The following is a 144,179-nucleotide window of genomic DNA, read 5'->3' as shown; positions in this document are numbered from 1 at the left end:
GGCACCGGGAGAACTTTGAGCAACTTTAGGTGTTGCCGGACAGATAGGACCTAGGTGTTGCCGGACAGATAGGACCTGAGCCAGGCCTTTCAGAAAGAAAGAGAATAAGTTCCAAAGTATTAAATTACTACTCTAAAAAAAAAAAACAGCAGATATGATCATCTTACAATACTGAAGGTATGCTGACTAAAAGCTGCATGTTGACATGTAGAATATTATATTATAATTTCCCTGGAAGCATACTCACTGTTCTGTATGTTAACCCCGAGCTGCAGACATGTACAGTATGATGTCCCCGAGACATGGCCACGATCCACGTTTCTTGACTTCTTCTCTCAGTCCTTCCCCTCATTTGTTTTACCCAGACTATTAATGGTGAAAGGATGGATTTGGCCTTGCAGGCACACGGATTAGTTTTTCTTCCACATCATGTCATCTTTTTTTTATGGCAACAGTGTAATAAAGAAAATGGGCTTTCTTTCCTGCTGACATGCACAGTGTCTTCCAGGATTCACAGTTTACAATACTAAAGACATATTTTGATTGCTGGTGAAAATGGAAGGCTCGCTGTGTCAGCCCGGAGCTCTTCTGCTCGAGCTGATATATTTCTATCAGAATACAGCTAGACAAGTGCTTAACTTAACTGAAAATTTGAAAAGACCTTCCTCTGCCTTTTAGTTGTTCAGAAAATTCACTCACCTCATAGTCATAGTTAATTCTAAATGTATCCTGCATCATATGATCCTGTTTTAAACAAACATTTAAACATACGTTTACACGTTACACAGCATCAGACATTTTATAGCATCTGACAGCTGCATGCTTGTCGTTTAAGGAAACGTTCAGGGTTTTTAGAGCCAAAAGCCCATCAAACATACAGGAAATGGTAGTGGAAAGTCCTCCTGAGGGCTCACAGAGAGAGAGGGAGCCTTGTTTTTTAAATGTCGCAGAGACACAGATCGTAACAGTGGATTTTATCCTGTTAGCTCCATGTGGGCAATTCAAAGCCGAGCTGCAGCATTAAAAGAACAAAAACATGGCTCCCATATGTTAATCTTCCCTGAGCCGGCTTGTTGGGTAAATATGAATAATGTAAATAGGGGGAAAAGCTGTGTTTGAAGCTGAAGTGATTTATTGTCCTTTTTAATTACTCAAAAAGTGTAAAGATGCTAAATGAAAAAGTGGATGTGTTGTTTGGTATTTAGCAAAAAGCATGGATAAATATACCTATGAACATTAATGCAGAAAGAGGCGTCAAATGACACAACAAGATTACTGGTGAAAAAATGAAAGCTCCTATTCAGTTCTGTCTATAAACCTAAAGGAATTATTAATATTTTTCAACCTGGGTCTTATTTCATTGTAGAAGTTATGGAAATGCAACACATCTCGGCAAGCAGCACAAGTTTTCCAAATAACCTTCAGTTTTACACAAATTATGTGAAAAAAGTGTATTAAACCTGCATTATTTCGAATGGCCAGCTGGGGGCAACTCCATGGGCTGCTGAAAAAAGAAGTCTGATTGTACTGAGTCTTATGGGGAAATAACCCTACTTCTCACTTTAAATTTTTCAATTCACTTGGCGACGGGGGCAAGGAAAAACTGCCTTTTAAGAGGCAGGTGGGTGGTCGTCTGCCTCGACCAGTTGGGGTGAGAGAGAGAGAGAGAGAGAGAGAGAGACAGACAGACAGACAGACAGACAGGTGGACAGCAACAACAGTAGCAACACCTACACAAATACTAGTGACTGATGATGATGAACATGAAGAAGATGATGACGACGACAACAGCAACGGTGGGGGACAATGAGCAGTGACAATAGTAATAATAGTAACTGTAGTTATAATAATAATAATAAAAATAATAACACTAATATCAGTGATATTAGCAATGGCAATCTAGCAGGACCATGTCAGGAGGCTCCACCAGGATCCATGACAACCTGCGTGACGAGAAAGCACAAGAACTCCGGGGAAGAAGTGAAGTTAGTAACATGCATTAATGGGACATGAATGAGTGCAGAAAGAGAGAGAGAGGAAGAGAGGAGCTCAATGCACCATGGGAAATCCCCCGATAGTCTAGGGCTGCGTTTCATTAGTCGTTCAACATGCCCTCGTTCACTTGCCCTCGGCACTTGCCCTCGGGGGAATCCCCGCCGCCATCATAAGTGTCGTTCCAATTGTCTGGAAAACTGAAGTGAACTTGGTGAGATGGACCCTCGGAGGGCTGAGGGAGTGAGTGAACAACGATGGTCACTCCGAGGTGGATATCACCCACAATGCATTGCAGTTTACGTCATTGCTGCTATAACGCCGACGGCTGCCAATGAGTAGACTCCAAGGGCAAGTGCGTTTCATTTAAATCCCCCGCTCCTCCCCCGCCCACTTTCCCTCCGCGCTCCAAGTGGCCTCCGTGCGATGTATGCTGTTACGTCATACCAAGGGCTGAGGGGAAGTGAACGAGGGGAAGTGGAACTACTAATGAAACGCAGCCTAGGCCTACAGCAGCATAACTAAGGGATGGTTCAGGACTCACCTGATCCAGCCCTAACTATAAGCTTTATCAAAGAGGAATGTCTTAAGCCTACTCTTGAATGTGGAGAGGGTGTCTTCCTCCCGAACCACAACTGGAAGCTGGTTCCACAGGAGAGGAGCTTGGTAAACTGTTTCCTAATGAGTTTATGGTCTCAATCTCTAGTTTGAGAGCCTGTCCACACGAATACGCCGCCTCACCCAATACGATGTCGTTTCGAAAAAAATCTCCGTAAACACGGCGTCGTTTCCAGAAATCCACGTCCACACGGATTCACTGAAAACGACTCAAAACGCTGTAGTACATATGCCAGGCCTGTATGTGGCGCTGTGACACTGCCACACCAATACACTAAAACCAGAAGAGAAGCCATGGAGCATGCGTATAAAGGTCACGCGCTGTTTACAAACAAGTAGTAGTAGTCCGCCATTGTTGTTGTTGTTATGACGCGTCTAGTGGTGGCGGCTGAGGTTAAAGGCTAGACAGGCGGGGTTTTAATACGTCATTGTTTTGGAAAAAATCTGTTTACCATTTACCATATCTGACCACTTCTTTTTCAACTCCGCTGCGGTGCGGTTCTCCGACCCTAACGAGTTTACTGCCTGTGCCATGCAAAATTATTTTTTTTGGCCTCTACCTCCGTCAGCAGCACCTCCAATTCACACTACGTAAAATTTCTTTTTTTCCTGGCTTTCGCCATTTTCCTAAAGACAGCACTCTCTAGGCCTATTTATACTTATTAGCATATTCAAATCGGTGTATTTGAGGGAGGGGACAGGGTGGAGTGTTATGCTCGTGCATGTGCGCTCAATTTCATGTTGATTGCGATGTACGAAGACAATGTGCGTGGGATTCTGCGTACGCACATTTTGATACATCTGAATTTTGTTGTGTGTACGGAACTTTCACTCTTTCAGTGTACGCCACATTCTAGTAGGAAATCCACGCAAGTCTTAGTACATGAGGCCCCAGGTCTAGATTGTATTCTTTATACAATTATTTACACAGACCCAACAATTCCCACTATGAGCAAGCACTTGGCGAGAGGTTGGGGTTAGAGAGAGAGGGGAGCCATAACTGTGGACAAAATTATATTATATTAGGCTGAGGGGTCCATTTATCTGCAGACAGATACACACATGGACACACGCGACCAAACGCTTTATCCCCTACGGGCTTATGGAGATATACGGCGAATAATGTCCAAGTCCTAATAAATATCTTCCAAAGACTTCTGTCCACTGGGTATATACAGATTCCAGCCATGAGAAGGTTTTGGCAATGCTAAGTGTCAGATGTTGTGAAGCATTTGTTGAGCACAGAATAGTCCATTTTATTGGTATTTTTTATGTGGTGGTTGTAATATTTTTGAACTGCTCTGCAGGTTTACAGACTGACGTGAAGCTGATGACAGTAATTACAGTCAGAGTATTCTGTGGAAAGGTTTTGTATGGCACTGCACCTTTCCGTTGGCTCTGTGACCATGTAGTGTACTGTATGTGTATGTTTTTTATTTTTTTTTGTCCTTCTCAGGGTCAAAGCACATTTCTACGGAAACCCATTTCCGCCAGTGTGACGGAAATTAATTATGTGAATCATTATAATAAGAAACCTTTTTAAAATATTGAGATAGCATCTCAAAATAATGACTTTGTTATTTTGTTACTTACTTTATGTAAGTCATTCTTTTTGATATGCAAAGTCAATATTTAGAGATACCACTTTAATATTTTGAGAAAGTTTCTCATTGTAATGATTTACAGGATTCATTTTCTTCCCCATCACATTGTTGGAAATGGGCTGCCATACATTTCTGTGTTGTAGATCCACTCTGTTGTGAAACCCTGGCAGGCAAAGAGGAAAGGAGTACTCACAGGAGAAAGTACAGCCAAGAAAAAGATGTGCATGTGTCTTTGTTCCTGTGAGTTTGCATGCCCTACTTTGTATGACCCGCAGTGAATATACGTCCTGGCTAGCGGAGTCCAGCAAAAGCTTTCCAGCACATAAGCTGGCAGGGGAAAAATAAATCAGGAGACTACATCCCATAAATGAAGCTTTGCATTACTCCAGACAGAGCATATGAGTCATGCACGCCACGACACTAACTGATGGTCAGCTGACAGGAACAAAATACCAATCAGGTTTGCCACATCCAGCAGGGTGGTCCATTGAAGCTGGCAGCTTCTCATCCATCCCTGTGGTTTCTACCTGTCACATGTGGCTGCTGGCTGGCTCTGCTGCTTGCTGCCTGTTATCACTTAAGGATCAGAGTTGTTCCTGTGAGAATGTACTGTATATGATGGCCCCACTGCTGCTGCACAACTGATTTAAATATCAGGGACCCTCCAGACCTGCACTGAGTTTTCTTTATTGTTTACTACTTAATTGTTAATTTACTTTTCATTTAGTTAAACTAACCTTATATCACCAAACAGATTGACACTTTTTATAAATTATACTCATAGTTTTAGTATTTATGGCAGTACATTAGTTTATTTGTAGAGTGCACATGTAGTTAACCTCAGTACTGTCAGAGTTCAGTTTATCTTAAAGGTCCAGTATGTAGGATTTAGTGGCACTTAGTGGTGTAGTTGCAGATTGCAACTCACTCATTTCACCCTCTTTTTCCAACCAAGGTCACCTTGGTTAGTTCAATCCTGCTCAGTTGCATCCCATTCTCATGGCAAGTAAACTCAAGTAAACACTGAGTTATTTTAAGGTTATTGGTTAAATATTAAGACACAGGATTTACGTAACGTAACATAGTTATTTTAATGCAAACCACAATCTTTTCCTAAACCTAACCAAGTAGTTTTGTTGACTAAACCTAATGCGTGACTGTAATGATGTAATGTTCCTGCATCAATTTTCATACTTTTTTAAAAAACTGTCCATTGTGAATATGACAGTATTATAGCATCACTAAATCAGAGGAGTCCCCTTTTAACCAAATCATACGGAATATGCATTGTGTATTGTAAAAACAGACAGTTTGATGTTCTTTCATGTTTGACAAGCACTGAACAATAAAGGAATGCAGAGTTTTTCAGAAACACCCAGTGCTCTGTTTGGCATTGTGTCTTTTATGTATATGTGTGTGTATGGATATGCACAGTCAGAGCCAGCTTTCACACTGCCAGGCAGAACAGTGTCTCTGCGGCAGCTGCTCAGTCAGGTAGACTTCATCTGAGACTACACGGATCATAGACAGGAAGGTCATTCATCACAGCCCCGCGGCTCAGCTGAGCCATTAATCACATGCATATTATTGTAATCTGTTTGAAGACGCAAGAGTTTGATTTCATCTCCTTTATTAATCCTCCAAGAAGGAGGAGTTCTCGTTCCTCCCTCTGGCTGGTTCGGGGTCAGTGGAGGACACCTCTGCAGGTACAGACTACACTGAGAACAACACAGCACTGTAAAGTTGGGGATTTGCCAGCCTCATTAAACACCAGACAAGACTGCAGCTCATGTAGAGGCATCAGTTTTGCTATCTGTCACAGACTACATATCCACTGGGACTTGTCCTCTGGCTGCTTTTGGTTTCAGTGAAAGGGAACAGACAGCAATAACACCTGGGCATTCACAAAAAAAAAAAACATTGATCAAGTCAGTCCAGTAGTATGGAGTCTTCAAATTGTATTTGTATTAAAATGAATATAAGAAGTTAGCAGAGCAGTAAAACAATTTCACCTGTTTCCAACTGCGTGGAATTTGTTTCAGTGTGTTGTTCTCTTGATACTTGTGGAGAAGCCTGCCAAAACATTTAATTAAAAATCCTGAAATTAGGAGGCAGCAGAGTGCTTGTAAGCAAAGACTTGACTCCAATTTCACCTGGAGCCACATGAGCATTTTATCAGCCTTTGGTTTAAAAGAAAGCAATTGTCACAGAAACAAAAGGAAACAATGGACCTGTCTTCCAATAAGCAGTGATAACAGGGGACACAGGGACTTTTTGGTAGTAAGCTGCTGGAAAAGTTGAGCCAGCCCATTAGTCCGTGACCAGTGAAACGCAGCGTTACCTGAATAAAATGACAGATAATGGATAATGTAAGAACACAACTCAACTATGTATAGAACATAGCTCTAGTATTTATAGATATTTTATTGCTGAAATAATAGATATTATAGCTTTGGTTGGAGTGTAAAATAGTTCTTATTCTGTTATCGCTGCATATTTTCTCAATTTAGTTTGCTCCTGTGTACGAAATCACCAAAGTGGCAGATAATTAACTTTGCCCCAGAAACCAATGTATTTCTTTGTGTCTATTCACAGTGCAATGTCCAAATCCCAATTTCCACCAAAATACTGACAACCCGCTGCACTGGGCTCCCAAATACCACACAAACCAGCAAAGCCAGTCTCTGTCCTGGTAAATGCCAACCTGTCAAAGAGTGCTGCTTGTGCTAGCAGTTGGTCCATCACAAACATAGAGCCCTAGAAAAGTGGTCCCTACCAGCTAATGTTCTCTACTTTCACTCTGAGGTACTTGGCCCATCCTAACTCTTATATCCAGAATAGACCCCTCCACCCCGACCCCTGCATGAGTTCACTGTTTATGTAGCTGAGTGAGGTTGGATGGCAGGTCAGATTGGATTCTCCTTTCAAAGTTAAGGCAGGGCATCCCCTGATGATTTGCTAACATGCTGTCCAGCACATGTTGGTATATGTATGGGACTTTATTCAGTTGTTACAGCAAATGTGTTAGCAAAACCTTCTATTAACATTCAGAGATTCAGAGAAACATTATCATCCCATTGGAGTTTGTGTTTGTGGCCAACTGATGCATTTAAGTTGTCCACTAAGGCTAAGTAACAGGTCACATTATATTTGCGTAATACAAATGTGAAAGAGCGTAAGAAAAACAGCTCAAAAAGATCAAACCTTCAAAAATGTCATTGTATATTTTCAATAAACTGATTTATTAAATTCAATGATTAAACACAAAAAGAGAGAATTATTAGGTTTTAACTTGTAATCCACAAAACTGAGAGATTTTACCAGGAAATTGGCCAGAAATTTTCAGTAGCCAATTTAAAACCTTTTTTTAGCTTTAAGTTTGTGTGTAAAGTTTAGTGTATCTCAAAACAGTGACTCTGAATTTTATTTGAATTTGTATTTGAATACAGTCTGGCCCTTACAATTTGGGCCTTTGCAGCGTTGCTGCCCACTTTCAACCACTGGCCAGTGACCCACAGCATCTGAATGGACTTCCAGTGTTGGAATAGCCTTAGCTGGACCTCGATGTTTCTTCTTCTCGAATTCCCTCTCAACATCAGAAGAAGGCCGCCCCCTCTTCTTCCTTGACATGTCCTTGCCTTGCATGCAGAGTGCCTGTGCTATTGATGTTCTAAAAGCGAGCAAATCCTTCTGCTTCTTTCTTGGAACATCCAGTGAATCAGAATCACGTCGATATAACAGCCAGCTGTTTACGATGGCCATATCGACAAAGTGAAAAAAGAACCTATGGTAGTACTTTTTTGACCTTATCTGGATGCGATAATATGCAATCAGTGCATCAAGAGCATCGACACCGCCCATGAAGTTGTTGTACAGGCTGACAATGCTTGGGCGTTCCACAGAAACCTTCTTCTTCAACTTTCTGTCTCATCTTTCTACGCTAGAAACAGGCTGGGCACTGGCAAAAGGGCTGGCAACGATCACCCCTCTATTGTCAAACCATTTGACTGCTCTTACTTCTACACCGTCTACGACAGCCTGTTTCTCTTCAAGTGTCCCTCTTCCCTTCTTCTTCATGTTGCTGTCTGTGCTGAAACTGCAGCCTTGCAGGCGACCTTGCTGCACAGTCCCAAGGGCTCGTATCCCTCTCTTCGCCAGAGCAGCAAACAAATCCAAGGAAGAAAACCAGTTGTCAAAATACAACAAGTGATTGACATCACCATCAATAACTTGTGCAAGCTTTAGGACAATGTTTCCACTTGCACCAATATCAGGTTCTCCAGCTACAGGATCAATTTTCCCTGTATATATGTCAAATGAATGCACCAGGCCCTTTGTATCACAAAGCACAAAGATTTTGTATCCCCATTTGTATGGCTTCTTGGGGATATATTGCTTTAGATCAGATCTACCTTTGAAAGGGACCATTTGTTCATCAATAGACAACATTTGATCTTGAGGGAGACCCTGAAATTTTTGGACAAGTGAATCAACAATTGGCCTGATTTTGAAAAGCTTATCCTCATTGTTGGCTGCCATGTTGCTGTTGTCATTGAAATGAATGAATTTTTTAATTTCTTCCCATCTGTCGTGGGACATCACATCAGCCACCTGCGCTACTCGACATTCACTGGACCAGTACATTCTTGACCTTGGCGCATGCATAACACTCATGTACACTGCAGTGCCAATAAACTGCTCCAATTCATTTTGATCCAATTTGAGGGCACCATTTGGATTTCTTTGTGTGCAATACAGATTACTTTGTTGTACAATAGTATCACAAAGATCAGCATCAAAAAAGTCTTGGAAGTACTGAATGGGCTCTCTGGTTTCATCAGCATCAGGAAGAGCACCTTGCCAAATTGGAATGTCTTTTGCAGAGTTGTGTTGTTTCACCGTCTCCCACACTACCTTTTGCCGTCTTCTCCTTGCAGTTGCAGCTGATTGCCTTCTTGCACCGGTGGCACTGGTGCCGGCAGGTGCATCATGGTTGCTCTCGGAGTCTTCATCACTGTGCTGTCTTCTCCTTGCAGTAGCGGCTGATTGCCTTCTTACACCAGTGGCGCTGGTGCTAGCAGGTGCATCATGATTGCTGTCGGACTCTTCATCACTGCTGCTTTCATCACCTGGTGTAGGTCTGTAGTCTTCATCGCTATCGTCACTGTCACTGAGACAGCTGTCATCACTTTCGGCTGGTGGAACCCTGGTTTGAAGTCCACCAGCTCGCTTCCCGTAAAAAGTTGATGAGTCCAGTTCTGCCTAAATATAAAGGGTAGAAACTGCATTTATATCCCAGCATGTTATTTTTATTCTGTTTTGAACATAATTCAATGTTGCGCACTTACTCTGCACATACAGTTGTACATAGTCTATATTTCTATTTCTGCATAGTTATATTTTATATTATATTTTTACATAGTGCTGTTACTTATTATTTATCTAGTTTATACCTTTTATTTTGCTACTTGTACTCGACATTCATTGTGGACAGCAAATAAAGAATTTGATTGTACAGGGAAACATGTTTTCCTTACTGTGCACATGACAATAAACACTTTGAATCTTGAATCTTACAATAATTATAGAAGTTAATTAGGAGCTAAATTTATCAAACCATTTGAAATATATGCACAGGAAAAAGAATTTCTACGATAATAACAATATACGTTAGCAGCCATTAGCTACATTAGCTATAATGCCTAACGTAGCAAAAATGCGACAAACCTAAATTTGCAAATAACTTCCACAATTTTTGTCACATGTAGTCTATTCCAATATATCAGCAGTAGAAGCAACCAATACGCTGGTTTGTATTTTTATTTTAGCACAACTTACCTCAAATTTTGACAATTTTCTGAATTTAACAGCCAAAAATTCACGTGCTCTGCCGAGCCGTCACTTCCTGTTTCATCAACCGGATGTAGTTCACATTCGACCTCTAGATGGCGGCAAAGTGCTTCCAATACAATCCTTGGTATGTGTGGGATATGCATCAACAGGCATTAGTGGGATACATATACCACCTTGGCTGCATCAAGACCAGAAGCGGTTTGAGGTGAATTTGCGACAATAGTCTACAAGGGGGTTTGGACTTTGCAGTCCAGGCAGGGTTAAACTGTCAGAGCTGACAAAGACAGCACTTCCCTACCTGTGACCATCAAAGGCCCAATGTTTTGAAAAGCTACGCAGTACCAATAGGGAAGTACTCTACTGAAATTATATCTCTGATGTCTTTAATGTACATGTAATATTGTATTGTATTTTATGGAGAAAAGGTTTTCTGGTTTAATTTTTTTTTTTCTCGATTTACAGAGTTTCTAGCTTATTAGCTAACTGCTAAATAACTGCTGCTAACCTATCTCTTAGTGGGCAACAAAACCGGTGCTCAGCAGCCGAACCGGGTTCAAACACAGCCTCCGAGACCGACAGGGAATAACACTACAGTACCGAGATCACTGGCAAGAAAAGCACTTTGATACTGTATTACTGTAAACCCCAATCGATATCTGCGACATGTCCCTCCCTGCTGCCTGTTTTTACTGGAAACGTAAAAATGTGAAAGCAAACACCACCCTGCTTTCTGTTTCATGGGGACTTAAAGATTCGGTTCGATTCAGGTCAAACAGAGTCAGGGTGCTTCTGCTTTGCATGTTGGATTGCTGGTAAGGCTCTGCTACTCTAAATGGAACAGAACCTTCATATAGTATCATTGGTAACACCTGTGATTGCTCTACTATTTCATCTCAAAATGTCTGTGTGGGCAACCATGTGAATTTGAAAATATGATGTAATGAAGGTTCCATTTATTTTTGTGCCTGCCTTTTTGTGGATTATTATTTTATTTATCAAGTTTGGTTGATTAAAAGTCAGCTCACTGAAATGTGAGACTGTTTTCAAATGAATTAATTGAAACAGTCTGCTTTTGAAAGTTTGACTTCATGAGTTGAAAGAGTAGCTCAACTAATCACCAGTTTCCTATTAATGAAATGCCAATAACTTTTGAAGAATGAAATACACTTAGATGAGGTACTTTGTGCTGCCTGCTGTTCATCTAGTGAAAGTGACAGAGACAGAATGTCTGCAATGCTGATGTTTAATCAATGCTGAGTAATTAAGACATGCAGCTGTTATTGTGGCTTTACATCTTTAACAGGCTTCTACTTTCCAATTAAGCTAATTCATGTCAGCTACAACAAACACACGGCTGGCAAACAAAGCAGACGGCTCAGGATAGCAGGATGCACACCCTATCAGCACTATACTGGAACATTTCTGTTCAAAGTCTAACACTTTAATTGGAGGCTGCTTTGAGTCTTGTCTTGTTATTTTGTACCTCCTAATGAAAGTCTGAGTCACTTTGACTTTCCCTCTACAACATCAGCTGTCCCCCACACTGATTTACTTATTTTGTTGGTGTAGCTGGTTATCAGAAACAGATATTGCATACGAAGCACGGAGATGATGTGAAGAAGCAAACAAAAACAATTTTCCTAAATCAAGTGAGACTAGAATGATAAAATGTAGGACAAAATGTATTCAATTCAATTCAATTTTATTTGTATAGCGCCAATTCATAACAGAAGTTATCTCAGGACACTTTTCAAATAGAGCAGGTCTAGACCGAACTCCTTATAACAAAATTCATATAATATTGACCATTTTTTTTGGTAAATATGTTCCCTACAGGATTTTATTTCACTCAACTCACTGTAGAAAGGTCCTGATGTCAGCTAACCTCTGTAACTTCATGTAGTCTCTCATTCAGCATTTCTTTCATCTGGCTTTCTTAAACAATTGAACATGTTTCTGGTGTTTAAATAAAAAGAATTAACTATAAATAAGGATCTACAACAGCAACCTTGGTGATTTGAAATGGTTACATTTACAGTTACATTACAAATTCACTTGTTAGTATTTCCACAGTCCTTCCAACAATCACAAATGCTGGAAATAAACCCTTAATTCACAGTTAGATGTGAATGTATTTAAGAAACAATGGCCGCAATGTAAGCTAACAATCTTTGGGGACAAATGCGCCCATCCACTAACATCCACTCCAAGTGCTTGTTTTTACTACTGTCTGCCTCAGACTGCTATGGAGATGATAATGAACCCTGCAGGGATAGACCTTTTGTTTAACCAGAAACAGCAGGAATATCGCTCAGCACCAGACAATAACAATAATTTTACCTCATATATCTGGAAAGAAACCAAATAAAACTCACCAAAACCGTCTTTGTTAGTCTTTCCACTGTTCCAAAAATCACCATCTCTGGTTTGGTTGAAATAAATGCTTAATTCACTGATGTAGATGATAAAAACAGCAGTTTCAGTGGCTCTACTCAGCTGCATACAGAGCACACGGCTATGGAAACAAACCACAGAGAGGCTGTGATAGCAACACAGGTAGAGGGAGAGTGACACCATGACCCCACTATATCTTTAAATGGTAAATGGACCTGTACTTGTATAGCGCCTTTCTAGTCTTCCAACCTCTCAAAGCGCTTTTACACTACGTGCCACATTCACCCTTTCACACACATTCACTCAGTGATGGCAAAGTCCATCGAACAGAATCTAACTCATTCATACACATTCACACACCGATGCACGGCATTGGGGTTCAGTATCTTGCTCAAGGATAGAGGCCTTCCCATTGGAATCAAGGTTTTATCTGCACCACCTGCAAACTAATCAAAACATTGCCCAAACAGACCCTTCAATAGACCTTTTTTCACAGCAGCCATTTTGATATAAAATAGTAGGGTAAACACAGGTGTTACCAATGATGGTTATTAAGGTTCTGTTCTATAAAGTTAGCCAACAGCAGCACGCAGAAGTATTTTGAGCTTTTGATCGGAATCTTGATTATTATCATTGGTAACACCTGTGTTTACCCCAGTGCCTGAATTGGACCAAAAAAGGGGTGCCAGTACCCTATTTCAGCACAATACCTACCTCTAATCCTAATTAATGTCACATTTTCTATCAATTTTCAGCACTGTTTTCTCAGCATTAAGCTAGCTATGTGTTTACTTAGAGACTCAGTTCGTACATGTTTTTTTCCCCCACCTTTATTCTGCTCTGCCTCTCATTGGTTCTGACCCTGACATTTTTTTCTAGCCGTAACCATCTCGCTCCTCTAGGCAGAATTTTGGTGGAGGGAAAAACAAGCTTTATGTGGGTGTTTATAGGGGTAGATCCACCAGGAGGTGGGGTTTCACATAAAAAAGTAAGGTTACTCGTGTGGACAAAAATCAGAGTGCCGGTACTCAGAAGGCACTGGTTTACCCTACTCTTTCTCATTAAACAAATGTTAAGAACTGTATCGCATTGCATCTTATCGCATCAAATCATATCACATTGAATCGAACCAAATTGTTCCATATTAAAATGTTTTATCCCTGGATCGTATCCTAGCCTCTGTATATAGATACATAGAGAATTGTCTTAGAAGGGAGAGAGGCACACCCCTACTTAGTACATTTCTTACTCTCCTGTGTGGAGTTTTTTTTTTTTTTTCTTGATTTTAAAACAGCTTTTTTGGCTCGTTGTGTTAGCTAATCATCAACCACAACACACAAAAATATCACGCAGTGACTGATAGCTGTCAACATAGAGTTGTGTCATTGCTTTTGCAGACAGCTGGCAGTAAAGGACTGTAACTGTCAGTTACTTGTCTTCAGCACCCAGACCTTTCATTGAACGGCCACTGTCTGACATTCTACCTTCGCATCTCAAGCAGGCTAAGGCTCCCATGGGTGCCGTCGCCCATCTCTCCCATTCTAAGTGGGTCAGTGGGTCCGGTACACTCACCAGTAAAGTGCCGTTACTGCAGCAAATGTAGGAAGATAATGAGCGGCAATTAGCAGGGCTGTCTTATCAGCTCCCAGCTAATAGATCTGCACTCTAACCCACCCTGACGGAGCGGGCCCTGGGGTGCTGCAGTGTTTACCTATACTGCTCTTCGTTGCTTTCTTTTTTCCTTCCTTCCCTCTGGTAGCACTAGTGTATGTCCTCAGTGCTGCACAGTACATTGCAGCATCAGGCGCTGTGCAGGCAGTCAGAGCAGGAGGGTTAAACTGAGGTCACAGTGGAGACAGCTGAGTGCTTTGTCAATATGGTTTGAATATAAGCTGGGAGAATAGATTTATACACCTCTCTGGCAACATTTCTTTTAAAGATTCATGTCCAGAATGTTTCAACCACACCTGTCTGGCATTGTTCCTCTGTTCTGTGATGCGTGTCTCATTCTTACTCTGTAGAGCTCCTGCTACGTGTGTGTATGTGTGTGCGTCTGTTTCATTCATAATGAGCATCAGCATCAGATGTCTGCTTAATCTAGCTGCCAGAGAGCAATCAGAGGAGCCAGACATGACATGAATAATAATACCGCTCAGAGTTAGACTCAAATGATCTTTTGAATGGTCTGCACAGCTACATATTACATATTTTTAACATTGTTTTACAGCTATTGATTGTGTGTTATTGAACTATGTGTGTATTTATCTTTCATTCATGGTCTACATCTGTTTTTGTCTGTTTGTTTGTATCCGGTTTTAGGAATACAGTTTCCGATGATGACAACAAATGAAGAGAATTGAAATGAGAGAGAAAACAGACAGACAGAATGAGAGACCCCGCCCTAGGAAAGTCTACAGCACAGGACTGCTGCAGTAAGACAAAACACACACACCCACACATTCACACATGCGCTCTCACACATATCTGTGTGCACACGCACGGAGGAGGCACAGAGCAGCAAGAGTGGAGAGGGTCCCCACCCCTGTCTGTCTACATTGCAGCAGTGCTGCAGTCAGACAAAGGGAACAAAGGTTTCATAACAGGGCGGCAGCCGGTGTTACAGCAGCCCCTAGTGGTCCAACAGTGAATAGCAGAATACACCTCTAACAACAACCGTGAGGGAATATTGTGTCATTATTTAGATATTTGATCAGTTTGATATGATGAAAAGCAAAGATGGAGATGATAGGTTATATTATATGCAGAGCTTTGGGTCAAATGAACTGATAAAGTAAATATTTCCAAAGGAATTCGATGTAAAAGTCAAATACAAAGAGCACCATGGGTAATCAAACCAGTAGGTAGGCCACAGGGGCTCGGGAGTGGTCATTGTAATCAAGAACCTAGAGTCGGGTCTGTCCAAGGTTTCTGCTTCTTAAAAGGATGTTTTTCTTTGCCCCCGTCATGGTGGTACTGTTGGGTCTCTGTAAATAATGTTATAAAGAGTTCGGTCTAGACCTGCTCTATTTGAAAAGTGTCCTGAGATAACTTCTGTTATGAATTGGTGCTATACAAATAAAATTGAATTGAAATTACTTGAATTGAAGAGAGACACCACAAGCAGCTGCAGTATGAGAACACAGGTTTAGTTCTGGACGCCAGGACACCCCACAGACCCAGAACATGCTGTAGAGATTATATATGTCATTTGGTTTGGGAACGCCTTGTGATCCCCCAGGTGGTGGTGGTGGTGACAACATAATGCCTGCCGGGATTATGGTCAGAGACAATGTTTTTTGAAATACTGCATATGGGGTAGATGGCGTTATATAAAGTGCAAGACTATCACACCACAGTCCAGAGTTCATGGCCAGACTCCTGAAACAAATGACTGTGTAGGATTCAGGCATCTATCGGTGTAGTTGCAACAACCTTGCTTCTCCCTCCCCTTTAAGGCGCAAAGGAGAAACACAGTTGGGCTTTTACTGCCTTTAATTGATAGTGACAGCTGAAGAGGGACAGGAGAGCGAGAGGATGACCCGCAGCAAAGGGCCACAGGTTGGACCTGAACCCATGGATTGCATACACCAAGGACTCAGCCTTGGTACATGGGGGGCCAGCTCTACCAGGTGAGCTACCAGTGTGCCCTGGTGGCAACCACAGACTGTTATTGTTAAAACCTAAAGTAAGCTAAATTAGCAGAGTCATAATTTTCTAGCCTAACCTGAATTAAAACTGAAGGTATCTGTGTACTCACAAACAACAAGGATCAATCTCTCATCCATTGTAGTTGTCAGTGTCTGACAGTAGTTCCTGTGCATCATGTAGGAAAAAGTTGACCTTTATTTGTAAAAATAGTGGAGTTTCCCTTTAATATATCAGGGATCATTATTATTATATATTATTCTATTGTGTATATTTATGAATTTGGTTTAAGTTGCTATTCAGACCAGCAACTGCTAATTATTTTTTGTGAATATACAGTACAACAGCCTGTTCAAATCCTGGTACCAATCAATGGATGCATGATAAACCATCTGCCGTCTAACTCTCTTTTGGCAGCCGTTTTGAACTAATTGTGTGCTGCTCTAGATAACTCGGATAACATATACGTGCAAACACACAATTCGAAGAGATATCATAAGCATAAGCTATAAGCAGCTGGTTTAAATTAGTAAAACAGTGGAGGATTCAGATTCAAACAGATGGGATTCCTGTGTTGACTTGTGTTTTTATGTTGTGTGTTTTAAGTGTGTGTGTGTTGTGAGGACTTGACATCATTTGGCCGGGGGTAGGAGAGAAGAATAACAAAGACACTGGTGTGTTTTATTATCAAGACATGGTTAACTGGGTGTGCAGGCAGGGTCAGCAAGTGTCTGACTAAGGGCTAATGGGGGTGGGAGGAGGATGTGGTGGTGGCGGTGGTAGGGGATGGAGGTGGTGGTGGTAGGGGATGGAGGAGGAGTAGCCTTTGGGGTGCAGATAAAGTTAGGCTTGGTTCCGTATGTGTTTTGGAGGAGAGAGGTGAAGTTGGATGGATTGTGGGTCTAATGGGGGCAGGACAGCTGCTGCAGGGTCACTGCTGAATGATCACTGTGGGACTGAGTGTTGTATCTGCTATATTGAAAACCCATAAAAAAGTCCAGACAGGCTTCTTGGAAAAATTGAAAAAAGAGAATATATTTCTACAGCTGTTTACACCATACCATGACAAAAATAAAGAAGTAATAGTTTCATATGAAGTAAAGCAAAGCTGTATATGACTTGCCTAGACTATCGGGGGATTTCCCATGGTGCACTGAGCTCCTCTCTTCCTCTCTCTTTCTGCACTCATTCATGTCCCATTAATGCATGTTACTAACTTCACTTCTTCCCCGGAGTTCTTGTGCTTTCTCGTCTCGCAGGTTCTTATCGATCCTGGTGGAGCCTCCTGCCATGGTCCTGCTAGATTGCCATTGCCAATACTGTTGTTGCTGTGCACCTGTCTGTCTGTCTGTCTGTCTTCTCTCTCTCTCTCTCTCTCTCTCTCTCTCTCTCTCTCTCTCTCACCCCAACTGGTCGAGACAGACGACCACCCACCTAGAGCCGAAGGATCTGCCTTTTAACAGGCAGTTTTTCCTTGTCCTTGTCGCCAAGTGCTTGCTCATGGTGGTACTGTTGGGTCTCTGTAAATAATGTTATAAGGAGTTCGGTCTAGACCTGCTCTATTTGAAAAGTGTCCTGAGATAACTTCTGTTATGAATTGGCGCTATACAAATAAAATTTAATTGAATTGAATAGATCGTACTCCTTATAACATTATTTACAGAGACCGAAACAGTTCCCACCATGAGCAAGCACTTGGCGACGGTGGCAAGGAAAAACTTCCTTTTTAGAGGAAGAAACCTCGGACAGACTCCGGCTCTAGGTGGGTGGCCAACTGCATCGACCAGTTGGGGTGAGAGACAGACAGAGAGAGAGAGAGAGAGAGAGAGAGAGAGAGAGAGAGAGAGAGAGAGAGAGAGAGAGAATTCATTGCTGTATTTGGGTCGAGTGTATGGGCCAGACCAGTTTTGCACTGTGGATATGTGGGTATACAGTTATGCTGGCCATTTAAAAGGGTGAAAAGTAAAGTAGGGCTGTAACAGGCTTGTGTTTCTGTGGAGCTGAAAACAAATGCTAGCCTTAACTTCCATCTTATCCTGCTCAAACCACCATGCACGGTATAAAGAAAAAAAACATGCAGATCTGCAGGGAATTGATAATATTCAGTGTTAGCTTTGAGGTGTTTAATGAGATTAGGTGGCATTAATCATTGAGCCGGTACCTCACTCATCACCCTAATTTAGGAAGATCGTCATTTTGAAAGGATGAACCTTCTGCTCGAACAGATATATTTTGGCTGCGGGGCTTTGACTTTAAGCTTGTCATACTGGAACAGCAGGGCCTTGGCGGCTGGCAGACACTCTTTCAGGGCCTTAATCCACATTACAGTTGGCTGGCGTTCTCCTTCCCACCCCGCATCTTCTGCTCCATGATCAGGCTGCATGACGGACAGAAACACAGAGAGGGGGTGAAGAGACCTTCCTTCATTCCTGCGTGTGTCTGTGTGTTAAGTGGCAGGAATAGAAGAAGTGACGTTGGGTAGCTTTACAAACAAAACAAGAAGCCAGCTCCCACATTTCCATTCTTATTCTAATGTATTTCAATGTATATTCATAATTCTTTCTTCAGGAGTAAAAGTAATTTATTGGGAACAGTAAACCCAGGATAATGAAAGAAAATATTGGCAGAAGTCCAAAGCAATAGGAGGGATGGATTACCACACCTACTGATTGCAAAGACATTATCCAACATGGTAGTCTGCTTTTGTCAGCCTCAGCCACCATGTTTCCTTTCTATAGATAACCCAGTAGCAGTTAACCTTGCGAAGCAGGTGTCTTCTGAAATCTCAAAATCACAAGATTGTGTGAGAATCCATCTTTCCATACTTCAAGCAATGCTCAGTGGTTGGGACCAATCAGCGTCCTATGAAGAACTACTGGCATGAGCTACAGTCATGGTTTAACGCTAGGTGTATGAGAAGTGACCGTTTGCTTTTAAAACAACAATGGCGGAAGCTAAAGTGGTATTTCTTCATTGAAAGAAGAGCAAAGAATGGCACTGAAGGCTTTTCTAGTTGGAAAAGATGTATCCGCTTATCTCCCAACTGGCTTCAGTTGGACTACATCATACAGTTCGTAGATCTTACCTGGTTACTTGGTTCATCCAATCAGTTTTTTTTTTTTTAAACTGCTGGCCCTTTTTTCAGTCTTCAGTTTCCACAACGATTTTTCAGATTGTTCTATGTAACAAACAAGGTGTAATCTCTGTGGCTCGGGAAGCCAACAAGTGCCATGAACTGCAGTTCCTCGAATGGCCACTAGAGGCTGGCTCCAGCCGTGAGTCAATCTCCATAAGGCCCCATATCAAAACACCCAACTTTACAGCAGAAATAAACATGTTTACAGCCTGGTGGGAAAAAACATTTTGGTCTCTAGTCAGTCACCTGTTTAAATTATATTAAGGCCAGAGCCGACCACACTGAGCTTCACAATGGCTCTTCACAAACCTGTGGGTGACGTCACAGAGACTACGGCATTATAAATTATACTGTCTATGGTAACAAACCACCTGGCGCAATCCAGTTAAGTAACAGTACCAGAAATATTTTGCCAAATACATTGTTTGATATCTGCTTAATTATTCCTTTATTATTATTATTATTATCATTATTATTATGATTATATTATCATTATTTTAGTTTATCTGTTTATTTGTTTGCATGGGTCAAGATCTTGTCTGTGTTTTGAGTGTGTTGTATCATATTGACCATTATAATTTCATATAGTGAAACAGACCTCTTGTTTGCTGCGATGAAGGCGAGTCAGTGGGTCACAAAGTTTCACAAAGCATGCTACCTCAGACCTCCTCCTCCCATGCTCGGTGTTCTGCCGTTTTTTCAGAAAGCTGTCGAAAGATGAGAGACGGAGTTCACAGCGAGTTCACTGGCACTCGCCTCCAACTCCCTCAACCTTCTTTCATGTCTTCTCAGTGAGGCAGCTGCAGTAAATGCAGTCTGTTTGAACACGTCTGTCTGCATAATGAGCATTTTTAGACTTAACGCTTGCTGTTCAGGATAAAAGTTAAATGACACAAATCTATGAGTGGTTGATTAACGTATCCAAATACACCCAGTCAGTCTCTCTTTATCTCTTTGTCAGCTGTTGTTCAAACATATTTTACTTTGAATAAACAGCAGCAGTGAAACAGCAGAGCAATACAGTATTTTTCCACAGTTTTCTCACACTCACGTTAATGTATTTTAAATATATATTAATTTACAGGTAGAGAGGATGTGTGTATAGAATTAATTTGAAAATAATCATAAAAGCAAAACATTGATTGAGACATATTAAGCTCTCTTCTGCCATCTAGTGGTGCGATTGAACATAACTTTTGCAGAGAGATGGTGACAGAGATGTGAAGGGATTTTAAATGGGGTTTGCCACACTATACATCCCCGCTGTGGCTCAGAGGCAGAGCGGGTCGTTTCTTAATCGGAAGGTTGTGGGTTCGATCCCCACCTCCTGGTGCCACATGTCGCAGTATCCTTGAGCAAGATACGGAACCCCAAATTGCTCCCGATGCCGTGCATCGCTGTGTGAATGTGTATGAATGTTAGTTCCTGTTCGATGGACTTTGCCATCACTGTGTGTGAAAGGGTGAATGTGGCACATAGTGTAAAAGCGCTTTGAGTGGTCGGAAGACTAGAAAGGCGCTATACAAGTACAGGTCCATTTACCACTTTGTTCACACAGTTGCAAACAAACAAGATTTGTTTAAACTGTTGTGGCACCAAAGTGTGCATAAAAAGAAAAAGAGGCAAATGTTAATAAGGCTATAACAGTGACAAATGATCTCCTCAGTCAACGTATGTCAGCCAAAAGATGTGGGAACCAACAGTGAAATTTGATCTCATAGAAAAAAGAACCAGCAGAAGCTGAGATATACAGACTGTAGTCCTCAGTTTGATTCAAACTCCAATAACACGGAATCCTACCTCTCCCATGATGCAACTACATACTGTCTTTTCATAAGACCCTCCCTGTCTGGTAAATACACCCATCTTTAAAACTCCCCACCCTTCAATCTGTAACACAGCCTTTCTGTTTCAAGTGTGTCTCCACGACCAAGCAGAGGTAACCCTGACGACATTATCGGGTAACTGAGCAACAAAGCCCTATATATAGATGTTACCAGCTTTAACACATCAGAGTAAAAGGCATGTGTAAAGGTTTTATCAGAGAAAACTAAAGCAACAAAGAACAATTCAATATTCATAAAGCAATTCATTATTCAGTTTACAATTTATGTACATAAATCGTGAGTCATTGTGCAATTGTGTGATTACTCGGTTTGCTATTAATTTCAGACACTGTGGAATCTGCAAAGACTCTGTTACGATGGTGGTTGAGGGTATGTCCTATCATTAATTGAAACAGCTGTTTATTTGGTGACCTAATGTCATGTAAACATCTTATCATAATGTCATCAAATCTTAAACCAACATAATGTACCCAAAATATTAAACCCAGTACAGCACTAAGTAGTCTATAGTTCTAAATTTTTAAATTTTGCTCTTCGTACACGAGGCATTGCATGGTCAGCCACCTCCACCATTTAAATGGCTCATCGTTCCATTTGACCTCTGCGGATCCCTCAGGTCTTGGTCTCATTTATAAAAATGTTCTTAGATACTTGAATAGCCATGGTTACTTGACACACTACAGAATGATGCATCCTGTTTTTAATTTAAAACACCTTATGTCTGACAGTCAATTCCCCACTGATAATTCCTATCCTATTGTTCATGAAGCTATTGCAAAGTTCCCCACAGGCTTGCGCACATAATGTATTGGTCCCAAACTGAAATACCCCTACATAACCAGCCGGAAAGTCACATAAGTCAAGTCTAGACTTTGGTAGACTTTAGATAATTATAGAGTTTCATATATATATATAGCTTTATAGATTATTACATATATGCGGTTAAGTCATACTTAAGCTCAAAATAGACCTTTTTCACAGCAGCAATTTTAACATGAAATAGCAGTTGTTACCAATGAGACACAATTAAGGCAATTAAGAATGGAACATTAATTAGTATCATTGGTTGCACCTACTATTTCATGTAAAAATTGCTGCTGTGAAAAAGGTGTATCGTAAGTCTGATTTATAATTGAAGCCAAGGCTGAAAACTTTTGAGCTGTTGTTGCTCAGAGAGTCTCAGAGAAGCCAAATCAGTCAAATCTTAAAAAAAGCATCTTAGAACTATTTTGTTTTGTTTGGCTTTTTATTTACTCTGTCACTTGTGGTTTATTCCCATAATTTGTGTATATTGTATATTTCATTTTGAAAAGTGCAATCAAAGTCAAGTTCACTTGTTGCATTTGTAATTTGTGAATCATATTGATTTACTTTAACTAAAAAATACAAATACAATAAATAAATAAACATTTTTTATTTTTACTTTTGAATTATTGTATTCACTTGGTTTAGATATGTGACAGTGACAAATACAGACCACACACACACACACACACACACACACACACACACACACACACACACACACACACACATACATACATAAGAGTTATTAGTCATGCTAGCAGCAGAGCTAAACTGCAACTGCAGAGCAGAGTCTAGACTGAGTCGTACTTCCCTGCTGTTCTGTCTCTACTGTGTTTGTTTAAGTCTTTTACAACCGATTTATCTTCATTTCAGCAGGCCCACAGCAGAAGCCCGCTGCCTGAGGCTCAGCATAATTGGACTACAGTCTGTATAATGAAGCAGTTCCCGACAGGAGAGCAGCACGGAGACTGAGCTGGAGTCACACAATGCAGAATACTGTACTGCACCCTACTGATGTCACTATCAGACAATACTGAATCTGATACAAACACCTACAGTATGTCCTTGTTGCAGCAAGTGAAGTGTGTGTGGGGATAAAATAGTAGCATCCTTCCTGTCCTGAAAATTCTTTCAAGTCCACCTTCATGGACTGTGTGGATCCAGACTATGACTTTCGTCCTTGAAGCATAACCCCAACAGTGTCTTGTATAACTCTAACTAACATGACTAACATATCATTTTCCACCACATTCTGCGCTTCATTTTATGTCACATTCAAAAAAGTTTTTATTTGGTGTTTTTTCCACAAATGTGTATTAATCTGTGTAGAGATCATCATTACAGTTAACATTGAATTATTAACCCCCTTTATTGTAAATAATACAGTTTTTGTCCACATAACCTTTGCTCAACTTCCTCGACCAACCTCATTCTTTATCATTTTCATCCTGTTTAATATGCGATAATATCGTATATCGTCTCAACACTATTATGAACCTTTATGTTCCAAGAGGCTTTTTTGTAGAGCACATCGAGCTGGACTTTTTCATGTCAATTTCCATTTCATGTTGAACTCAGATTTTTTTGGGCCTTAATTACAACGCCAACATGTGACTGTTTGGGCTCATGTTTCTTGGGAAGCACATGCACATCATTTCCAGTTATTAGGCCAAGTTTTGTGTTTCTAGTTTATTCCAGCTCATGGGAATTTGCACGTTTTATGGCAGGCACCAGGACTGGACCGTTGGACAGAGCAATCTTGAGGTGTGTCTACTGCAAGAAGCTGCAAATGGCACCTCTGCTTCACAAAGAAAAGACTAAAGAAACCACAATAGTATTGGCTCCTTAGAATTTTGTTTCTAATTCACAATTAAGGTGCTAGTGTGTCAGCGAAAATAGTGTACATTTTCTGGGTACTAGTGTGCCACGCCACAAGGGGGCAGTAATATGTTGGTGATGGGTAATGTCATATAGTCAAGTAATAAATATACACAGGTGTGTAGGGCCGTTGTGGAGATGTAATGGTTCTTACCGCACATGGCATAACACAGACCAGTGGGGTTGGACCTAAAATACATACACAGTATGCCTATATCTCAGCATTCTCTTCATTCCTGTTCAATTGTTATTTTGGAAGTTTAGATTTTTATTAAACATCCTCATCCTGCATTAGAATAGTATGCCAAGCGTCATGGAGAAGAAAACAATAAATTAGTCAAAAAAGACTATAAAGTATATTTGATTGTTAAAAAATAATTTAAATACAATATACAGACAGAGAATTGCATGAAAATATCAGGAAAACTCATCCCTGAGGAAATAATCTGTACAGTGAAACCAATAGTGAACACAATAGGTTTGTGTAAAAAGAGCAGTTCATCAGTTGTTCTCTACTGTTGTTATGCATTGAATACAATATTAGAAATATCCATAAAATATGTCACTTACAGTCAGTTTACTCAGTGATAGAAAAAAAAAGAAAAAGGTTGAGAACCACTGATATACACTATTAAGTGACACAAAACAATAAGATGAATTATAAATATAAAAAAACCCACACATTCTACAGTCTACAACAGCAGCAAGACAGGAGAGGTAAGTGACAAGACAACTTAAGGTAAGCGTGTCAAGAGCACATTGTAGTTTCATTCACCACCATGGCTATCGGCATTGAACCGATTAGTCACAACATTATCAAAAATATATATAGATATATATGGGGAGAGAAATATTAAAATGCAGATGCTTCCATAGAGTGCAGGACACCCAGTCAATCAGAATCCATGTGACCTCAAAGAGGGCAAGCGTGTGTGAATGTCTGACCCCTTCAGTGGCTGAGGGGCAGCAAAAGTAAGATGAATAAATCCTTTCAGTTATTTTTGAGCCATTACATGTGATTCATGAAGCCAAGTCTCCTCAAGGGCAGTGGTGAATAATAAACATCATCTTTAATCCACTGAAACTCCAAATGACTGACAGCTGAACCATCTGACAGCCATCTGAGAGCCACTAGAGAGCGCTATAAAGCTGCATTACATGTTATCATATTAAATCACTGAGTAAGCTGCATCCTTGTTTAGTGTGTACAGGGGGGCAGATGAAATTTAGTGCCTGTTATCACAAACAGGAGGCAGCAGTATAATGCTTTAATGCCCAGCTGATTAATATGCCCTACTAAATAATATGCACACATAAGAATGCTCGCTAGTACATTTTATTGATTTGTTTTTATTACCCGCTGTGGTTTTGCAGATGGCATTTGCACAGCTCGGCCATAATGTGGCCCCCATCATTTCCCAGCTGGGCTTCATTTAGATTGAGGTTCCTCCCTTAAATGCAGCATCTTTGTCTTATACATAAATGATGCAGCTGCATTAGTGTCAAGTTAATGATTATTCACATTAGTTGCCAGAGTTTAGCTTTTCTTTATGGATCCGGGTTCAGATAGTTTGCAAGCATGGTGTTATTGAGATTAAGATTGAACCTTACTGAAACAGGATTATTCTATGCATAACAATGCATTCAACTCACAAATTCCATCACAATACTGGGTTCACGCTTTCCTCACCCTTTTTCAGGTTTCCCACCCATCCTGGAAAACTTGAACATTTAGAACCTTGTTTTCCAGTCATGGAAACACCTGGAAATTGATTAAAATGACCACATATCCTGGAAATAATCTATGTTGTGGAAAATTTTAATAGCATTTTAGCCTATGCTGTGGCCAAATTAATGTTACAGTGAGAAGAAAACTGTAGTTAGTTCAGAAAAAAGGTTGAAAATCGGTTTGTCCGTTATCTTCTCACCTTTTTTATTTTCTGACTCAGGGATACCAAAAAGCTTCCACGCCTCTGTTTAAAACAGTATGGTGCAGCCTCAGTTTCAAGGATTACTGTTCACCAATTTAAATCTTCACATATTTGTATCACGATATCACGATATATTGTTACATTCAGGGCTGTCCCCTAAATGGTGTCAGGGTTAGGAAGGTTACTTTAAAAAGTAATCTGGTACAGTTACTAATTATCTGTTAGAAATGCAGTGAATAACCTAATCTAAATATCACAAAATTATTGTAATGTAACTTGATTACTTTTGGTTTACCTCAGCACCAAATATGCAAATAAACACAAAAGAAAATAAATGTCAATACGAAGTATTGATGCTAGTGTTCAATTTCTATAAGACAACAGAACAATGTAACCTTAGAAAAGAAAATGGAAACCAAGAGTTTTGCCATCAAAATGTGTCCTCTGCTCAGTGCATTTTTAAAGAAAGACTGAAAAACTGTATTTTGAAATTGTAATCGGGCGGCTCTGGCTCAGAGGCAGAGCGGGTCGTCCCCTAATCGGAAGGTTGTTGGTTCGATACTCGGCTCCTGGTGCCACATGTCGAAGTATCCTTGAGCAAGATACTGAACCCCGAATTGCTCTCGATGCCGTGCGTCGGTGTGTGAATGTTAGTTTCTGTTCGATGGACTTTGCCATCACTGTGTGAATGTGGCACGTAGTGTAAAAGCGCTTTGAGTGGTCGGAAGACTATACAAGTACAGGTCCATTTACCATAATCATGCTAATAATTTCCCCATTTTACTAAATGTAACAGTAATCTGATTATATTACATATGGATTACAGTTACCTTTTTTTGTATCCAATAACATAGTTACATGTAATGGACCAGCATTACACGCAGCTTGAAGCTTGGAAGCCCCCAGGCAAACTGAGGCCCTGGAGCACTGGCGCCACTGGCCTGCTCCATAATCCAGCAACTGGATTGCTGATTCTTCACCTCAGTTTTGCTCAGAAACAGATTTTGGTTAAGTGCTTGGGTGAAATAAGCGGAAGTTTACATAGCCTGCTTCATATAACGGAAGCCTTCTGCTAATGCTAAAACCGCATACTGTGTCACTCCAAAATCCTGTCAGGAAAACAGCAGGCAGGGCTAGTGCATGTGCTGTACTATCTATCCATCCATAATCTATGGCCGCTTATCCTTTGCAGGGGGGTTGGAGCCAATCCCAGCAGGTGGAGTACACCCTGGACAGGTTGCCAGTTTATCACAGGGCTGACACGTAGAGACAAACAACCATTTGTATTCACATTCACGCCGACAAAGTCACAGATTAATCTAGTTATCTTTGGATTCTGGGAGGACCTGGAGGAAACCCATATAGACACAGAGAACATGCTCCACACAGAAAGCAAAGGGTTTGACCCCAGAACCTTATTAACTACTGCACCACTACATATGCATTGCCAAATGTTAGTTTAATATCAGTTATCATGTATAAATGTAGTCTACTAGTCACATTTTCTTTCCGATCACACAAGAAGAAGCAAACAAAAGAGGGGCAACAAAAGCAATCTCATTTCCACAGGTCAATATGATGCTGCAGTTCTATTTTAGAAATTCAGAGCCAACAGTCTCCATCAGTGGTGAGCAAAGCTCTCCTTACATCACTTTCACAAGGAAAATGCATTTTAAAATGATTGTTCACCTCTCAGGGGGGTTGAGCACAAGTTGTGCTGACATACAGCTGTATGATTTACAGTAAAGGTGGTTAATAATCCAGTTTTAACTGTAATTGATCTCTACACTGATGATACACAAATATCTGCAGAAAACAAACATAAAACAATAGGAACACGTCACTGTGGCATAAATCGAATTACTGACTGTGGCACTTCTACAATAATAACCAAAGGTAATATAATTTACAGCGGACAGGACTCAGGAGTGTGACTGGTTGGACAACCTCTACTCCTCAGCAAGGTCAGAGATGTAGTCTCTTCTGGTTGGTCCTCAGAGCAGTACAAAAGGCTCAGGTGTGGCCCTGTGAGACACAATCAAGCAAAGCAAAAGTGAATCATGAAGGTGTGAGAAATAAACATTTGGATTAGGAGTACTTATTTTTAGATGTTAATGTAGCACAACTGCAGTCTCAATTACAGTCATTTTATATTATGATGCTTAATACTGAATACATTTTTTAGATATATACTTTTAGGGGGTTTTGCCTTTATTATATAGAACAGCTGAAGATTGACAGGATATGGGGAGAGAGAGAGAAAGAGAGAGAGAGAGAGAGAGAGAGAGAGAGAGAGAGAGGGCACCAGCAGCTCTAGCAGGTGAACTAGATAGAGTGAAGTAGAGAAATGTGCTACCAACCAAAAAACAAAACAAAAAAACTGTCAACAAAGTATAAAAAATATAACATTTTATGATGAAATAAAGTGGCTGCCTCTGTGGCTGAGAAATGAAGCCAAAGTGGGAAAAAAGCTCCACTAACATCCACTAGAGCAGTGAGTCAATCTCCATAAGGCCTCATATTAAAATGCCCAACTTTACAGCAGAATACAATTATACAACTCACTCATTTAAGTTATATAAAGTAGTAGGTCACCTTGAGTCACGGGCGGTGGTCTCACAGGAGGCTGTTTTCAGTAACCAGGCTTCATTCAGTCCGCCTCAGCTCCACAGACACTCCACCTCTTTGCCCAGTTTTAGATTAGCCAGGAGCCGGCAGAGTCAGGACTGCCAAGACAGTGACTGCTAACCACACTGAGCTTCACAACAGTTCTTCTCAGTCTAAGACAACACCAATGATGTTAAAAGCAATTTCAATGGAAGATAAAAGAAATTAAAAATATTTAAGAATAAGTAAAATGAAGGGTTCCTTTTACCACATTTTGTCCACTAGAAGGCCACCCAGTCCTGTGATGCCCAGTGATTGTTGTCCCAAGACCGACAGTTTTATATTGTTTTATTGTGTTGTTTATAATGGGGACAGCAACTGCCTCAGCCAATCAATGTTTGCTATGTCATCACAGAGAGCCCTGCAACCAATAAAAAAAATAAAATAAATAAGGCTGTGCAAAGAGGTGCAAATTAACAACATGAGACCAACATGAAACCTTTCAAATTTTTATTTTAGTTATAATCATGATATTAAAATATATATTTGCATTTTCCACCATGGAAGTAAGATAACATTAACGTTAATGAGCTAAGAGTTAGCTAGGTTGCTACCAGCCAAAGCTGATAATCATTGCTGTCTTTATGGCTAGAATTAAAACAATCTGAAAGTAATACTTAGTGGTTGATATTTATTTATAACAACAACAACAAAAAAAACCTTAAATAGTATTCCTCTCAATCAAACATTTTATTTATGTTGATATTTAAACAGCTCTAGCTAAATTTCTAGGTTAAGTCTCAGCGTAAACTTTCCTCCGTTATTGATGTTGGTAGAGCTTATAAGGTAGTGATACATTCTGCAATTATATGGGCAATGCTGCAGGCAACAAGCAACAGTGAGAGCTAGGGTCACAAATCTATCCAATATGCTGAGGCAACTCCTAAGGTACTGTTGAACATCAGAGGTTGCTGATAATATTGCTTTAACCCTAACCCAAGGATAGTGATAGTCCTTCCTTCATGATAGCTAGGGTTACTGGCAATTTTTAGGCAATATTGCAAAAGCAAATATCTCAACACTTTAATTCCTGGAGCAGGTATGTTGTCATATCATGTTGTCCAAAACATATTTTCTGTTACATGTTGTTTTTAAGGCCATAGTATGAATGTTGACCTCAAGATCCAGATTCTCCATCTAAAGTTCAGTTTAGTTATAAGTTCTGACTGGTCCCCGTGCAAAAAGACACATTGGTCAGAAGTACTCCTCCGAGTAGAGTCAAACCGCCGGTAATTAAAAATGAGACATCTGTCTGGCATTCATGGTCTCATTCAGCTCTTTGATACTTCTGCCCCTCAGCTTCAGAGCCAAGTGAACATAAGGCACGCACACTATTACTGTAGAAAAAAATGCCTCATGCACACTTATTATGGTTGAATAAAGGAACATAAATGAACCAATTTCTTTATTAAAAATGGTGTTACTTGAAACTTTAATTTTGGGAAAAAAATATCAGAGATGAAATGCTGCAAAGATGCTGCAGAGAAAAAAGAAATCCCCATAGGATGAACTCATGAATTTTGGACAGTGAGTTCTAGCACCACCCTCAGCGTACGATTACTGAAAGCAGTTCTGATAATGAAACATGCTGACTGAAATTAAATTTGCAAAGCACATTCATGATGCCCAGAAGATTAACCTTTTTATTTTTATTTTTTTATATTCGTCAAATACTGCCGCTTGGTCCGTGGCCCTCCAAATATGACACTGTAGGTATCTCTCTTGCAGAATTTCTGGATACACAGGGCTCCACGGTCAAGTTAGCAAGAATAAATATGCAACATCCAGTAAAAATTTCAAAATAAAGCATTCGTGGTTAACTTTTGCGACATTCATAGTTTGATTAGGGTTTAGGCACAAAAACTACTTAGGTAGGTTTCGGAAAAGATTGTAAGTTACATTATATAGGCTACCTGAAGTAACATGAATAAAGCATAACTAACATAACGTAGTTGACGTAACTTATGTACATTTATGCTTTTAAATGATTGACTTTTGGTTTCATGAACAGCAGTTTCCTGTGTTTGTTTAGGCCTTGCATCCACCCCACCACCTCCACAGTGGACTTCCTTTTTCTTTATACTATGTCACCTGATGGCAGCACATCCAGAAATGACACTGGAGGGATACCATACGCCTCAGTTCTCTTTATACATTCAGGTTCCTGCAGCACTCTAATCTGAAATTGAATGACCAGTCCTAACTGACACACTTACATTTTTATTACATTTTACTAACCTCAACATCTTACAAGAAATGAATAAAATTAGTTAAAGCAAATCACTTGGAATAGTTTGATTGCCATTAAATATTTTTTGTTCACCCTAATCATGATCACATTAACAAATAGTTTTTTTTATTTTGGCATTGGAATACTATCTATTTTAGTTTTGTAACAGTTTATTTCTCTGTCAGTTCAACTAAATAAGTTGTTGTTAATCATCTAACATGATTGTCCCAGTGAAAGCTGAAGTTGTGTGGTCTGTTTGGTGCTGTCCCTTTAAGCAGGCAGTATGACTGTGATTGTGCTGATGAGAGTGTGTATCAGTGTGTACTGCTGTGGTGTGTGATGCTCCAGTGGGGCTCTGGCTCAGCAGGTAGCTCCGGTCCTGTCAGGCTGAGAGGCGTGCATTGTCTGCTCACAGACTGACCTGCACACACTGATTTCATCAACACAGCCATGCTCACACACCCTGAGCAGAGACAGCATGAGCACAGTATCTGAGCCTTTGGTCGGCAGCAGCAGGTCTCTGTCTGCAGCCAAAAGACACAAAAGTATCAGGAAGAACTCCAGAAGGATTTATTCAGCCTACCAGGACCACCAGCAGGGGTGAGTATGCCCACTCTCTGATTTTATCCATCTTACTTTTAGTCTTTCTGCTTTTCTCTCTCTGTCACTCTCTGTGTTGTCATCTTTCTGAGCTTTAAATGACATCCTGTAGGTTAGACAATTAGTAATTTACTAAATCTAATCATCAGGGAAAACTACAAAGAGCTTCATGTGCTCTGTGTTCCAGGGTCATTATGACCTGTTGGGCCGCTTTGTGAGCTCATTAATCACTAGCGGTTATCAAAGAGTTTGACTCTGTGAGTAAAATGGATATATTGATCAGCTTTTAATTAAAAGTTTGCTGTAAAGAAAGAAGTGTACTGTATCTGCTCGAATACAGCTCAAAGCACAATCACTGCATCGCTCCACTTTTTCATTGTTGTGCCATCAACCATTTGGTTTAATTTTGATAATAACTCAGAGATAATAAAGGTGATAGTTATCAAAGGTAATCCAGTGATTGCAAACATTGTTTGGTTAATGGAAAAGCTTTCTCAAAGGTCACTCTGTCTTCTTCAAAACACTATTTTATATTCAACAGTGGAGAAGATACAAAGACTGTTACTAAAATTTACACAGCATGAAATACGGACAATGCAATTGAAGAAGAGACATGTAATATTTCTTTCTTAACGGTCATAAACACATCATTTATAATTCATTGCTTCTAAGATGGAGATGCACGGCATATATTATAGCCCAGAGAACATACATAAGATGAAAGGTGGTAAAATTATTTTCTTTTGTAAAAAGGAAAAAGGTCGCAGTTTTTTCGTGTGGTCCTTGTTTTGGAATTCTGTTTTCAGTCTTTTATCCCTGTGTACAGGATAAAATCTGCCAATTGAGGATGCTGTTCTAAATAAACAAATAAATGAAAAAATATTTCATGAATGTAAAAGTGAGGAGACAAAATGCAAAGTTGTCATTGTCCTTTATCATTATAATTTGAATATTGTTTACCATTTAACATGCTCAAACTGTACTCAGAATGTGTATCTGGTGGCTTTTCACCTGAAAGAAACATACCCACAGGTGTATTGAATTACTTACATGTTGATTGTATAAATGTGGGTGGGGAGGGGGTTTAGACAAGTATTTTATGTCAGCCTTCTTGTGAGATTTATTCTAAAGAAATTACATCATAAAGCTGGCTTTTGTGTGCACACGAGGCATAAAGGTGCATTTGGCCATACAGTAGTGTAGAGGTAAAAAGTCCTGACTCTGTGACATCTTCCTCATTAACATGCATTAGCTAATAATATTAAGATCCCCTCTAGATCATTTTTTAAGGAAAAAAATACTGTGCTTGGAATAAAAGTTTGCGTCTGATCTGCACAAACATCATTCTGCACAGTGAACAGTCAAACATCTAAGATGTTTTCACTGGAGGGGGTCTTTAAGCTTTTGGTTTTCCATTGTGAGGAGCGGGTGGAAGTGTCAGTAAGCAGTAGATACCCTGTGTGCCTGCTGATTGCTCATCAATTAGGCTGAAAGCAAAACTACAATAAAACCAAATCCACATAAAGTTAGCTTGAAATATAATTCACTTCAGCATTACATGTTGACAACTAATCTAATTAAGTGCTAACTGATAAAGCAAAATAAGAACACTGTTTTTAGTTTGAAGTGTTTCTGTTAAAATCAGTTCTTTGACTAGCATGTTCTTCAATCATCAGTCCATGAGCGCTATGAACTCAGCGTAAAAGAAAGTATGAAGTATAAAAATCTGTTCATTGCTAACATTATACTTAACTAATGCAAACAGAAGTTTCTATGTTTTTATATACATTTACATTTTCTATTTTTATAGCATGGATGTGCAAGCACCGTTGCCATTATTTTTTATAGTATATGAAGAGCTAGTGAAACAACTAGAAATTATAATATTGATAATAATCTTAAAGATTATTTATATTTTTGACATTATGTTGTGGGCCAGAGGGAGGGGGATGGAGGGCCAAAAATCTCCTCTGGGTTGGCAGTTTGAGATCCCCGCTTTGACATCTGTTTCAGATAGCTGAACTATAAATTAAGACAATCCCAAATTGTCGAATACTGCAGCTGGGTCAGTTGTCCTCCACCTCTAAATACAATAAAAAAAAAGTAAAAAAAGAAAATAATAATTGATCTCACAAATTTTTCTGACATTGACTCAGTGTAAATAATGTATTCAGCTTAACCTGTACTTATACTACATTCAGTGCAAACTACTTTCTGTAGTTATCCTAATTTAAAGGAAAATAGTTGAATGTAAATAAGCCATTCAGTTCAACCTGAATTGTTTAACTCCATTTAGACCACTTTTGGTGGTTTGGAGCAAACCATTTGCTATAAATACATTTTGATCAATGACTATATGGCGCTGTAGGTATCCCTCTGATTGATAAAACAATATTTGTATAAAGTGAAACATAAGAGTCACCCAAGTCATTTTCGTATAGTCTCTGAGACGTCATTCTTTATTTTTGTCTTTACGATGTAACAGTGCTGTTTCTCATTGTGCCCCTGTGTCTTACCCTGCAGCTCCTCAGATGATGAAGATAAAGAGGATGAGCGCGTGGACAGTAATGACCCAGAGGAGATGTTCCAGAACATTCAGTACCAGAAAGAGATCATCGCAAACATTCGGACCAGACCCTGGCCCATGAGACGCAAGCTCAAAGTCCTAAAGTACCCCACTGTTTGTTTGTTTGTTCCCTCTGTGTCTGTGGAGTGCCAGTTCACTTCTTCTTAACCACACACACAAAAACACACAGTCTGTAAACTTCAGGAAGGCTGCTTTTCTTAATGAAAGTGCTCTGGAAATAAATACGTCATTGGATTTAAAGTGAGTGTGCCAAAACCTCAGCAGCTCACCCACCAAACCCTCCAGAGGTAACTGTGTGACTGAAATACACAGATCAACAAAGCCTTTTGAATTAGAGTCATAGAAACTACAAGCTAACAGTCTATCTAACTAATCTCTTTATTATTCTCCCACTGATGTGCTGATGAGCGACCATCAGTTACTTACATACTCTCTTACTCTGTCTCCTAAAAATGTATACTTTACAACGAAATGGTTGTATGGGGTGAATGGTGAGTGTACCAAGCCTGGACTCTAACACCTTAGACCAGGGTTTGTGAGTCTAAGAGACTTTGATTTGGGGAATATGGTCATTTTGGTTGAAAGTGGGGTCAGTCGTTCTAGAGAAAGATAGTTGATTGTTTAGTCTCATCCCCAGGTCGTCAAATACCGACGCTATGGCATTTGACAACTTGACGATTTGACGCATGCCACCTGTTGTCAGGTTTCCTACGTGTCCTGGAAAGTTGTGGAAACTTTAATTGTAAATAAGCCCCTCACTCAGATCGCCTAGAGAAACCTAGTTTAGAGGCAAACTGTAGTCAGATCACCGGAGATGCAGCAGAAAGTGAGCTACCGCGTAGTGTCCTATAAACGCTGACTACCATCACTGCATCATGAACCCTTCATCATTAAAAAAGGTAAATGAAGCCGGTAAAAAAAACTTTCTCCAGAATGACTGACCTCACCTTTTAAATCTTGATAAACCAAAAAATTACCTCTCTTAAAATCATTGTTAACCCTAACCCTTTTGATATTAACCAAGACCACCATCTCTTCCCAACACTAAGCAGGCACTTTGGATGCCTAAACATTAGGGTTGAGAGAGTACTCGGCTGAAACAAGTATCATCAGAGGAAAACGTGTCAATATAACATATTGACACATTTTACATATATACATACATACATTTTACTTACAGTACATACATACAATAAATATAGCAACTTTCCTATATCAAGAATATTGCTCAACATGTATGTATATGTACATCATTTTGTTGATTGAACAGATACAGATAATGATGTACTCACTCATCTTCATTAATCATAACTATATGACTGTTCATAATGCTTTAGTTGCCATTACAGCCTGACCAATATGTTTTTTTTGAGAATGATATCAATACCGATTTTAGAGGGGACAAATTCCCATATTCCCGATATAACGGCCAATTTATTGAATTTTTGAGCTTGAATGGAAATGTGCTGAAATTACTTTGCAAAGGAACTTAGGGGGCTGTTTTAAAAAAAAGAATAATAACTTTATTAAAGAATATTTAAGTTAAATATTCTTTAACATGTTAAATAATTTAACATATTTGTTATTGCCTTGTATTCTATAGTTGTTTTTTATTTTCTTTTATTGGCATTATGCATTCTACCTCTATTTGCCACTTGGAGGCCTATTGAAGAATTAGTAGTGTAGCCTACATGTTGATTAATTAATTTGTTACCTCTATTTAAAGCCTATGAAAGGAACTTTCATTTTGTGTTGATTCTGGTGGGCCATGTGGACAAAACTGGTAGTGGTTCACCACCTTGTTTTATTGATTTCAAGAAAAATCTGAACAAATGTGATGCAGTGGCAGGCATTAATAACTATATAGAAATACCCAATCTTCTCACTGATGGTCTTGTTTATTTACAGTATGTAGTATATATTTAGACTTTATTTATTAAATGTCTTGTTGGACGTTTAACTGCTTATTCCTAATTGATATAGGCAGAAGACATATAAACATGTATATGGTAAGGTTGTTTCTATGAGACACTGGTGTGAGATGGCTTGTGTTAATGTAACACTGAGGTTTTTAATTGAATTGTATTTTTAGATATATTTTGATTTTCACTAGTATATAACCGTTTACTAGAGTTTTACCATTTACCACAAACAGCTCTGTGGAAATTGCTTAACGTATGTTCTGCCAGGTGTCTAAATTCCACATGTGCCTTGTGAAAGTCCACAATTTTAAACAAGCTTATCCCTAAGTGTTCTGATCACACCCACACATTTGCCTAAATGTAATTAGACTGGTAGATAGAGAACCGGCTGAGCCAGAGAGAACCACAGTAGATAGAGAGCTTCTGAGATGTGCTGAGTATGTGCCATGGATAACAGGTTTTATATGGGCAGTTTGTTATTACCGCAGGGGTTTTACTACCATCATCAGGGATGGGATGCAAGTCTGCGTTTTTACACCCTCTTTAATCTCAGGCTGAATGTCTGTGATTACTCCCGCTGCAATAACAGCTCGTATTTCTCTTCACAAATCAGTGATTCTTACCTGGATTTTGTGACTAATCTTAGTTGGAGCTATTCTCGGAATTTTGACTCAGCTTCTCACACTAACTAGTGGCATGATGTCACAAAATAAAACTGTGTGTCTTTGACAATTGTAAAAGCTACAGTTGTTTTCCCCTGGAGAGTGTGTAAAGTGCATGTTCAGTGTCTTCATTGAGTACATGGCTCATAGCCCTCTGAATTGCCCTGTGCTATGACAGGATGAGCAGGTTTCACTACGTTATACTATATTATATATTACAGTTTATTTTAATGTGGCCAGTCTGCTGTGACTGGTTTTAGAGGAATCCTGGTTTACTGGTTTGCACTATCATTTAAAAACATGAATAATATATGTGAAGTATTAGGAATACACATGTCAGAATACACATATTAGCCACCTTTAAACCACAGAACACTCTGAGTGTAATATAAGAAAAATAGAGCCTCACAGTGATATGATCTGGAATAAATGTTTGACAGTTACACCCGTACCATATGATACCATCTGCTGCATAAAACAGAACAAATAATGATGATAACAAGAATTAGTAACACATAGAGCATACAGAACACACAGTCAGAGGAGACATTTTGTTCTAAACGATTTTTAAAAGGGAGTTCAGGATTTTGGAAAACACACATTCACACATCCACTTAACAGACTAGATTTCATCTGGCTCAAGGTGTCAGCATGAGTGGTGCTATATTAGATTAGATTAGATTAGATAGATACTTTATTCATCCCCACAGACTGATAATAATAACTACAACAATAACAACAACAACAACAGGAGGCAAAATGCAAAAGAAACAATAAAATAAAATAAAATAATAAAATAAAATAAATAGCAAAATAACGAGCATTGGGTAAGTGTCCTAAGGTGCATGGTCAAATCCAGTGTTTGAAAGGCCTAAGGTGTCAAGAAGGTGGTCACACAAAATGCAGGGTGCACTGCGTCTGGTGGTACAGTTTGATACAGGGCAGACATACAGGAGTTTTAGAGCCAGTGTTTGGTTTGTCCCTTCTGGATTACTGTAGACACATGGTGGTATAACATGGCGGTCTCCATGGAAGGTAACAAAAACAATTCTTATCTTCAGGTTGATTATACACTAATGAAAACATACCTATGACTATTATATATATCATATAAAATATCATAATGTTACACACTGGATCTTTAAGCAGTCTATAAACAGTTTATTTTAAGTCCTTATAAATGTCGTATTCTCTAACAATAAACGTGATTATGATGCTTATGCTATGATGCTTAATGTTAATAAGCAGCTTATAAGGCCCTTATTACTTGTACACGAACTAACTAACCTTAATATAAAGTGTTACCTTAGGGATAATGTACTGCACAGAGAATAACAGGCCTTGGAGGAAACACCATTCACTTATTGGGGTTACACCGACCTTTAGCTGTTTATTATCAACTTTCATATTTTACAATGTATTCAAGCACAGCCCTCAGATAAAAGAGCCACAAGTACAATATTTACATAAAATATGCAGTGGAGTGGTTGAAGTGTAGAGTTACAGCATGTGAGTAAATGTTCTTCCACCTGTGTGTGTGTGTGTGTGTGTGTGTGTGTGTGTGTGTGTGTGTGTTTCTCAGGCAGGCCAGAGAGATTGTTCTCAAGTATGAAGGCCGACTGACCAGAACCAGAGGTTACCAGACTGCAGGAGCTGATGTACGTGCACACCAACTACTCCCAGTTTACAGCATTAACAGGAGTTTTCTTCAGCATTCAGCAACACTGATCCCAGCTTCACATCTAACTCTGTAGAGAATGAAGGAAACTGTTTAAAATAGAATTTTCACTATAATGTTGCATATGGTAACCTTCAAAGGTTCTTTGTGTATGTATAAACTAAAGAAACAAAGTGACTTTATCCACTGCTGACTGGTTAAAATAAGAAGAATACAAGCAAATTAGAGATTTCTTGTATTCTTAAAGGTGTTTCGGGAGGCTTTTTTGTACACCTGGACACATATCGATGAAACTTGCCACTGGGGCTGCGCTATTGAGCCATTTTGCCACACCCATGTGTGAGACCCATATGACACATACATTTTTGACAACGCATTTCATGAGTTTAAGATAATGTTGCAAACATGGATCAGAACAGATCTTGTCCACAACATACAAAAAAAAAGAACTGTGGTCATAAAAAGATGTCTATTTCAGCAGCTTCAGTAAAATATGTGCTCTATACTGTACAGCCACAGCTCCATTTATTCTGCCTAACTGTATGCTGAGAGGAGCTTCTTTGTGTTATTTCACTGCACTGCAGTAACGTGATGATCAGAGCCAGAACAATAAAACATGTTGGATTTTAACAACTTTTCTCCTCCTGTGGGCTGAACACACACATACTGTATACTGATATCTACTTTATCTGTCCCTCTGTACAATATGCACACATATACAGAGAGAAAGAGAGCTATGCAGCCATAGCACAGCAGCATGAGTGAATTTATAGCCTGTTGTTATAGCTCAGTTTAATTAAAATGTTCAGGCTGCTCAGGCCCCATTTGAATAAATTGACTTTTAGTGAGCAGTCTGATGATGAGTTATTAATTCTACAGTTTGGCTGCTGGTTAATTGAAAATCAGAATCAGCGATCCAGCTGACCTTATCTTGATTAATAATCATCGTCTCAGCTCTGATTTTATGTTTTATCACATCATAAGTCACAATGTTTCAGACCTCATGTGGACGTCATCGATATGTGCTACAAAATTACACTGAGTAATGCAGACTACACAAGACTCACAATTTGACTGCAATGTAATGCCATAAAGTTAAATCAGTGTCATTCACCTGAAACAACTTATATGATTTTAGCCAAGCACTAACAAAATAACCAAAATGAACACTTGAATCATGTACAATTTACACTTACTTGACAAAGACCTCCTCTTCTGTAGCAAATGATAGTTATGTATCAAAAGCAGAAGTAATTTATTCTTTGTTTATTGTTCAACTCTGATAGTGGAAAGTTTCTCTGTGCTTTAAGGGGCGGGGCCTACCAGCATGATTTGTGACATCACAAATAGTTAGGAAGTCAGTCCTGGTCCAGTATCAACTTGTACAGTGTGATGTAGAAACTTGAAGCCACCAGTGCACATCCACTGAGAATGGACTTTACAGTGAAGTAGGAGACATCTTGTGTCTAGCAGGAAAACTTTAGACATGATCAACATTTGCATATTCAGAGATTCTGGAAATTTTAATGAGGTAAAAGGAGGAGATTACTTTTTAAGGGTTTTAATGTAGAAATGTACTTTTTTTTTTTTTTTTTTTTTTACAAAAATTTGATTGTTAGATCAGAAAACACTAGGAGTGTAAACAAAAGATTTACCAAAACATATGGGAAAACCAGTTCATATGAGGAAGAAAAACAGCTACATCGATCTACATCCGAAAAAAGACCAGGGAACTGTCATATGAATCATTTTATATGGTCATATGCATTTCAAAGGATGTCACCCTGCTGATAGAGATCAGGCAATGCTCATATGTGTCATTTTGGAGGGGGGTGTCAAATGATGTATTTTCTGGATAAGTTTGAGGGACTTGTTACAAAGTTGCCATTAGATATGAGTCACAAAATAGATATGCTCAATTCAACATTTGTACTGTGTTTTAGTTTACTAGTTTTCTTATTGTTTAATCATCTAATTCTTCCTCTAAAGCAGCTGCTTAAGCTTTTCCCCTTGGATGGCCAAAACTAAAACTTAATGGTGGGCCACTGGCCAAAAGCCAACACCTATTGTATTGTTAAAATGTAAATGGTACTATAGGATCCCAAGTTCCTTTAAAGGTCCAGGGTGTAGGATTAGTGGCATCTAGTGGTGTAGTTGCAGAGTGCAACTCCATTGCTTCACCTTCCCTAAAGGGGAAACTAAGGTGGCCACAAAACAGATTTCTATAGTTATAAAACTCTCAGTGCTGTCTGTCTTGCTACAGCTGCTGAAGAAACTTTCTCGTGTGCTTTACAACATTGTGGTTCTGTTCATTCCCTGGGAAGTGAGGATCAAGAAAATCGAAAGTGAGTTGTTTGTTTTATCTACACAATGAATTAAAGTTATTCTGTCACTGCCCAAAATACTACAATTTATTTTATTTGGTAGACCTAAATACCTATAGTCTCACTGTGTGTGTGTGTGTGCAACTTGTCAGTCAGTCTCAGCTGATGTTTCCTGTCTCGTTGAGGTCACTTTGGGTCTGGCGTGGCATCCTACTTTATTTTCCTCCGCTGGTTATTTGGGATCAACATCGTCCTGACCATCATGACCGGAGCCTTCATCGTCCTACCAGAGGTCAGAAAGTCTCTGATATACTATACAAATGTTTATATACAGTACTGTCACACTGCATGTGGATCCTATGTGAATAGTTAACTGTCATTTTATGATTGGTGATTTCTTTCTTTTTGATTGGATTCTGCATTTCATGTACAGCAGTACAGCAACTCTATTGACAATTATATCAGATAAAGCTCTACAGAGTTGCCTGGATCCCAGCCTATAGCATCACAGGGGTTCCTAAATGTTTTTGTGTCAAGGACCCCCACAACAGATGCACAGTAAACCACAGACCCGGAATTTGAGAAGATTTTGTCTTAAGGAATCGCCTCTAATTTTGTTATGTTTTATTTTTAGGTATTTTTACTTCCTACAACCCACCTAAGGACCCTAATTGGTCACCGACCCCAGTTTGAAAAGTGCTGTGCTATGAGACTATTAGTAAAGATACATATATACACATATCTGAAATAAAATAAACTGAATACACATATAGGTTAAGAAAGAGAAAAAAAATGAAAAGGCCATCCGCTGCCCTCCCAAAAACAGGGGTTTCAGACAAACAGCAAAATCCAAACATGTCAGCTGAGTTCTACTGTCAATTTCTTTAATACACATTTATTTTATTGAAAATACTCTGCATATGTACATCCAAAAACAAATTACTGTCAGGTTTTTGGTTACTCGAGTGCAAGCTCTCACACTCTCCACAACTGATCTTAAATGTAGAATTCCCGGCCTATTTATGTTACGGTAACTTGCTTCGTTATTAAGGTTGTATTGTATATTTGAAGAACAAGTGTGTAGGAACAAGTGGCAACTCCCTAGTTTTCGGCCTACGGTGGCTAAAACGCACAAAAAACACAAAAGGCCCTATCTACAGTCAATGTTTGGTTTGTCCACTCTGGGCTACTGTAGAATAATGGCGGTTCAACATAGCGGACACCATGAAAGGCAACCTTCAGCATCTGTAGATATAAACAGCTCATTCTAAGTTAACAAAAACACAGTGATTCTTATATTCAGGTGATTCTACACTAATGAAAACATACCTATGAATATTCTATCCTCCTAAATGTTACACACTTTTACTTTTTTTCTTTTTACGTTTCTTTGACTTCTTCACCTCTTGTGTTTTGTTCACAGGGGTGGTGAAAAAAATGCAGCTGGATTTATGTTTGTCACTGACATGCAGACACAAGCAATTTCCCCAGACGTGACTTATCTTATCATCCCCATTGCCTGATCCTGTTCCTTTTACATCTCTCTCTCCCTCCATCGCGTGCTGGGACTAACCTACCACTGTCTCCTCTCACACATCCCACCTACAGTATATCTCTGCTTAGTGACTGATATCATCCACCATCAAACATCATGGATGCTGTGTCAGATTGGATGTCTGCTCCTGTAAATTATGTGACTGTTCCTCACTTTTTATTTTTTTAAGTTTGCCTTTTTGGGAAACTCTAGATACATTTTGCTCCTTCATTTTCTTATAGCCTCCCAGGCATGCAAGTCAGAGGCAATATTTCTACATCACTAGATTCTTTTCAGAATGATTATGTGTCATATATAAACCGTTAACTGTAGTAGTAGTTATTATACTGAACACACTGCAGCATTTATGTCCTGTGAAGAGGACATCCTGGGCATTCTAATGATGTGACACACATGGAGGTGTCACCTGAACACATCTTCTGTCTTTCAGTATGTCAGGAATTACAGAAATGGGAGATAAAAGATAAAATGTATAATTAATTACTTAAAAAAAACAATTGATTTATAATTGTTCTTCATAAAGATGCTGTTTTTATTTATGACAGTCAGTAACTATGTCACATTAAGGTTTTCTGTTAATTTTCAGCCTTTCAAAATACACATTCTAACCTCTGTTCTTTGTAGGGGACAGTGGTTAGAAGTGGACTGTCCACACCATCCTGCATTTCTTTGGCGCTGACTGACGCAAAAGACCACCAGGCCTCCTACAAAGGAGAGTTTGCAGTACTCTTTAGTACAAGCCAAGCTTGCTATTTGCCCCGCCTCCAGTGTTTATGCTAAGCTAGGCTAACCACATCCAACTCTAGCTCTGAACTTCATACACAAACATGAGAGTGATATCAAACCTCTCGTCTCACTCTCAGAAAGAAAGCCAAATGTTGCACCTTTCCTTTAATTGGCATGTAGCTAGTGTCCTCTCTGGTACCATAAATAATTGAAATGACCTGCAAAGGATTTTTGCTCCACTCTTGTCTGTTTGATGCATCAAGAAAGTTTTTGTTTTCTCAAATAACAAACTCTGTTTGACAAGATACAAAGTTTAAATCAAGCTGACTTCTGTGAACTCTGTGTGTTTCTCTCCCTGTATATAAACAGCATATAAAGGGTGTATCATTATGATAATGCATGGATGGGTCTGTGTTTTTGTGCACTAGCTGCTGGCCGGAGCTCCGTTTGGAACGACAAGGAGTAAAACTATCCCCAAAGAGCATCTGGCTTCAGCCCAGGACCTGGACACCATCTGGTCTCTCGGGGCAAGTCTCTCTTTGCTTTTACTGTTCTGTCAATAACACATTACTAACAGACACAATGGACCATTATTCAAACATTACTTTACTGCTTCCCTGACCTCTAATCCAGGGCACTATCACTCAGTTATTGTCTCTTACGCATGAAGAAAAATGAACTATGATCAAACATCACAAAACACTGTGAGTGAGCCAACTTTAAGTTTACATACAGCGTGTGAGGAACCAGGTAGCCTGTTAAAAGAGAGTCCCAACTTAATATGTTGGAGGGATGCAGCCTGTGAGACAACAGGAAACACTCTTCTCCTATCATATTAACTGCTTAATGTCTTATTAAGACAAGACCTACCCTGAATACAGGATTTGTGTTTCTAAAATATTGACTATGCTATTTTTATCATACATTTTTATCTTTCTGTATCTTCATCATCATGGATGCGCCATGCGTAAAGTGGAGCTATTATTAATGTACACCGATCAGCCATAACATTATGAGCACTGACAGGTGAAGTGAATAACACTGATTATGTGGTTATCATGGCTCCTGTCAGTGGGGGGGGATATATCAGGCAGCAAGTGAACATTTTGTTCTCAAAGTTCAAATTTCAATTCAATTCAATTCAATTTTATTTGTATAGCGCCAATTCATAACAGAAGTTATCTCAGGACACTATACACTTCACTTAACAATAGTAAGTCAGTCAGATGCAGGTTAGAGGAGGTTTTAAGCGAGGAAGCACATTTTGTATCCTTTTTAGATACGAGTCAACAACGCTGGGCAGGCAACTTATTTTGAAGATGCTATGCTTCTGAAAGACTCTCGTTATTGTTATTAATATTAATATTTTACATCACAGTGGCATTGGAGGAAAGGTCAGGGAGTCTCCACAAACATTAAAATACATCCTTGGCATACCTTTAATACATGAACCTCAAATGAAAGGCAGGTGTGATAAGATCCATAACACAGATTTAGCACTCATGATGATCTCGAATGACTCTCTGTTTGCTTTGCTGTGTGTGTATTAGACTGCGTAGCTTTTATACTGTAGCTGCAGTTGGTTTTTGAATATGTGAACATGTCTTGTGTGTGTGTTTGATCTCCACAGGGCTACCTGCAGTACTCTGTGTTATTCTATGGTTATTATGGCAGGGTGAGGAAAATTGGCAGTGCAGGGTACCGGTTGCCCCTCGCCTACTTCCTGGTTGGGATGGCTGTCTTTGCCTACAGTTTCATCATTCTGTTAAGAAAGTAATCATTACGCTATTTACAACTCATACTGATGTGATAATGATTTGATGATGTAATCATGTGATGTAATGTCTGAAGATCAGTTGACCAGGTTTTCTGATCAGGTCCTTTTTAGATAATGACTAGGCCAACGGTTCTCAACATGTTTCCCAAATTTCCTTACACCCTTTAAAATCAAGCTTTGGCCCCGCCTTGTAGGTCAGGGACCCTCCAAGGGGTCAGGCTGGGATCCACTGGATAGAACATGTAGTGTGCCATGTCACAAACACATACTGACAATAGCTAGTAAGAGATCAATAAAAATAACCTAATTTGTACCGAGTCACACAGATCTGCTCACTACAGAGGCCCAGACGCGTCAAATGAAGTGAACAATGTCTATATTTTCATATTTATGTTCTCTGCTGTCTAATTGCACATTGTGATTGTCACAAATGAGCAAAGTTATATACAGTGATAGTAATCATATTTAGCTAGCTAGCTAACGATTTGCTTCAAACGGGCAAGAACTTTCCTTTTAAGCAACAACAATCCACCGGCAATAATAGTTTGTCCTTTTAGTTGTCAATTTAGTTGTTCTTCACCTCTGTTGTTATGTTGTGGCTTTTGAATTTGTGTTTTCTGGTAATGCGCTTGTGTTTTGCAAGACAAAGCATTTTGGATATCATTTGACACGTCGGGGCCACCGTAATCACAGCAGTGAAGTAAATCATCAACACCAATCTTTTGCTTAGAGTTCAACTTTAAGAACTTTGACATGCAAATGTGTGCTGTTGACCAATGTTGCACCATCCACTTTTATATAAACCTGCTCTGCCAGAGTATGAGACAGGAGTTGATGGTCCAACATGAGCTCATAAAGCTAGTATAAAAGTGCACCATTTTAGCTGTGGGGGCTAATAAAGTCAGAATGGTAGCTCTGGGGTAAGTTGAGCCATTTGACCAGGGGTAAGTAGAGCCGGTGGCTACAGCCAAAATATACTTAATAAATGTATCCAATAGGGATACGGCTCAACTTACCCCGCTCCTATGCTCAACTTACCCCATACACGGGGTAAGTTGAGCCACGAGAAAATTGTGATTACGGTGGCCCCGACGTGTCAAACTGTTCTATTATCGAAACAGTTATGTTTACTCTCATTCTGTTTGTTTGAAGGGATGCACAACATCCTGAAATATATGCAGATATATTAGTGACAAAACTATGATTGCCTTGATGTAGTGAGCCTAAATATGAAAAATGGCTCATCTTACCCCACTCTCCCCTATATATTTGGGTATCATTATATTTAAGTAATATTAAAATGTTAAATGTATAGTTTTATCATTCTTCCCACATGAGTGAGGGAGTCCTGAGAGAGTCACCATAGGAAAGGTCATTTAAAGTCAGTTGTGCATTCCAATGAATATGTTTTGTAAATTTCACAGCGATCTACCCATATATATTGACAATTTTTGTGTAGACCACAAATGGAAATATATCTTGATGGTGGTGTCAGAAAGGAGTCATTGATTCTGTAGGGATCATCCACAAACTACATGGAATCTGGTCAGTTTGTCTGAAGTGTTGGACTGATTACCTGATTAACATCACTATCCTAAAACTAAAATATTGCTATGATAGTACATTGTATGGTTTGATAATGTGCTTTGAATGATAATACTCCTGCAGAATGGCCAAGAACTCTCGTCTGAGCCTGGCCAGTGCCTCTGATGAGAACTTCACCTTCTGCTGGAGGGTTTTCTGTGCCTGGGATTACCTGATAGGAAACCCAGAGGCTGCAGAGAGCAAAGGAGCTGCCATCGTCAACAACATCAGGGTCAGACACACACAGGACACACACACACACACTACAGTCTCAGTGAACTGTATAACTAGTTACACTTTATTCACTGTTCAAGTAAGGACATATATTTCCCCCTCTTGTATTTGTGTATTAATGTATCTCTAATACTTTTAATGTACAGAACACTTTACATTAAACATTGTTACTGGCTGGTTTTTACCCTCACGCACATAATACCAACTGTGTCTCTGCACAGGAAGCCATTGTGGAGGAGCAGGAAAAGAAGAAGGATACCAGTCTGTAGGAGTCCTTGTTATTCCTTTCTTGGTTTTGCACGTTTCCTGTGCATGTTCTTGAATAGCGTTCCTCTCGTTAGATCAGCTGAAACAACCACACAGAGACTCCATAAGCCTCTGCACTTGTTTCCTGATTTGAATGATTTTCAAATCCAGCCCATTTATGTGAAATCTCTACAGGTTATACACAGTGATGTGCACTCATCCTTCCATAGGTTATAGAAACTGACAGTAAAATCACAAAAGTGACTAGATTGACAGAGGATATTAGAATGAGATAAATGAGTGTACCTCCCTCCATATCTTAGCTATTCAGGGGCAGATGTAGATAAATATTCATGGGGTGTCCAGAGGGTGGCATGGAGACTTTAAGGGGTTGCAGAAATATATACTGATAAATGTTGGCTATATGAATAGCAGTTGCATCAGTAGCATTATCTTCCATTCCTGCCAATAGATCCTCCTAAATGTTACACTCTGGACCTTTAAAACATTTTGAGGAATTATTGTGAACTTCCAGATTTTTGAATATGAGTCTATTGTCTATTCGTACAGAGCTGTTCTGATCAGTCTGCGCATCTTAGCCAACATCCTGGTGCTGCTGTCTCTGGCCGGCAGCATCTACATCATCTACTTTGTGGTGGACCGCTCTCAGAAACTCGAGCAGGAGAAGCCGGAGCTGACGCTGTGGGAGAAGAATGAGGTAGCGGAGCAGAGCAGACATCATCAACATCATCATCATTAGTTTGATTAGATTATCTAACATACAATACAGTTGAAAGGAATCAATGAAAGGGGAGACCTGAGACTGATCCAGTGGAAGGCGACTGTTGAATGTCATCTGTCAGTGATAGCTCATCATTTCAGAGAGGCTGCTGCTCTATCAGCCTAATGGTCAGTTCAGGGCTCAGCTCTGGGTCAATGTATTGTTGTCTGTATTGTAACCACAATGGAAAAATTATCCAATTCTGATGTCTAATTCAATCTTCAAATATTAAACACATCTTGTTTGTAAATGTAACTATACTTAGGTAATGTAAGTTACCTAGATTTATCAACTAAATATCTGTCTTTAGTGATGCTTAGTCTGAACAAATGTTCCAGAAACCCAAAGATGTTAATTTTTTCAATGATATGAAATCCTCATTGTTAAAGCTATATGTGATTGGCATATGGATTTTATTGATGTGGTGATTTTTTATTGTGATGATTGCTAATACTATTGATACTGATCATCAGTTTCTTGGGATTCTTGTGTAAGTAAAACAAATGATTAAGAATAGAACTGATACAAATTCACTGCTTAGCAGGTAGCGGGAAGACGGATGGGTCCCAGCCAGCCCAGAATAACACAAGGCTAAATCAAATACATGTATTAATCAGAGCACTCACATAACAATGTAAGTTTTTTAAATTAATTAATGATCAGCAGGGGGAGGCAAACAAAGCTGCTTGCAGGCAGCGCTCATGCACTGGATACAGTATTGGAGGTGGTGCTCCATTCATTGCTATAAAAGTTGCTCAGTGCTGGACGAAGTTCCGGTTTACTTCTGGTTTAGACCTCCCTTAACTTGAATGGAGATAAATGATTTAATTGTGTGGCTCTTCTAGACTTCCCAAATGTCATCGGACTGAATGGATAAAATTCTGAATGTTCTGAGTCATTTCACATATTCGTGATGATGTATCCACCATTTTACAGCCACTTCTTTCACAATGTAAGCTTATGGGAAAGAGTCTTTTTGGGCCAGTGTGAGGTGACTCTGTAAATATGACCAAATGTTTGTTTAATGAAAGTTACCTACTGCAGCTCTAATGCAGAGAGTAACCAGTGTTTACTTACCAAGTTGATGGTACTGTATGAGCTGCTCTGGTATCAATTCAAATGTGATTTCAATGATTCAGTTTAAATCTTTCTTCTTTCTCCAAAAAGGAAGAATTTTGGAACACGCCCACCATGTCAGTGACTTTCCTGTCCTTCCTCTCTCCAGGTGAGTGTGGTGGTGTCTCTCATCACTATGATTGCTCCGTCTGCCTTTGAGCTGGTGGCTCAGCTTGAGATGTACCACCCACGAACCTCGCTGCGATTCCAGCTGGCCAGGTACTCCATCAGTCCAACTCCCCCTGCCTAATGCAGCACTAATGACACTGCATAATACATCAGGTCTCTTACTGTACACTGATGTTGGTCATGTGTTTGTGTGTTTACAGAGTGCTTGTTTTATACCTGGGAAATCTCTACAGCCTCATTATTGCCCTCCTTGATAAGGTCAACAGTATGAGCTCAGCTGTGAGTAGAGAAACATGTTCTGTTACCATTACCAGTTTAAAGAGTTGGATCACACAGAATACACATTTTCTCAGTTAGTCATAGTGGTAGATTCCCAGTGTTTTGAGATATCCGCCTTTAAAATTTGTACCAATTGTGGTGAGTGGAATTAGTGCCAAAAACTTAAAGGACCAGTGTGTAGGATTTAGTGCCATCTAGTGTTGAATTTGCAGATTGCAACCAACTAAATACAGCTCAACCTTCTTAGCATGTAGGAGAAAATACAGTGGCCACAAAACTACTGAAAGGCCCTATCCAGAGCATGTGTTTAGTTTGTCCGTTCTGGGCCACTGTAGAAACATGGTGGTTCCACATCGTGGACATACTTATGAACATTATATTCCATTTCTGCCAATAGATCTGTCACCACCTCTGACACAATATTGGTGGACCCAAATGCACGACTCTGGCACAGACAAAGTTGCAGGGAAAAAAGAATTAACAAAAGGCGCTCTCTAGGAGGATATCAAAATGCAAACTTCAACTGACACATAACCTGGACTCTGAACTACAACACTTGACGATACTCACTGACATACTGAACAAGACGAACTGACAAAGACAAAGGGAGACACTTAAAAAGAAAAAAAGTTGGCAGAACTTAATTGTAAGGCAACAAACTTCAGGCAGGCAAGTTAGCAAATTCAACTGAACTGTTTTAAGTTTTGCTTTTAAGTTTGTTCAAACTTTCATTTTTAGCCTCTTAACTCACGTAACCCTAGCTCAAGTTGCAGTAACCTCTAATTTAACATTATCTCAACTTTGAATGCTTACTCTAATCAGAGTTATAGTAACTAATGTCACAACTTTGAGTTCTCATCTGTCAGAGTAATTAGTGTTCGTGTTAGAGTGTAATGCACTGTCTAAATTCAAAACATTTATTTTATCAAAACACATCTTGAACTGGAAGTGCTGAGACCCATAGCTGTCAGTCTTAGCACTTAACTTGTGCTGAAACATTAGAATGCATTATATCTTGAACATCAAAATACAATGAGTTAGTAAAACATGGTGAGTAATCTACACCAATATGTAATATTTAACAATTGTTAAATTAAGATTTGGTTACCAAAAGATATACCTCATTGGTTGAAATCAAACTGCATACAGAAATAGTGTCGTCCAGAATTGTCTAACAAAACTTATAGACTATAAAACAAATATTTAGGTCCAGAAGTTTCAGTCTGAGAACTAGTACTGGCAAAAAGGTACTTGTCATTGATTAACACAATTAAATCTTAGGTGCAGAGGTGGAGAAAAGGGAAAGAGTGTAAAAGTACAAGAGGTAGAAAATTCATCTCTGGCAACAAGAACGTGCAATTCACAACTGTCTCAGAACGTACCAATGTTCTCAGCTAACTTGCTGGATTCACTGGAAGAGTTTGTTTTTGAGGGATCTCACCCTTGCAGAGAAATCTGTCCCAAGTTCCATGAAAACCTTCTGAAAGGTTTCCAAAGTGTACCTCAGTTCTTTTGGGTACTGGAGGTTCAAAGCGTAGATCAGCCCAAAAGGTACACAAAAGCTCAGTCAGGGAGATCCTGAAGGACGATGGCTTCTTCTGCAATCACAGCAACGTTTGACACTTGCAGGACCTGAACTATCAACCTCCAACACAGTCAGGATGCCCACAGTGAGGCCCTTCGTCTGCTTCTGGATCAGTTGCCTTGTGATGACAGAAAGCAGATACCCAGCACAATAATAAATCAAACTGAAAGCCATTTATCATTAAATGCTGTGGCTCAGAATAGGTTTTCATCTAAAATGATCCCAAATATTGTATACATTTGTTTGACATTAACATTTCCATCTCATACCCCCCCCAAAAAAATGTAATCCTCATATATGACATCAGTTATATCATGCCATTGGCAGCAAAATACAACTTTGGGCACTGGGGCAGACAAATGAGAAAAATTAGAAAGGAAAAAAAATACACATTTGTTTTTTTATTTCTCACACGGTGTACATTTTCAGTTTCTACAAACAAGTCACTCACAAGACAGGTCCTGCTATGATGTTAGATGTCTAAAACACAAAAAGTTGGAAGAAACATGACAATATGTAACTATCATGTAGAAAGCTCAGAGCAAAAATGCAAACAACTTTATTCTTCCACATCCAACAAAAACCCTTTAAATCCTTTGTTTGGTCTTTACAAACTCCTTAAATAAAAAAGGACCACCTAGTCACCATCTTTGTCTGTCCCTTAGGTAGTGTACAGTAGGTTCCAAAAAACAAAATCCAAGAATTCCTTGTTATGCATTTACATTCATAATTTCCAGAATATAATGAGATCATTACATCAAAAATTCACCTCCTCATCCAGTCGGTTAAGGAGTTGATCCATCTGAGGTGAAAAAGCTGTTCTCCTAGCCCGATAGAGTCTAAGGAGCCCTGGAGTGTGCTGATTAATGGCTGCTCTGAAGTTGTCCATTAGGTTCTTGTTGGTGATCCGATGGAACTCTTCACTGATCTGAAACTATGAATAGCAAATATAAATCTTCAATACAAACTCATACGATTCCAACGCCATCTTAATATAAAAATATGCATTTTATATACAGAAGCAACTCAAGACTCTTATTTTGAAAAGAAACACATTTATGATATATTCTTTGCTCAGCTTCATACCTCTTCCTCATAAAATGTCTGCTCATACTGTCAACATCAACCTGCTGACTTCATCATTCAGACTAAGCAGTCGATAAATAACATGGCCGTTTGAAGGGTACTTGCCCAGACAAGCATCACTAGCACAAGCTAGGCACTAGCATCAGCTAGCTGCTAGCATTCGCTAATTAAACTATTTGTATTTAATGTTTACTGTTGTCGATGATAATGCTAATCTTATCCATTGATTTGTCACACAATATAACCCTGAATATGAATTCTGACACTATTTTAGCGTTACTAACACAAGCTGGTTGCTAGCATCACTATTTAAGTTATTCATGTTTAACGTTGACTGTCAATGATAAGCTTCTTATCTTTTTTTAATTGATTTCTAAACACAATACAACCATGAATAAAAAGTCAGACATTATTTTAACTTACATGAAAATTAAGTTCAAACTTACCTGAGAGGAGTCAACTCCAGCTCCGATGGGAGACAGCCAGACTGCAAGTGACGAGTCTCAACTCCAAAAGTTGGCATTCCCACATTTTCCAACAAACAAACAAAAGTTATCTGATCTTTCACCCCTTGTTCTGAATCGCAACTCAAAGATATAAGTGGTACTAACTCACTTAACTGTACTGACGCCAACAAATCGCTTGGTTTGCTGGACTGACTTAAGGTCTTACGTTAAATGTTAATAACTTATATTTTAAAGTCTTAACTACTTTAAATACTTATTTAGGCCAAAAAATAAAAGTTGGCTTTTTTACAGTGCAAGGACTGTGTAAGTGAGAACAGGTGAAAGCAATCAGGGGCGGGGAAGACAATTACAAAGGCGGGAAAATCACACAAAGGGAGGAAGTCAGGATTTGAATAGTGAGGGAAAAGGTGAGTACAAAATAAAACAGGAAGGACTAAACATGAAACACTTAACATGACTAAACTTAACAAACTTGACGAGACACAACAAGATCCTCCCAAAAACTCTGGAACCTTAACATTTCTAAAACGTCACACAGCATCACTTATAATAATCATCAGTTTTTGGAGTAACTATTTCTTTGGTAGAATGTACAACTGTCTGCATGGCCTTATATCAGCAGTTGCAAGTAGAAAATGTAATTTTGTATTATGCAATATGCAAGTGGTCTGTTGTTGTAAATAGTTATATAATAAGCTATTTCACCCAAACCCATGGCTACAGTCTAATCAGTGATAGTTACAACATTGTTTAATAAAAGGAAAACTGCACGGTTGATATTGATGTACGATACTTTATTGCATTCTATTAATACTTATTTGAGCTATAGTTATAAATATAACTATTTACCTTTTTTTCTGAGACTGGCATGAGAAGAGGATCAATGTCAATTTCAAGTTTATTGCAGAACTGGGGTCAGGTTGTGTTAGCTTAGCTTAGCATAAAGACGTGAAGCAGGGAGAAACAAAGTTTAAATACACCAACCAACATCGCTAAAACCTGTTCTATTTATACAATGTTACAGTTAAACAGAAATGTGAAAACAACATATTATAGTTTGAGTAAAATGTAAAAAACGTCTTTGTTATAGTTTTTTGAGGTGGGGAGGCTTACTAGAGAGTCAAAGTGAACTTGAATGCTGGAACTATTTCTGTACAAACAGCAGAGCATCTGTCTGCCCAGTGCTTCTGTGTAGTATCTGCGTCCAGCTGTTGTTCGGCAATAAATAATTCAAGCATGTTACTCCCCCTACAACCACAAACAGGTGTATTCAGGTCCGTAGGCATGATTTCAGGCTGAAGTTATGAGCCCTGCTATAGAAGACTGTACAATATAGTATAGTATAGATCTATGCATTTTAAAAATAATAATAATCACTTAAGAGATAATGTCAGTGCCAACACATAGATAATAAAAGGACAGTACTGCATAGCTTCATAGTCTTCCAACCACTCAAAGCACTACACAAACAACACTACATGTCACATTCACACACTAACTCATTCAGAAATTTGGGGTTCAATTTCTTGCACAAAGACACTACGACATGCAGCAGGAGGAGCCGGGGACTGAACCTCCAACTCTCTGATTAGTGGATAACCCACTCTAACTCCAAAGCCACAGCCACAGATGGAAATTCAGCAATAGGCTACAGCCCAGTGTAAGTACTAATGGATGGAATTAAAAATAAACAAACACATAATATAAGAAATAAAATACTGTAAATGTAATTCTTGTATGCAATAAAATAAAAAGAAGAGATATTTCTCATTATTGATCAATGAATTAAAACTGAGAAATTATGTATCACTGAAATGTTTTGGATGCAAGGGGTACGCTCTACCTGGTGAGCTACCATGCACCCCAATAGGTTGAGTCCTTACTGCAGCGGCCCAGGTTTGATTCTAACCTGTGGCTCTTTGCTGCATGTTGTCGCCCTCTCTCTCTCTCTCTCTCTCCCCTTTCTTGTCTTTCTTTACCTGTCCTATCAAAATAAAGGCATAAAAGGTGCCAAAATATATTTTTTTAAAAACGCTCACACACAGCGTTGTGCCTCCTTTCCTGTCTGCAAAGATTCTGATATGAAGGCGCAGCATTATAGAGCAAAAAGAATCAGAAAATTGTCAATCCAAAATCTTTCATCATTCCAATGGGTGACGTCACAATAGGTACAATAGGTACGTAGGTAGGTTGGTAGGTAGGTAATTCAATTCAATTCAATTGTATTTATATAGCGCCAATTCATAACAGAAGTTATCTCAGGACACTTTTCAAATAGAGCAGGTCTAGACCGAACTCTTTATAACATTATTTACAGAGACCCAACAGTACCACCATGAGCAAGCACTTGGCGACAAGGGCAAGGAAAAACTGCCTGTTAAAAGGCAGAAACCTAGGACAGATCCTTCGGCTCTAGGTGGGTGGTCGTCTGTCTTGACCAGTTGGGGTGAGAGAGAGAGAGAGAGAGAGAGAGTGAGAGAGAGAGAGAGAGACAGAGACAGACAGACAGACAGTTGCACAGCAACAACAGTAGCAACAACTACACTAATAGTAGTAACTGATGATGATGAACATGAAGAACAGCAACGATGGGGACAATGAGCAGTGACAATAGTAATAATAGTAACTGTAGTTATAATAATAGTATTAAAAATAATAACGATGATATCAGTGATATTAGCAATGGCAGTCTAGCAGGACCATGGCAGGAAGGCTCCACCAGGATCCATGAGAACCTGCGTGATGAGAAAGCACAAGAACTCCGGGGAAGAAGTGAAGTTAGTAACATGCATTAATGGGACATGAATGAGTGCAGAAAGAGAGAGAGGTTAACACAGACTGGAGTCAATCCAGCTAGCTGTTTCCCCCCTGCTTCCTGTCTTTATGCTAAGCTAGGCTAACCATGCCCTAACTCAAGCTCTGCAACAAAATGAGGCAGTTTAACAATATGTAGAATTACTCCTTTTACATCTCAAAGTAACTATTACATGATTAATATGAGTGTAGCATAGCACGTAGCTGGTGATGGGTCCTATTTGTCCTCCAGGTCCCAGTGAATCCAGGTAACTGGTCCGACTCCAGCTCCTTCTTGGCCACCATCTCTCAGCCGGAGGCAGACAGCCTCTCCACCCTGGTTTCTGACATCTCTACCTCTGAGCATCGCAACAGCGCCATAGCGACCATTGCCATGGTGCTAGACGTAACGAACAGCGGCCGGAGCAGCTCAGGCACCATCTCCAACCAGACGGCTCTGTTTGAGAAGAACACCCGCTCTCAGCAGGAACAATGCTGGGAGACCTACGTTGGACAGGTTCTCTCCTCTGATTGACCTGCACTTTATACTCACAATTTTGACTCACAAAAACAACCAATCAGAGCCAAGAAAAAATCTCAAGACACTCAACAATCAACTGTCTTCAAGCTTCCAACCTAAAGTCTCTTTCGAACTTTCTTGGCTCTGATTGTTTTTTTTCCCGTTCAGATAAAATATAAGATCTCTTAAGATAATGGCGCTTGAGGAAATGTCAAGGGAATCACCAAATTTATTACAAATGACCCTTCCTAAGCCCCACCCTCATTTGCTCTGTGCTCCAATAACAGTTGAGCAAGCCTCGGTTAGAGCCTTTGTCAACTGCTAGGCTCGTCTGTGTTGAAAATCTTGAAGATGGTAAAAGATAAAAGCAACAAATAGCCACATCCCAAGTTAGCTAGTAAGCAAAACAGCTTGCTAATTTTCATCAATTATTAGTTCGCTATTTAAAAAAGGGCAATACCTATCCTGTGGACATTATCATATTTTTTACAATTCCATGACATCCATCCAAAAATGTGTGTGGCATTTTAGTCCAAAAGTGGCTGCTGGTGAAGTTGTCTCTTACCTCTGTGATAGTCCATGATATTTAGACTGCAGATTGCTGAAACACACAGCTAGGGACATCACTGATTGAATGAGTGGCCTGCCTTGAGTGATTAAATGAACTGCATATGTGCATATTTACATGATGGGTATGTGTATGGTGTGTCTCCAGGAGATGCTGAAGCTGTCCATCATTGACATGATCTTCACGGTGGCCAGCATCCTGCTCATCGACTTCATCAGAGGTTTGGTGGTTCGGTACCTGAGTGACTGCTGCTGCTGGGATCTAGAGAGCAAGTTTGTAAGTTGTACACAAGTTGTGTTGAAGCAGTTTGAGCTGTGTTACTGTTCACAACCAAAAAATAATCCATCACATACTAACATACTAGCTATTAGTTAGTGAGCCTTAGGGGTGCTAGTTGGCAGATTTTGTTACTTTTGGACAGAGCCATGGTAGCTGTAGATGTTTCTTAAACAATTTTAGGTGAGAAAGTAACGCAGTAACACAATCTGGATCCATATTTGATCAGCGCTCCCTTCTTTGACAGTTTGATCTGAGTTTGGTGCGCTGCACTGGACAGACTCACTGAGAATGAGCTGTCAATCACAAGGTAGCCTGTCTCGGAGGTTTCAGAACACTTATTAAGGGCTGAATGTAATCAACCAGAAAAAAATACTTGTATCCATAAAATAGGATCTAGTTTCACCAAAATCAGTGAGTAAAGTAATCATTGAGGCCCCGCCATAGATGTATGTATTACATCGGCACTCAGAAACACTGTTTTGTTATTGTTGGCCAGATACTGGAGTATAGGTGACTTATAGCACTAGACATATGTGATGAAAAAAAAAAAAAAACACTTAAACATCAATTTTGACTTCACAGTGACTTTAAAATGAAATCTGCTCTTTCTTCCTCATAAAAATTTGAACTGCTGGACACAAGATATCTCCTACTTTAATGTCCAAGAGGAAAAGAAGAGGGAAAATATCATAAACAACACCACATTAATGCGTTTTCTGTCTTTTTGCAGCCTGAATATGGAGAGTTCAAAATAGCAGAGAATGTTCTGCATCTGATTTATAACCAAGGAATGATCTGGTGAGTCTGTGTCTAAAATAACTGATGGAAAAATGAAACACTGAGGGTATCTTTCTGATTCCACTGTATCACCTTGGCCTTGCCACCGTGTGTGTAATAGAGGATCTAATTCAGAGTTAATAGCCTGGCTGGTGCTGACCAGTCTCTCCATGACCCTCTTTAAAGGACTGTGGCCCTCTGTAATCTGTCCATTACACCTCTGTGGCTGGATCGACTCCATTTCCTCAACTCATTTCAGAGATGTCGCCTTGCAGCAATGAACATAATGAAGCGAAACTATGAGACTCGGATGTAATGTCTTTTATATGGGCTGTGACCCCAGTGGCGTGTGTGTGTGTGTGTGTGTGTGTGTGTGTGTGTGTGTGTGTGTGTGTGAGACTGACTTTTCTCTTTCTTTCCTCCAGGATGGGAGCTTTTTTCTCTCCCTGTCTTCCTGCCTTCAACGTGCTGAAGCTTATTGGTCTAATGTATCTAAGGAGCTGGGCTGTCCTCACCTGCAATGTTCCCCATCAGCAGGTGTTCCGAGCATCCAGGTCAGACACATACATAAAGCATACATAGTGACAACAGTCTAAACTTTGACCTGTGAGGAATCCTAACAGACAAAAACAAAGGTTGCCAATAGAAAGACCTGATTATCTTTATTTTTACAGTATGGTAGGAGAAAAAACATTTCACAGTTGCAGTAATATCAGCTCATTTACAGCACTGCTTTATTGAGTTTGCTATATGTATTTAAATAACCCATATTACTACAAAGTTCTAACTGATTTACAGTGAGGGGCCCTAAGCAAAACTGGGCTAAGGGGCCCTCCTACCTGACCGATAAGCGATGTAAACCATTTCCTCTAGCCACAGTCAAACCTTACACCCCAGTGCTCCCACTGCAATCCTCTCCACTTTAGAACAGTCTGCTCTGTCTGTTGTAAGAATTAGTGGCCCTATATAAAGCAGAATGAGGTATATTTATTGAATAGAACATTTAAGATAAGTGAATATTAACATTAACATTGTAGAAAAATATAATATGTAGAAAATAATTTCCCCCCAAAAAAACAGCTTTGGTTCTGCTGCCTGGTAATAAGACCAGTCCTAAAATACTGTACAACTAGCTTTGTCTATACAATGCAAACATAAGCCTACAAGCTATTGCTGCACCTTTATGTCAAAACAGCTGCATCAGGCCCTCCTGGTGCTGACACCACCAGTCACCAACAAATAGAAGATGGACGTTGCATCTCCACTTCCTCTCACTGTACAAAAGTAAAGCCAAAATATCCTGGATACAGCCACTGCCATCTTTTCTGAGACACAGTTGCTGTTTTGCTCTCACAAAGTCACAGAACAGCCCTGGAAGACACAGACAGACCCAGCACTGCCCAGCAGCTGCCCTTACTTACATCAAACTTGGACAGGAGAGAACACAAGACTCTTGTTCCTGCAATTCACTCTCATGATATCTTTTTGCTCTTTAATGTGACGTATACTTCTGTTCATCCTCTGATCAAAGTTGCAAATACTGACAGCCAGAAACAGAGAATGGAAAAATAGAGAAAAAACTGACCACTTGACCATCCGCCACGTTTCAAGTGATGTACTGTGTAACACTTCTGTTATAGCTATCTAGCATAATCCATCAAGGGTTTCATTTTAATTATCACAGAGAAGTTATATTAGTAAAACATATAAATACAAATTCATGTTTTTTCCCGGGCTGGCATGTGGACCTCTTGGTCCTCTGTACACACAGGGAATCTGTGTAAAGTGTACGGTCTCAGCCAGGACCACTCTCCATGAAGTACAGGCTTGTGTTTCACATTCAGTGGAAGTTTGTCGCTACTGTTGGAGCAGCTGATACCTGCACAGCTTCTTCCCCATTTCTTAGACATTGTTGCAAAAGTAACCTTACATAGAAAGTAAAGAGAAAAGCAGAAAATTGTACACCATTTGTGTATAGGACCGACCTCTTCACTAGATAGATAGACAGATAGATAGATAGATAGATAGATAGATAGATAGATAGATAGATAGATAGATAGCAGAGAGACAGAGACAGAGACAGAGAGGTAGACATCTCTTTTTCTTCTCATAAAGCTAGTACTTAGCTAATACTAAATAAAAGCGTATACAGTAACTGCCCTAACATTAAAGGTAAATATTAGTCTTTTAACATTTTTATTTATTTTGAATATGAAAATAGCCTAGCTAGCTCAAACAAATACCTAGCTTACTTTGTCTGTAAAACACTGTTGGCTACAGCTACTGTATGGAGACTGGACTGAGAATGACTAATAAGTGTTTAACCCTTGAGGCACCTTTAAAATGGACATACAAGTTTGAACCTTGGGACCCAAAATGGTCCCTCATAAAAGTGTCATGTAAATGTCATATATAAATATTTTTTTTCACTTTCACCGCATCAAATCTTTTCATCAACTTCAGACCTAACCAAAGATATAACGTTTTTATAATTTTTTAATATTTGGTATTAAGGTTTTTATGCCCTTTTTGCCATAAGATGTCATGTGTATTGTCTTTTGCGTGTGTTCACAATTCAAGGCATAAACCACTGATTTGAGGTGCATTTTACATGCATGTGCTTCACATTTGGCGCACTTTTGTGCAAACCCTTCTGCATTGTGGGCACAAGACACACTGCCTCTGCTTTCTGGAGGGCCTTGGCTGTGGCTCCTCCTCCTCCTCTTCCTCCTCCTGACCATAGACCTGGCCCCGGGCTTGTAGGACCAGGCTGGCTGCAGACGGTTCTCTGGGCAAATGGCAGGGACCCTTCGTGTGTTAGGTAGTTGCTTAGATTTATTAGGTGTTCATGGGAAAAGCTTTATAATATCTCAAGATTACAGTATATCAAAAATATGTGTATCTTTGTTACATCGAGATAATGACATGATAAATCGTTATCACAATATAAAAGTGCATAAAAAAAAAATAAATAATCCATGGCCGTTCTCGGCTTCCGTACAAATCAGTATATACATAGAATACAGTTTCAATATCTGTAGAATATGTTAAATATGAATACAAAATCTAGTCAACAAATAAATGATGTATTATTATAAATATAAAACTTTTTTGATCCTCAGATGAAATTCATAGTATACCCAGCAGTATATAAAGTAATTAAAATGAACTCAGCTTAACCAGCTGCAACATTAAACTGATGAACACATTAAGGTATCAATAATTTGAAAAATATATATTATTAATAAAATATACCTATATAAGTTATAATTATTTGATATTATTAATATAAATTATTCTTCACAATAAGTACATTTATTTTTGGTACTTTAAGTAAGGCCTATGTTTTCAAGCTTGTATGTTTGTATTTTTGGTGACATTTTTAATGCAGGACTTTTACTTGTTAGCACTTGGAAGCAGGCCACAGACGCCACAAACTTGAGGCCCCAGCCTTGTAGCAGCTAGGGCCTCAAGTTTGTTTGCAATTGCCAAAAAAGAGCAACCTAGAGTGCTGTGGCAGTTGGAGAAAAATAGGCAGACACATGCCTCACTGTCAAAGGCCAACACGGTTATTTGTGGAGAATCGCTCACAAAAATCAAACATATACTTTATATTATTTTTTATTATACTTTAAGAGGAGAGACCCCTCCATTTGTCAATAACATTACCAGCAACACAATGTTTTTTAAGGCAGCTCCTGTCCACGTCCCTGAGGCACTGAGGGTGGAGGCAGAAAGATTCCTCTGCCCCCCGTCAACGGAGGTCAGTTTTTTTTTTAAGAAAGATATTGCTTATACTACGGACTTAACTAACACCAATATGTTGTCCTTCTCGTTCAGGTTTCTGCAATTATAAGGGTCAATCCGGACAGTCATTATGGCACAGGATATAAATTGCATGAGATTAAAGTCAGATTAGTGTGTTTTCAGAAGCATGGACAGCTTCAGAGAAAGTGACAGAGGACAGGTGGAGACAGAGCTACACTTCCTCACCTCATGCCCCAAATACCAGGCTCTGAGTTCTAATGTCAGTTTCCTTCCTGTAGGAGGTCATCACGAGTGAAACTGTCAGTGTTCTGGGAGCAATGGAGGTTGGGGGCAGGCCGGGGATGATGGTGACGAGGTTTATGAGAATGTGGAGGACCTCTGTCTTCCATTAGAGATACAACCGAGCAAACCTCCTTTCCACATAAAAATCAAGCCAAATCTGCCAAAAGGGTTATTGGGTATTAAGTATTTGAGGGAGAGTAATGGTAAATAGTAAATGGACAGTGATAATAAATGTTCAACTGTTCAACACTTTTTTAGTTTGTTGAAGTTTTATTTCCACATGTAGAGTAATAACCTGATATATATAATTCTAAAAGAATTTCAGTCAGCCAACTCACATTTGAAATGTTTATTAAAGCAGTATAGCATATTTAGATTTTGGCGTCTAGACTTCAACCTCATCACTCCCCACAGATATGTTTACATAGAGATATTGGGGAGTGATGAGCAAATACCTCAACCCCCAGTCGGAGCCTACAGGTGGATGCTGGGGTGGTGGTGGGGCTTACAGAGCAGCAGCAGCTATACAGATGCAGGGCAACAGCTGCATTGACAGAGCAGCGGGAGAGCTGGGAAATTGTGCAGTTTAAATAGACCGCCAGATTGGAAGGGTGCGTTTGGTTAGTGATTATGGAGTGAGGCAGGTCATGTGTGTATATCAGCACAGCTCGAGTTGACTGCCTGAACTAGCTCTCAGGCCTCGCTCCATAAATGATTTAAAAGAAAAATACGAATATAAGAATATTTGTTTATATAGTTTTATTAATACAAATTGACATTGTTCTATTTTTAATTTGTTATACTTGTTGAGTTGTATTTTACTGTTTAAATTGTGTTAGAAGGGTTGTATTTACTGTTGCTTCTGTAATGTTTGGCCAGTTGTATAGAAAGGTGTTACTCAAGACTACCAATCCTTATCACCAGAAATTACATTTAGGTCTACTAAATTGTTTTCATTAGTTAGACAACATAATGGCTGCATGGATTATGTTCAGAGATTTGTTTGAGTGACAGGCAGGGCTGGATAGAGTAAAGTAGACTAAAGATTATTTCATTATAGCTTTACTAAAACTGATGATCTACAACCCCCTGCAGAAGAACCAAATACCAAATATAATAATATGTTTTACAATTGAAGTAATCAACATAATTAGGGTCAATTACAGGAATCCTGCCAATCGCTCTGGCGCACTGGGAGAGACCCTACTTTATTCAGAAACTTTGTAGGATCTCATAGCGTGTAGGAGTTGGGTTGGATTGGCTTGCAACCGGGGCGTGTTACTGCAAGTTGTCTAACCTTTTTGGCATCGCAAATTCAAAGCCGTTAGCTAGTTAGTTAGTGCAGCTAACATTAGCTGACTCAGCCCCGGGTGCCACGAGCCAAACCCAGCAAAAAAACACCTTGATACACCTCATTCAGTCGGCATCAGATCCTGGATTCAGTCCCGATCTGGCAAAGTCTGCTAATAGGGCTATAACTGCTTGACTGGAGGACGTAACACACAGCACTATTGACTGCCACGACAAGTCCCTCCCTAGCTGCCAATTTTTATACGAGATACGTAAATAATATATACGGAAGCAAATCACACTCTGCTTTCTGTTTCATGTGTGCTTAATCTCTCACACACTCTCTGAACAAAAGGACACATTTATTTTATGTCCATATTTTCTCTTACGTCACCGACTCCAGCCTTGTCACAGTGTGATGCTCTCTTTGATAAAGACGAAACTGCACCAGCACACTGCGCACATTACATGTTTATCAGCGGTGGTTTTCTCGCTATTTCTCTCATCCCTTTTGATTTCCCAGCTCTGCAATGATGCTGACAAATCAGTGTGTAGTCCTGCAGTACAGTATATGCATCTTCCTATACATACACACATACACACAGGCCTAAAGTGCTCAGCCCACTCTGATTTATGTAACCAGGCTGTCATTGCCTCTTTCAGTCCTTATCAGTCTCTCCCAGATGTGGTGGAAAATCCAAGCAGCCACACACACACACACACACACACACACACACACACACACACACAGAGGCAGTGAACTATACAGCTGAGAGGAGATTTCATGTGAGCCATTAAATTCAGTTGTGCAGGAGGAGAGCGAGATTGATACTGACATGTTGCTGATAGTAAAGAAGGCCTTTTTTATGCCCCCCCTACTCATAATTATGGAGTGCTGAGACACTTGAATGTGTGTAACACTGACAATATTTCTGTCTGCGACAATGAGGATTTTGTTTTAGCATCACTGAAGTAGTCCAGTGTTCTCAGCCTTACACAAGAGAAGTAGCAAGTGAAATGGGGTAAATTGTTGTTGGCTTTCACAGGTGGTAATGTACGGCCAAAGCTGAATACTGTCTTTAAATGTTCATAACACACAAAAGCACAACCCAACATGGAGCATTAAATCAGTAATTTGAGTGAAGACATACAGCAGTGGGGCTTTATTAGTAAGGATTGTTTTGTGAATGTAATGCACACAAAGTCTATATATATAATATTGGGTCCAAGGTGTCAAAAACAAGAAGAGTTTGGCCTGCTGTTAAAGGAGCTTCCTGCTCGCTGCCATCAGTCTATTTGTGTCTGTTCCAGAGGCATTCATTAGCTGTACCACGCCTCAAAAGATTTGCTTTTAAATTTTACAGTTAATTCACAATGTTCTGCTCCTGCAGGTCCAATCTGTTTTAAAGAACCATGCTCAGTAACAAAGTCCCAGCTGTCTTCTTTTCGTAGTTAAGAACAATAGTGGCTCTATTAGGGTTCCACCTAATGAACAGGATGCCGTTGACTAGGCTTTGAGGAACAGCATCTATTAAAAACTATTCACCAGGGTTGTTTTGTTCGTTTTACACTTGCTCTTATTCACCCTTTCCTGTTAAGAATGAAACCTATTTCACTGGAATGCTGCAATAGATCTAAATGGGACTTCATCAGACTGAATACCTGTGTAACTTTTGTCCCTATTAACACTGGAGTCCAGGTTCTCTGATTTCAGACCTGTTTTTAGCCCTTACGCATGATGATGGTACTGGGCTATGGAGGTCAGAGAATAATATAGATAGAATAAAAAACAAAGCAAGTGAAAAGAAAAAGAAAAATGCTTCATGTTCTTTTTTCCACATGCACTTGAATTTCAGTTGTGTTTTGCTGAATTGTTCTGCAGATGCCTCCAAAATCTGCGTTAGAGTAAAGGCCTTTGCACACGAAGGGCTCTATCTTGCACTCAGCGCAATTGACTTTGTACACTGGCGCTTGTATAATTCCTATTTTGCACTCGATGCACATTGGAATTTTCCCTCCACCGACGCACGTCCTTAAATTAGGGGATGAACTTGTGCGGGGCGGTTCAGCGAAAAGAGGAGGCGTGTTCTGGCGCAAACGTTCCCTGGTGCTATTTTGCTGTTTCAGAAAATAATTCCGCCACAGACCAGGAAAAACCTAGTCTAAAGTCAGTGGCGCTTGTAGATCATTTGGCTAAATGATGCTCTGTTTGTTTAATGTGAGCCACCGTACCTGAAGGTGTGTCTGGCAGCTAAGCCAATCACCGTGCCCCCTTGTTCGGCATTGCTCCGTGATACTGCGATACTAATGTCGGCTCGGTCTCACTCAGTTTTGTGTTTGTCAATAAACTAGTTATTTTGAAAGTCAGTGTGATCCTTGAAGTTTCTACAGCACTTATTCAGATGCTATTTTAAGGGCGCAGACTTGAGGGGAATGCGCCTGAGAGGCAGCAGCAACATCGCCACCCGGTCAAGACGGGCATTCATACTTTACCGCATCCCGGACAGCTCCCGCTCCAGCATGTCAAACTCGGTTTGCTGCAGGAACGGGTGGTCCTCCACGTGTAGTGGGTCTGGATCCTCTGCACCTTGGTGTTTGCGCCGCTCCCTCCTCAGCTGGCCCTTGCGCACTGCTCGGCCCGTGCGCACTGCACTGTGGCTCCAAAAGGCTGAGCTGTCCCTCTCTGTCTGTGTGCTGAAAACTGAACCCATTCCGAAAACTTTAATGACAGACAAATGTTTCGGAGTCGTTGTGTAAACATGACAGACACAACCTGATTTTCCAGATGGTAAAAACGGACTTGGTGTGCAATGGCCTAAAATGTCTGCAAACAACAAATATGTCAAAGTTGTTCATTTTAACACATCCATGTTCTGTTTGCTTTGCCTTTTTCTTTAGATCAAACAATTTCTACCTGGCTATGCTGCTTTTCATGCTGTTCCTGTGTATGCTGCCCACCATCTTTGCCATAGTGAGATACAGACCATCACAGCACTGTGGACCATTCAGGTGAAAGCATTATCAAAAGATGTATCACTTGACCAGAGTGATATCAACTCCTTTTGAGTTAGGCCGAACAGTTCCCAGACTAAGTGTATCTCTGTATGGGACAGAGAAGATAAACTGTGAAACAGTGAAGGAGGAATAATCTTGAGTCCAGCAGGACATCTTTAGAAATAAAGAGTAACGTACCTGTGTCCTGAATCGACTATTGTTGCTAACATTGTATTAGCAATTCCCTTTAACCACTAATATAAATAACTGTGTAATGGTGTCAGTTAATTTAACAAACTTTACCTTTCTAACTCTGTATTGTTTAAACTATTTACTTTTACTCCATCTTTACTACAGGCAGTGATCGCCATGCAGGTGTTTCCTGAGTCGGACAGTCGTGTCGGCTGTTGCTGTAAACATTGCGCGCTGGTGGTGTTGCGGGGCTTTTAAGTTACTCCTGAGTCAGGCAAACTAACATCATTGCTGGCAACACATCCCAGACCGTACTTCCTTCCTTTAAACTAAAATACAATGCTCCAGCAACAATTATGCAGTAAAGCTATACTACCACCTGCTGGATGTTGGATGGATGTTTTGTGAAACACTTCTTTTTTTAATCGCTTGTAAAATACCAGCTGATGCATTCAATTTAGCAAATATAGACACATATGCAGTATATACAGTTAGTATACACCAATCAGCCATAACATTATGAGCACTGACAGGTGAAATGAATAACTCTGATTATCTGGTTATCATGGCTCCTGTCAGTGGGTGCAATATATCAGGCGGCAAGTGAACATTTTGTCCTCAAAGTTGATGTTAGAAGCAGGAAAAATGGGCAGCGTGAGGATTTGAGCGACTTTGACAAGGGCCACATTGTGATGGCTAGACGCACATGGGGAGTGAAGGCTGGACCGTATGCTCCAATCCAACAGACGAGCTACTGTAGCTTAAACTGCCCAGGTGCACCCTGGTGGTCATAATGCATAACATTTTCATGCATAAAATGGTTGTGGAGGTGGGTGTGGTTTACAATCAGCTGCAGGAGAGAGGTGTGGGGAAGGCTTGTGAGAACAGCGCCAGGTGAGTTGATTATCTCAGCTTGTACTCATTGGCTGCGTTTCATTAGTAGTTCCACTTCCCCTCAGCCCTTGGTATGACGTAACAGCATACGTCGCACGGAGGCCACTTGGAGCGCGGAGGGAAAGTGGGCGGGGTAGGAGCGGGGGATTTAAATGAAACGCACTTGCCCTTACTCGGCGTTATAGCGGCAATGACGTAAACTGCAATGCATTGTGGGTGATATCCACCTCGGAGTGACCATCGTTGTTCACTCGCTCCCTCAGCCCTCCGAGGGTCCATCTCACCAAGTTCACTTCAGTTTTCCAGACAATTGGAACGACACTTATGATGGCGGCGGGAATTCCCCCGAGGGCAAGTGCCGAGGGCAAGTGAACGAGGGCATGTTGAACGACTAATGAAATGCAGCCATTGAGTAATCACACTCACCTCTCTTAAGGCAGTAGTGTGCTGGACCTGGGTTGGCCGGAGCAAACCTTCATGGACTTTTGAAGCAGACTAAGTTTTGTATTAATAGTGTGTGCGACTGACACAGAAATAAAGTGGTCTTGTTTATTAACCTCTGTTGTTGGATTGTGTGCTGAGAGAACTCTCGGTAGTAGTGAGACTTGCTACAAACATGGTGGGTGGTATGCCACTTGGGGCAGGCAGCCGGGGACCATGGGAGGCACTAGAGGGGCAAGTGGGTTAAGGGATTTGAAGGGGTTTCCTCCAGGGTGAGTGTGGAGCTAAAAGTAATCTTTGATGGGCCCCCTATTGGTGCTGGATGCCCTCCCATGGTCAATGATGTCTGGGGTCCTCGTGGTAAGGTGATGGAATTGTTGTTCCCTGAAGTTCACCCAGGAGGTGGAGGTTGTAAATGGCCAGAGCCTGGTCCAGTACCTGAGGCTTCATCAGTGGAAAGCAGGGAATTTTGGGTTAGGGTTTATGCTCTAAGTGTTCTTGTAGCTTTCCCTCATTATAGTAACTTTCATATAATAATTAGACATGTAAATCTTGATGTGTATATATGAAGATTTACATATAGACTCTAGTCTATTGTATTAATTACTTCAACTTACGTTGGGTGGCCGGAAAAAAGCCCAGAAATTCGGTCAGGCCGGATGTGTCCGACTCAGGAAACAGTTCTGTTATATGCCTTTTTAAGGATTTTAATGTGGAAATTATACACTTTTTGCTGAAAAAAGAAATCAGCTATTGGGTCTGCTTTATGGGGGGACATAACTCATAACTTTTGTTATGAAGCTATAATACCCCAGACTGTAGCGCTCTTCACTGTAAAATCAATAGTTGCCTAATGAAGAGTTACAGCAGTTTCAGCTATTTATGAAGAATCCATATCATACAGGAAATTAAAACCAGTGTACAATTCCATCCGGTATATCGCCCAACACTCAGTTGTGTTTGTATTGTACTGTGTGTTTCAGTGGCCAAGAAAAGATTTATGACATCATCTCAGAGACAGTGGCCAGTGACTTCCCACTGTGGTTCAGTAAAGTGATGAGTTACGTCACCAGCCCTGTCGTAGTGCTGCCAGCACTGCTGCTGCTGTTGTAAGACTGCGCGCACACACACACACACACACACACACACACACACACACACACACACACACACACACACACACACACACACACACACACACACACACACACATCAAGATGCCATCTTGACTGTTATCCCTGTGTTTCAGCATGCTGATATACTATCTCCAGGCCATTGCCAGATCCCTCAAATTCACCAACAACCAGCTGAGGATGCAGCTCCAGACTGTGAGTTTCTGATGAGTCATTATTAAAGTAGATCAGGCAATAATTCTTTTTGCATGTACAGTTTGTAGGAGTGAATCAAAATATGTCATAACACATTTGCATTTCGCAGCTTATTCCATTACTATACAACACAAGCTGTATAACTTTTCACAGATACAGTAGTTTCTCAGCTAGCTGTGATCTGCACCTAACCCACTAGATGCCACTAAATCCTACACAATGGACCTTTGAAAATATACCAGCACTCCCTAATGGTCATCATATAGCAACACTGTTTCAAAGTAAATCTAAATGATTTGATAAGTTGATCGACACAACATTAATCAGCAATATATGTAAATAACCATAATTTTTTAGCGAAAAATCTGAAAATACTCAGAGAATAATCCTTACATGCAATGCTAGGCTGAACATTACAATCTAATGGTCCAAATGCGTCTGAAGATGCAATTTTCCTTTTATCTCTTTAGGAGCGGACTGACGACAAGAAGAAAGTCTTCCAGATGGCTGCAGGTATCTGGTGTTTTTCCAGGCTTCCCGTGTGTGTTCCATTATTTCTTGTAGTGTCATAACCCCTCACCCTGTGACATTTATCCCAACCTTAGCAAGACTGCAGGCTCCAGAGGCAGCAGGGGACAAAAAGCCGGATCAGCAGGAAAGTGACGTCACAAGCCAGGAGGCCTCCATCCACACTCCGTCGCCCCGACGGAACGGCAGCGTCACAAACTTCCAGTCTCCCGTTCGCCGTGGAAACAGCATCCGCACTATCGCCCAGTCGGCATCTAGGACGGACCTGAGCAGAGGAAGTGTGGCTGGATCTGTCAGAAGTCCAGCAGTGACCGTATTGCCCAAACACAGGCTGGAGCACATACCTAACAGGTCTCACACACACTGATATATTGCTGCATCCAATCCGGTTGACTTTAGTAAACATGTGACCTCTAATATTATGATAAAGTGCAATATTATAATCATTTTATTTATGATTTTGAATTTATTGTACAATTGAATTTTTTCGGTTCCTAACAAGGGGTTAAATGAGACTACAGAGGTTGTTGGTGACATTAAACGTCACAAACTCGGAGACTGCACTAGCTCGCCTTTACAGCCTTGTTGTGTTTATACTCGAGCTATTGCAAACTATTCTAACTCAAACTTTACAACTTGCTGATTTTTATTACAAGATTTAATTTGAAGTGGTGTTGACACTGAAGTCAGGCAACCGTGTTGGCCTAAGGTTAGCCTTTCACCTCGGGTGATCACATTTACGCTTCATGAATCATAAAAGTATCATAAACCTCTCAGTCCCCAAACTCCTATTGGCTTTTTGTTAAAGGAACCAGGACGATGCTCACTTCCACGTTTGCCTACAAAAATATGTCATCCCTGTCTTTTCTGTCTAAGTTTCTTTCCCATCCTAACAAGAATAACTTTCAGTAGGAAACACTGAATACTTGTAAGTTATGGGAATGTTTTTGGCATGAAAAACATTAAATTTAAATCTTCTGAATATTGGCTGTAAAGGATCAGATCAGCATTTTTTGCATGTTTAAGTCCATTATGTACAAGTAGCAGACACATTGCTGCTGAATAATATCCATTTTAATTGAATGACTCTATTCATTACCTCAAAATCAATCACATTCACACCCCCTTCTTCTGCTGCTTTCAACATTTCACATTTTCAAGTGTTGCTTATTATTCCAAATAAAATTATAATGTATTTGGTTTATTTTCTTTATACACCTGTCTGGTACAGTTTAGGAATATACTGACAATTCATCTAGAAATCCCTTTCATCTTAGTTAACAATATTCTTCCAATAATTTTGATATTCCTTGTAACCCACTTCAAATTGTATTTATTCTTTTGCACAGCAGTTTAAATATTAGTGTTTTCCCTGTCAATGCAACTTTTACCAATAGTTAGTCCCAAATATTTAACCTCATTTTTTAACTTTTCTTTTATATGTCAATAGTACACAACCACCATTCTACAGTCGCCCAGAGCGAACAAACAAAATAATGGCTCTTAGGACCAGCCACAGTAGTTTCTCCTGCTCACTTGGTAGGCAAGTTGCAATCTGCAACTTCACCATTAGATGCCACTAAATCCTACAAACTGGTCCGTTACTGAGGTTTTTCATGCTTCCATGTAGTCCTTGGTTTCCATTCATTTTCCGGTCATTGAAACCGTTTTAATTATCCATTACAGTGAACAGCATGTCCCTTTAATTTTGTCAAAATTAGCAGATTGTCATGTGGATGCAGTGCAGACATTTCAAATCAGTTCAGGCTTTCCATCACCATTATGCAATGATAACATACCAACAATAATATTACATAATGATAATCACATAAGATGATTTGTATGTATTGTCCTTTCTCATGACAGGCCCCCACCATTTCTTGGTGGTCCTAGCAGTACCTGCAGGTCCAAGTCCTACCACCACATGGCATACAATCCCCCGGCTCGCTATTCTGACAACATCCACTCTGACCCCCTGTACAGGAAGACCATACGCCCCATACATCCTGTTGAGGCTGCCGGGATCATCACCGCACAGAGTTATGGAGGACGCCGCGGTCACACCACCCGCTACGTGATTGTCAATGAGCACGAGCCCAGGAAGAAACTGCTGCGCTCAGCTACACGGATCCCACGCCATTACCTCATGGAGGAGTCTGCAGAGATTCTGGAGCTGTACCCACGCAACATCAAACGCTACACACCCCGCGCTGCCCACTACCACCCGCATCCTCACCGGCCCCACCCATCACAACAGCATCTGAGTGAAGAGGAAGAGGAGGAGGTGGAGGAGGGAAAAAGCAGGAGAAGGATGTCGTTGGGGAAGGCACACCGGCCCCGTTCCCTCTCTGACCTCCACCAGCCGCCACACTTCTACATCGGTGACCGTGTAGAGAGCCACATGTCCGTGGCTAAAGACAGCCACGCTGCTCGAGGAAAATATGGAGCGCAAGAAGAGGACGAAGAAGAGGACGGTGAAGGAGAAATGGACTGGGGAGATTTAGAGTCACGTTCTGGATTCCAGGCCAATGTCAGAGCAGCGGACCCTCTTCTTGTGCGGACCAGGCGTCACATCCATTCCCCAGGAAGACACTATCAGTCCCCGGCCAGGACCAGGCACGTGGAGTCTTACGTGAAGCCCAAGACGAGACCGAAGCTTGAGACCCCTCTGACTGAATCCGACTCTGCCTCGCTGGCCTCAAGCAGTGACCAGCAGAACAGCAGCACTGACCAGTACATCCAGGTCATCCACAACAAGGAGCGCTATCTCAAGTCTGATGCCAAGCAAGGAAAGCTGGCCAAAAAGAAGTCCAAAACCAGCTTTGATGTAAATGTCACAGAGTCAAATGACCTGGTCTCCTCCAATGTATGACACCTTATGTATTCTGTTAAAATATCATAGATACATATGCTACCGGAAGTTAAAACACTGAATTGAAAGAACAGAGTGTATATCATTATAAATGTCATTTCTTTCTCTTATGTGTGTGATGTCATTTTGAAACAGCAATGTCAGCTAATTAAATTGGTTATTGTAGCAATATGTGTAACAATAAAAGCAAATGACAGTGACGCTAAATAGTCTAATATAAACTATTAAAATATATACAGGCTACATCATTACACATGCTTCCGGTGCAGTCTCACATTTATCCTACCTGCAGGGGTAGATCTAGACAAATATTCATGTGGTGTCGAGAGGGTGGCATGGAAACTTTAAGGGGTGGCAGAAATACAGCGGGTAAAATAAGTATTGAACACATCACCATTTTTCTTAGTAAATATATTTCTATAGGTGCTATTGTCATGAAATTTTCACCAGATGTCGGTAACAACCCATGCAATCCACACATGCAAAGAAACCAAAATAAACAATTTCAGAAATTAAAGTTATGTGTAATAAAATGGAGTGACAGGGAAAAAGTATTGAACATGCTTACTGAAATGTATTTAATACGTACAAAAGCCTTCGTTGGTAATGACACCTTCAAGACGCGTCCTGTATGGAAATTACTCGCATGCATTGCTCAGGTGTGATTTTGGTCCATTCTTCCGCACAAACAGTCTTCAAATCTCGAAGTTTCCGTGGGCCTCTTCTATGAACTCTGATCTTTAGGTCTTTCCATAGATTTTCTATTGGATTCAAGTCAGGTGATTGGCTGGGCCATTCTAGCAGCTTTATTTCCTGTCTCTGAAACCAGTTGAGAGTTTCCTTGGCTGTGTGTTTGGGATCATTGTCTTGCTGAAATGTCCAACCTCGTTTCATCTTCATCATCCTGGTAGATGGCAGCAGATTTTTATCAAGAATGTCTCGGTACATTTTTCCATTCATCCTTCCTTCAATTATATGAAATTTGCGAGTGCTGTATGCTGAAAAACAGCCCCACAGCATGATGTTCCCACCTCCAAACTTCACTGTTGGTATGGTGTATTTGGGGTGATGTGCAGTGCCATTTGACCTCCAAACATGCTGTGTATTATGGCTTCCAAAGAGTTGAATTTTGGTCTCATCTGACCAGACTATATTCTCCCAGTATTTCACAGGCTTGTCTAAATGTTGTGCAGCAAACTTTAAACGCACTTCAACATGCTTTTTCTTCAGCAATGGAGTCTTGCGCGGTGAGCATGCATATAGGCCATGGCGGTTGAGTGCATTACTTATTGTTTTCTTTGAAACAATTGTACCTGCTAATTCCAGGTCTTTCTGAAGCTCTCCACAAGTGGTCATTGGCTCTTGGACAACTCTTCTGATCTCTGTTCTTTCCACTTCTGGATTATGGCCCCAACAGTGCTCACTGGAACATTCAGAAGTTTAGAAATCCTTCTGTAACCAATGCTATCAGTATGTTTTGCAACAATAAGGTTGTGACAGTCTTGAGAGAGCTCTTTGGTTTTACCCATCATGAGATGTTTCTTGTGTGACACCTTGGTGATGAGACACCTTTTTATAGGCCATCAGTCGGGACTGAACCAGCTGATATTTATTTGCACTGACAAGTGGCAGGATTGTTCTCTAATTACTGATAGATTTCAGCTGGTGTCTTGGCTTTCCATGCCTTTTTGTACCTCCCTTTCATCATGTGTTCAATACTTTTTCCCTGTGTCATTTCACATTATTACACATCATTTATGGACATCTATGGTTTGATTTCTTTGCATGTGTGGATTGCATGGGTTGTTACCGACATCTGGTGAAGATTTCATGTCAATAGCATCTTTAAAAATATATTTACTGAGAAAAATGGTGACGTGTTCAATACTTATTTTACCGGCTGTATCTGCTGATTCTAAAATGCAGCCATAACACATGAACAATTTCCATTTTTTAAACCACATTATTTTTTAAAATAAACAAAATTTGACAGCATTTGACACCAAACTGGAGTGGCAGCTGGGATGACCATGCATTTTTTTTAGCCATCCTCCAAATCCACCCTTGCCTACCTGACCTGTGCACGGACTAAACGGCATTTCATCTGGAATGAAGTGACCAACTACAGTTCCCAGCTTGCTTTGCTGCAACACACTACTCCAGCTGCAGGTGCGTGAAGGCAACCAGATTACAACAAAGAGAGGGGCGCTTTTGCCTTCAGACTAAAATACGTGGTACTTGACGCTCAGTTAAATGTCGTTCTGTGTGCAACCAATAGTGCCACACTTGATTAAATCACCAACTGCTATTGGAAACACGTTTAAAATGCTATTATAGCGCATGATTTAAGTTACATAAACGCTTACATTTGTAAATATTGATTTTATTTTGAAAGACGTAACCGGAAGTGTGTTGTTTTCTGGATGATTTGACGCCTCTGCTAACGATTCCCGTCGTGTTAGAGGGAACCACTTCTGGATTTTAACGTTTTAAACCGAGACATATGTGAGCTCCCGAGCGGCACTAAGAAAAAAAACATCGTTTGACAGCCAACCGTAATTGACGGAGCTGTGAACGTTGCTGTCTATTCACATAAGCTCGTACCCGCCAGCTAGCTGCCTGTTAGTTAACGATGCGGCCATATAGCACGTTTCATTCATTGTGGCTAACGCTAGCTTTGTAGTGGCGGCTCGCGCTCACCTGAGCAGGTTTCGGTCTACTTCGTAACGTTTGCTAACGCTGCTGCTCGCTGCTGCTCGCTGCTACAGTCAGGCTTTATCTTCTGTTCAACGGACGGATAACTGGCTCGTCAGCTCGTCTGCAAAGTATATTAGGTGAACAACGTTAGGTTCGCTTTCACTGACTGTTATGGACTTTGAAGAGAAAGCGAGGGCAGTGGCTGACTGCTTGATGAGCTACAAGAGGGATGAATCCGGGTGGAAAGTCTGCAAGAAATCGGTAAATATTTGTTGGAATAAAATTCTCTTACGCTGATATGAAATCGTACGATATTTATCCACTCGCTCTGGTACATGCTGTTCTCTGGTATAACGTTAGAGGACCGACAGGGTAGGTTCATTGATAAATGTGTCACTTGATGTGGCCTTGCTCCCTTACCTGACAGGACAGGACAGGACAGGACAGGTTGAAGAACTTTCAGGGAACTTGAGGTTCCACTCTTCCATTTGGCAAACAGCCCATGCACTAAGCGAGTGTAAAACATATTCTCGGTTTGTTGTTGTTCCTTACTGTAAGTCGACATTTTAGTTAAGTTGTATTACTCTGTGCAGGAGTGTGAATCACTTCTAAAGTGAGGCTTCTAGAATGAATCTTATGAGATTGCCCAGAGGAATAAAATGTTATCAGATTGCCATTAACAAGTATTGATTACAAAATGTCCATAGTTCATCATGTTTGGCCCTGTCAGGAGTTTTTAGGCAGCTCACTGTGTCCTCCACTGCTGCTGGCTGGTTGGTGAGGGTCTACATGAGACCACTGTTCCCCTTACCCAATGCACTTTTTCTGCTGTCATATAGGGCTGCACAATATGGTAAAAACACCATATTGCAGTTATTCTGATAGCGTTAGCCATTCACAATTATGTGGGGGAAAAAAACACAAAGAAAACCGGATTAAAATCACGATAATGTGAAATGTTTGGAGGTCTGTATCAAATAAAATCAATGTTAAACTAAATGTGAAGACCAGGGCACCTGTGCAGCACTACAGTTATTGTATTATTGTATTATACAGTTAGTACATTTTCTCTTTATCAAAACTACAGCTCTTGCAATTTCCATATTGCGATTCTGATAATTGTGCAGTTCTATTATCATGATGTTTCTCCCAAGACACTTAGGGCTTTGTATTGGCAAGACTGATGATGCAATATGTATCCCAATACAGAGGTTGCAGTACAATATATTGCCATACTTTAAAGAAGGTGGTATATTGTGATTTTATTTTTTTCAGTCTAAGTTTAGGAAAGCTGTCATAATTTAGAGATAGGAATGTAAAATATATATTGCCAGACAAATATTCAAACCGATGAAATGAATTGTGATCTCAATCGTGGTATCAAGGCTCAAAGATTTCTGTTTCATTTTTACAATGAAAAGGAAATATCCATTGTTTTGCGCAGTGTATAGCCTTCCTCAGAAATAAAATAGATTCTATAATTTGGTAACTAAAATATAAGATAAAATATATTTTGTAGATGTTTCTTTAATAAGGGGATCTTTTTCATTCATAATTGGTCTTCAATTTCATTTTGTTTAAAAAATGGTGAGAAAATCTAATTGTGTTCCCTGTATCTAATCGTGAGTTGAGTGCATTGTTACAACTCTTGCAATAAAGAACGCACCCCCATATGCATAACATCTGAGTTAAACAGACTTTATTTTACATTTACAGCACTGCTATCTAGCTAATACAATGTCACTGAAAAGAGCATAAAAGTAAAAAGGGAACATATGATGAGATATTAAAAATAAAATAATCAAAAAGATTATTGGAAATACACAGCAAGGAATTAAGTGAACACATTTTAAATGGTGCATTGTTCAAATGGAGTTCAAAGAGGGCCCCCCTGGAGGATCTCACTTAGGCTCATATGGAATTCATTGAAATACTCATCTATAATTCACATTGGAAAATTAGAAGACATAAATGTCTCCTGCAATTCAGGTGTATTTGACCCTTATTGTTTTTAAAGATGAATACATTTGTATTTAAAAGGCACTTCTGACTGTTATTACCATCTTTGATCATAAAGTTTATTATTCAGAATATTCAGAATTCAATATATCCTGCCTCAGTACTTGTCTTTGTCAGAAGTCTTTCAGCCACATGTAGCACCTTATCAACACTAATATGGAATTAGAATGGTTAATAAATAATAGTGATAATAATAGACTTTATTTATATAGCACCTACAGGGGGTGTAGTTAACTTATCCTTTATTGATCCACGTAGGAACATTCATTCTCTGCATTTGACCCATCCTAAGTACTAGGAGCAGTGGGCAGTGTCCAGGGACCAACTCCAGATCTGAGCCAGTGCCTTGGTCAGCGGCACTGACTGGAGAAATGAACCTAACATACATGTTTCTGATGGTATGGGGAAACCGAGCACCTGGATGAAACCCACGCTGACACAGGGAGAACATGCATGCACACGCTTTACAAAAGAGTTAAGAGACAAAGTGCAAATACTGCGCAATAAAAGCACACAATCAAATGAATAACAAATAAGAGGCAGCACATAGCAAAAACAGATGTGCTTCAATTTAAGAAGTAAAGAATAAGAACAATAAAATGTGTAAAGCGTAGGAATAAAACAAAGGAAAAGGGACAGTTGGCTAAAGTGAATAGATAAGTTTTCAGTAGTCTGTTCACAGAGCTCGCATCTCCCATAGCCTTGGGTGGGGAATTCCATAGTTTGGGTGCATGGTTAACAAAATGGTTGTGTCGAGGTTGTATAAAAAAAAAAACAGAGGCAGAGGATCTAAGAGGCCATAAAGGATTCTAAAACGAGAATGAGTGAATGAATGAATGAATGAATTAATAAACGTATTAATAAACGTAGGCTGGTCCCAAAGCAGTTAAGTGCAGCTGGACAACAGTCAGCCTAGTGCTCAATGAAGGCTGACCGGTGTATCCGCTGATGGTGACCTTTCTGTCACAATTGCTCCTCAAGTAAATATGTAGTGTGTCAGAGGGAACAGCATGTATGTACCAGGTACACACAGTCAAACGTCTGACTATACTTTTTCTTTTTTTCTTTGGCAGAATGACGTGGTTGTGTCTTGGCGTCCTTCGTCTGAGTTCCCGGGGAATGTGTGAGAAGGCTTCTCTTTTTCTTCCTCATCTAGTTTTGGTTTCATTACCAGTGGAACACAGTAATACAATCTGTATATAATAATGTATATGTATGTATATAATAATAGTAAATAGAAGACTTTGCTGTTGTGCCAGTGTAAGGGTAAACATAAGGATAACAGTCAGGTTTTTTTTATAATGCTACCCGTACTGCATAGCATAGAAAACGGCGCCCATACAATTCAGTTGTTTCCCAGCAAGATATCTGTCAGAAATAATCTTGTGGCCAAGATTGTGGATTAGTTAGATTATTTTGACATAATATTTTAAAAGTATCATTTTTACCTGCTTCCAGAAGGTACAGTTCATTTTGTGAAGCTTCCAGATGCCTTGCAGTACTTCACATACCTGTGGTCTCCTACAACTTTCTGAATTTGGATCAGGACAGATTAGGGGCACAACATGACAGTAGAATTACACTTTTATTTTCTTCTGCATAACATTTTTTAGGAAATAAAGGGTAAATTATTATCTAATAATAGGAAGGTGTGGTCTAAAAATGGACCTCATGGTGTCAATGATAATCTGGGTATCATTCATTCTGTTCATATTCTATAATAGAATCCAATATAGGGAAATTAGAGAATGATTTGCTATTATCAGATGGATCTAATACAAACAAGAAATAACTTATTTTTTGTACTTTTAATTTTATGCTCATTTCAAAAATAGGAAATGAAAAATTACAAAATACATGGACTGGAATTAATTTAGATATTTAATGTGTCTGATTTGTGTGTTGCTGTTTTCTTTCTTCTTTTTTAGAAAATAAAAAACGAGGCTCATTATTCAGCACACAGTGTAACTCACTGTATGTGTGTCATTCAGTGATAGTAGATGGAAATCCACTGACACAGCAAAAACCAACTGTCTACTAGGGTTGTGAATCCCCACCACTGAGGCCGATTCGATACACATCTCGATACGCTGCCAGCGATACGATACATTAACGATACAGTGGAGGCCCGTGCCGATACGATGCCATTCATTAATGATTTGACAACGATTTGACTTTATACAATGCGATTCAGTTCGATACGATTCATGATGCGATTCAACACAATACAAAGAATTTACAAGCCCACATCTGGTTTCTAATGTATTTGATACTTGATTGTTTTTTATAAAGCAATAATAATCCAACTTAAAAAGAAGATGCAATTCAATATGGTACAGACAGAGGATTGTTTTATTCCTAACAAACACTAAATCATAAACAAAAAATATTGTTTTCATTACATGTGCTTTTAATCTCATTCTCTACTTATACAATACTAAATGTATTGTATTCAGGCAATTTCTTTTTGGCCTCTTAATGAAAAAAACAGAACAAACAATCCTTTTCTCAGGTCCTGTTACTAATAGTGTTCTCTGTCTGTAATTTCACAATGTTTTACAAAACACTTATGAAACTTCCCAACATCAACAATGTGCATTGTGTGTCTTCCAAGGTACGCTTAATATCTCCTCTTCACCTGTTGTGTCGCTTCCCTCCATTTTTTCTGTTTACTAACTGCGTCTGCGCTGCGCAAAAAGATAGTGATGGTGCGTTCAAGGCGCCTCGAGAACACGGGTGCAGAGGAGATAAACTATGTAATAATCGATGTAACCATGGGTTTTACCGATGCAGACACTCAAAGAAAGATACACTGCGCATTTACCTGGCAGTTGTATCCGATGCACACTGAAGCTACCGGTGCACTCGCATTGCAAACGTCTGTCTCGGACCACCGATTCAAATCGGTGAATCTCTCCATCCCTACTGTCTACAGCTGACATTACTGTCTTTCAGAGGCTGTAGCAGGCTCTGTGTTAAAGCTAATGTGAAGCTGCTGATATGTAAATGTAGATGAACACATCCATTGGTACCATTTCATGCTAGCATGTTGGGAGGGGGGCTAAAAAACACTACAAAGTTATGCTAAATTTTGGTGATGGGGAAAACTGGCATGTCTATTTTCAAAGACATCCCTTGACCTCTGACCTCAGAATATCTGAAGAAAATGGGTTCTATGGGTACCCACAAGTCTCCCCTTTATGCTTTGCATTCAGTTTTGGGCAAAAAGCATGCAGTTTCTAGTATGCAGTGTGAATGTGTTACCTTCGCCTACTGTATGTGAATATTTCTGCATTCTGGACTCCATAAACAGTGCTGGCATTGCATAAATGGGGTATTACTGGAAAGCTGAGACTTTTGAGGGTCCAGTGAGCCTGATTGTATTTATATGTGATGATGTTCATCCCCATGGTATCCATTTCATTGTAGTGAGACATTTTGAAACTTGACCGCACTGTATAAAATGACTGTTGTGATCACAATATCACAGCCTCATGAAACTGTACAACCACAAACTAGAGGCCGAAGATGGATGGCCTTCCTATCTATTGACGCCACTGATGTATCGCCTTATTTTAGTTGTACAAAAACTGCACACTTGGCAGAGATTGAAAGGAAGTTGACATTATCATCCAAATCTGATGATAATGTTGATTTTTGAATTCCACATTGAATATGAAAAGAACAAATGATACACAGATTAGTAATCGGCAATGTTTTAGTTTTTGTCAAGGCTTGAAACAAAGTAGCAGAGTAGAAGAAATGTTCTGTTTATCTGTGTGCAGGGGTTAAATCATTTGACTTTCCAAGAATGTAAGAATCTAATTTACAGCAGAGTCATGCCTTAATAATCTGCTCTCCTGACTGTCTGACTTTCTCTGCAGTTATAAGGGGGAGGGTATTGTCAGTGGCAGCGTGGAGAAAGTGTGGGAGTGTCTGAAACCAGTACCCAACGGGCTCAGAGTCAAGTGGGACAACAATGTCAAAAAGTTTGAGCTTTTGGAACAAATCACAGAGGTGTGTTGACTAATTTCCCTCTTCTGATCTGAGGATGTTTTTGCCATGATCATTCTGTATTAGTTAACCCAATTTTCACTTCATACCGTCAGATTTCTTTCAGTTTCCATTAAAGATTGTCTGAGTTCTTTTTAAAGCTGCACTGGGTGCTCTAACATATTGATGTCTTCAAATGGCAACAACAGTGTACAGTCTATATTTTGACTTCCTTTCTTGTGTGTGCTTATTTGCCAGTAACCATGCCCATCTCATTGAAAAAATCTTGTCCGGTGCAGCTTTAAATCCATGTGTGTGATACCAGTAGGGATGGGGATCGATACCTGGTTCTATCAATAATGTCCAAGCCTATCGATACTGCTATCAAGACTAGTGGGTCCTATAACATTGTCTCGAGTAGGGCTGAAATGATTCCTCCATAACTCGATCACTAAAAATCATCTATGCAGATTATTTTCATCAAGGCTATGTTTAATCCATATGACTATATAGAGCCATACAGCGCAGTGTGATTAGCACCGATGATTACTGTCACACAACACGGAGAGACAGACCAGAGAAAACAATAGCGTCCAAAGTTTCAATCAGTTTTCATTTCAAGCAGAAACAAAAGGAAAACTCTGTACAGTGTCTGTAAAACCAAACTAAGACACTGTAGTAACATTAATGTTACATAAACAGGGACTTTATATTTACAGCAAACACACACACAGCCTTTCAGTAACTATTATACTGCAACCTGAAATAAACTACACACTTTATGGCTGACCAAATTAACATAACTACTCCTCACACACCATCACAGGTTACCCACAACCCCACCTTTCTTAAAGGGGAAGGCTCGGCTGGTAACACAGGTGCAGTTAGGCTGTGGGTGGAGGAAGGATCAGATCCTTTACTTAAGTAAAAGTACTAATACCACAGATTAAAAGTACTCCACTACCAGTACAGTGGGGGACAACAAATGCCTCTACTGCTGAAAATAATCCCAGAGGAAACTCTGAAAACAATTTAAAAGACCTGTCTTATTTTCTCTATTATATATTTACTATTGCTCTAGTCCTATTACTGCTTTAATGAAGCAAAATGTATTTCTTATCTGATTATTCAATGGTATAACCAATAGAATAATTGATTACTTAATTAATTGAAAGCTTCAGCCCTAGTCTCGAGAGACAGTGACATCAGTCATGTCATTTAAATCAAATCACTGATGCACAAACATACATCGATTTGTCTAATAAAATCTTTGAATTCAATTGAATTGCTTGCCAAATGCAGTTAAGCACAACCAGATCTGTTAAGAATTTACTGTCGTCTCGTCTTCCCACCAAATGAATAGAAAAGTATCGATAGTGGTATTGATAAAGACTCAGACTGAGACTCACTCAGATCATTAAGCAATCTCAAAAATGTTATCATTATCAATAAAAACTAAGGATCCCTTTCCCTAGATACCAGAGGTGATATCTATTTTTGCATTTGCTTTGTTGGACTCAGTCTTTGAGTACATTCCCTTGTCTCCCACTCTTGCACAGGACATCTCTATCTGCCGAACAGTCACGCCCTCAGCAGCTATGGGTATCATAGCTCCACGAGACTTTGTAGATGTTATTTTAGTTAAGCAATACGAAGATGGCACCATTTCATCAAATGGTGCGTAATGATTTATTCTTGTCTCCTCTACTTCCTGTACTTGTTTCTTTTGTGCTTTCTAAGATTTCTTTATGCCACGGAGTAGGGGCTGGACTGTGTGTACTTGCAGGAGTGATTGGATGCAAGGCTGAGATTTTACAATGCTGAGGATACACAGACCTCCCAATTTAAATAGCACACTGCATTGTGGTGCTGCTTTACAGTAATTGGAAGCACTGCCATTTTCAGACAGTTTGGAAACAAAGCCAAACTTATTTTAAAGGGATAGGGCTTTTTGAAGTAGGGTTGTATGAGGTATTTATTCATAGTCACTGTAGAGGTCAGTTCACCCCCGGTTTGTAGAAGCAGACAGGATTACTGGCACAGAAGCAGAGCAATGCATTGCTTTGAAATATAGCATACTAAACTGATTTTTTTTTTTAGGTGGGCCTCTTTTTAAGTGGCTAAAATACGTTTTCCCACCACCATCTACTGTAGGTAGTAGACTGACTATGGATAAATACCTTATACAACCCCACTTCAAAATGCCCAAACTGTCCCTTTTTAAAGACAAAACAAAGGTGAACTGTAAATTGTTACTCAAATGTCCGTTTTAAACATCCATCACAGTTAACAGACTCACAGATCAACTGTTGGCTTGTTTACAACCCCACTTGCAGTCTGACCGCTAGTGTTTCACGCCCCATTGGGCTTTGTTGCAGTGAACTGGTTGAAATAATGGCCAAAATGATTAAGATACATCTGAATTGACCTTAAATGTGTTTGAGGCCAAAGAGTCTGCAGATTTTCAGACTTCAAGGTTCCACCAAGTAAAATCACAGAGTAAAACACCTTCAACCAACCAATTAGGATCACACACTCTAGTGTTTAAAGGTATATATTCACTTACTCACTTTCTTGCAGGGAGTTGGATGAGAAAGTCAATGCATCTCTCCATTCGAGACAGCTTAGTCTAACAGTAGCTTCACACTGAATGGACAGATGAGTGAAATATCGATCTTCTCATCTAGGGATGTCCCGATCAAGTCATTTCAAATTGAATATCAGTGTCTACTAGGTCCTGATCCAATATATACAGGTACACAGCGCAGACTTTAAGTGTATTAAAGTTATTAAAATCATATATATTCTTGAGATATATCTGCTTTGCATACAAAATGCCTGCATCCGATGTTCCTTTAATGGTTGTAATTTTTTTTTTTACACAATAAAATAAAAAGGTGTCTCCAGGGAGTTGCTCTCCAGTGTTTGTTGCTTCAGTGCAGCCTGTTGAGTTTATTTTCGCTGTCTGTTTATCTTTTGCAGTGATTACATAAGAAAATGACTCTTGGCTTTTGGCTCGCAGGGCCTCTGTTGCACTTACAGGAGCATAGAGAGACAGGCAGCGGACAGAGTTGATACCTGAGAGTAAAAACACCTGTGACAGCTGAAGTAAAACAAAGGATCGGATGGGGCTCAATATACCAATCAGATAAAAAAAATGCTTTGAACAGCCCAGATAAGACATTGGATCGGTACATCACTATTATCATCTAATTCTCAGCAGCAAAGCGAATAAGTGTATTTCCAACAAAACTAGCTATTCCCTCAGTTAAAATAAAAATCTACTGGCTCTTGGCTTAGTTGTTGAGCTCCTGAGCCCCTCACATCTTGTGTGTCGTGTATGTGTGTGTCGTGTCTGTGTGTCATGTGTGTCATGTCAAACAGCCACCAACGTGAATCACCCGGGCTGTCCTCCCCAGTCTGGCTACGTGAGAGGGTTCAACCATCCATGTGGTTGCATCTGTGTCCCCATCTCAGGGTGAGTACACTAACACACACCAAACAAGTACTGTGTGTGTGTGTGTGGGTGTGTGTGGGTGTGTGGGTGTGGGTGTGTGGGTGTGGGTGTGGGTGGGGGTGTGGGTGGGGGTGTGGGTGTGGGTGTGGTGTGGTGTGGTGTGTGTTTCAAGAGGATATTCTGGCCAGAATTGATCTTCACTGTACTACTTTTTGGTATCACAGTTTGTCTGTTTGTGTTTGTTCCACTCCATTTCCAGAGAGCCCAACAAAACCCAGGTGTTTAGTTTCTTCCAGACGGACCTGGGCGGCTTCCTCCCTCGCTCCGTGGTCGACTCGTTCTTCCCCTCCAGCATGGCCGAGTTCTACGGCAACCTGACCAAGGCCGTCAAATCCCTCAAGGACCTTTGACACCAAGAGTTAAGAAATCTGTGTTCAGACCTGAGGTCTACTGACAAGTCAGGCCAAAAGTTCATTCCATTTTACACTGAGATTATCAAACTATCGCTTATTTCCAATAGATCTAATCCACGATTTATGTTTAATGTGCATTCCTATATTCCTGTGTTACTGCAGGAGAAATCCAGTAACAGTCAACCCCCTCATTTGAAAGCGGTCTAAATATTGAAAATTCCCAAAATAAGAATGAGGGCTTGCTCTTGATAAAATGAAAATAGATGCAAAATCTATATTTATACATGTGCTAAAAGTACAGAACATTTAGACTTTTTACCAGAATGATAAGACACCGCCAACATTTTCTCTGCTTATAATTGCATACTTCAGTGTGTACAGTAAACATGCATGTTGCATGGACCTTATTTACCCTATGCTGGTATCAGATTATTGGTTTGGAGTACTACTGACTCATACCTCATATTTAGTTGTTTGTGTTGTACTTGAAATGCCATAGTTTTGCTCATCTCCACTTAACTGTAAACCATGAATATCTGCCTCTTTTCTCAGCTACACTGAAGCACAGGTGGGATGGCACCGGTGGCCTTTTTAAACAAAGGCAGCTTTTTTTTTTTTCTAAAAGAACGCCTTTTGAACGTGACATGTTTAGTGCTGCTCTGTTGAGCTGAAAAGTGTCCTCCCCTTTTTTTCACGGCATTGGTTTCTGAAGGACATTTCCCCTTTCTTTTTCTTCACACACACAATAAGATCCCATGTAACATACATTTTCAGATACAATAAGATACACGATTGTGGTAAAATAACACGATTTAGGATATAAAATAATGCGATTGCACTAATAGGCTGATGTTTTCAAGACATCGGGCTATTTTATTTAGTAGGTGGTACTGTAAAAGTGAGTACTGGGAAGAAGTGGTGCACTTATGAGCTTTGTTCCTCTCAATATGAAACGGTTCCACTGCATAATTATGGATCAAGGATCAAGGTACGTTAGTCTTAACCTGATGGGAGTCAAAAGGAGACACCGTTAAAGTGAAAATGATACAAAAATGCACCGATATAATGTTTCTCAACAATATTATGGGTACAGTAAGGTAGACTGAAGCTCTTTATTGCTTCAGTCTACATTGGTCAGATCCATTTTAATGTCCTTTCTTTATTTGGGGCTAGTCCCTTTATTGAAAAACACAAAAAGAACTCACTGTTGTGAATACTTAAAAGTCTAGTTCTATGTTAGGAGATGGGTTTCTGATAAATTAAAAGAAAAAAAAGTTTCTAGTTTTATTTAGTTTCCGTCCAGCTTGTGTGTGTTGTACGATTATCTCTGAGCTAAACTGTCTGTCAGTGGAGTCTGGTGGGCCACAGTGCCCAATTTGTTTTGCTCTGAGATGCTGGAGTTCTAGTGCGACAGCTAGTGGCAGTGAAGTTTGTTTATATAACCTTTTAAGTAAATTTTTTATTAAACTTACTTACTTTTACTTAAGTAATGTTTTAAATGCAGGATTCCTTAATGGAGTATTTATACAGTACTGTTTAAGGTTTATACTGGTATTAGTACCAGTTTTAGTACTTTTAATACTTCACCACTGCCTTTGTTAGATAAGACAGTCAGTTTTAAGCCTAAAGATTCCTCTGTAAACACTAGTGTGGCTTCCTGAGAAAAGTAAAAGCATGAGCTCCTGACAAAATGCAGAAGAAAGAAAATCAAGACTGAATCATGTTAACATTAAAAGAAGCTCATCCCGCACACCTTTTTAAATAGTTACTAAATGATGGATTTGCTTTCCATGTGTTGGGATATGTTGTAGTAGTAGTCAGTTTGTTAATCCAGTTCCAGTATGTACATGATATGTCCAGTTAGTCCAGTTTTATTGTAAAGCGACCTCACTTTCTTGACACTGTAGTCCATCATAGTTCTGTATGGGGGGAAAGAAATGAGGAAATGTCCTTGTGGAACTTGAAGGGGCCATTGATCAGAGTATTTCCACTTAGTCTTTAGTTCTTACTCAACACTTTAGGACACATAATAGTAGTAATAATAATAATAATAATAATAACTAGACAGAGGTCCATCCACACTGAGCATTGGCTTTATTTATATCATGTCTTGTTTTTGAACGTAAAGACTCTTTCAGGTCCTCTGTAACTGCACACTAATATCAAAGCTTGCAGCACTTGAAAGAAACATTCTAAAATCATGTCTGTATTTAATAACATAACAATGTAAAAGTTGCTTCCGTATTATATTTACTTAAATATTATATACGAAATATACAAATGTTAGTTATTCCACAACTGCCAGAATCCTCTTCAGGTATTCAGAAAAAAACAGGCATCACCTCAAATGTACTGTACTCATTTCAGTCTTCACACACTGAGGCTCACCATGGTATGGAATAAGAACTTGCACATATTGTAAGCCTTCCCTTCATCACGGTTGAAGTGGACAGTTCCTTAATGATAACCGAGGGATTTTCTCAGAGTCAATTGGATTAAATGTATTGCTTGAACATGAACTTGAACTTCATGAAGAAATCCCTCAGTGAACGAATAAAGCCGAGTATGTGAGTCAGGGAAGGCCGGATGAAAGATTTGATTAGTGTGTTGCTCTACCCACTTTCTCCAGAGCCTTCATCTGTATGATAAGCCATAAACTGTAGGATGACATGTTTTAACCAGTCTTTTTTAGGAGTATCAGGATTCCTTTACAAACGTTTTGGCGCTTTACCTGTATCATGTTTTTACCTCACAGTGTAGCCAGTAATCTTAATGAAAGACCTCTTAACCACATCCCACCAGTTCCAAACCATGTGAGATTGAGATGTTATTGCTTCCATGTGGATCTACAGGCATTTTCATGTGTGTGTTGTTTAAATGGAGCCAGAAGGTTTTTTTTATGTGCAACTGTCAGCGTACGTATAGGTAGCTGCTAAAGTAGAATAAACAATTCATGAGGAGCACAAAGTGAAATCAATCAATTTTGCAATTCTGCATGCATTCACACATGCAATAACCTTAAGATACAGATCTTATGTACATTCTAGATGGAAATGGGTTCCTTGTCCAGTTTATAGGAAGCGTCTGCTGGGTTATCTGCAGAATCACCAGCAGCTTTTTCACCAGATTTCTACTCATTTCCAATCTAGAGCTGTAACCATTAGTCAATTAATCGATTCAATATCAACTATTAAATTCAACGCTAAAGAAAAACTGTCTAAATGTTTTTGGTGTCAGCTTCTCAAATGTGAATATCTTCAGTCCAGTAAACGTAATATCGATTGGGCTAATGCTCTCGATTGTTTACAAAACAAGACATTTGAGTAGCTGATATAGTAACCTAATAATTAACCACATCTAACATAGACATCACTATTGGTAACAACAACAAACAACAGTTCTGACTCTTCAAATGTTTGTTTTTTTCGAGTGAATCAAAAACATAAAACATTATTTGGCTTTCACAGAACATAAATCAAACATTTTGCATAAGAATTCAAAATAAATTATTATTTTCAACCAATAATTCATCTGCTTTAATTATTGGAATAATGCATAATATGCATTTCCCATTATCGCATCCCATTATTATATCTCTGCTTCTGAGGATGGACTTTGGGAAACATTGATCAACATTTTCTGACAATTTATAGACCAAACAAGTAATCGATTAATTGAAAAAATGATCGACAGACGAATCAATAAAAATAATTGTTGTGTTGAGCCATTCTCTGAAGCTGTAAGCTGAAGTCCTGTGACGACAGCAAACAACTGGAAAATAGATTTTTCTTGAAAATTGGCTCAACCTAAACAAATGGAGCAGCCTGGGATTCTGTATTGATTCACCCTTTGTGCATTCTCTGACCTCAGTGAACTTTGTATCCACCATGAGGAGGCGGTCATAGAGCATGTAAACTATGGCAGCCAGTCCTGGTTCAACCCTTTAAGTATTAGATAGTGACTGTGATGGCGTTTTTGACCACCAATGAGACCAAATACCCAAAGTCTTGTGTTCTGTGATTGAGATACCAATCCAAGGTTCCCTGTGTGCACTGTTCTGGCAACCAACAACCAGCTCAGACAGTTCTTGTCTCCTGTGTTACACTAGTTCAGTGGTTCTCAAGGTTCTATTCTTTCTTCAGAAGTGGAAAAAAAGTTCACGCCCTCCACCCCACAGTGTATGACCAATGTAAGCAACTAAAACAGGATCCAGGCTGAATTTGAATTTGAAAACTGTTATTAAACTGTTATTTTCCTGCATAAATTACATTAATTCAACCTAGTTTTACTCCATATTTCCCCCTGGTCATCCCTGCCCCCCACAGTTTAAGAACCACTGTACTAGCTGCAGGTTGTCCGGAACGGAAGAGTATTAGGGCCACGTGGAAAATGTATTTGGTTTCTAAGTTGTAAGTTAAAAATAAAAGTCAGAATTGTGACACATGGGCCTAATCCTCTTCCGTAGTCTGAAGAGCACGTCGTCTTGGGTAATTTAATGACTGGCACAACAGAATATGTATATTGATCCATGTCAAATGTTTATCATTTTAATCATCGTACTGAGAGCAACTGCTACTGTTCTTGAGTTTTACATGTCTCGTCAGAACACATGAAACTGTTTACCTTGTACTGTTTCTGCACCCAGTTAGTTTTGTATTTCACCAGCATTAAAAGGATTAATAGGAACATTTCGATGTCCATCACTTGTCATCTTCTGTAACTTAGAAAGTTCTCACACTTGAAAAAGCCATGTACAAACTTGGAGAATGAAATATCACACAGATTCTGGCTCAGTTTTCAACACTTTTATACAAGTTATTCTCCAACACGAGATGTAAATTGTTTTTGTTTCTTTAAAGTTTACTGTAATAGAAAACATTTGTTGTGTGGTTGCATACAGAGACAGTGTGAGGGCGCAGTGGGACATTTTGAGCACAGTAGAAGATTGGCACGTGAGCAGGGTGCTAAATTTGTCTACCGGCAAAACGGCTAGTAGATGTTCAAATTTTAGCAGCCACTCAGTAAATGACATCTTTTTTTGGCGGTCGAGTGAACCTCTTGCATATTTTACCAGAATTTGGCTGGTGCTAATTTTTCATCCTGAACATGAGTTAAAATGATTACCACAATCAAAGAAATCTGTTCTGGGCTCAATAGAAGTTTTAAAAAGACACGTTTGCCCTCTCGCATACCCCCTGCTCTACACACGCTTTGCTACAAACTTGCTCCATGTACAGTACAGGAGGAATTGAGATCATTTCTCTTAAAAATGGAATTTGTGTGCTTGCAAAAAAATCTTTGTCCTAAAAATGTCCCGTGCGTGCTCATGTTTATACACAAAACTCTAACATTCCATTGAGGCAAACTCAAAGCTACAGAGTCAACCAAAGTGCATTATACTGCTTGATCTTCCGTTTCCAAATACTTACAGTAACACTGCTACGAAAAATAGACCTTTGCTTTCATATATATAATTCTCTTCTTTTACATGTGACTCCATATCTACTAAACATCCAGGAGCATTAAAAACAACACTGTACTTCAAACACGTGACTGCCTTTATCAACCCAGCACAGCAGTGTCACAGATGTGTTGCTGAGCAGTTGAATTGGGTTGCATTGGTCTGCACAGGCGTTGCCTTTTACCGGAGTTCTTCCCTTCTCCTGTCAGGTTTGTGCAAATGTCTGAACTGAATCAGACTGAGCCGGTTTGACTTCAGGACTGATTTGTAAGGCAGGGGCGCAAATAATGTGAGACCACCTGCCTCACATTAGCTGAAATCAGTCTTAGATGAAATGTTAAGTGGCTCACATGGTCTGATTTGTGGCTTGCTGTTTTGTGCTGTGATGGATACAGCTGATAAAATTGGAAGTGTGCTACTCCAATGTCAGGTTGCAAAGCTGTTTACCAATATCTTTGGCCTAAAACTTTTAAATAACTTTAGTTTTTTAATAGTGTTTTAGGGGAAGTTTTACTGCCTCTTACTTAGCCGTAGTTTTGGCCAATCTAAACAAAATTGCCACATATTTAAGGAGGAGGCGTCATGGAGAAAAATAAAGCAAATTAGTTTGTGCAATTTGTAGCATGCATGAATTAATGATCAATTAGCCAAATTACTGTTTTCAGGGCATTCTAAAAACTCTAAAGATTCATAATCTGACTTCAAGGCCTTAAAATATCTTGATTGGATTATAGCTGCAGTAGGTCGATTTATAGAAATATATATTTTTTGTCTCATTTGCTGAAACTTTCACTATATCCTGACAGTAGAACATGAGACAGATAATCTTTCAAACAATCAGGTTCCTCTGGCTCCTCCTAGTGCTCCTAATGGGATTTACAAGAATCCACCGGGCCTGAACCAAAACAACCAGTCCGAGCCAAGAAAGGTGGGTGAGTGTTGAGTCTCCTTCCCAAAGCGTCAAATACAGATACTTTGGGACCCTGGGAATGAGACTCTGCAATCAACTCTTTAAACCAAGGACACAGTAAAAGATTTCAGCAAATATGACAAAACATTCTTTTTATAAAAGTTATGCACAGCAGCTTTAATGAAGTTAACTTGTATAAGGTCGTATTTTTCAGTCTGGTTTAAAATGTGTTTTTAAATAGGGATGCACCCACATATCAGCTGAACATTGTATGGGCCAATATTCACCTTGTTGACTGACCTTAGCCTATCAGCAAATAAGATGGCATTCAGTGATATCAGTGGCAGTTGTTCATTTGTTGTGTCAGATCAATTTTGTATCGGCTAAATGTTGTGTTGGATGGATGCTGACTTGGATATCGGAGAAATCATCACCTTTTCCAGCCCTGGCACAAATTGCACACACACCGCTGTGCTCCCGGCAGCAGCACGGACAGTGCTGTTCAGCTCTGATTCTCACAGCTTGGATGAGAAGAGAAATAGAGTGACAGGGCTCCCACGCATCCTGGAAAGTCTGGACATTTAGAGACTAGATCTCCAGTCGTGGAAATGCCTTGGAAATAAATTTAAAAAACCAAATATCCTGAAAAATAATCTATGTTGTCCTGAAAAATGTTAATTGTATGTTAGCCCCTCCCTAAGTGGGTTAACCAGACGTGAAGTGGAGCACAAGAAACGTTTTAAACGCTCTTTTCTTTTTGACCATATCAGTCAGTCTAGCTGTTCACAGCAGACGCGGAGTGGAATGGACTTGCAGCAACCATTTTGGCCTGAGACTCTTCATTATTAAAAAAGGGGGCATTAAAGTTAAAGTCAATGCTGGGTCTACCGGTAACTAGGTAAGTGCTGTCCTGAACTGTCAAGAAAAACTCCTGGAAAATGATTTCTTAAAAAGAGTGGAACCCTGGACTGAGCTGCAACCAGGCAGAAATATCTGTAGATATCTTTGTTTTCCTGGCCAACGCGGTGAATAAATAACAACAGAAAGACAGCGGTGTGTCCATCGGGTATTGGCCCAGGATTTCACAATCTGTGCATCCCTAGTTTATGGGAACTCTTTGTATTGATCATGCTGTACCAGCCGTTATATAGTCATCATTACAGCTGTACAGATGTTTTTCCCCAGGACACCGGCTGGGCTCTGTATTCAACAACTCAGATTTCACTGTAAACACAACAGCAGTGGGACAGTCCACAGACCTCTGTCAAACTAACACTGGGACTGTTTTCTAATAAAGGTGAGGTCTGCAGATGATTCACAGTAAGTGGGACACCAGTGCCAGTGCCAGTACCATTCTAGGTAAGTGAGAAAATGTGGCTTTTGGGTGAACTGACCCTTTTAATAAACTAATATCTGGTCAGAAAGGTGAAATAAAAACAATAGGAATGCATTTGGAAGTTGTCCGCTGAACCACCATGTCTAAGGCGGACCACCGTGACATGGCTGATGCCTGATTTCTATGAGACTGTTAATGAAAGGCCGGCATCAGTGTACCTCGAGTGTTATTGTGTCTTTCATTGGCCTCTCCGTTAGTACGCAGCTCCCAGCAGCTGTGTGTCACTCTGCCGCCCCCTGCCTCCTCCTGTAGACCACTGCGATGGATCCTTCCGGTAAAGCCTTGATCATGTTCCAGGCCTCGAAACGGGTCATGTCCTGCAGACTGACTCCCTGGACCTGAAGCAGCTGATCTCCATGCTGAAGACCGCTCTGCTCCGCTGCTCCACCTGATACAGACACACACACACACACACACACACACACACACACACACACACACACACACACACACACACACACACACACACACACACACACACACACACACACACACACACACACACTCTGTTGGGTTGGGCACTAAAGAACGACTCATTAGTAGCTCATAGTAATAATGAGATAAATGGTTTGAATATGTTTCAGTACTGATAACAAAACATTTTGTTCAATTGTTAGTTTTTTTTAAAAAGCAAAACAAAGACGGTTTCAATTTTTGTAAATTTTTTTGTCCAGGCTGAAGTGTGTTATTTATGATTATTATTATAGGTAAAATGACTGGTTTTGTCAGTGGAGTCTGGTTGGCCGTAGTGCTCCCAGACATTGTCTGAGATGCTGGTGCTCTAGTGCAACATCCTGTTGGCATATACATTTCATATATAAGCTTTAATCACGTCCTCTCCTCCTTTAAGAAAATCAAGATATCTGACTTTGCTCTCCTTCCTGTGAGAAGATTCATTCAGATAATTAACATCAGTAAGGAAACAATTTAAGAACTGATAGCTGATTAGTGATGGTTAATAAGAACTTATTGGAAGCTGTTTTGTTGTAAATATAATGAAACCGTGCTGTGTAATGTCAGCATCCTGAGTGTACCTTTAAAGATCCTGTTGATGACTAAAGGTCTGTCTCCCTGGATTGAGCCTTTCCCTCCCTCCAGAGTAAACCCAACTCCTCCAGCTCCTTTCTCCAGCTCCACACTCACTGGAGCTCCCATCTCCTCCACTGCAACACAAAGCACCATGAAGTTAACCTATCACCAGGAGAGGCTCAGACACTTGAGGTGTTAGGAGTGTGTCTTGTTGTGTGACTTACCGTCAGGGATGGGCTTTTCGCTCCTGCAACCTCCTCCCTCTCCTCCTTCCTCCTCTGCCTTCTTGCTGACGACCACCACAGCCAGCTTCAGATTGCGGGCCTGACGCAGAGCATCAGTGGCGTCGGCGTGTGTGACACCGCGCAGTGTTTGTCCATTAATCGACAACACCTCGTCTCCTTTCTGTATGGTGCCCTCCTGAGCCGCCAGGCCGCTGGGAAACACTCTGTGGACCTGGATGAAGACAATCAGTGTCACACACAGTGGCAGAGAGTGTACAATGCAGAGTAGAGGGAGCAGACTTTGACTTTGACACTGGCAGCAGGGTTGTTTATGGTACGTATACTGGGGCTTGCTGGCATGCCTTTTATTCTCTGGCATAAATCTCCAAATGAATAAGATTAATACTGTCGGTCAGATCAAACTGACAGCTTGGTCTTCGATGTGTTCTCTGTTTCACACTTCACACTATCCCCTGGCCAGAAAGCCAGGACACTCACAGTACATCTCCAAATTCTTGCTAAGAGTTTCCTGATGCTCAAGTATTATTGTCGTACCGTATTTGAAGAGCCAAACTGACTTTATTCTTACAAATGATTCCTACAAAATGCTGTCATTACCAAGTGCACAACACTAAATCACATGCTCAGTCCTCAGTGTACAATATTAGCACCAGTTTCACTTAGAGCTCCACCGATATGTCATTCTGGTGATACTATCAGCCAATATTGGCCTATATGTTACCTGATATGCACTAGGGGTGTCTTAAGTATTAAAAAAAAATAGTATTGCGATATTTTCTTTTGTGATATTGTATTGATTTTCAAAAACACTGTATTGACTTATGTTTAAACCTCCAACCTCTAGATAGCCATGTTATAAATGTAACCTGAGGGCTACGACGTTGATGTTACAGAGACTGTGATAAATACAAATGCAGATCTCACTGTTCTGGTTGCATAAAAAAAGTCTACTTTTTTCCTGTGAGTTTTCCTAAAATTTGACTTTTTTAAAAATTGGAATATATGACCTAGTTTACAGTATTGCAATATATGGCAAGATATTGAATTGTTACCCCTGTATTGTGATTTGTATTGTATCGCCATATATATATATATATGAAAACAGTTTTTTTCAGTATATAATGCAGGAAAAAATGAGTGTAATAATATATTGGTGTCACTGCAACATTTATCCAGCAGAGTGCACTGTAATTTACAATACTGTGGCAAACAGAACAGAGAAAAAGAGAAGAAGCAGCTCTGAGCAATGTCAGCTACAATTGGTTGACTGAGTTAGTCAATGTTCAATTATTTAAGATGTTCAAGTATATTTATCTTAAATATTATTTAATAAACGTATTTCTGTAAGAAAGCAGCTTTCTGAGTACCTTTGCAGAGTCATATCTGTGCACAGTCCACATAGAAAAGCTTTAGTCTGATTGCTTAATACTAAGTGTAAAGAACAATGACTCAGTGAACATGTTTGCACTGACTGAAAAAACTGGTCCCGCTCAACAAAGCGAACACTCTTCTTGTTTTCTCCACAGGTAAGGCCTTTACATAATAACTGAGTTACTAGATATTGACCTGTCTCTCCTAACAAGTAACTTCTACTACAGTAATGTGGGACTTACTGTAAGATAAAGTCAGACTCTAGACTACACATCTCTGTTTACAGTATAGGATATATATCTATACCTACAGTAATATATGGAATTTATATGTGAGTTAGGATCTTATTGAATCTTTTGTATGTTCTAATGTGATCGGTATGAATGTGTAGTGAGTGCTGCTCACTGTAGGAGCTTTGCTCTCCAGGTCAGACCCTCCAGCGATGCTGAAGCCCAGACCAGCTCCCTCCTCTTTATGCAGAATCACAACATGGATGTCCACCAGTTGCTGTGGAGAAAGAGGTACAGTAGAGGTACATCATGTATGATCAGCTCAGATATATTACAATGAAGGGACATCTTTCACATGTGATTATACACAGGTTTAATTACCTTCAGCGTCTCTTCGTCCAGAGCTTTGACTTCCTGGATCATCTCCTGTATCTCCTCTGAAGGGATGGCTGAGATGACAGAGTGAACACTAGCAGAAGTGACAGCTGCGTCGTCATGAGATCCCCCCTCCCCTCGCTCAATGGTACACTCCCTCAGTGTGGCCAAGCTGCGTTTACAAAAACAAAAGCACATTAGATGTGGAGATGTGTAAAGACACCTATGAGCATCGTGCGTGCGAGCAGTGTGTAATGTGCTGGATATAACAGCTGTTTTGACAGTAAAAACTTGCCACTGCTTCTCTGATAAAACAGGAAGTCATGTTTTTTTTCAACCTGAACCCACTTCCTTATGAATATAAAGCAGGCTCAGTGCACATTCTGGGTAAAGAGTCCCTGTTTAACCTCTCTTCGTCACATACATCTTACCTGACAGAGAATCCTCTGTCCTCTGCCTCAGACTCCTGAGGGTTCGTAACATCCACTGCAGAGGGGTCCTGCAGGTTTGGGGAGTGAGGGTTACCAGAGGGGTGCGTGGGTAGAGAACGCATAAACGCCTGTGAAACCTGGAACAAAAGCAAAACAACACATAACACATAAATTAGAAAAAACGTACCAAAGAGTATGAGGACTCTGCAAAGACAAACACGATAACATGTCTGAGTTCAGAGTTTTGAGAGAATATTAAGTCTATTAATTAAGTGTCATACCATATTTATAGGTAGAAATAACAGCAGAACATACTGAGAGAAATAAAAATACACATTAAAATAAGTGAAGAAAATATACATATAAAGTATGAAACAAATGCAGGAAATAAATTAGTGACAAAATCTAAAGATATCACAGTCCTTCCAGGATTTCACAGCCTTTTTGGGGATTTCACAAAGAATTGCAACACATGTTGTAATGTTTTCAGGCATTTTTTTGCAATACGATGGCAGGTGAAAGTGAAAATTGTAAAAGTAGTTTTGTATAATTTAATAAAAATCGAAGCCAACTTGTTCGAGTCAGAATAACATCTCTAGTAGTTTGGTGACGTATGGCTTAATGTTTTGCGCAGGCTATGATTTTCTATGATTTGCAATTATCTATGTAAAGTTATCTCATATAAGTTATAAATTATATACTGTTAATGGTCAGGCTGTACAACCTAAACTTTGAGGCACGGCAGATTGTGCACAGAATAGTTTAAAAATGAAAACTGTGAGATAGAAATGTAATTTAAAATAACTTCTGTCATATTTTGTTTCAATGTCAGCCTGCTACATAGACACAGTCATATATGTAGCACACATAGATCCAGGAAGAGTTTAAGTGCTAGTTCTACCTCTTTGTCTGACTTACAACAGTCAACAATAAACAATCTTCTTATTAGGAATTTTCTTAATGTTGGTCAAAATGGTTGTACTTGGAGAGGCTGATATTTTCTGAGGTGGCACACGGCGTAAAAGCTTCGAGAGACACTGGTAGAGATAATCTGGATGAACTGTTCTGACCCATCACACTTTGTTACAACACTGTTCCCAGATCTACTTCAGTGATTACAATGTTTATAACTGATGGAAATGATAGACAGAACTACTCAAATAAGACCAAAGTTGTACCCTTGAAACAATATTCAAAGTATATTCCCGTAGTTCCACACTTGACCGATTACCTGGTTACTGAAGGCGAGGATTCTCCCTAAACTCTCTCCCTCCAGGCCTCTCAGGGGCTGACTATCTGTGGATGGGGCAGCACTCAGAGTCGTGCTGGCCGGCTTTCCTGGGCTCTCTGCTCTGTCCCCCTCCGTCCCCTCCGGAAGACTTCTCCCTTCAGTTTGGCTGGATCTCATTGCAGGAGGTAGGACCTTGGACTCTGTGGAACTGCTAAGATCCAGTCTTTCTAGCTCAGACTTTGATGGTAAGTCATTCTTGTCATCATGGACTGGAGCTGAATCCTGTATCCCTGAGTTCAGATCAGTGCTGACGGTGTCAGAAAGTGGGAGCTCTGTAGGGGACTTGATGGGGGGAGATTCGTCTTCAGAGGATTTGGTTGATGTTTGACAAGCTTCAGAGGTGGAGGAGGTGATAGCGGAGGTGTCCGTCTCCCTAACAGATGCAGACTGGTTTTCCTGGATCTCTTTGGGGATTTCATCTTTGCCCTTCCCATAATCTCCATGTGAGGCAGGGTGACTCCTGGACTCCTTCTCCATCAGAGGAAGGGAGGTGGAAGGTGCCACAGGCCTCCTGTTGCCCCCCTTCTCTGGACCGTCTGAACTGGAAAAAGTCTCAAATGAATTGATCTTTTGTTTGATTGACAGGTTGGTTCCAGATGAAGCAGATCGGACTCCGAAGCTTCTGAAGCCCACAGCAGGCCTCTGCTCTGCAGGTTTAGCTTGCTTCTTCTGGCCCTGCTCATCCTGAATTTTCTTCACACTCTGGCGAAACCAGGTAGGCTTAGGCGCCACTGGGGGCCCCTTCTTTGCTCCTGGAGAAGTTTCAGATGTGATTTCAGGAGTCATGTCAGATGGAGGATCTGAAGTGGTGTCTGCGGCTGTGCCATTGAGCTCGGGGGTGTTCTCTTCGTCACTCATGGTAGCTGGCTCACTGTGGGCGTTCTGACGCTGTGTCCTGTCTGCAGTGTGGTGGCGGCAGTGATGGCGGTGGATGTCGGGCAGCTCTTCAGGGGAGCTGTCTGAGAGGCGAACCCAGGGGTCCTGAAGCTGCTCTTGGCTACGCTGCTCAATGCGGGCCTGTCTCCTCAGAGCGCCTCTCTTTGGCTGTGAGCAGAGCACAGCTGGTGGATTGCCTGTCCACACAACACAGAGAGCAGAAAAATCTGAGACATGGTTGTGTGTTTCAAACATTTTCATGTAACAAACTCATAGACACACATAGACAGACTCATTGTATTCTAATGGCACACACACATTATTTCCACACTTGACCTTTTTCCTTGCAGGTACTGTTTAGCTTTTCTATCATTGAGTAAACTGTGACATAAGTGACATATTTTATAGAAATTGTATATTATATTCAAGGCATAACAATAACAGTAGAGAACAGCTGATAAACTGTACAATGAACACAAACAGTGAACACAATAAGTGCAGGAAGTTTGTGTAAAAGCAGAGATTTGGATACATTTTGAGCAGATTATTAAATATTGCAGTTTATGGGAACTTTTTGTACAATTCTCTGTCTGTATTTCATTTTTATTTTTAACAATCGTAACTACCTAATAGGTTTCTTTATTTAGACAAATTCAGTGTTTTAGAGATTGTGTTCAGGTCTCAAAGTTGCATTTTAACCCTTTTAAGATTGCATCCTATTTTATACCCCTATTTAACAATATAAAATTCAATTTCTTTGTACTTTTATATAAAAATCTGATCTTTCTTCTTATGTAAAACGAAATATGATGGGTGCTTACATCAGCATGTACAAACCGATTTCGACCAATAATATCATGACATTCACCTGTCAATCAATCTTCAACTTTTAGCCACACAGAGCGATGCTAGCTAACTAACATCATGAATAGCTAATGGGGCTCACTGATTACTGTACAAAGACACAACTTCATCAGTGATTTGGGTGAAACTGGGCCCACTGCAGGTGCTAGCCCTCTCTGCAATGTGCCATCAGCTCCGCAACTGTCTAAAGGAAAGGCTGATGATCCACTAAATTCAGTGGAATCACCAGTGAGATGTATACTGTCAGAAAATGTTGAAACATTAGTCCATTACCAACCACAGTCCCCCCAGTAGGGGTCAACAAAGCTCCATGGGGGGGTCACAAGGTTTTGTTTTTAAGGCCTGTAAGAAATGAGAATAGGTCTATATCTCAGCAACTGGTTTCACTTCTGTGAAAAACATTAAATGTAAAGTAAATTGTCTAAAAGAACAATGACCAAGCATCAGGGACAAGAAAACTGAACTGAATTTGTCAGAAAAGACACCTATTAAGTCTGTATGATTGTTAAAAATGATAAAGAAACAAAAAAAAAGTTCCCTAAACAGGAAATAGTCTGCTCAAAATGTGTCCAAATCACTCGTTTTACACAGATTTCTTGCAGAGTTAACTGGTTGGGTTTATGAGTTTTGAATATAATATGAAATATCCCTTGAGGACAAAGGTTGGGAACCGCTGATCTATACTAGCCAATCTGATCGACTTTTTAAAATAACTCTTTATGAAGTATTGGCTTTACTTTATTTCCAAAAAATTGCTACCATCTGAGAAAGAGAAACGGAATCAGTATAATTTTGAATGTGAAAAGTTTATTGTTATAATAACAATGTTTTTCACGTTATATGTTCATGTTATTACGACATACAAACATAGCATGTTAACAATGTACTATTTATTTAAAGTGTTATTGTTATAAGTTGTCATTATAACAATATAAATTAAAGCTGCAGCCAGCGATGATTGGGCCATCGCAGTCCATGTCATGCACAAGAATCATGTGTAAACCATACCGTGACTTTTTTTAAAATCAGATGATTTAAAAATCAGACAATTGCCAGGCGTGCTTCCTGTTTGTTAAAATACAACACGTGCAAATCACCAAAAATTACCACGAAATGAAAAACCGCCCACTTCCTGTTGGATTTGGGGTATGGGTCCAAGAGGCTTTTTTGTTTGTAAATTGGTCTTGGGGGCGGAGTTTAAGGGGGTGTGGCAAATCAATTATGCAATTAATTGCGGAATAAAATACTAATAACCTGAACAGTTTCAATAGGGCCTAATTATCATGTTATATATTTTGTTGTAACAGTATAAGTTATGTTAGAAAATAAAATGTTTCACTTTATAACAAAATAAACAGTATATTGTTATAAAAAGAAAGTTTTTTCTTACGTAACAATATAAGTTACCGCAATAAAAAGTTTATTATGATATGTTATCTCATTATACTGTAATGTAAAACACATCTTATTATAACTAAGTAATTAGGTTATAACAAGATAAATAATATAAGTCATTTATGAGGCTGGATCGCAAAGATTTTATCTAGGTCGTAAATACATTTGCAGAATTTCTTCCTCCGGCTAAATGCATATATTTTTACTCATTTATAAAGTATTTAAAATGTGTTCATTGTTTTACTGATGAGAGGAATGAAAAACAATGAGACAGCCTATTAAATGTGCTCAAATGCATTCATTAAGTCTTATTTATAATGTATGTGACGTGAGTGAACAAATTCATAAAACAAAGTTGTGATTTATCAAATGAGTATCTCTTCAATATGGCTGCTTCATCTGTTTAAGAAAATATCCTGTGATGCAGAAAGAGCAGCAAAATACGTTCAGGAACCTTCATTTATGCACACATTTTCTCATTGTGATTCTGATCCGTTTTTCTCTTTCTGGTACAGCTATACACTTCAATGATAAGTATTTTTTTAATCAAAATTTCACTTTCCCCCGACCATGGCCCTAAAATGACATATACCATGAGAGAGGATTTTAATCATACGGCCACTCCTGCATGTATAACGATCTGATGGGTGTGGTTTCTAAATCTGGTAATACTACATACAGCCAAGATAATTTCAAGTATAGTAAATCATACTAAATTTGAAGTTAACATTGTAACTTTTGCTCGTGGATCCCTGTGAGTGTAACTGAAGCAGGTGGTCCTTGCTGCAACCCCAATTGAACTCCACTGTTACACCCTCATTGAATTTCATTTACTGACAAATAAAAAGCCGGCCTCAAACAGGAAATGGAACCTCTGTTACTTTCAAGTCAAACACTGATAAGCACAGCACCATCTCCTGCACGCTGTCACACTTGAGTTAACTGCATGGTTAATCAGCTAGTCCTGAACTTGCATTCAGGTGGTTTCGTGTAAGGTAATAGCACTTGTCTCCTACCTGTGTGCAGTCTGTCGTTGGTGCAGGCCGCGCTGTCTGGATGGGTGAAATCTTCTTTGCTCCCCTCTGACTGTTCTCTTATTCGTTCTCCTTCCTGCTGCACAAACAGGAAGCATTGTGTTACATCAGCTTCTCTAGCTGCAACCACAGAGAGGTGCAATAATGAACCGTGCTTCCGCTCAGACATTCATCACTGCTGCTGCTTTCACACTTTCATTCAGCCAGTAACAGGCCCATAAGCTGACCAGCAACGAGCTTGATGCATACGCACAGGGGTTAAACGGGGATCTGTGAGGAGGTGGAGCCCTTGTCCAATGATATGGGGCGGGCTGGTTTCCAGACGGACTATTTCGAAAAGAAAACTGAACTTGACATTGTGTCCTGTGGTTGTAGATTGTCCAGAGTAAAAAGGGCACTGTTTCTGGAAAGAGATGTAGCTACTGATTTTCCTAGATGTCACACAAACGCCACTACTGCAAATATTGTGAGCTCCGGCCCAATTTAACTCCTGCACACAGGCACATGGCATGCATTGCTTGCACTGCTTGCATGCTGACATGCACACAAACACACAGATATGTGTAAAAGCATGCATTATTATCATGATCGGAACATAAGATCGGTATTGTAAGAATCATATTATTGCATGTGGACTACTTATTCATTCTGTCAGCTGAATGAATATACATACACTACATGGCCAAAAGTACACCTGAACACTCCAGCCCAAAATCACACAGAAGTAAATAGACAGCGGTTTCCACATACGTTTGGTCATAGAGTATACATACAAGAACTAAAAAATAGAACAATACATTTAGTAATGCATGCAGTAGTCCTCTATTTTGGTTAAAGGACCAGTGTGTGAGATGTAGTAGCATCTGGTGGTGTATTTACACACAACACCTTTGCCTCAGCATCCTGTCCAGAGTGTGTAGGAAAAACATGAAAGGCAATATCTGTTTGGTTTGTCCACTCTGGGCTACTGTAGCAACATGGCAGTTAAACATGATCGCCTCCCTCTAGATAAAAACAGCTCATTCTAAGGGAACAAAACCACAGTGATTCTTATATTCAGGTGATGATACACTAATGAAAACAAAGCTATGAATATTATATTCCATTTCTGACAATAGATCCTCCTAAATGTTACACACTGGGCCTTTTAAAACATACTTTCTATTAAGGCATCCATTATAAAGAGTTTGCAAGCTGTAACTAGTGGCTTTATTATTGTTGAATAATTTACTAATGATTTATAGATCAGTTATAGGCCATTTATCAGAACAACTTCTGAGTTGCACGCTAGAAAAGTGCCTCTCTAAAAGTAAGCATGTAAATGTTAAAAAGTTGTCCAAATGACACCAACCCTTAATAAAGCCTTCAATTACAACTTATGAACCCTTAAGTTGTACTGAAAACACATACAGAAAAGTACTGCAAGTAAACACTGCATTTAAAACAACTGACCCATCCTAAGTCCTGCCTCTTCTTTTCTCTGTGCTCCAATAAGAGTGGAGCAAGCCTCAGTCAGAACCTCATCAACTTTCTCCTTTCCTGTACTTAGATATGCCATGTGCTAGGCTAATCTATGATGAGGTTAAAAGATATAAGCGACATATATGTATAGTGGTTGTCTTTTAGACTAAAGCCTAGCCTAGCACATAGCATTTGGTTGTTGTACAGGAAAGGAGAAATATGACTGAGGTTCCACAAGGGTGGCAGGACTTAGTAGTCTATGGTAGTCAATGACAAGGCTTTTATTTATAAAAAGCCAAACGTGTTCAGCATGCTTTCACCAGCAAAACACTGAAAGCCACATCACTTCACATACATTCCTTAAGAGTAACCTCAGGGTGTTTCTCAAGGCCTTGTATATACTGCTGAAGAACTGCAGGCAGTGGAAGGAGAGGAGTGTGTTACATTTTTTCAGAAGAAGCATGATTAGTAGAAGCAGGAACAATACATTGACAGTGCAGTGAGCAGGTAGCAGTGTCCCCGCCTTCCTTTCGAATGTTTCAGAGAAGGAACTCAAGTGGAAGTGAAAGAGACTGTGATCTTAGACATACTTTCAACATCCTTATATGGGCACAGAACTTAGACACTGTTTGATAAACCAAATTAGCTACTACTCTCAGACCGTGGAAGGTCTGTGAACAAGAAAAAAACAACATAAATGATACACTTTAAGTCTAAAAAGCTGGAATAATGATTATGATGTTTATTTTCTTCAGATTTTTTGGACACAAAAAAAATGGCAAAAAAGTGCTAGCACACGAACCTGACAGATCCTGACTAATTATCGAGTTCTGACCCGGGTTAGAGACATTTTCCTGTGTAAAACTTTGGGCTCAGTTTTGCATATTTTTAAGAAATGTATTTTTTCTTTCTCTGTCCCCAACTGTCATGGCCCCATGGGAAGAGAGGAAAAAACAGACTCTAGTTCATTTTTGTATTAGCCTGGTGAGCTAATGGTCAGTAAATTATTAAATTATTAGATTAAAAATCTAACCTTCTCTGGTTGGATTTGGGTCTCAAATCTGTAGCACTACCAGTCCGGTTTGGTCAGGTCAGATTTTAGACACTGGTCCAGGCTGGGTTCTAAGATCAGTCTTAGTCCTGTACATGTCCCTAAGGGCTAAACAGCTGTTGTTGTTGCTGTATTTATGGACTTTATCATTCCTTGTTCTTAATTTGCAGGCTGCCACCACTTTCCTCATATCATTGTTTTGCTAAACAGGAAGTTTAATGTTGCCATGGTGTCAGGGAGGTATGTGTGGGCTTCAATTTGCATGAAAAGCCATGCTGCATAAATAGCATTGATTCTTTTTGCACTGTTACTATGGAAACAGACAACTATCACTATTAGTTTTGATCCTATTGATTCTTTCAAAACAAGTTAGATTCATGCACCTGTCATACTGTATATTTGCAGTAAGAAAAAGTTGGTGAAAGTGAATACCACTGTGTTCCCATCAAACATGATTTAAAAGGTGCCCTGTGGAAGTTTTCGTTTACCACTCGTTGTGCTCTGGATCATTGTTTTTATGAACAGGTCACCCTTTTCTTTGTATTTCATTCTGTACAAACCTGTACAGAGCACAAGGGTAATGCACAGAACAATTTTTTGACAATAGTTTCACACTATTTCACTAAACCGTTAATTAAATGTAATAATTAAGGCTGTGGTCGCTTTGAGTGGGATGTGAACTGTTTTACAGGTTTTACAGCCTGTTTAACTGAGACCACTCCCTCTGCTGTTCAACAGAGTGCTGTACCTGGCAGCTGCTGTGTGACGAGTGCTCCAGTCCTTCATCTCTAACTGGGGATCCTCTACTGGAGCCGCTGGAGTCTCCATTATAACCCTCCTCACTGGTCACATCCTGAGGCCAGCAGTACCGACGTGGAGCAGCGCGCACCCTGCAGCTGGACTACAACACACAGCTGTATTAAGTAAGACGACAGTGTCTATAACTTACTTCACTTTTGATCGAGTGATAAAAGAGACAAAATAATGGTTTAGCGACTCTGAACACTGTGTGATTGTTTCCTGCCAGATGCAAAGGCCTAGTCAGGCTCGTAAAGCTCACAGCAATATATTCATGTCTACTGGCACATGTCCCGTTAGCCATGGGACTGGTGGAACCTTCAGGGTCATAGTTAAGAGTAAATGGTTTATTGTTGGTTGTTGACTTTGTATGAACCATGTGAAACATGTCATATGAATATAGTAGAGCACTGTACTTTATTTAGCTGCTGCTGTACACAGTGGACAATCAGCTATCACTAAAATAAATGTACAGTCAAACACACAACAATCCTCTGACTCTAGATTCTTCATCCAAATGCAGTTTGCATTGAAGTCAGCTGTTGTGACTGAATAGAGGATACTCTTTAGACAGAGACAGGAGCAGTGGGTGGTGATTTACTGCACTACAATAATAATATAATAATATAATTCTGAGATGTTGGTCTTCTTTCAGACTAGATGAAAGAAAATGCCCAAAATCAACATTTAGGTGTTATTTTACTGCACTTTGTCTGTTGTAGATTTCTCCTAAAGTTAGCATTAGATATAGCCTCATTTGCATTTTAAAACATAACGTTAAAAAAATAAAATGTCAAAAATAAAATAAAATAATTGTCTTAATGTAATAATCAAATTGAACCTTTCATGGTGATATCTACTGGTTGTTAACTAGTTTTTCCCTATTCACAGTTTTGCAAGCTTTTACAATACATACACATTGAGCCAGAAATCTCCACTTCAGTAGCACTTACATACATAATACATAAGCTTCTTCCACTCATTATTTACACAGGCCTGAAATCATGTTTTATAGACTTGCAAATGTGGAGAGATAGTGACGTGGTGCAGTTAGGAGCAGTGCCCACGAAGTGGAACTGGCACCTCTCCAGGACCCAGTCCACACCCATATATCATTCACAACCTCTGTCCCCCCTTTTAAGTTGTCTTAAAGTCATCCCTATCCACCCAAGAACCAATATTTCATTCCTGCAGGAGGCCTGTAATTGATTGGCAAATTGTCCCTACTGTACCCTTTCTCCTGCCTAATTGATAATGGAAAATTACCCTGAACAGGATATGTGGATGTAGAGAATGGGTGGACTAAGTTTACTTAATGTAAGAAATGATGCGTCCCAGAAGGCTATTGTAGTTCCCCGACTTACCCCTTAATTAGTTTTTATTTAGAAATGACTTCTTTCAACCACTGCATCATTGATTAATGATGACTATGACTAACACCACCAGGTCTACAGAGGAAGGAAGGAATGTGGCACCTTGTTGGCCCTGAAGGCCAGATCCAAGCCTTGCTGACTGGACAGGTTGGCAGCAGGAGAGTTGTACGGGACGTTATAGTCTTCATCAGGATACACGGGCACTGACAGTCTGTTGTCAGACCATGTCTCCTTCATGGACTACAAAACAGGACAGGGACAAGATAAGATGAGACACACATAAAATGACATTCACATTAAAACTGTAATATGTTTTATTTGGCCCTGATAAATTTGTCACTGCAGTTGATCAGTTTATTGGACCATTACGCACTAATATCAAACCCACTGCTAAGAATCTGGGTATCATCTTCGACCAGCATATGACATTTGACCTTCATGTCACAAAACTTGTCCAGTCCTGTTTCCTGCAGCTACGAAATATAGCAAAAATCAAAAGTTTCCTGTCCTCCAGTGATCTGGAACAATTAATTCACACCTTCATTTTCTCCCGTCTAGATTACTGTAACTCTCTCTACACGTGCCTCAGTCAGGCTTCGTTAAACCGTTTACAGTTAGTACAAAATGCAGCCGCCAGACTTTTAACCAGAGCCAGCCGTCGGTCCCACATTACTCCTGTTCTTGCATCCCTTCATTGGCTTCCTGTAAAGTTCTGAATCAACTATAAGATCTTACTGATTACATATAAGGCACTTCATGACCTTGCTCCCAGTTACATTTCAGATCTCCTTGTTCCTCATTCCACTCCTCGGCCACTCCACTCCTCAAATCTCGGCCTTTTATCCGTTCCACGCTCTAACTGTAAAACTAAAGGTGACCTTGCCTTCGCTGTTTTAGCCCCAACATTGTGGAACAGTCTTCCCCATTCACTCAGATTCACTGAATCTGTGGACTGTTTTAAACGGCTGCTCAAAACCTCTACAGGCAAGCCTTTTTATAGATCTCCTTGTTTATTTTCTCATCTGTCGTCTCTCTTTTAATTTATTCTTTCCCTCTTGTTTTATCTTCCTTTGTTTTTACATGCTCTCTATGTTTGTGTTTTTGTGCGTTGTTATGTTTATTTATTTGTTGTTTGGAAAGCACTTTGGATCTCTGTGTCAAAAAGATGCTATATAAATAAAGTTTTACGTACTTAGTAACTTACTTACATCAAAAGACGACATTACATTCTCAGTTAAGAAAATCATACATCAACATTCATACACATTATAGAAAACAAAATCCATACATAGAAAATTATAAAAAGGTTTGCAGCAGCTAGTTCTAATATCTGTATTTAGCCCCTCTCCATACAACCTGAGGTGTGTTTGGTTACCTTGGGTGTGTCTAGGCTGTGGACACGGGCTGATGGGTTGTGATGTGCGTGGTGGAGGTTGTGGATGGTGAGGCAGCGGTTGTGGTGGTGACTGTTGGTGTTGTCGCTGCAGGAGCGGGTCATGGTCTTCTGCACCCGTCGCACCGTCAGCTGACTAAAACTCCTCTCCAGACAACGCTCACACCTCTGACGGCTGTGAGCGCAAGACTCCAGTCTACGCAGCCCTGGGACAGAAATAATTATTTTAAGTTATAAAAGAATATATAAGGAAATAATCATCAAAAGTAGCATTTCATGGAGAAAATGTGTGATTGCTCTGCATAGTGATGCTGATTAGTGTGGATTTGGGATGACTTCATAATCACTTAAAAACTCACTGGCCTCAATTTAATTGGCTGAATTAGAAATGGGAACTAACAGAGGCTTTAAACTGCTTCTCCATTGGGTATGTACATGTCATCATAACGAGCCTATACACACTTGCACAGTGTGCAATAGTAAGCATTTAATGGCATTCTTACTCATTCAACTCAATCATTTTTTTTGTTAATCTCAAATATTTGCAAATGTGATGAATTTTTAAATTAAAAAACTGCATAATATTCTGCATGTATTGGTTTATTAAAAACCCTTTTAAATTCCAGTTAAGCATGATCTGCATGAAGAATGATAAGAAGTGTGCAACTTCAAGTGTGTACTGGGCCAACCATGACCCTGAACCAGAATTTGTGACTGTGGAAAATTAATTATGAACAAATATTTCACCATCAATACTCCACTGGCTCTTATCCTTCCTCAGTTTGCTGTTCTCCACTGCCTGAGCGATAGCATCATTCAGCTGCTGCTCTGATACCTGGGACAGAGAAGATGGGAATGTCAGTGGTAATGTACAAATAAGGATGATGCTCAGTGTAACTTAGATATTTTCAAGTGACACGTAAAGGTCAAGAAAGGACAACATACCAGAGTATAAAAACAGTCTTTCTAATTTTATTTTATCTTAAAACCCAAGACGTAAAACGCTACTACCAATGCCGAGATTACCCAATATAGCATAGAATAGAAGACGACAGCAATATTGTTTCTATCAGTATGTTTGAGGATTGTTGGTTTTCATCTTTTCACTGGATTTGTTGACAAGAGGAAAAACATAGAATGATGCCAACCTTATCTTTTGAAAGGACAGATATGCTTTGAAAAGGAAGAAGGGAACATGTCAGCTGACAAGTGATAGACAGAAACCACAATGTTGTTTAAAGAAATAGCCTATACTTGAGTAGAAGCATATGAACAGAATAAATCAGGGCCTATAATCTGACCATGTGGTTTGCGGTGAAAGGCCAACAACACAGGGCTTGAGAGGCAGTTTAAGAAACTAGAAAACAGAAGCATTGTCAAAGGTAGCACAGAACAAATACAAACATCTGAAGAGATTCTTCTGAATCTTTGGTTGCTAAAAAGTTCTAATGAAAGAACTGCGTAGGGGGATTTGGACTCCTGACGTCAGAATTTTTAAAATTCCGGCCATGTGTTCTTTTTCTGGACAACAATAATCTGATCCTTCATTATTAAAGTTATGGAAAAAAAAGTCAAACCAAAATACAGGAGCATAGGAGCTTCAATCACAGTGGGACACATTGGACAAAATCATTAAATCATCATTCAAACGGTAAATTTGTATTAGCCATGAACGTGCCTTGGCTCAGTTGGACACTCCACAACTGTGGTCCAGACTGAAATACCAAATACTTTATCAACAGTCAACAATAAATACTACTGACTTTTCATCTTATGCCACCATCAGGTCAAACATTTAATTTATGACCAAATACCTGCAGATCTAACTACATTCCCATCAGCCTCAGCTGCACTTAGAATTAGTGTTTAGTGCTAGTTAGCAAATGTTAGCATGCTAACATGCTTATCTAAGAACTGAACATGGCAAAAATTACACCTGCTAAACAACAGTATGTTAGCATGGTCATTGAAAGCTAGCTATGCTAGCTGATGAAGCAGTCGTATGCCTAAATACAGCCTCAAAGAGACACTAGCAGGCTATAGACTTAGTCTTGTTCAACATTTATTTAGCCTACAAACGTTTTGCGCTACAACCATAAACCCCATGGATGGCCACTGAACAGCCCACTGGATTAAATTGCTGTTGCATAACTTTCTAAAGGACAGCTCAGCCAATTACTGCCTGTTGTTGAGGCCCTAATGATTCATTCATCATTCCCTTATACACAAGGGGCCGAAGCTGAGAACCTGAAAACCTTTCTCAGCATGTACTGGGAGAAAGGCCCAGAAACATTTTGAAGAAAACAGGTCACCAGTATCAAATAGCTAACGCATACGTTTGTGCAGCTATCCTTATTAGGACATTCCATTGACTTCATTCATTGTGGACAGCCTAACCTATCCCTTTACCCAGGGCTGGACTGGGACAAAACATGGCCCGGGCATTTTGAGCCGAGACCGGCCCACCAGGTATTGATGGAAAGACAATGAAGCCTATGAATGAAAACAAACTTTTGGCGGCCGCGGGTCTCTCCTCCTCCTGCCTCCCCTTCCCCTCATCCACCTGACGGCCACCTCAGCCATCATTACCTGCGGCTGCTTCTGATGCTGCTGCTGCTGAAGATGAAGGTCTGCCATAGCCACCAGCAAACATCTGTGTTATTTGAACACATTTGGCAGCATCTGCCTGAAGGGCTTGTCTCTTTTTAGCTCTAATTTTTTCCGCTTCTTGCTGTTCTCCATTTTCGTGATCTCCTCTCTCGCTGTATGATTGATTGATTGACAGCCGAGGCCCAAGAGGGAGGGGGCATCGGCCCTCGGCTGTAATTGGTCCAGCCCAGAATCAATCATGACTAATGGGCCGATCTAGCAGTTTTGTGTACCAATGACTAAAAAAGCCAGAACACCAAGCTCAAAGCCAGATGGATCCATGCCAACAGCATAGAGGCCCACAGTTGAACCCATGAGACAACATTACCACTGAGCCAGCAGAGGCTTTGCCCTGTAAGCCCATAAATCTGTGCTGGTTAAAGTAAACGAGGTGAAGGCGTTGCATACTTTGGGGTCAGGGTGTCGGCTGATGATGATGTGGACGGGACCTGGCGTGCACTGGCTCAAGACTGTGTAGACGTCATTCAGCGCCATGTTGTAAACCACAGTGTCGTTGATCTCCATGATCTCATCCCCACACCTAAAGTACAGAGGGAAAGTTCAGGAAAAGGTGTTGGAAAGAGTGTGTACAAGAGTTAACCAAAGGACCATGGATCTGTTCTAATAAAAGACTGTATTTTACAGTCAGGCACAAACACTGTATAAATCAAATTGTACACTATCGGAACTGGGTCAGCTGTCTACATACCATATTTCTGAAATATATTAATTGTATTAAATCCACAGTATAATTCACAGAAGTCATACAAAATCAAAAAGGTTCACTATGTCCTTAAAGCTGCAGTAGATAATTTCTATAAAAATATTTTTTGTCATATTTGCTGAAACTCTTATACAACTACTTATATCCTGACAGTAGTAAAGACAAATCAGGTTCATCTGGCTCCTTCTAGTGCTCCTAATGGTATTTGCATGAATCCACCACAGCTGAGCAAAAACAATCAGAGCCAAGACAGATAGCTGATTGTGGAGTTTCATTCCCAGGTCGTCAAATACAGACAGGACCCTGGGAATGAGATTATCTTCAAGCTTCCAACCCAATCCTCAGCTCCGATTGGTTGTTTTCGTTGAGGCCTGGTAGATTCTTGCAAATGCTATTAGGAGCACTAGAATGAGCCAGAGGAGCCTCATTTTTCACAGATTATCTGTTTCATGTACTACTGTCAGGACACAGTGAAAGTTTGAACAAATATGATGATTTTTTTTTTTTAATTAAAATTACCTTTTGCAGCTTTAAGATGGACATTAGTCTTTAGTTTAGTTCAGTCTCTGAACACACAAGGAGAAGTAGGCTGTGTATGAGAATAACTTAAATTACTGAACATAACATTGTCACATATAACCTGTTTTAACCTCACATAATATTACAAGGATTACATGGTGTACCTAACTCCAAGTGTACCTTATATTTTTAATAATATCCTAATTAGGATAGCTGCACAAATACTCCTTCACATAAACTTTGTTTAATTTTTTACTGTAGTTACATTTTATTACAGTAGGTATTTTAGTACTCTTTCCAACTCTCTATTAAGGTTATTATAGTTAACTGAAACTAAACTTTTAGAGTAAAATTAGGTGTAAAAAACATTTTTATTTAAATGAAATTACAGTAAAAACTAGAATTTGGAAAAAAATTCTAAGACTAAAATAAAGATATATAGGAAATGTCTCTAGTTCTGGTCTTTGAAAACACAACAACAAAAATAATTTGTGCTTATGTTTACTGACTCTGGGATGTCTACATGACTGAGTCAGTGTGTTTGTATTGTAATACCTGTTCTGAACTTCTTAAATATTATATTTATTATAATATAATAAAAACAAATTAAAACACTGAAACTAGTAAAAACTAAACTGAAACCAAATATTTTAAACAATAAAAACTCAACTAAAATGAGCAAACTCACTCTGGAAACTAATTTAAACTAATTTTTATTAAAAAAAAAAAAAAAATAAGGAGTAGTTTCTCCTTACCGGAGTCTACCATCCATGTGTGCTACGGATCCAGGAGAAAGGGTGTGGATGTAGATCCCGGGGCATCCGTCACCAGATGGAACACAGCACAGTCCGATACCCAGACCAACACCAGCCTCTGGGAAATTACACATCCATAAACCTTTATTGTGATACTTTATTTATATGATTTATAATGATATATCATTAAAGGTTTAGAAGATATTTAGCCTTTACACCCCAACCCTACACAGTAAAGCCAAAGCAAATTATCTTTCAGATCAGCAGCTAACAAATGCTTTAATTGTTGATTTATCAATCAATAGTCAACATAAAAGATAATACCGAATGACCATCACAAGTTACCAGAGCATCAATCAGTTTTACACATACATGTCAGTTTACTAGTCGTGGGGACTTGGCTCGGAAACTATGCATTTAAAATTTAAAACCTGCATTGCAAACTAGTGTGGAACGTATAACATAAAGATGCCATTTTTTTGCATTATGGGAAATGTAGGTTCAAGCTTTTAGCTTTTGAGTTTTCTTGTTGTTTCTTTCTTATTCTATTTCATAATTGCAATCAACTTTTCCACTTTTGGTATTTTAAATACCAAAAAGATTTCAACTGTCCTCGGAGGCTGACCTTTCTGCAGGATGATCTCCATCATGATGCGGTCTCTGGGTTTAGCAGGCTGACCCGGGATGCTCAGTGTGTTACTGCAGTTGTTGTTCAGGTAGTTGTAGTCTCCCATGTCAGCACTGATCCTGGCCATGCCTGTAGTTGAGCTGAGAGAGCGTGACCTGCACAGCTGAGCTATCTGAGCCTGACCGCACAGAGCCCCCACACGCAGGCTTGTCCTCACCACCAGGGTCAGCAGGCCCTTTTTGATTAGCTGCACAAAGACATTTCATATTTCAAATCAATGCTAAATGCAAATGCTGGCTAAAGTACGTCGATACCAATCTGGTTTCTCCTACAGTACTGTCAGGACTTCAACTCAAGAGTCCAAAGTTTGAGTTCCGTCTGTGGTTACGGTTAGGCAACAAAAGCACAATCCCAGAAATGTTTTAGTCGATCCAGTACCAGTGAATTTCCATGATGCTTGATATCATGGTAAAAATATCCAGATTTTGCCCCTGATACCCATTTAATATGTTCTAATACTGAGTCCTGATCAATACTTGTATTTTTCTTGATAATACAGGTGAATACCTCACACACAGCACAGCAGAGTGCTAGTTGACGATGACTGCGCTGTGCACAAAAGCTTTACCTGAACAGCTGCACTTGTTGGTGTTTTCATGTTCTTCTTCCTGTGGCATTTAACAGGCGACTAGAATACTTGTAGGTGTACAGAATATAATTGTATTCCAACGATACTGTATCAGTTCTTGTGACATCCCTATGAAAGACCTTGTTACACACAAAGCCCTCCATAACCAGGCTCCTTCCTACCTCACTGACCTGCTCCATCGCCACAATCCATCCCGCAGCCTCCGCTCATCTGAAGCAAACCTCCTGACTCCTCCACCCCCGGACCAAGCATCGAACCTGGGGCGACAGAGCGTTCTCTGTAGCTGCCCCCTCCCTCTGGAACTCTCTCCCCAAACCCATCCGTGACTGTACCGACCTTCCAACATTCAAATCACTGACAAAAACTCACCTTTTTAAAATTGCTTTTAATGTTTAGCTAAGTCTGATGTGTTTTTAATGTTTTACTATTTGATGTTGTTTGGCTGCTTTTATGTTTGTTTGTTTTTTATGTAAAGTGTCTTTGAGTATTTAGAAAAGCGCTTATAAATAAAATGTATTATTATTATTATTATTGTGTTTCAAGTCATTGTCGACTATTTTTGCATTAAAACCAAACCAGAATCTTTCCCTAACCTTAACAACGTGCTTTGAGTGCAAACATAACCACAGAAATGTTTAATAAGGCTATAGTCACTGCAAGTGGATATTGTACTTGGTAAAAGGACTGTACTTACATAGTGCCTTTCTAGTCTTCCGATCCCTCAAAATGCTTTACACTACATGTCAACATTCACCAACCCATTTTTACACTGATGGCAGAAGCTGCCATGCAAGGTGTCAAATGCTCATCAGGAACAGGAACTAATGCTCATTTGCACTGACACACTTATGGCACAGCCTTCGGGACCAGTTTGGGGTTGTCCAAGGACTGAAGTGATCTGACCATCAATCTTCTGATTAGTGGGTTTACTGATCTACTGATTTTCCAACTTGCCAGACACATTAACTAACAACATTTTCTCATGGAAGAAGTGGAAGACTCTTCCAGTAAGTCAGTCAGTGGAGCCAGGTTCTTTTTTCACATTTTTAAATGGATACATCTGACTCAGCAGGTCACGGTTGTGTCACTACCCTGAACTGAGAGGAATGCTGTTAGGATGAGAATGTAGTTGCCTTACTTTGAACTTGTGCAGGGCCTCATCATGAGTCAGACCATGTAGAGACTCTCCATTCAGCTCCAGGATCTCATCACCTATGCAAACACGCAAACACACAAACACGAGTTCTGAAGGCTGTGCATCTGCTCTGTGACGCCTATAAATCTGATATAGATAAGACTGAGCTTTTTAACACATTTAAATTCTTCATGACTTCATGAACACATCCTTTCTGATGTAAAGTCAGGTTACGTCGTGTAAAGAGCGACAAAGAAAAAAAAATAAAGTCTGTCAGTTTTCAGAAAAGATCAGAGAGACGCAAAATTAAAAGCCTTTATCAATTGGAAGTAGGTGTCTTACAGTAATTAGTAAAAGAGAACATTAGAGTGACATTTATGGAAAACAGACTGCTATTAATTACATTACTCAAACACTTAAGGTAGGGTCATTCAGGAGGAAAATGATTGTTGAGACTCATTCCCAAGTTGTCAAATACCAACCACACTGTTTGTTTCCCATTTACCATAAGCCAAAGCGTCCGTATTTGACAACCTGGGATTGAGACTTAACAGTTATGTTTCTCCAGAATGACAGACTCATGTACAGCATGTTGTCTCTTACCTTCCTGCAGCCGTCCATCAGCAGCTGCTGCCCCTCCAGGGAAAATGGTCTTGACGTAGATCCCCATTGGTCCATACATGCTATCCTTCCCTCCCACTATACTAAAGCCCAGACCCTGAGGAAAGCAGCAGAAATATTATTAATAATAGTAGACACTGATTAATGTCTTTAAACAACAATATAATCCCAATTGGAATGTAATTTATATAGATAGAAGAAGTAAACTAAGACTAGAATACTATTGAGTGTCAAAGCTTTTGGCCTGGGACAAAGTAGGTGAGTATAGCAGATTTAATTGATTTTCATTATGTAATGCTTGTCTTTAAATGCTTAATTGGCCCCTCAGCCTCAGCAAATACATAATGAAACTGCAGAACTGCAGCAGATCCACCAGAGACACTTCAAGTGGCAATTGCAAAGTTCCATTCTATAAAACATATTTTCCAGTCCTGGAATTCACTACCTGATCACTTGACATTTGCTGCTAACTTCACCACATTTAAGAGAGATATCAAATCTTGGTTAATTCACCAACAAACCTGTACTTGTATAGTTTTAAATGTAATGTATTTAATTCTGAGCTTTATGTATCTTTTGTATACTGTTTACTCTTTTTATACCTTACTGTCTTAACCTCTTATTTTCTTCCCTGCCACGGACGGGTGTTGCAAATCAACATCGGCTATAAATGTCTATGTTTACTGTATCTGTCCCTAAACCATTAATTCGATATTTAAGTTGTTCAGACTGACACTGAGCAAACTCGCTGATGAAGACAGTGAGATGCAGTCGAAAAAGCTAGCAAGAGGACCTTAGACACCGTCATCCATGTACTTCCCAATCTCAGTTTAGTATATATATATATATATATATATATATATGTATAGGATTATCAATATGGAATTCTCTGCCTTTCAATTTTTTGAATTTGTCGTTACAGCAGTTCAGAGCCCACATATCACTTCTTCTGACTAACCACATCTACATCTGTCTCTTCTAGTGTTCCTAATGGTATTTGCAAGAATCCACTGGGCCTGAATGAAAACAACCAATCAGAGCCAAGAAAGATAGTTTGCCATTCTCAGGTTGTCAAATATTGATTGTTTGGGTTGGTGGCTTGCTTAATTGTTGAAGAATAAGACTCAACAATGACTACTCTGTCTTGGGTCTGATTAGTTGTTTTGCCAGAGGAACCTGATTATTTCACAGATTATCTGTCTCATGTTGTACTGTCAGGATATAGTGAACCTTTCAGAAAACAAGCTTTAATGCAGAGATAGTATGGCAACAGTTAATAGTTTATATATTGTGCTATTGTGTTACAGTTATTATGGTCTGCTGAGTATAGTGGTGAGTGAAGAGCAAGTTTTGCTGATACTAGAAAGAACTCTGATCATTTTGTTGTTTTTGGTGTGTGGTTCCTACCTTGCCCTGGCCCTTCATCAGCACAATGTTACAGATTATGAAGGCTTGCACGTTGCTGCTCGAGTGTACCAGCTGGGCAGAGCTGAGGGAACGGGAGGGACGGTGCACAGGCTGGAGAGAAGCAGACACAGAACACACACACACACACACACACACACACACACACACACACACACACACACAAGGAAGGGAATAATTTCACCATTTAATTATTTCCTTTACTACCAGCATTTTGTTGTTGATATGATCAAACTACTAGCAGCAATATGTCTGCACTGTTTGCAGTGTGGTCATTAGATTAAATACAAATGTATTTAACAAGCAATCAATAAAACTAAAATCATAGTATCTCTTACAACTAGATTTTTACTCTTAAAGAGAGAGTAGAAAATAAAGCAGGACCCACCTCAAGGGCCTGATCATGTTAATGTATTGTGCTCTAGTGATGTACATTGTGATCTGTAATGTATTATGTTTATGTCATCAGATAAATCAAATACTTGTGAGGTGGTGTGAGGAAACTCCAGCTGCTGGGACAGAGACTTCCTGTTTCCATATAAACCACTATTCCCATGAGGATGACCTGTGTACAGCTCTGGAGTCTTCATTATGATGCTGTCCAGATCCCCAATCCAGTAAGGATGAACACCTGGTTACACACACAGTATCATCAGAAAGTGAACATCAGGTTGAATTGAAATCAAGTTTGTGGATACAGTGACCTACAAAACAGATATGGCAGCAAAATCAGCTATACTACCCTACAAAGCAAAGGTGCAGGAACAACTTATTTGGACAAAATGAGTTAAAATCAGTGTCAGATATTTTTGTAACTCAGTTTTACCATATGATCAGTGATAACATTGATACTAATTGGTACATATTGTTCTATTTCATGTCAAAATCGCTGCTGTGAAAAAGGTCTATTATCCAAACACAGACTGCAGTATCTGCTTTTATATGACATCTAATGTTTTTTCCTAGAAAGGCATAAACTAGTAGCCTTAAAACTTTAGACCCTCTTGCTGCCTGTAATGTGTAATACTGTAGCCGTGATATAGTTAGTTTACTTAATACTTAAATTAAGCTTATGTTGAGTCTACATTAGTTGTGTTTTGACTCAGTTCTGTGGTGCATGTTTATATCATTTTACTCAAGGAATTGTTATTAATTTATGATATTAATATAACACTACAAAAAACTGTATCATATTGTCAACAGATCCTCCAAAATCACAGGCTCTGCCTTCAGAGTTATCACTGTGCTAATCGCTGCAGAATCAAAAGGGCAAGTGCAATTATATCTGACCTATATATACTGACTACTCACTATCTGCTACAACCTCTGCCCCTGGGAGGCACTACAGGTCCTTGTCCACCAAAATATCAATCAAGTCTTTTTCCTGCTGCAATAAGGACTCGTATTAGACACCTAATTCTAGCTTCTTGCATTGTGATATATAGCTCTTCATTGTACACCTAGGAATGATGATGAATTAGTCTGGCCCATACACTCAACTCAAATATAGCAATACAGCAATATAGCTGGCCCTTCTGTGTCGGACCAGACAAGTTTCAGCACTCTTGTTTGTTGTTTGGCAGTGGTTTACAAATGTGTGTTCCAGCAAAGTGTTTACTGAGTACATTTATTCATTTAGAGGAATGAACAGAGGAGGGGAGTGAAGGAAGGAGAAGAGGAAGAGAGATTGCCAAATATGTCAAGTGTGTGTATTAATGAAGTGGCTTGGTTAAGGTTTAGTTGAAACTGGAACCAGTGTGGAAACTGGGCTAGATACATTTTGCTATGTGGCACTGTGTGCGCTGTGTTTTTGTCCAGGTTGTACTGAAAACAAATTCAACAGATTCTGGTTGCTTATCCGTTAAAAGTGAAGTATTGGATTGGATGAAAATATCGCTGCGTGTATATGTCTTAGTCAACTAGCTGTTGTACTGTGTATCATTACACATATACAGTTCCATCTATACAGTCTGTTCAGTTACATCTCACATCGGTGGAACTGTGAGCGCAGCACTTTTCACAATTAGGACCACATTTCCTATAAGCGGTGTGGCTTCCCGGTGCTAAAAGGATATTACTCCCTGGCCTCACACCTCCCTGAAGACAATAAACATATTAGAAACAATTTTCTCATCACCCTCTCTCTCTCTCTCTCTCTCTCTCCATTCATCGTTTGTCATTACTACACACTCTAAAAGCTTTAGCTGTCCTCCTCCTGTTCATACCACTTTCTGCCCAAATCTGACCGGTTTGCATGCAGAGTGAAAGTCATTAGAATGAATAGTTCTCACTCCTCCTGGTGGATGGTAGCTGACAGGTAATGTTACTACTGAGTGATAACTGTATGATACATACTGGTTGAATTGGAGCGTGTCCTATTGTTGACCACCTGTCCTGGTGGGCTCTGCTTGGTCTTCTCTGTTTCCCAGCATCGCTCCTCATTCACCTCTGGGATGGGTAACTACACACACACACACACACACACACACGCACACATTAGGACACACATTAGGACACACATTTATGTCAAAAGGGAAAGAAAGACTTTCCCTCCAAAAAATAGTTGTACATATAATTACAATATTATGTACAATAGTATATATAATTGTATGTATAATAGACTGCAGTTTTGACAAAAGACTAGTTCACCTTGAGGTGGTTGTTGTTGGCCAGAAGTTCTTCGTCTGTGTATCCAGGCAATGATAGAGGATCAGATGGGGAAATGAAAGCCGGGTGCTGTGGGCTTGTAGTTAGACTGTGCGAAGGGAGAGTGTCTTCACATGTGGAACCATCCTAAAGAACATAAAACACAAGTTGCAAAGACAAAAACACTTTAGCTGGTGGCCAACATGAGGCACGCCAATGGCAGAATGTACCTTGGAAGTTCACTTCAGCCTTACTTCCTTTATTAATTCACATGGCCCTCTGTACTATTCTTGTTTGTACAATACAAAGCAATACATCACACTAATTATTCAACAGATTACTATTGTGGTTCTAAATTATGCTTATCAGGACATTTAACTGCACTGAGCAGCTAGTGGGTACGACAAGGTGAGTGCTAATGGATAATGCATTATAAACATTGTAGTACCAGTATAGTAAAGTCTAGTATATAAAGTACTTATAGTATATTATAGTATATTATAGTATAGTATAGTATAGTATAGTATATTATAGCATAGTATAGTATAGTATTGTATGGTACAGTACAGTACAGTACAGTACAGTATAGTACAGTATAGTAGAGTCAAAGAAAGTATAGTATAATATACAGTAGTATATTCTTATTTATATCAGTGTTTTATAATATAATATTAGTAGTAGTATAGCATAGTATAGTATAGTGAAGTATAGCATAGCATAGCATAGCATAGCATAGCGCAGTGTAGTGTAGTAGGCTAGTATAGTAGAGTATAGTAGGCCATAGCATGATACATTGATCAGCCATAACATTGTGTGCACCTGGGAACCCTGGTGGTCAGAATGTTCTGCAGCCCCATACCAACAGACTGCTCTGCACTGTGTGTTCTGACCCCTTTCTATCAGAACCAGCATTAACTGTTTCTGCAGTTTGAGCTACTGTAGCTCGTCTGTAGCCTTCACTCCCCACGTGCATCAGTGAGCCTTCCTTGAACCACTTTTGATAGGTACTGACCTCTGCAGACCAGGAACACCCCACGAGAGCTGCAGGTTTGGAGATGCTCTGACCCAGTCGTCTAGCCATCACAATGTGGCCCTTGTCAAAGTCGCTCAAATCCTCACGCTGCCCATTTTTCCTGCTTCTAACATCAACTTTGAGGACAAAATGTTCACTTGCTGCCTGATATATCCCACCCACTGACAGGAGCCATGATAACCAGATAATGAGTGATATTCACTTCACCTGTCAGTGCTCACAATGTTATGGCTGATCGGTGTATATTGTAGAACATAGCATAGTATAGCAGAGTAGAGTATAGCATAGCATTGTATAGTATAGCAGAGTATAGCATAGCATTGTATAGTATAGTATAGTAGAGTATAGTAGAGTATAGCATAGCATAGCATAGCGCAGTGTAGTGTAGTAGGCTATGGCATAATATAGTAGAGTAGAGTAGAATATAGTATAGTATATATAGTATAAGAAGTATAGTAAAGGAGAGAGGAGTAGTAGAGTACAGTCTAATGTCCAGTAGTATAGTTTGTCATATTCTAGTATTATGGATCGGATTGAAATTATTATTTAACTGTTTAACAAGACACGATGAAACTCCTGAAATAGGGCTGTCACAATATCAGATTTTCACTACACAACTGACCAAAATAATGAAAAACATCCAAATTGTGTAGGTGGAGATAGAGTCTCTATAACTGTACAAAAGCATACAAAAAGAACAATTACACTGAGTGTGAACCACAAAGAGGCAACAGATTATTTAAACAATATTATCGTGTGTGTTATTATCATGATATCAATATGTCGTTTTTTAAAATATAACGTTATCGTCAATACACCCTAACCTTGAAATAGGAAACAAATTAAGAGTTAAATTCATAAATAGTAAACACAGGGTTAGATATAAACAGGGTTTTGACGCAGATTTATTTTCCGTAACTGACATATTAAGTAAATTCTCACAATTTAAAACTCCATGTATCCCTGGCAGCATGGTCTATAACTCTATATATGTATTATTATGAACTAGTCTTGGGAACCATGGGAATGGAGGCATTTCATTGCTGAAGGCAGCCACCATGAAAAAAAAATCAAACAGAGACTGTGTTGAAAACAGAATCAGCTGAGCCCAGACGTCACATGTTAGACATTCTTTCCTACTGCTCTTTTTCTCCATCTCTACTTCATTCTGCTGTTCAGGTTTCCACAGCCTCTTAAAAGTGACTCAAATAGACTTGGCAGGATGACAGGGTGTCGCACTGCAGAGCAAGAAAGCGACCACAGCAACAAAAATACTAAAACCTGAAAAAAACCCTCATATACGGCCTCTGTGGCTGCTGTGGAGCAATGAAAACACACCCTGCTGGGTTCAGTATTGACACCTCTGCTCTGAATGACACATCCATACATACAGCATGGTTAATAAGACTCATGATTAAAGCTATTACCTAACTACATTTGTTTTTTTACAATAACATTTCAAATTTGTAAGATTTTACCTATATCTGACGCAAAATTACATCACATTTCCTTGAATTTCCATTATTAGCTGAAGAGATTCCCAAATTGTGCTTTGTTCCTGCTTTGTTAATGATCTCAGAATGTATCAAATCCCCAGTCTGTCTCTGTCTCGACTTTTTCTAGACTCCAGGTTGTACTGGAAATTCCTTGAGCACCGTGAGGCCTACAATATATTATATAATCATCAAATTTTCTTCTCACATTACTCTCTTTTGTTGACCAAATTCAAATTCTTTACATTCCTTCATGTGTGTTGCCATTTCTGACTGGATTCCAAAGAGCCTTGTGTTTAAGTGTGTGTGGGAAGACTGGGAATGTGATTGCAGCATGAGAAAAATGCCATGCCCACACAGACAGTGTTAGTGCAGAGAGGGGACTGCAAATGTATTGTCATTTTTATCCCATCCACAAACCCTGGATGGTTTGTTTAGCTATGTAGGGAATGTATCAGGTTTGTTTATCTATATAACTATATGTAAGTGCTGTAAGTGATATTTTTGAAAAAATAAATAAATAAATAAAATAAGTGACACTGATACAGTGTTCAGTCAGTAACATGGGTCTCCCAGTTCCTCCTTTCTGCAGTAAACAGAGAATACATTTTCTGGTATCCTGTTCCCACTTTATCCAATCAGTAGAGAGAACTCCACAAAGAGGCGGGCCTCAAGGCCAGACAGCAGAATAACATGCATTAATGGGACATGATTGTGTGCAGAAAGAGAGGGAGAGGATGAGAGGAGCTCAGTGCATCATGGGAAATCCCCCGATAGTCTAGGCCTATAGCAGCATAACTAAGGGATGGTTCAGGACTCACCTGATCCAGCCCTAACTATAAGCTTTATCAAAGAGGAATGTCTTAAGCCTACTCTTAAATGTGGAGAGGGTGTCTGCCTCCAGAACCACAACTGGAAGCTGGTTCCACAGGAGAGGAGCTTGGTAACTGAAGGCTCTGGCTCCTGTTCTACTTTTAGAGACTATAGGAACCACAAGTAGCCCAGCATTCAGAGAATGTAGTGTTCTAGAGGGGTAATAGGGTACTATGAGCTCTTTAAGATATGAAGGGGTCTGACCATGAAGAGCTTTATAGGTGAGGAGGAGGATTTTAAATTCTATTCTACATTTTACAGGGAGCAAGTGCAGAGGAGCTAGTACAGGAGAGATGTGATCTCTTTTTCTAGTTCCTGTCAGTACTCGTGCTGCAGCGTTCTGAATTAATTGGAGCGTCACAATGGACTTATTTGGGCAACCTGATAATAAGGAATTGCAGTAATCCAGCCTAGAAGTAACAAATGCATGGATTAGTGTTTATGCATCCATCTGTGACAGGGTGTGTCTAATTTTTGTAATGTTACATAAATGAAAAAAGACAGTCCTGGAGGCTTGCTTTATTTGGGAATTAAAGGACATATCCTGATCGAAGATAACTCCAAGATTCCTGACAGTGGTGCTGGAGGCCAAGTACAAAGAATAAATTTTTTTTTCTGAGTTTAGCATCAGAAAATTGCAGCTCATCTAGGTTTTTATGTCCTTAAGACATGTTTGTAACTTAGATAACTGATTAATTTCATCGGGCTTGATCGACAGATATAATTGGGTATCATCTTCATAACAGTGAAAGTTAGTTAATTAGTGATTCCTAATAATGTTGCCTAAGAGAAGCATATATAAAGTGAATAGAATTGGTCCAAGCACAGAACCCTGTGGAACTCCATGACTAACTTTAGTATTGGAGGATTCATCGTTAACGTGTACAAACTGAGAATGATCTGATAAATATGACTAAAACCAGCTTAGTGCGGTTTCTTTAATGCCAATTTGATGCTCAAGTCTATGTAATAGAATAATATATATATAATAGAATATTATGGGTGTCAAATGTGGCACTAAGATCTAATAATACAAGTAAGAAACAGGTCCATTGTCAGAAGCAATTAAAAGGTTGTTATTAACTTTAACCAGAGCTGTCTCTGTGCTATCAAATAAGCTGTTGCTATGTAGAAAGTCACTTTCAACTGCTTGGTGACTACTTTCTTCTCCTTTAGAGAGGAAGGGGAGGTTATGAGGTTAAAGAGGCTGCACTATGATGTAGTGAAGTTCAAAATACATTAACAATATGTAAAACATCTATGTGATTATCTTACATAATGTATCAATAACCAACATATAGAAATACAGAGATGCATACAAGTATGTAAGCTTTATTGGACTAATTCTTTAAGCTTTAGGAAAAGTGGAACAAATGTCACACTATAGAGTCCATTACATGTGTCAGCTGCCATTACCTCACTGTAGGCTTTAATGTGACTGCTCCTCATTCCCTCCCCCGCCATCCAAGTGCTGCCGTTTAGAAACTGTCCGTTAAAGGGTGCCAGCTTGTCTGGGCTCAGGAAGCTGCAGCCTCTGGAGAAAAAACACACAGCCGAAAACCAGTAATGTCCAAAAATCATCAAGCACAAAACCAACCACCATTCACAGAATTATTCTCAGAGGGATTCAGAAGTCCCTCTTCATACCAAAACTCAAGTCAAATTTATGTGTTTTACACTTAATATGGTAGAACACTAGAACGGATATTATTAAAGGCTTTTTGACTGAGTTAACGGATTAAAGGTGTCCTGTGGACTTTTTAACCATTAGTGTCGCTATTGAGCAATGTTTTTACTTGTGGGTGTTGCTATCACTTTTCAATATTCTCTAAATCCAAAAGACTCTACTCAGTTATTGAAGTAAGATCACAGTTGACTGACACTAACAATAGTAAGACTTGTTGTCTTTTTGTTGTGGAATATTTGATGTGCAACGTTTGGTTCTCTTTATATTTATCAAAAAATAATGCATCCAGAGGCTTTGGATTATTAGGGCCAGAGCAGCGACCACTGCGAGGACCCTATTGTCTGTGAAGGAATAATTTTTATTTTTCTCAGAAAAGAATCACATTTTTATAAATGCATGTCAGTGGTGGCGAAATATACATTTCATAGGGGTCTCATATATAGGTGTGGCAAAATGTCTCAACAGTGCACCCTAAAGAGCAGCCCCAGAGGCACATTTTACCGATGTATGAAAATTTGTAGGCACATGTATCACGTCCTGACTTATAGTATATGCTAAACCCAATCAGGGAGTCGAACATTTTGAATTAGTTTTTGCCACTTCCACATACTGTATTTGAAAAAACTCCTCCTAAGAAAGTGATGGTATCTGCCTCAAATTTGGTCAGTACACTCTAAAGACGGTCACGATGAAAAGTTTTCAAAATCTTGTGGTTTCATCAAACCATGTGTCTTTGATGTGGCGTCAAAAATTTACATTTTGCCATGAAACAGGAACCCCTAACCCTAATTTGAGTCATCCAACTTCACGTTTAATAAGAGCCCTGGCCTGAACACATCTACATGCCCATAGTCAGTCATAGTCATAATGCCACCTACTTGTATGCCAGTTGTCATCTAAGTGAAATTTACTCTACTGTTGTCTACTCATGATGTGCTGGCATGTAACATGACCACATCACACTCTGACGCATGTGACAGGTGAAGTGAATAACACTCATTATCTGGTTATCATGGCTCCTGTCAGAGGGTGGGATATATCAGGCAGCAAGTGAACATTTTGTCCTCAAAGTTGATGTGTTAGAAGCAGGAAAATGGGCAGCCTCACGCTGCCCATTTTTTTGCCCCGACTTTGACAAGGGCCAAATTGCGATGGCTAGACGACTGGGTCAGAGCATCTCCAAACCTGCAGCTCTTGTGGGGTGTTCCTGGCCTGCAGAGGTCAGTACCTATCAAAAGTGGTCCAAGGAAGGCTCACGGATGCACATGGGGAGCGAAGGCTGGCCCATGTGGTCTGATCCAACAGACGAGCTACTGTAGCTCAAACTGCTAAAACAGTTAATGCTGGTTCTGATAGAAAGGGGTCAGAACACACAGTGCATCACAGTTTGTTGGTATGGGGCTGCAGAACATTCTGACCACTGATCAGTGTATTATGCTATAGCCTAATATACTCTCCTATATGATGTGCTATGCTATACTTTACTATACTATGCTATACTACTCTATTATATTATAAAACACTAATATAAATAAGAATATACTACTGTATATTATACTATACTTTCTTCGACTCTACTATACTATACTATACTATACTGTACTGTACTGTACTGTACTATACTATAATATACTATAAGTACAGAGGGCCATGTGAATTAATAAAGGAAGTAAGGCTGAAGTGACCTTCCAAGGTACATTCTGCCATTGGCGTGCCTCATGTTGGCCACCAGCTAAAGTGTTTTTGTCTCTGCAACTTGTGTTTTATGTACTTTAGGATGTTTCCACATGTTGTGTGGTGATAGTTGATGATAGTTGTAGGTGTAGTTCATCACACTATAAACTTATTTGAATGTTATTTAGTTTACATTAAAATACAGACTTCAGATCCAGTATTCTGCACCCCTGAAGTAACTTAAGTACAGGTAACTTGCATAATGTCCTGACGTAACTACAGATATCCTACAGATTAAGTGCTAACACCAGGGGGAGGGGGGTCTATACCAGCATTATAGAATTAATCAAGGTTTTCTCTCCTAGTAATGTTTGATGATTTTCTTTTGCTGCCATTGAGCCTGATAAGAAGAGTGTAGTAGCTTTCACCATTTTTCAGGCACTTAAGAGCTGTGGTGCTCTTTTATTACCTGTGTAGGTTCCTTCTATTCCTTCCTGGCTCCCCATTAGTGTCTTTGTCCTCTGTCTGGACGCTGTTATCAGCCATTTGTGGTCCGCACACCTCCTCAGTGGTCCCTGTGGCCACACACATCCTCCAGATACTACTCTCCTATAACGACACACACATACATACACACAGTGAACAAGTATAAGGGGACCTTTATACTGGGTGGTAGAAAGCAAGCTTTATGAGGATATCAACCATCTGGCTGAGCGCGGTGACAGCTGAGGTGAAAGAAAACAGCAGTAAGGTTTTATAGGGGCAGGAACTAGGCCATGGTGTTATGAGGCAAAGTCATGTATGTTGGAATTGCTCTTATGTTACCAGTTGATTAAACACAAGATTAAATTATATAATACAGACAAAATGGCTCTTTACTGAGGTAAAGAAATCCAATAATTGATGACCATGAATAATATTTTTAATGTGTTCTTGAAATTTCTCTCATAGTGACAACATTGCTTTACTCACAAAGACTTCATTCACAAACCTCTGTTTGACTAAAGGATTTAGGATACGCTGTGATATTGTTTCTGTCTGGTAGGTGATTAAGAGTGATTGATGTTCAACAGGAACGCATGAATTAGCCCCAGAGGAAAAACACGGCTCCATTAAATTACTGTTGAGATCAGCTTCGATCAGGGTTGTTTAGCAGCCCAGGCTTGAGTCCATGAACAGCTGGTCTACACTATGATTAGCATGCAGTCTCTGTTGCTGATGGTTAGGATTGTAGTAGTAGAGTAGCTTTTCTCAGTAACTTCTGACTCAGCACATTTCTTGTTATGTGTTATTGGATACTTTTTAGCCAACAAAGCATATAAAGTATCAGGCAGCGTGGCTGTAGGGACAGCAGTGTTGATCAGTCCATCACTTTGGTCCAGACTGAAATATCTCAACAACTGTTTAGTTCAAACATTCACTTTTCCCTCAAGATGAACTTTAAAAACATCAGGTCAAATTTCACATCAGCCTCAGTTGTGTTTTATGCTAATTAGCAAATGTTAGCACGCTAACATGCTAAGCTAAGATGGTGACTATGGTAAAAAAAATGACCTGATAAAAATCAACATGTCAACTATGTCATTGTGAGAACTGTTGTCATAGAGTTGCTAATGTGGCTGTACACTCAGACTAGACTGTGTTTTCAAGTAAGAGCAAGGCTCTTCAATTTATTTCTGCTGTGAAGTTGGGAATTTTAATATAGCCCTTTGGAGACTGACTCGCTGCTGGAGCCAGCCTCAAGAGGACGTAAGAGGAACTGCAGTTTTTGTTACTACTGTAGGCTTCATTCACAGCCACGGAGTTTGTCACTTGGCTTCAGCCTCCCCTTCCAAGTGTGGCAGGTGCCACCCCTAAAAATGCCTGGCCACCCCAGTTTGGTGTCATATTTAACACATTATGATGAATAGATTAGTTTTAATAAAATAAAAAGAGAAATTAATTTAATGATCACATTTTAGACTCACTGACAGGGTTAAGTTCAATGAAAATAGACATGTATTTGGAAAAATGTCTGAAGATTTAGAAAGTAAAGAGTGTATTGATTTGTATTGTCACCTTTAGATATTTCTATTCATTGCTTTACTGACATGGCACAATGTTTTTTTAGTTCAAATCTCTTAATTTGTTCATTTATTTGTCTAGATCTACCCCTAGAACCATGCTAACTTAACTCATAACAGAGAGTACCAATAAAATATGCTCACATTATTACAGAGCAATCATCATATAATATTAGGCTACATTAACTTAAATTATGACCATGCCAGGCATTTCCAGCATCAACAGGGCTACTAAAACCAACCTTGTGTGTGTGAACTGCAAGCTGAACCCTCCCTCTCTTTCTCTGCTGACACACAGTGTCCACACAGGTGTGTTTTCATCTCAGTGCGCAGACTTAACAGCGCTGTTGGAAACTGAAAGTTAAACTTAAGTTCTGTCTTATTTCGTTGCGTTCCTTTTTGATGGTTCTGTAAAAAAGTGTTTCAAATTTGTTGAAAACTTACAATTTACTGGAAACATAACTAGAGATGCTCATTTGTCCAGAGCTCCCTGTTTACAATTGACCAGAAAACCATGATGCAGTGAGAGTCTAACCTGTGAGCACAACCACAGTCAGTGGTCACTGTATAGTATCTATCACTCTTTATGGAAGGTGAGTGATGAGTGAGCAGTCTAACCGTATTTGACTAATGGAATGAGGCCGAGCTGTAGAAACAGAAACAGCACAACAAACCCTGTCTTTGTCTGAATGTTTGACATTCAGGCCAGCCACAGCTCTGTCTACTAACCCACCCACACAGGGCATGTGATTATCATTACATTTAGACAGCATTCCCCAGAGTCTATAGAGCACAGTGGTAGTACGTTATGGTGAGGCTTAGTATATACCAATAATATACACTAATTTCTATATATTATTTTGTCAAGAACAAAAACAGTTTATTGATGGTTAAGTTATAAATCTGACCGTAGTGGATGCTTCAGTTGGTCATTTGACAGGAAGTAATCACCCTGTACTGCTGCAGGAGCTATGTGTGTTGAGCACGTTTCAGCACACATGGCTGTCAACAATTCATCCTCATATCAGCCTCAGAGTCAGTCAACTGACACACACTGAAAGTGAATGCCTCGTGACTATGAAGTAAATGTATAGTGCCTTTCTAGTCTTCCGACCACTCAAAGCGCTTTTACACTATGTGCCACATTCACCCTTTCACACACATTCAGTCAGTGATGGTAAAGTCCATCAAACAGAAACTAACTCATTCATACACATTCACACACCTTTGCACAGCATTGGGAGCTATTTGGGGTTCAGTATCTTGCTCAAGGATACTTCGACATGCAGCGAGAGGAGCCAGGGATCGAACCAACAACCTTCCGATTAGGGGTAAGGGTAAGGTTTAGGGTTAGCCACAGCTGTCCTAGTAATTAATTAATAAACCTGTTTGTGACTTTTTCTTCAAAGATAATTAAATATTTATCACTATGTTTAAAAATAATCTATTGGAACACTTCCAGCTCACAGTAAAATATTCTACTGTGTAATGCATGGAAAGACACATTTAACAGTACAGTGGCTAAGAATTGTGAATTATTATGAATCAGTCCTCACCAGGAAAATTATGGCATGGACTGTTATTTACATTCAAAGCGAGACTATGGGATTTTTGTATTCTGGGAAGCAGATGAATCTGCCGAGGTCACAATGTTTTCATTTTCTGGCCATCCTTCCATTCAAACTGAATTCCACCAATCGTAGATGTGGTCGATCCAATCACAACTGGAATATTTAATATGGGGTAGGTTTTATAAGATGATTAACAGAGGAGTGTCACTGGTCCAGATTTGAAAAGTCACACATTTGAAACACTGCTCTGATTGGTTGTAGCTCTATCCAATTTCATCCAGTTTGCAGGTCAGTCCAGGGCAACACACAGGCTCACAAAACTAGGCTCGTGACCATGAATGTTAACACATTCCATAGATTTGAGTCTGTTTCAGTCTGGACCACAGTGGTGGACCGCCAACCCTACAGCCATGCTACTAGAATGTGGCATCAACTGAGGGAACAAACATGTTTGTAGTATATTAAGTATGAGTATGTTTATATGCAAATGCTCACTGGTGCAAACTCTGGCAGTCGTACCTTGATGCTGAAGGACCTCCTTATGCTCCTTTTACTCTCCCTGAGTGTGGCAGTGTGATGCACCTGGTTATCTGCCTCAGTGCCTCCTCTTTTCTCCAGGGCTGACTGCTGGCTTGTTCTCCAGTGTCTGTTGTCTGTATCTCTGTACCGTGTCTCATCCGCAGCAGCCACATCAGTCTTCCAGCCTGGACCCCATGTCCTGCAGCCGTCTGACACTTCCCCAGCATGCCTCTCTTCTGGATAGTCATCATTAGTCTTAGAGTGACAGAGGATTAAGGACCTGGATTGAGAGTCAGTGAAAGTCAGAGAGCTGTACCTGAATTGGACAAAAAAAAATCAGCATAACCCCTAATCTTAATTCTTTTGTTGTTTTTATCCATTTTCAGCTTTATTTTCTCAGTGCTAAGCTAGCTATGTGTTTGGATCTGACTGACATTTTCGTGCCCTAACCCTAACAAATAAAACCATTGAAAACACTGAACACTAGCCAATCAGAGCCAGAGTATGGTGGGTCTTGAGGTAGGTGTTTAGGGGTACATACCTAGCTTTACCAGGAGGTACCTTTTAAGACTATTTTATGCCACTGTGCCACTGATATAATGTATAATAAAGCATAATAATTCAAGTACACCCTTTCAAAGAGCAATGAACTTTTAATTTTTTAATTTTAAGATATTCAGACATTGGAATTAGGAAAAAATATTAAATTGTTAAATAAAACATAAATGAAACCACACAACTAAAACAACAAGTAAAATTGACTCTGTTAACCAAAAAATCACTTATTTGGCACAACGGTTGGTTATAGCCATTCATTTGTTAACAGGCAATTTAGTAGTGGAAGGGACAACCCTGCTGTTTATTCTGGCGTTGTTGTTGGCATTCTTAAACAAGAAGTCGATATTGTGACAGGCGATAATTACATATTATATAATGATAAGGTAGTTATTGTCGCAGGCCTAATTATACAACAATGAAAACATACCTTTGAATATTATATTGCATTTTCTCCTAGATGTTACACACTGGACCTTTAAACTACATAAATAGCAACCCTGCAAGACTGTATAATTCTGGAGTAATGCATCCATAAAAGCAATGTGCAAGTACATGCTGTATATCAGAACTGAAAATGAAATTTAAAAAGTACTCAAACTACTATGTCCAGTCATCATAATACTTCAATCAATATGCAGCATATTCTAGACTATGAAATTCTAGCCTGCAGATAAGGTTATACGCTATTTCTGCCAATGACAAGTCGAGTAAACATACTTGTCGTGAACTTCCTGTACAGCCATAGTTGTAAGCTTTTAAGTGGAGCTGGTACCTGGAGAGCATGGCCAGCTTCTTGGAGCGGTGGTTGTGGCTGCTGGTCGGGTTGTTGTTGCTGTAGCTTTTCCCTTGGTCCCGGCGTCTCCTCTCCATCCTCCTAGCAGCCGCTGTGCTGGCTTTCCTTCTCTGGTGGGAGTATCTCTCAGGCATGGTTGTCAGCGTGTGTGTATGTGTGTGCACTGGGAGCCCAGGAACCAACACACTCCTCCCAGCCGGCCCAAAGCCTAATGGAGAGGGACGCTCTGGAGGGCAATTAGAAAATTCAGTTAGGACAGTCTGACTGCATCCGTGTGTGTGAGTGTTCTGAGAAACTGCTGAGGCAATTGTGTAGGCCAACGGAGATAAAAGCGCTTTTCTTTCCCAGCTTTGAAAAAAAAAAAGGCAAAGTTTTGCTCAGTCCTCATGACTGCGGTGTAATCAGACTGCTGGTGAGAAACATATGGATACTCTCACAGACACACACACACACACACACACACACACACACACACACACACACACACACTGACAGGCAAAGTCTGAAATGACTAGAATACTTGGCTCATTGGACAAATCAGCAACTCATCACTCTTAGCTCAATTCCTGTTCTAATGTAAACACAATTGACATGTTGTGAGAAGAGATAATGGTGTTAGCTATGTTGTACTGGTCCCATTAATGGGCTGGAGTGAATGATGGTCTGCACACTTCAACGCTTCACACTCCAGAGAGCACTGCAGGATGACCCTCAAATGCATTATACATACTAGCGTAGATGGCCTCTCACATTTACCATGAACACTTAGTAAACAATGTGCAGATGCTCTTTAACTGAAACCCATAAGGCCTTTGGTCTGACATCATTATCTCACTATCAGTCCCTCCCAATCCCCTCACAGTTGGAGCCCGACTGGCTCAGAAGGTCTGAGCAGTTTTCCAGCTGTATGTGATGTTGATGCTTCGATTGCACCAGACTTTCCCACTGCTTAAATCTTTTTACATTGACTGAATATTAATAAGCTCGTCCTCTGTGACTGCTGCAGCTTTAGATTTTAGTGATTAAGTTTAAAAATTGACAGTATATAATTAGTGGAGAGAGCTTCCAGTATTCATTATTTCTAATGGCCAGCAGGGGTGAGCTCCATGGGATGCAAAATAAGAGGTCCGATAGATTTGAGTCTTATTTAGAAATGAGCCTACTTCTGACTTTATTATCTCAGTTAATAGTTTCCTATTGAGTTTATGGTCTCAATCTCTAGTTTCAGTCTTCTTCCATACAGCATGATAGATAGATAGATAGATAGATAGATAGATAGATAGATAGATAGATAGATAGATAGATAGATAGATAGATAGATAGATAGATAGATAGATAGATAGATAGATACTTTATTTATCCCGAGGGAAATTCAAACATCCAGTAGCAGCATACAAACATAAATTAGACATACATTAAACATACATTAAAATGAAAAAGGAACCTATAGCACAGTAGCCATACATTAAATTGGATATAAGGAGTTCGGTCTAAACCTGCTCTATTTGAAAAGTGTCCTGAGATAACTTCTGTTATGAATTGGCGCTATACAAATAAAATTGAATTGAATTGATAGATTCAACTTTTTCAGAGGAATTAAATATGTGCCGAGGGAGAAAATAAACTAGAAAAATAGAAATGAAACATGTGCAGGTAAATTAAGTGTTTAGAGGTTAATGTAAACTATGTGCAATTAAAAATAAGGTACAGGTAGGCAGATAGACAGGCATGTAGACATGTCCAGGGTGTTTGGGTGACAGGAGCTCAAAAGCAAAAAGGCAACACAAGAACATAGCAAGCAGGAAGAACAGACAACTGAACCAAATGAACATACACACTAAGTACACTGGTGAGTGGAGGATAACTAGACACAACTAACATCATTTTTCTTCTGCTTAACCTTATTTACAGTTGTGCTAGGCAAGAGAAGGAAAACAAATCCAGACATGCTAGTCTTTTTGTCGTATTGTTTTGTCTCAGCCTGGCTGATGACCTGCAGTCATGGACTTGAATTTTGGACTTGGACTACTGTGAGACTGTTTTCAGGAGTTATGTGTCAGGTTAGTTCAGGCAAAAACGTTATGCGGCACATAACTATACATTTCATATATTATGTTTTTTATACAGATAAAGCAAACGAGATGTAACTTGATCATTAGTGAGCTTCAGAGGCGATGGTTAGCAGATTGTATTACCGTTGGATAGAGCTGGTCTAGCTGTTTCCCATGTTTTCAGTTTTTATGCTAAGCTAAGCTAACTGTTGCTTGGCTCCAGCTTTATGTTTAAAGCCCCCTCCAGTCAGAAATGTGTTTTTTTCTTCCTGTCCCTACAGTGTGCTGTTTGAATGCTGTCTGTGCAGAGTTTGACACTAGAAAGATGTTTTCACATTCATCTGCTGAAAGAGGAAAGTTTCTCTGTGCTCATTGAACATCTTAATTTAAGGGGCGGGGCCTACCAGCTTGGATGAGAGCAGCTATACCTCACTCTCTTGTCTTCAAAACAACCACGCCCCCTTTTGGGTGAAACAAGTGCTGTAAAAGTGCTTAGTGGTACTATGCCTAAAAGCTGCTGCGTTGCATTTTGCACATCAAACTATTTTTAAAAAGCCAGTTTACAATGTTTTACTTTCCTAATCAATAAAAGAGAGTAAAGGAAAGGATCTGTGGCTCTAGGCAACTAACTAACTAACTAACTAACTAACTAACTAACTAACTGTTGATTTAAGTAAATCAGTAAAGAGTCTTTTTATTAAATAATACAAGTTTTTATTGTGAAAGAATATGGCCCTATCGCAAAACACCCACTTCTGAAATGTAGTTCAGTATGACAGTGTGGAGCAGAGGGTATTTTTACCTTAATAATTTGCATAAACTGAGCAGGGGCTTGATGCTAGGCCAAAGTACCTATGTCTATGATTTGTGACATCACAGTAGTTAGTAAGTCAGTCCTGGTCCAGTATCAACCTGTACAGTGTGATGTAGAAACTTGAAGCCACCAGTGCACATCCACTGAGAATGGACTTTACAGTGAAGTAGGAGACATCTTGTGTCCAGCAGGAAAACTTTAGACATGAACAACATTTGCATATTCAGAGATTCTGGAAGTTTTTTTAAAAAAAAAGGGGGAGATGACTTTTTAAGAATTTTAATGGGGATATAATACTTTTTAGTAGGAAAATCTCAGAGACATATTAGTCCGCAGACTGTTTGTATTTACACCGATCAGCCATAACATTGTGAGCACTGACTGGTGAAGTGAATACCACTGATTATCTGGTTATCATGGCTCCTGTCAGTGGGTGGGATATATCAGGCAGTAAGAGAACATTTTGTCCTCAAAGTTGATGTTAGAAGCAGGAAAAATGGGCAGCGTGAGGATTTGAGCGACTTTGACATGGGCCACATTGTGATGGCTCAACGACTGGGTCAGAGCATCTCCAAACCTGCAACTCTTGTGGGGTGTTCCTGGTCTGTAGAGGTCAGTATCTATCAAAAGTGGCCACCAGGGTGCCCAGGTGGTCTTTATGTTATGGCTGATTGGTAAATGGACCTGTACTTGTATAGCGCCTTTCTAGTCTTCCGACCACTCAAAGCGCTTTTACACTACGTGCACTCAGTGATGGCAAAGTCCATCGAACAGAAACTAACATTCATACACATTCACACACCGACGCACGGCATCGGGAGCAATTCGGGGTTCAGTATCTTGCTCAAGGATACTTCGACATGTGGCACCAGGAGCTGGGGATCGAACCCACAACCTTCCAATTAAGGAACGACCCACTCTGCCTCTGAGCCACAGCCGCCCTGATTGGTGTATGTCTTAATACGTGTCTGGAGGGGAGCATTAACACATAGACGAGAGTCGTATTAGTCTTCTCATCTTACTCTCGAGACACTATATCAAAAACAACATATCTGCAGTATGCATGTAGCTTAAAGACCTGAATAGTCAGTGCAGCTGGCTTTTGCTACTCTGTTGTAGTGATGTGGCAGCCTGTGTGTTCACAAATGCCTCTCTGTACTATGAAGATTGCAGCATGCAGGTGGAATATAAAAGACCTCCTCAAACAGTATATAATATATAATGTGCTGACCACAAGACAATGAGTTGGCGTCTCAGCCAATAAAACTAAAGTAAGAAAATTAAATTAAATCTAAAATCATTATTTTTATTTTAACACATAACAGATAGTTATTAAAAAGCAAATTAAGGACTTTATTAAATAAAATAGAGAATTTATTAAATAAAACATTTAAAACTACCGTAACCACCTACGTAAACAGATCCCCATAGATACCTGTGTTTACCTATTTTAATATTTAAACAGACGAATATCTGAATAGCCAAAGAAATAAATAAATCAGTCATAATACAGAGGTTTCAGTGGATGAGAAGGGCTGGAAGAAGGAAGAAAGGCTTTCTTTTTCTGGTGAATCAGTGGCTCTGATCCTGGAAGTGTGTTAGCAATTATGGAGCATTAGTCTGCTTGTTGTGTTGGCCAGATAGACAGGAAGCAGAGACATGGATCTCTATGCTGGAGGCCTATGAGCCCCACAGACTCCATATCCCCGTCTCTCTTCTCTTTTCATAGGCTTCTACACTCTGCAGCTGGAAGTGTGCCAGTACGGTGGGAACACTTACTGTATAGCAGTAGAACAGAAATCAATCTCAGCTACTGTCTCTAAACCAGTTATTGAAACATCACATTGTAAAATGTACATTTAGATAAAGCCAGGTCAGATCTGCAGCACAGATAGCTTCATAACTTTGGAACTCAGTAACACATATTTAGCACTTATTTTATGTTCTATAAGAACTTGCACACTACTCAAAATACAATGTAGTTTGGGAGGCACATTTACTGAGACATTGTACTTAAGTAGGTTTTTGAGATACTGTTAAAATATCAAAATGAACCACTGCACCCTGCCAGCACCTGCCTGTTTTTGGCAGTGCATGGGAAGTTTTATTTTCAAGTTAAATGACTAAATATTATGATAATATGTTGTTCCTCTTTACTTGAGTGTTACCATTTACTTACATAATATTTTTACACCTCTATATTTCAGAGAATTTATGGGATTCATCTATTACTGGTAAACATATCACATCAATGAACTAAGCAGCTCCAGGATGTCAATAATATATACCAATAACCGTGTATATTGTTCAGTCGTTGTCCACATTAGACTGCTGGAACTTCTGTTTTCTGTTTCTGAAGTGAGGACACCTCATTCAAAATCACAGTCACATCTTTAAAAATGCAATCTAGCCCTAAAACATAACCCTGCTTAAAATCATGTTTTTTTTAACTGAAAGGACCAGTGTGTACGATTTAGTGGCACCGAGCAGTGCAGGGTGTAGAGAAGTAGTTGCAGACATCCTCGCTTCACCCTCCCCTTCACTACAGTGGAGCCAGTATTTGGTTTGTCCCTTCTGGGCTACTGTAGAAACATATCAGTCTAACGTGGCGGACTCTGTAGAAGAGGACCCGTAGCATCTGTAGATAAAAACAGCTCATTCTAAGGTAACAAAAATACAACAATTCTTATTTTCAGGTGATTATACACTAATGAAAACATACCTATGAATATTATATTCCATTTCGTTTAGATCCTCCTAAATGTTACACACCGGACCTTTAATGTTTCTTTTTTTAGCAGCCTCGCCATTTCCCCTTACCCTAGGCCGTGGAGGGTCATGGCTAAAATGCCACCAGACTGATATTTTTGAATTATCTGTCGATCATTTTCTCTCTTAAACGATTAGTTGTTTGGTCTATAAAATGCCAGAAAATGGTGAAACATTTTGAGCACTGTTTCCCTAAACCCTGGGGTGTCGTCTTGTTTTGATCACAAGCCAAAGATATTGAGTTTAGACAAGTATTTGATGGAGTGTACCTTTAAAACCACGAATCAATCTTGAATCAGTGATTGAGAAGATTACTGTTTACGTCCTACATTTAGAACTTCAGACAGTGCACAGCAGACAGTCAAATAGGACTAAAAAACAGGGAATATTCATATTTGACAAGGTGAAATCAGAGAATTGGGACATATAATTAAGTTATCATTGCAGCTCTAGTAAGTGAGCACAGGTTTTGGTATAAGTCACTGTGATGCACCTGTTTGAGCAAGTAACTCTCCCTAAGAAATGAAGCTGTTTTTACATTTCTCTTTGTGCCCAGATGAATCAAGCAAGGTACAATATGTTCATTAGTGAGCTAGAGAAGTAGTTGATGTTTTTTTACATCCAACTGGGACTAGAGTTGGTCCAATACCAGTATCGGAAATTCTTCTATATAAAGGCCAGCAGGGGGCAGCTCCATTGGCTGCAAAAAAAGACCAATAGTATGCAGTCTTTTGTAGAAATGAGCCAACTCCTCACTTGATGTATGAGCTCAGTAAATGGTTTCCTAATAAGTTTATGGTCCCAATCTCTAGTTTCAGTCTTCTTCCATACAGCATGATGTTCATGTAAATGATGGTCCCATTTAGAGTAAAATAGACCATAAAGCAGGGTATGCTTTAGGGCGGGGCTACCTTGTGATTGACAGGTCATTATCAGTGAGTCCGTCCAGCTCAACGCACCACCAAACTCAGATCACACTGTCAAACTAGGCATTGCTGATCAGATATGGATCCAGATTCTGTTACTGCGTTGACTATTTCTCTCCTCAAATCCTTGCAGAAACATTTTAGTGTACTGTTAATAATGTGTAATATAAGAATGTGTGTGGACAGGAGAGCTGCCACTGTTTCCTGCTACAGACAAGTTGAAACAATGCAGCCAATGAGAGCAGCTCAACTCGCAGTACGTCACCTCCACTGGCTCCGACAAACTGTCATGGTGACAGCCATAACTCCAAACTTGAGGCTTCAAAACAATACTCCACAAACTAATGGGTGACGTCATGATATGTTCACTCGGTCTTGATCCAAGTCCACGTAATGTATAAGCCCCAAAATGGCATTTATAATGTTTTCCCCCAAGACGGAAAATTCATAACCCATCTATCTTATCTTATATTATCTGTAAGTATCTTATCTTATCATAGGCTTAGTAATACACGCTTGTTAAAAAATAAAAATATACTGTATATTTTTATAAAAAGTTTTGCACACATATATTGGATCAGTACTCAGTATCGGTCAATTTGCAAAGTTTAGGTATCAGAATGAGTATTGGGAAGGGAAATAAAATGGTATGGGGATATCCCTAATTGGGACAGCTGCTTTTTTGTGAGAATGACAGTTTCAATTTCAAAGCCTTTTAAAGCCCATATGTTGGTAGTACACTGGTTCCCAACCTGGGGGTCAAAGCATCACTGGGGATCACAAGGCCTTCTTGATTTAATTGAGTATGTATGATTGTTAGAACTTTTTAAAACAGACAATACAGACAGAGAATTGTATAAAAATTCCTAAAAATATCAGGAAATCTCCTCTTAATATTCACAGCAAATAATGCTGGTTCAAATCTTCGGTTTAACACGAACCTCCTGCAGTTACTGTGTTCACTGTTTGGGTTCATTGTACAGTTTATCAATTGCTCTCTACTGGTATTGTGATGGATTAAATATAATATGAAATATCCATACAATAAGTCTCTTTTCTCAGTAATAGAAAAGGGCTCCCTTAAGGAAAAAGGTTGGGTTGTTAGTGTGTATATTTATAGCTTCATAAAAAGCACTTGTTTCAGAGCCTTGAAGATGTCGACCGCCTCCTGTGATGTCAGCAGGAGTACAGAGTCCAACTTTCCTCTGACACTGTAATGGCACAGCAGCAACCCTGTTCAGTATGAAAACTTGGACGGGGAGAGGGAGTGAGTCACGTTGAAAGGTGTGTTTGGGATGAAGGCTGAAAAGTGTGAACAGTGTGCACACACGTGTTTGCATTTTCATGTATGTGTGTGAATGTGCTCCCAGAAGCCATACTCTCCTGTAGCATTAGCAAGGCAGGGACTGCAGCCTAACAGAACCTGATTGAGAGAAGGGAGAGGGTGGGGCGACAGCGCGGCTGAACAACGTGTGTGTTGTTTGGAGCATTCACTGGGGGTTTTTCCAGTCCGTGAGACGGAACAGGACCTACAGAGGACAGCCGAGAGAGCCACCTGAAGAGAGTCACGCTGCACCGCTTTTATCATATCAAAGACATTATTTATGACCTGAGTCCTTAAGGGGACATGATTGATCTTGAATTCTCGTTCTATAAGTGATCTCACACTCTGGAGGCTCGGCTGCTTGGCCTCTGTTGGAATGACAGCTGGCCATGTGGTCGTATCCGAGCCTGGCCCCAAGGTTTTAAGCGTGGCTGGGGGGAGAACAGAGAGGAAACCCGTCCACAGCTGGTCTCATCTGGCTATTTGTGCTCTAAAGGTCGCCTTGGAATAGACGTACACAATGTTATATAATTAGTCTTTTCATAAAAGACCTCTGTGTGCAAGTGGGTCCATGAACACAAACACACGCTAAGGTTGTTACACACATCCAGCCCTCAGGCCAACAAGTGCATCATTTAACTTCCCTGCTCTGCAACTAATTTTGATAGTTACACAATCCTCACTCAGACAGACTTCAGAAACTGTTTTTCTCTTACTTTTCTGTTATATAATCTTTATAGGCAGAAATTGGAAACCAGTCAGAGACACATGGTTTGGATAATTCGACACTGATAAACATCCCTGTCGGGAGTGGAACTCACCGTAGTCGATCATGTTGTCTTTAAGCCAGCATCCACAGCCTCTAGCAGAGGGGCAAACGGGGGATCCAGAGGATGGATTCACTCCAGACAGACAACCAGAAGTCTGGACAGAACATCAGGTCAGAAACTCAGAGACGTATCACTCAGAGCATTTCTTCCTTGCTGTGATTCATCTGGGGTAACGTGCCTCTACCTCTCCTCCTCCTCCTCCTCGTGCGTCCTTCCTCCCTTCCCTCCCCCTCTGTCTGGAGAACACAACAGTGTGTCTCAGTGAGGCACGGCTCCCCAAAATCACTGCCCCTTTCCTGTGAGCCAGCTCCAGAGAGGAAAACACACCGCACTTAGCTGGGCCTGACCTCACACCTACTTTGCATCACACACTGGTTGTAGTCTTTTACAAGGTCCTGTCAGTGTGTGTGCCTGCAGTGTGTGTACTGTATGCTGCACAGGGTGAATAGATTCTCTGTGGCCCACTCCCCAGTTTACACATAAAAACACAACCCTAATTTGAGTGTGTGTGTGTATGTGTGTGTGTGTGTGTGTGTGTGTGTGTGTGTGTGTGTGTGTGTGTGTGTGTGTGTGTCTGGATCGGTGCTGTTTGAGCTGGGCAGTGAATACAGCGCTCTGGGTTGATTTTGGTGGGGGCTGTGGATGGAGAGAACCACTCTTGGTGAAGTTTTTTTTCGATGGGCTCTGATGGGAGGTGAGGCCTGTACAGGGTTTGGTATGTGGTTTAAGATATGGATGAACATTTTATGTGGGCTATTTTCAAACTACCTTCTGAACAAAAAGGGTGCTGTCTGTGGAGCAGCATCTGTCAAACTATGTTGTGTCACTACAGCTAGAGCTCTGGACCCGACCCGACCCGCTGGGTTCAGGCCAGATTTGGGCCCAGAAGCTCAATATGTATATATGTAACATTTATTATAATGCATGTGACTGTAATTAATACATGTGTTATGTATTTGTTTAATAATCATATGAACTATATTATATGCACAAATTAGTTCTTTTAAGAAGGAATTTGGTCCGGTCAGGCCTGATGTTTTGGACCCAATCAATGCTCCAATGACACAAACCACAAACCCTAATTTGATGAGACTGAAGTCAACTGACAAAGATTTAAATTGTTGAGTTAGTTTTGAATTGTAAAGCTACATGTTTATAAAAATAGTGGTGAAACGGAAACACTCTCATCACTCTCTGTATGAGAGACCCATGGCCACTGCAGCAATGTGCCAGCTCTACCAGGGCTTTTCAAAAGACCAATGTCAAAGGCATCCAATTCTGCCTGTGCAGTCTTAATAGATGGAACTATTTATTGAGTTCATGTTTGCCATTGATTCTAATGTATCACACACAATTACAATAATGTTTTGAGAAGAAATGTTGCTATGATGGTTGATTCTTACAGTAGTTTTTTCTTGGGGTCCCAGTTGGTAGTCCATGTATGTTAAATATGTATGATGAATTAAAATGATGGTCAGAATTAGTAGCAAAGCCTGTGACATCCTGATTTTTAGTCTGTATTTAGTATTTGTGCTGATGGACAACAGTCAAGTTGTAGTTTTGGAATGCCACAAAGACACAAGCATTCACCACCTGCAGTTTGTTTTCAGATTATGCAGCTGTGAGTAGCTGCTCCATATTTTTGGTGCATTTCAGTGCATTTATCAACAGAAAGCACCACCATTCCAAACATAGTTATCATCTTCTGGTAACCACTTGGCTTCAGGGCCTCACATGTACTGGCCATTGAGACATTGAGTCAGATATCATGTGTGTGAGGAGCTGTGCGTTTTATTGTGCCTCCCTCTAGTGGCTAACCTGTGTCACTGTAGGTTGGGGGCTACAACAATGAATTCCTAGAAAGGACTATAGGCAACAGGAGGCAGTAAGGATGGTAAAGTTTCATGTACAATATAGACCTCTGTGACACATCCATGAAGGTTAAAGCATATCTGGTAAAGTAGATAAGTAATATTTTCTGGCTTAATGAGTTGTGGAGGATCTCCTGAACCAACGGGCACACAATGGGGATTCTGAGGGCTGCAGAGAATCAACCTGTCCTCCAGCCGGCCACTCTTAACCTGCCAGTGAGGATGTGACACACAGCAGGTTCAGGTCCCACCCACATCCATGCAGGCACCTCAGCCAACCATTAGGAGTCACTACTGCAGTGACTATGACATGAACCTTTACTGGCTTCCTGAACAACATCACCACAGTAAAAGTATTTTTCCTCTTAGAAAATTCATCTTTTATCTCAATGTTGATAATAATGTTATCATAACTATTTGGCTGTGACATGACAAAAAGTTACTTACACAAGTTACCTACTTACTTTTGTTTAGGCACTGACAAAATAATGTGCAAAACAACACAGCTGTGTCTAAAGCTCTGAAAATGCTAATGAATGTATTTTATTTTTTTATGACAATGTATAGCCACTCACAGCACTGGGTTAAGGTTGGGAAAATTTTTCAGTCTTGGTTAAATACAGGAATGGAAAAGTCTGCAGTGACTTAAAACATGAGGCAAGATTTGTTTACTCTTATGACATTTAACCAAAATCAAATTTTTTTTTACCCCTAACCCAAATGGTTAGTCAGGTTTAAGGGGGAGTCATCTCCTGTTGTTTATTCTTGAAAATAATAATGGACATTGGACATGTAATCTTCAGTGGTTAACTTTAGAAAATACTGGCTATCTATTATGATGTAAGTCTCTCGTTTCTTTCTGTGCTGCAGCTTTCAGTGGGGAAATGAAGTCAACCAAAGTGACCTAATAGCACACAGCAGACAGGCTCTGCTTCTGTACAGGACTGTGTGAAGGAAACAGACCACACCTCAGAGGGAAAATAGGGTAAAAAACATCCTCAGTAAACAGCCTGAGAGCAGGAAACCCTCTCTCTGGCCCTGACTAGCAGTGTTTCACTTCCATCTCTGGGCTGAAACACAGACACTGAAGGGCTGGGCAGAGTTGGCCCTATATTTAAACAATAACACACTCCCCTGCCTCTTTTTGGTCTCAGATAGAACACATTACACTTACTTTGAGTTTGCCCAAGGCTCAGAGACGGATTCTTTTCTTTACAGGGTTTCTGCAGCATTTAAAAGGTTAATTAGAACTTTTTAAGACCTGCCGAAACCTATTTAAAACATTTTAAGGCCTAAAATTCAGATTATTGGACTAGACTTTTTAAGACGATGTGGTCCTCTCTGTTATGGTTTTGGGTATTTCTTTGGTTATTTCCTGTTTTATCTATTTTTAGTTTGTTATAATGCAAACTAAAGATCCAGCACTACAATATAACCTTGCTCAATGGTATGTTCTGCAGGACCTTATCACTGTCTAATGCAGTCACTATAGAAATGTTTAAATATTTGGAAAAAATGTTAATTTTCAGAGTTAGCAAATATAAATGTGAAGATTTATGCAAACATAACTTAATTAGATTTTGAAAATCAAATTTTAGCATCCCTTCACTATAGGTTATAATGCCATTTTCGTGTTATATATATATTTATATTTCTGTTTGTTATATAAAGCTGAGAAACAAGTCTGATTGGTCACAATTGGTGATTTTATGTAGGTCTCTTGTTGGTGCTCCCTGTGCCTTGAGCCCCCTCTGCTGTCAAAATTAGAGCTTTGCCTTTTCCATTTACTCTCTCTTTGCACTATTGGTTTAATTACAGAAACAGCTAGCTTTTTAGTGTATTGCTTAGACTCAAACCTTAGAGGGCAGAACCTGTACTGTCAAATCAATGCACCGGCTGTGGCACAGAGGTAGAGCAGGTCGTCCCCTCATTGGAAGGTTGTTGGTTCGATCCCCAGCTCCTCCTACCATGTGTCAGAGTATCCTTGAGCAAGATACTGAACCCCAAGTTGCTCCTAATGCTGTGCATTGGTGTGTGAATGTGTTAGTTTCTGTTCATTGGGCTCTACCATCGCTGTGTGAATGTGGTCAGAAGAAGCTGTACAGGTCCATTTACCATTTATACATGGTATGGGGTTAAATTCACAGTCAGTACATTCCTGAGTAAATCGCAGCCAGCTATTTTCTTTGAGTGTCAAAAGTTTGTCAGAATGGACCCTGTCGGTGTTATATCATTATATTATTATTGATTCATTAAAGCTGAAACAGGGAATTGTCATAAAGAAAATAACCTTTAGTATTATCTGCTGAAACTTTCACTATATCCTGACAGTAGAGCATGAGACAGATAATCGGAATCAGGTTGGCTCTGATTGGTTGTTTTTGTTCAGGCCCGGTGGATTCTTGCAGATGTCATTAGGAGCACTAAGAGGAGACAGAGAAACCAGATTTTTTCACAGATTATCTGTCTCATGTTCTACTGTCAGGATATAGTGAAAGTTTCAGCAGATATGTAAGTGACCTACTGCAGCTTTAACTGTAAACAGTACTT

General features: G+C 39.7%; 3 protein-coding genes across 6 annotated transcripts; 2 read left to right on the top strand and 1 right to left on the bottom strand.

The window, feature by feature from the left end:
• Window positions 1-30,945: 30,945 nt before the first annotated feature.
• Window positions 30,946-71,717, top strand: LOC127351950 (transmembrane channel-like protein 3). Of its 3 annotated transcripts, none has more exons than XM_051379979.1 (22): window positions 30,946-31,202; window positions 33,726-33,872; window positions 37,956-38,031; window positions 40,315-40,396; window positions 40,561-40,667; window positions 43,085-43,183; window positions 44,287-44,429; window positions 46,102-46,249; window positions 46,473-46,516; window positions 47,068-47,215; window positions 48,504-48,613; window positions 48,724-48,802; window positions 54,987-55,250; window positions 55,969-56,097; window positions 56,831-56,898; window positions 57,303-57,431; window positions 65,116-65,226; window positions 67,722-67,847; window positions 67,988-68,066; window positions 68,537-68,579; window positions 68,672-68,945; window positions 70,578-71,717. In XM_051379979.1, exons 1-22 carry the CDS (start codon window positions 31,081-31,083, stop codon window positions 71,464-71,466), a joined length of 3,417 nt encoding a protein of 1,138 aa, XP_051235939.1. In that variant the 5' UTR covers window positions 30,946-31,080; the 3' UTR covers window positions 71,467-71,717. The 3 variants fall into 3 exon arrangements, with proteins under 3 accessions (XP_051235939.1, XP_051235938.1, XP_051235940.1); XM_051379978.1 differs by having other exon boundaries at window positions 70,461-71,717; XM_051379980.1 differs by lacking the exons at window positions 30,946-31,202; window positions 33,726-33,872; window positions 37,956-38,031 and having other exon boundaries at window positions 40,528-40,667; window positions 70,461-71,717.
• Window positions 71,718-73,874: 2,157 nt separating this feature from the next.
• On the top strand, window positions 73,875-88,731 carry stard5 (StAR-related lipid transfer (START) domain containing 5). The gene is made up of 6 exons (XM_051380088.1): window positions 73,875-74,424; window positions 77,256-77,305; window positions 80,067-80,199; window positions 81,735-81,852; window positions 83,560-83,653; window positions 83,892-88,731. The coding sequence occupies exons 1-6, from the start codon at window positions 74,335-74,337 to the stop codon at window positions 84,040-84,042; spliced, it is 636 nt and encodes a 211-aa protein (XP_051236048.1). The 5' UTR covers window positions 73,875-74,334; the 3' UTR covers window positions 84,043-88,731.
• A 104-nt stretch (window positions 88,732-88,835) lies between these two features.
• il16 (interleukin 16) lies at window positions 88,836-139,906 on the bottom strand. 2 transcript variants are annotated; one of them, XM_051379971.1, is made up of 26 exons: window positions 139,750-139,906; window positions 131,024-131,270; window positions 129,694-129,973; window positions 126,010-126,149; window positions 123,596-123,713; window positions 118,784-118,927; window positions 118,490-118,595; window positions 116,617-116,765; window positions 116,117-116,227; window positions 114,692-114,806; window positions 114,092-114,165; window positions 112,302-112,551; window positions 111,677-111,794; window positions 110,087-110,219; window positions 107,777-107,864; window positions 107,012-107,235; window positions 105,739-105,876; window positions 104,214-104,366; window positions 100,936-101,032; window positions 96,725-97,857; window positions 95,494-95,630; window positions 95,069-95,234; window positions 94,863-94,964; window positions 93,066-93,297; window positions 92,847-92,975; window positions 88,836-92,200 (listed from the first exon to the last, which is right to left on the bottom strand). In XM_051379971.1, exons 1-26 carry the CDS (start codon window positions 139,760-139,762, stop codon window positions 92,034-92,036), a joined length of 4,764 nt encoding a protein of 1,587 aa, XP_051235931.1. In that variant the 5' UTR covers window positions 139,763-139,906; the 3' UTR covers window positions 88,836-92,033. The 2 variants fall into 2 exon arrangements, with proteins under 2 accessions (XP_051235931.1, XP_051235932.1); XM_051379972.1 differs by having other exon boundaries at window positions 100,936-101,029.
• Between the last annotated feature and the right edge of the window lie 4,273 nt (window positions 139,907-144,179).

This window comes from Dicentrarchus labrax, unplaced genomic scaffold (assembly GCF_905237075.1).
Source record: "Dicentrarchus labrax unplaced genomic scaffold, dlabrax2021, whole genome shotgun sequence".
Classification (NCBI taxonomy): domain Eukaryota; kingdom Metazoa; phylum Chordata; class Actinopteri; family Moronidae; genus Dicentrarchus; species Dicentrarchus labrax.
Note: the sequence above shows the minus strand (reverse complement) of the source record. Positions and strands in the feature narration are given on the sequence as shown.

Excerpts from the sequence above, each read along its gene's own strand:
- LOC127351950 (XM_051379978.1), top strand. The coding sequence starts at position 31,081 with ATGAGCACAGTATCTGAGCCTTTGGTCGGCAGCAGCAGGTCTCTGTCT. Across the intron at positions 48,803-54,986 it reads TCAACAGTATGAGCTCAGCT|GTCCCAGTGAATCCAGGTAA; the intron begins GTGAGTAGAGAA and ends TTTGTCCTCCAG. Across the intron at positions 65,227-67,721 it reads CAGCACTGTGGACCATTCAG|TGGCCAAGAAAAGATTTATG; the intron begins GTGAAAGCATTA and ends TGTGTGTTTCAG.
- stard5 (XM_051380088.1), top strand. The coding sequence starts at position 74,335 with ATGGACTTTGAAGAGAAAGCGAGGGCAGTGGCTGACTGCTTGATGAGC. Across the intron at positions 74,425-77,255 it reads GGAAAGTCTGCAAGAAATCG|AATGACGTGGTTGTGTCTTG; the intron begins GTAAATATTTGT and ends TTTCTTTGGCAG. Across the intron at positions 81,853-83,559 it reads TGGCACCATTTCATCAAATG|CCACCAACGTGAATCACCCG; the intron begins GTGCGTAATGAT and ends CATGTCAAACAG.
- il16 (XM_051379971.1), bottom strand. Across the intron at positions 129,974-131,023 it reads AAGCTGGCCATGCTCTCCAG|GTCCTTAATCCTCTGTCACT; the intron begins GTACCAGCTCCA and ends CTCTCAATCCAG. Across the intron at positions 104,367-105,738 it reads TGGCCTTCAGGGCCAACAAG|TCCAGCTGCAGGGTGCGCGC; the intron begins GTGCCACATTCC and ends TGTGTGTTGTAG.